A 144,179-nucleotide genomic window follows, 5' to 3' on the forward strand; every position below is an offset into this window, starting at 1 on the left:
TGTTGGGTGTAAAGTGAGTCTCTTGTAGACAGCAGATAGTTGGAGAATGATTTTCTATCCGTTCTGCCAGTCTGTCTTCTGATTGGAGAGTCGAATGCATTTACATTTGAAGTAATTTCTGACAAGGGGGGACTTACTTCTGTCATTTGCTGTTTGTGTTCTATATGCCTTATAGCTTTTTTTGTCATTCCCGCATGACTGTCTTCTCTTAACGTTTAGTTGACTTCGGGTAGTGAAACATTTCAATTACCTTCTCATTTTCTTTTTTGTATATTCTATAGCTTTTTCCTTTGTGGTCATCATGGGATTACACTTAACATCCTGAAGTTACAATACAATTTATACCAGCTTAACTTCAGTAACACACAGAAACCTGGCCCCTATACAGCTCTGACTCCACCCCATTTCGGTTATTAATGTCACAAAATTACATCTTTAGGCATTTTGTGTCCAAAAACATATACTAACAATTGGGCTTTTTGATACTTTAGTCTCTTAACGTAGAAAACAGAAAGGGGAGCTACACACCAAAGTTCCAATAGCCCTAGCTTTTGTAATCATCCACATGCTTGCTTTGACCAGAGATCTTCAGTTCTTCATAAGGCGTTGAGTTACTGTCCCCTGTCCTTTTGTTTCAACCTGAAGGACTCCCGTCATTGGAGGGCAGGTCTAGTGGCAAGAACTCTCTCGGCTTTGGTTTATACGGGAATGTCTTAATTTCTCCCTCAATTTTGAAGGACAGTTTTGCCAGTTACAGGATTCTCGGTTGGATTCTTTTTTCCTTCAGCACTTTGAATACATCAACCTGTGCCATCTGGCCTCCAAGGTTTCTGATGAGAAATCTGCTCATGATCTTCCTGGGGAAGAGACAATGAAAGCTGTTTTCCTCTCAGCTTTATAAATGCTGATGATGTCCCTTCATGAGTCTTAGGTGACAGAATGTTTTCCTATAGTATTATAATATCAGTTAAGTTATAGGAGCATTTTGAGACTAATCAGAGTTTAAGGAAAAGGAATTGAATATTTTAAAGTGTAGACATTATGTGGTCTTTAAAAGCCAAAAATTATTACAGATTTTCAAATTAGAAATGAAAAGGCCACTGAAGCATCCTACAGATTTTAATTTGTAATAAAATAAATATCACTCTCTAATATTCCACATAAATAAAAAGCTCTCTGGGGTCCTTTATTTTAAGAGTAAAGGGGTCTTGAGACCAAATGCTGAAAAAACCACTATGGTTTATCCCCGGCCGTGACTGGCGCATTTCTTGCTCTGACCTCATAAGGAGCCACTGTGATGGAGTTTACAAATACCTATATAAGTCTCTGGCTGGGCCTAGGTTTTTTGTCCTTATAGCCCAGGAAGCTACTTGTGGTGACCTGTCGGACTTGGACTACGGTTAGTTAGCTTGTGTTCCCATTTGTCTTTTTTCCCATTTTGCTTATTTTTTCCCCATTTTGTTTTTTTTCCTTTTTCCCCATTTTGTTTATTTTTCCCCATTTTGTTTTTTCCTTTTTCCCCACTTTATTTTTTCCCCATTTTGTTTTTTCCTTTTTCCCCATTTTGTTTATTTTTCCCCATTTTGTTTTTTTTTCCTTTTCCCCATTTTGTTTATTTTTCCCCATTTTGTTTTTTTTCCTTTTTCCCCCCACTTTATTTTTTCCCCATTTTGTTTTTTTCCCATTTTGTTTTTTTGTTCCCCTTTTGTTGATAAATTTATTTTGTTATTTAGTGTTAGTATTGTTAGTACAGTCAGTATAGTTAGTATTGTTGGTATAGTTAGTATAGTTAGTATTATTTACTAGTGTAGTTAGTAAGTGTAGGTGGCATTGTTCGTATCATTAGTTAGTATTAGTTAGCATACTATAGTTTTGTTTGTTAGCATAGTTAGCATCGTTAGTTAGTATAGTCAGATAGTGTTAGCAGGTCACCATGCTTCCAGGCCATGAGGCCACCTCTTCTGAGAAGAGGACCAGTATTAACCATTACAAGTTCATTAAGACCATAGGCGAGGGCAGCTTTGCCAAGGTAAAGTTAGCCCTCCACATCCCGACCGGGACAGAGGTGGCCGTTAAAGTCCTTGAAAAGAGCCAACAGAGCTCCTCCAACATCAAGATACTTGCCCGTGAAGTCCGCAGCCTGAAGGCGCTGCAGCACCCGAATATCGTCCAATTGTTTGAGGTGATTGACACCAAAGACAGGTTATGCCTTGTGATGGAGCACGTTACGGGAGGAGACATGTATGATTTCTTAAGAATCCACGGCCGCATGACGGAAGAAGAGGCCCGAGGGAAATTTCGACAACTAGTTTCCGCGCTCCACCACTGCCACCAGAGAGGGATTGTCCACCGGGACCTGAAGCCGGAGAACATTCTTCTCGACGACGACCTGAACATAAAGCTGACAAACTTCGGTCTGAGCACTATGTTCCTGGGCCGGAAGCTGACTAGCTTCTGTGGCACCCTCTCTTATGTGGCCCCGGAGATCTTGCGGGGCCTAGAATACGACGGCCCCGCGGTCGATGTCTGGAGCCTGGGTGTCGTCCTGTACGTCATGGTCACTGGGTACCTGCCTTTCCCGGGGGACGACATAGGTACCGTGAAGCGGCGGGTCCTGACGGGGCGAGTCCATCTTCCTTTATTTTTATCAGGTGAATGTAGAAATCTCCTGAGAAAACTGTTGACCATCGAACCCAGCGAGAGAGCAACTCTAAAAGACATCCTGAACGACCCGTGGGTGAATGTGGGCCACGAGAAACTCAGGCCTCACAGGGAGCTGCCCTGTGTCAACATGGACCCCTCGGTGACAGAGGTAATGGTGAGGGACCTGGGCTTTGAGTGGGGCAAGATCCGGCCTTCATTAAGGGCAAGAAAATACGACCACCTGATGGCCACGTACCTCATCTTGAAATCCAAGCAACAGGAGGAGGAGGGCCCCCCGACTGTAATCCCTTCCGTGGGCCCCCAATCTTTCCCAACCGGCGAGGGGCAGCTGCTCTCTGCATCTCCACTGAGACGAAGTCACAGCGAATCTCTTCTTCCGACCTGGTTCCACAAAGAAGATCAGCGGCCCGAGGAGAAGCAGGAGTCAGGGCTGAAGGCCGAAGAGCCCGCCGGTGCCCTCCCCAGCCTGGAGTTGAGGACCGCCAGGCCCAGCTCAACCCCTTTGAGGAGCCCTGGGGCCTGCCCCCGCACCCACAGCACCAGCAACGGGACTGGAGCCCCAGAGGAAACCAGCTGCCCCCAGGGTGTATCCTACCACAGAAACTCCCCCGACGCCGGGCAGCCTGATGGGGAGACCCCAGCCTCTCCCTCGGGCCCCAGCCAGGGCTGGCGGGGCGCCGCTGGGAGATTCATAAACTTTATAAGTCGCTTCTGTTTTTGTCTGCCCAGCAAGAAGAAGCACGTCAAACTCAACCAAGTAAAGCCGCTTTAAGCTCTGGCAGGGACAAATCAACGATTGTGGGGAGGTCAAGCTGCATCGCCCCCATTTTAAATGGAGAGCAAGATGCTGAGCTCCAGGGAGGCTGGCAGCGTGGTGTGGGAGTTTGGCCAGAGGCTGGAGGCCTTCAGCGGGGAGTGGGAGCAGGACAAGCAGTACGGGCTGTACGTGCACGGACGTCCCGGCGAGAGGACTTGGTCAGGTGGACGACGGAGGGGTGCAAACTGCTGAGGGATTCAAGTCAAAATGGTATCCGGCACCTCCGTGGCCTTCAGAAGCATCGTATCCAGAACACTTGGTGAACTTAGAGGACAGCCTGGAGGCGCCTGGGGGGCGCGAGGAGAGGCCTCCCTAGCTACAGCTCTGCCAGAACGGACTGTTTTTCCTGGGGCACTTCTTCCCTCCCCTGTCCTCTCCGTCTCTTCTTGCATGTTTGTGGGGAAGAGGCACGGTTCTTATAAAGTACTTGGTTTTCCAAGTCTTGTAATAAACTTGAAGTTCCAGAAAGATGTGTCACAGAGACGCTGTTTTGCATCCTCCTTGCACAGGATGGGGCTGTGCATGCTGCAGTGTGAGAAGCATGTAGTGATGTAGTGCTTGGAGTTAGTCAGAACAACTAAATGGGAAAGTGACTTAGAATTATGATGGTAACTCACAACAGCAACGAATGTGGTTCTGAAGGGAAAAGGCTGTGAGGCATATTGCAGGGCAGAAAGGCAGAAACTGGGTACTGACATTACCTAATGTTTTCAGAAGGACCAAGGGAAACTTCTGATCCTGTGGCCTTGATTAACTACAACCAAGAGGTCCATAATAGGATAACAAAGTCCCGTGAGCTAGCCTGTGTGGGGCGTCAGACAAGTGACAAGGGTGTGGGCCCCCAGAGCAGTTTAAGGGTCACTTACAAGTGCAGCTGAGTTTTCTGACTATAATGCAGGAGTTAGGCCTTTCCACTGTGAGGATTTCTCCTGTTTATAACAGTGGCACAGAGCAGTCCCTCTAAGAGGCCCGCCTGAGGTGTGGGCTGTTCAGCCAGCTCAAGGTTCCAGGGGAGCTCCACTGGCAGCCAGACATCCTGGGCGGGGGGTGGTTCATCAGAGGGAGGCTTCATCTATCAGGGAACGTCCACATGGGCTCCTAAGAAGCCCAAGGAATGTCCAGAAGGCCGCTGCCTGCTGCTCGTGAGGCTGGGTTGCAGTGTGTGCAGAGTCTGTCAACATGCTCATGAGACTGCCCAGGGGCGGTCCTAGCGTCTGGCCGGTCAGAGAAGATTTTCCTTCTCCCTCTGAGAGCAGGGCCAGGATAGGTAAGAAGAGGGCTGGGGATGGGCTGGGAGTCTTGTCACTCCCCCTTCACGTCCCCTGTTTTGGTTTTCTTTAAACAGCCCGATGTGTGGTCACCCAGTGTTGCTCTCCTTGAAATCTGTGCATGGCTCTCATTCCCTTCAGGGCAAGTCCCAGTTCCTCAGTGGGCTTTGGGGACCCTCTGTGACCTGTCCCCCTGCGGACCTTTTCACTACCACCCCCTCCTTGCACTTGACTCACACTGAATGGTTCCGTTTCCCACAGATGCTCTGCCCATGAGGTTTACTCTCTGGGAAGCCCACACGCCGGGCACTTGGCCAGACTCCATTGGGCATTCAGCCTGTAGGGGGGGAGGGGAATTTGAAGAACTGGAGCGTGCGTGGAGCAAGGGGTGACGTGGTGTTTTAGTTATCGGTCGTTGTGTAACAAACCACCCCTAATCTTAGTGGTTTAAAACGAGAATCATCATTTATTTACTGAAGATTTCACAGTTTGGGCAAGGCCCAGGGGGGACAGCTCCTCTCTGCCCTTTGTGACATCAGCTGAGGCCTTGCTCACAATGGCTGGCAAGGGGGTGCTGGCTGACAGCTGGGCGCTCGGCGGGGCTGATGGCCAGGGGCCTTGGTCCTCCTCCACGTGGCTGCGTGGCCTTCCTCACAGCGTGGTGGCTGGTTTCTAAGAGTGAGAAAGCACAAGTTGCCAGTCCCTTTAAAGGTTGGGCCTGAGCCTGGCAGGAGTGTCATTCCTGCCATCGTAGAAGTCACAGAGTCCAGGTACAGCTACTGGGCGTTCATATCACAGACCTCGTCTTTTTGTGTGTCTGAATAAAGATGGTATATATTTAAGGCATACAACATGTTTTAGTATACAGATACATAGGGAAATGGTTGCTACAATAAAGCTAGTTAACGTGTCCATTTCTTTACATAAATGTCTTTTTTTAATGCAAGCACCTGAAATCTGTTCTTACCAAATTTCCAGTATATGAAATGGCACTGTTAACTCCAGTCATCGTGCTGCACATTAGATCTCTGGACTTATCTATCCTCCCTCATGGCAGCTGTGTGCCCTTTGACCGCCCTCCCCCCATCTCCCCCCCATCTGGCCCCTGCTGACCACACAGACCTCGTCTTCTCTCGGCCACGTGCTGCAGGAAACGCACCCCCTTTTGTGTTGGGCATCACCTCCTAGGCTATATAGCTCCTTGTCCTTGAAGTGCATATTGGCCGGCTCTTGCCCCAAGCCAGCACAACCTCAGATGGTCAGACACGGGGCGGGAGCACACCAAAGCCGAGAAAGTCAGGGCCAGCTGGAAGAAAAGAGAAAAGTGGACAGCTCATCCTGCTCAACGGAGAAACTTCCCGTGTCCCCCCTTCCGCAGCAAACCCTCCTGAAATTGGTGGGCGGAGGGGCTGCATTTGATGACTCAGAAAGGCGATGTGGATTTCATTAGCTTGGCGCACTAAGGTATTGTTGGACGCCAGGAGCTGGTGGTCTTTGCTAAATGTGAAGGAAATGAACCCTGAGAGTCCCTCCTGTGCCCCACCCCTTACCCCAGGGGTCCCTGCTTGCTGAGGTTATTTTTCTTTAGACACAAGTGATCCTAGCCGCCACCTTTCTGGCTGGCTGTTGCAGCCTCCCCGAGCAGCAGGGAACTGTTTTTGCCGGAGAAGCCTGTTTGTGAATCCGTGTGCACTCTTTTCCCCGAGGTGAGCCCTTTGCAAGATCAGATGTATGCGTTTTCCACAAATGAAATTGTTACCGTGTCGGAAGTGGGTTCGCTCACCCGTTGCACAGCAAGCCATCTCTGACACCGCGTGTAGTGGGAGAAAGTAGGAATTGTATTGCAAAACTCTGAGCAAGGAGAACAGGCAGCCAATGCTGTAATCCCGAACTCCCTGAAAAGCTACACGCAAGCTTTTATTTGGGGTTTTAAGTAGGGGAGGGGGAGCATCTATGTGGCCTTGAGGATGAAGTTTTAAGAGTGCCCTGCGCAGGCGTGACTGTCTCGTATTTCTTCATGGGTCGCCTGTGCAAATTCGAGAGGGTTCCATGTGTTGCGTGTGGTGGGTTTTTAGTCTGTACGTCTAAGGTTTACAGTCAATCATCTTAGCTTCTCACTGCACCTGCCCGATGTTTAGTCAGGCATGAGGGAGGCTGTCAGCAAGCTGCTTTCTTATCAGCAGTCCTCCTGCTGTTCTGCAAAACAAGCTCAGAGACTTTGGTTACTTTGTTTCCCATGTCAACCTTACGGATACAGGCAGGTTTCACCCTCATCCAGGGAAATTTTAACTCTTTCATTTTCCGTTTCCAAATGACTCATTTTTGACCATTTTGCAAACCTAGGACTTTGCTCCTTGTTCCCGGGAAGCATGTGCCTGCTTTTCACTCCACTCTGAGGGAGGCTCTGGAGGCCCCCAACTTTCAATCTTCTAAAGATTTATTTGGGGGGGCCTGTGAGAAGAGAAGAGGTTTGCGGAGTTTGGAGTTGGAAAAAAATGAGTAGCTGTGTAGAGGGGCCCACAGAGAGTGCTGATACTGTATTTAAGATGCAGGCACTTTCTGCAGGAGAAAAGCATTATCTTTTTTTCGTTTTCCTCCTAGCTCTCATCAGCCTTTTGAAATGAACTCAGCCATATTCGCTAATATAAATAACGTTGATGCAAATAATCCATAATCAATCTATGAATCAAAATTGGGATGAGTTTGTTATGAGCCAGGTCTGAGGACTATAGCCCAGAGCCTTCCTTCCTCAAGGAAGTGGGTATACAGAGTGGTTATATACTGTCTTGGGACAAAGAGCTTACGTCACATATGACTGGAATATCTCTTTTACTACTGTCACAGGATGCTTAGCTGGCACAGCAGATTGGTGGTCAGCAGGTCAGTGGTCACAAGGTGAGGACAGCAGGTCAGTAATTAATCCTTAGTTTCCAGGAAGAGATGCTTATCCTTAAAGAAGTGCCGATGTCGGGGGAAGTTACATCCCTCTCTTTAAGGGCATCATTCTTGTCTTTGGGACATAGTAAATGTTTAAAGCAAATGTACAATGCATGCTCAGTAGGCCACGTCAGGCCCTTTTGGAAAAACAGGGTCAGGCCAAATTAGTTTTACACCAAATGGCTTCCTCATATAGTCTGTTGCTTTTCATTTATTTATCAATAAGTACCAGTTAATGAGTGTTCACTATGGTTTGGGGCCTCATCTCATCTGCACAACCAACTCTACCCCTTCAAGAGAGCTGTTATTAGCCCCATTTTGTCAGTTCTGGGAAATCGAGGCTGAGAAATACTCAACAGCTTGCCTAGGATAATGCGGCTTTCAAGGGCAGAGCTGGGACATCCACACTAAAGCCTTTCCAAGTCACAATCGCCTGTGGTGCCTGTTGAAAATACAGATTTCCTGGCCCTGTCCTTATCGTGCCTGACCTGGGTAGGTTCAGAGCGGGCCCTGGGAATCTAAATTTTCAATAACAATTCTAAGAGGCAGCCACTTCTAACATATGGCCTCTCCGTGTCCAGTATCAGGCTATGCCCGCTTTATAAGTGTGAGGTGATCGATCCTCAGAAAATCATTGAATGAAGCGGTTCCTCGTAGGTCGCCTCCCCTGTGCCGGGTTCTGAAATGTTGACTGGCATTTTCCAAAGGCAGCAGCAAGGGGCTCCGGGCCGGGAGCAGCCGATAAAATCAGGACTGCTTGTTTGGGGAGCACGGGAGCTGCTTCTGGAGAAGGTGGGCTCAGTTACAAATGTTGTCTTAATTGGAACCAATCTGTGTGAGTGAAAGCAGTTAGTCAAAATTATTTCGTTTTCCTGTGAATATCTCCCCTCATTCCGCACCAAGGCAAGACAGCCTTCGTAATTAGCCAGGCCTTTTTTCCTCAAACCCAAAATGAGACGGTGCAGTTTATTTTGTGTGTAAAGAAGTGTGAAAATTGCTGAAGGTGGCAGATGAAGCTGGGAATGTTTGCTGTGCCGGGTAAACAGAGCTGAACTCTCAGTCTCCAGGACAGAATGAGAGCTGGCCCCAAATCGGAGATGGCCTCGGGCCCTTCTCCTGCAGCCACGTCTGGAGGTGCCAAACTAAGGGCTGAGTGGATGGCCTCAGGAGGTGAGCAAACATTTCTTAGCACCATGGAGTGGAAGGATTAGAGGCACTGGGGTCTGACAATTCTGAATTCAAATCCTTTCTCCTCGTCTTACCCTCTGTGTCACCACGGACCAGACACTGAACTCTCCAAGCCTCAGATTTCACACTTGATCAACAGTCTTTATTGAGCACCTACCGCGTGCATGTTTTTGAGCTAACCACTAAGGGCGTGAAGACCAATGAGATACGGTGATTATCTGCCCCACAATGAAATGGGAACAACGATCTCAGCCTCACAGCCAATGGACCCATTAAGTGAGGCTGTAGATGAGGCAGTGTGTAACATGTAGTAGCATTCAGTTAACATCCACTTCCTTCTTTCCTTTCTCTTCTCTCCACTATAGTCTCTGGAGACTTGCCTCCTTGGAATCCTGAGGGAGGGTTGGAGGCAAGCCCATGTTTCCTTGAGAAGCGAGTGCTAGCCTCAGCTTGGGTAAAGTTCCATTTTGCTCTCTTCCATCCTCCCTTCTCTCCCCTGGGGTTCTGATTCAGGTTTCATGGGCCTTCTTGTCTTTCAGAGCCTGTCTTTTACATTTCCATCTCCTTGGCTCTCTGTGCTACATGCTGCGCAATTTCCTCAGGATGGTCTTTCAGTTCACTAATACTCTCCTCAGCTGTGGATGTCCACTGTGGGCTGAGGCCCCTGGATGGGGTCCATATGTGTTCAGCCTGATTCTGGAGGCACTGCTGGTCCTCTCTTCACACAGAAAGTAGAAATATCTTATAGGATCCAGATTCAAGTCCCTGGGCAAAGCAACCATCTGGCTGGATATTTTAGAAAAATCCTCTGGTGATTGTCTGAAAGATGGGCCAGAGATATTTGGGGGGTATCAAGGCAATGCCGGCCCCATAGACTGAGTTAAGAAGAAGTGTTCTTTTTCCTGAACTTTTTGGAAGAGTTTGAGAAGGATTGATGTTAGTTCTTCTTTAAATGTTTAGTAGAATTCACCAGTAAAGCCATCAGGTCCAGAGCTCTTTTTGTCAAGAGGTTTTTGATTAATGATTCAATCTCCTTACTAGTTACGAGCCTATTCAAATTTTGTTTCTTCGTGATTCAGTCTTGGTAGGATTTGTACTTTTGGAAATTGGTCCATTTCATCTAGGTCATCCAATTTGTTAGAGTACAATTGTTCGTAGTACCTTATGAAGGTACATAAAATTGCTTCCAGTGGGAATGGATGTTAGTAGCATATTAGGGTTAGGAACAACAGGGTATTGAGGGATAACAATGTTGTTTATTGCTCAAAAGTCCCAGACAAACCTCTACCCTCGGTCCTTGGGTTTTCTCACAGGTAAAAACGGAGTATTACAGGGATTGTTACTGAACCAAAAGTGGGTTTGCCTCCTGGTGAGTTAAAATCAGACTCTTGACCAGAAGTAGTTGTCACAAAGTAGAACTTATTTGTAGCAAATAGGAGGGCACTCAGAGTCACTTCCAAAGTCATGGCTGTCCCTGAACATGGGAAAGCAGAGGTCTTTTATTTCAGATGGGGAATAAATATTCAAAAGGGAGAGGTGGGTATTCGTTTGTGCAGGCTCACTTGGAAAACCTGCTTCCACATACACTGCAGGTTATGGTAATAAGGCCTAAGCTCCTCCCAGAGAGGAGATCTTAGCATTAAAAATGAGGCATTGCTCTTGTGGTGAGGCCTGGTCTGGTTCAGGGTGGTTGGTGATTGCATCCCTTCAACAGTTAAATGCTTTCAAATCCACCCTTGAGTTCCTTGGGACAGTTAGTTGGTGACAGGACTAGTACAAGGGATAATCAGGCCTTGAGCCTTATAATCCTCTATTATGTCCTTTATACCTTGAAGGGTCTCTTTGTTTATAGGATATTGATTAATTCTTGGAAGAGGTTTTGAGGAATCTATTTGAATCTTGATGGGCGGCACAGTGTGAATTTTACCAATATTGGTTGAAGATTTTGCCCATAATTAGGATGGTAGCTGATTCAATAGGGACAAATGATCATTGCTTCCAGAATCAGCTCTAGTACAATAAGAGACAGAGCAAATAAAAGATGTCAAAGGATTTTTTTGTGTGTGTGAGGAAGATTAACCCTGAGCTAACATCCAATGCCAATCCTCCTTTTTTTTTCTGAGAAAGGTTGGCCCTGGGCTAACATCTGTGCCCATCTTCCTCTACTTTATATGGGACGCTGCCACAGCATGGCCTGACAAGCGGTGCGTCGGTGTGCGCCCGGGATCCAAACCTGCAAACCCCGGGCCGCTGAAGCAGGAGCGTGTGCACTTAACTGCTGCACCACCGGGCCGGCCCCTCAAAGGATAATTTAATTCACCTGGTTGGCTGTTTTGATGGGGCTACTGTCAAATTCTAGAATTAGTTTCACCTTTTGGGAGAGATATTCTGGTGTGATCCTTTTCCAAGAGGTCTCGGCCTATTAAATGAATAGGAGTGGAGGAACTAAGGAGACAAGGGTGTGTCTCTCAAAGAGCCTACACAAAAGCGAATAGATTCAGAGACAGAAACATTTTGAGGTTGATTAGAAATCTCCACCATTTGTACTGGTTTTAGTACTCTGAGGCAGGGCCTGCTTCATAGTAGTGGGGTTGAGCACCGAGAGTGTGGCTCCGGTGTCAGTTAGGACAGAAAGAGATTCATCTTCAGTCTGGAGAAATGCTTCTCCAAACTGGTTAAGAGGGAGGATTGGGAAGAGCCCCTGTGGTTCCTCGGAGCCCCGTCATTGAGAATTTGGAGGACGTTGGAGAGGCTGGTGAGAGGGCTGAAGGTGCCTGAAGCACTTAAATTTGTAACAACCACATTTCCAGTGTCCTGGCTTTTTGCAATAATAATGGAAACTTGGAGGGTTTTGGTTTTGTTTAGGGGCCTTCATTTGTTGGAGTTGAAGATTAAGAATTTAAGCGATCTTTCTTTTAGAAAGATTGAGAATGTGAAAGAAGTGGTCTGCCAGATTAACTAAATCTGGAGAGGACATAGTTTCCCATTCCATCCTTGTCCTTTCTATTAGAAGGGAAAGGTCGCAATTCAGCCCATTAATAAACATAGAGTTAAAAGCTACCCGGATGGAACCACCATCTGAAGGAAGACCAGAATTTTCTTTAAAAACAATCTGAAGTCGATTGTAATAATCATGAATAGGTTTATCAGGTTTTTGTGCACAAGCCTGAGTTTTGTTCCAATCAAGTCTTTAAGAAAGCCCTAGGAATTGCCTGATGAAGTCTATGGTGATTGCCTGAGTCTTCTTATACAACTGGTCAGCAGTTTCGACTCTCGGTTATAATTCTAGAGACCTTTTAGGAGTTTCCAAATTAGCAGTTTTCATCCAATGCTGGACCTGGCCTTCACCGACCAGTGTATGAACTAGCTGATAAAAGTCAGAAGAACTAGGTTGATAAATTTGACTGACTGTATTAAATTCCTGAGTAAATCTGTGAGGATCTTCAGTTACATTTGGAAAATCTTTGACTATGTCTTACAGTTCAGCTTTAGTCCAAGGAGTATAAGAAATTTAGGGTTTAGCCTTTGGATCCTCAGAAGGCTTAATTTTAAAGGGACAGGTTCTGATAGGTTCAGAGGAAGAGGGAGTGGGAAGAGGCTCAGGGAAAAGGGGAAGTTCAGCGAGAGAGTTGAACTCTCTACTGAGTATAGAGGAGGTGTAGGTGGTATAGAAGGGAAGGAGGAAGATGGTGCCAGAGGCAGGGCTTGAGCATGAGCAGTCAGGGTGTGGGGGGAGAAATGAACTTGATGGCACCAGAGGCAGAGCTTGAAACAAAGATACCAGAGAAGAGGAACATGAGGCTTTGGAAGTTATCTTTCTTTAATCATTTGTTTGCCTCAGTTAATCTTATAATTTTATTTTGCAAAGAGACAATTTTAGACTCCTGATAAAGCCTCAAAATACCAATCAAAATTGGTGTTCCATTCAGTTTTGGAAATTACAGAGCTGTGGTTGTCCAATTTGGTTTTAAGAAAAGTAAGTTTGGGGAGTTCAAAAGTTCCCCACAATGGCCCTTGGTGCTCTAACTTACTTTTGATTAAATCGGTCCATTTAGTTAGCAACGGGCATGAGGAATGACCTCGGTTTTTAAACATAAAATCACTGGGGGTCTCTGTGGGGGGGGCACACTCAAAATATTTAGATAACTGGAATCCCATTTCATAGAGGTTTTTCTCTAGAACAAAGGAATAATTCTCAAATAGCCTAAACTGCTCAAACAGCATAAACAGCTTGCAACACAAATAGCTTGAACAGCTCAAATGACCTGCAGGCCTAATACCAGCCAGTTGCAGTAGAATAGTCTGATTTCAGTAAGGTGGACTGAAGGTTGAAGCAACACAGTTCCAAAGAACAGTCTGGTTCCAAAGGGAATTGGATCGAAGGTTGATCAACAAGGAACAGTCTGCTCCCAAGGGAGTCAGGCCAAAGGCTGGACTGGCAGACTTCCAATGAAACAGTTTAAAAGGCTAGCACAGTTCCAGTAGAAACAGTCCAGTTCCAAAAGGAATTGGACTGAAGGCTAGCACAATTCCAAGGAACAGCCTGATTCAAAGAGTCAGGTAGAAATGCCCTGTACCCCAACCCCAGTACTCACAGACAAACAAGGCCTTAACCAGAAAAGGACGAAGCCCTAAAGTAGATCTCAAGTAAAGCCTGGAGAGCTTCAAAATGCAAAGAGATGGGTCTATTGTAAATGAAGAGTCGATGTGTAGTGGCTTTTCATTGGCTGAGCTTCTTACCCATCAAGAAGAGGAAGTCTTTCTTCTTCTTGTTGGGCTCTGCTCTCCATGTAGGGCTTGGCCTCCCGATTCCAATCTAAGGAGGTTTCTGCTTATTAATTTTCACAGTTCTGATAGGAAAAGTCTTGTTTCTAGGAAAAAAACATGCAATGTAACTAAAGGCCTGAGATATTGGAAGGCTTTCTACGAAAGTTAAGCTAGGTTGAGACCTGAAAGATAAGGAGTTGTCTAGGCAAAAGGTGATGGAAGTGAAAAGTGCTCCAGATTGAGGGAAAAGCATATGCAAGAGAGAGTGTGGAGTCTTTGGGGAGTTATGAGCAAGAGGGAGAGCAGTGAGAGATGTGTGCAGGATCCAGACCATTCAGAACTTTTGGAACACAGAAAGCCTTTTTGTTTGTGTCCTAAGAGTGAGATGGCCTTGAAGGTTTTCCTTCTTAAAAAATCACTGAGGGCCGGCCCCGTGGCTTAGCGGTTGAGTGCGCGCCCTCCGCTACTGGCGGCCCGGGTTCGGATCCTGGGCGCGCACCGACGCACCGGTTCTCCGGCCGTGCTGAGGCCGCGTCCCACATACAGCAACTAGAAGGATGTGCAGCTATGACGTACAACTATCTACTGGGGCTTCGGGGGAAAAAAAAAAAGGAGGAGGATTGGCGATAGATGTTAGCTCAGAGCCGGTCTTCCTCAGCAAAAAGAGGAGGATTGGCATGCATGTTAGCTCAGGGCTGATCTTCCTCACAAGAAAAAAAAAAAACAACAACAAAAAAACCCCTCACTGACGTAGATCTTCTTCACCCAAATATACAGCCCAGATAGGGAGTGCTGAGGAACCAGAGCAAAACTCAAAGGGATTCCTCATCTCCCTAGAGGGCTTGCATCGGGAATGGGCTGTGCTTCATGAAGCTCCTTCCACAGCTTGTTCTTCACGCACAAATACGCACTGTTGACTTAGTCTGCAGACCACTTTTTAATATCATCTAGTGCTTCTGATGCAGAAGACACATCTCTGGAGAAACTAGATTGTTCTGGCCGTACCAAAAAAAAAAAAAGCAGGAGAATGCAAAAGGACGCTCGTTTTGCTGATTAAGAGAATTCATTGCCAGCCTCTTACTGGCAATTCTAACCCAATAAACAAGCAAAAGTGACTTGTTAGAGCCCTGCAATTGTCTTTTGAGTATGATTATCCTCCATTGAATGGAGGTGATTTTTGGTTGCTCAGAGGAAGGTTCTTCTGCAATGATGTGGCTCTTTGCTGAGACTCAGCATTGTCTAGTTAAAAGTGTAAAGACCAAAATGCAGAATTATAGCTGTGAAAATCACTATTTCTAAAGAGATGCATCATTGCCATATAGTAGTTACCATTATTGGACAATTACTATATGGAAATTATCTCCTTGCCTGGAGCTCTGCTTCCAAAAAGAAGTCACTCTGGGTGACTGGGTGGGAGATTTTCTTTATCAATTACTCTCTAATAAATTGCACTGTAGTTATACCTGATCATGGATACATTTTACTTCCTTTTTGACCGTTAGCTCTGTTTAATTCAGAATTCATGACAAACCACAACATTTATGAAAACAGAATATATCTAGAGCTATCATTTGCTAATGCTATGTTATTAATGGTATGTTAGTTGCAAAGAACGAGTGTTTGAGTTCTGTTATTCAAGGGAAAGATCTTGATAATAAGGAAGAAAGTAACATGGTTAAAAGTCACTTTTAGTTCACATCAAGTTTCATCAAAACGTTTACCTAATACCTTCTTTGTCACTGTTGCTTGCTAGTGACTTAGGATATTTCAATGAATATGGTATTGTCTTTAGAGTGACAAAATATAATGTGAAAGAAAACTCTTCTAGAGTAGAGTGAAGGTTCTTTGTACCTAAAAATATCCAGTGAATGAATTAATGTTAGGAATGTTGACAAATTTAACATTCATAATTCTGGCAGCAACCTCTGTCCTAATAATGATTTTATAGCCAGAGAAGTTTAACATCTTTAACAGTTTTCCTTAAATTATTCTTTTCCTAAACTGAAATTAGAATAACTAATAACTTATGACTTTCCCAGGAAGAGCCCCACGATCCTTACCTGTAGTTCTATAAATATCATTCTATAACTTGCCTTTTTCATTTAACAGAATATCGTAGATATGTGACAGCATTTATGTAACAATAGATAAATTATGTACTGTATTATATATTTCTATAGAAAAATGTCTGGAAGTATTCACACCTTAAGTGTTGCCTGGGGCTGGGAATGGAGAGTGCAGTCTTCAACTTAATTATTAATCTAATTATTATATTTAATAATCTATATCTTAATATCTTTATTTTCTTTTGGAATTTTACAGGGATATGTTTTTATTGTAAAATAAATAAAAACTAATTAAAAGTGGTATGTGATAAAAACTGAGTACAATTAAAAAATATTATTAGTATTGGAGTCAAAGGGCATAAGATCATTTTATATTGTTAACACATGTATTTAAGTAAGCTGTATAACTCTACCCCAGAAAATTGTATCTAACTGGTCATTATACAAATAAAAGAAGATAATAAGTTCAGAATGACTTATGAACTGATGTTGTTTTCTTGCTCTTATTTCTTATTTATGGAAAGTGAGTGTAAGATATGAAGGGTTTAGAGATCTAGTTCATCAGCCCAGGATTCTGCATTAATTTTTCTCATAAAGCTACAAAGGATGATCAGTCAACTTTGTCAGCTCTAATGCCATCATCTGAATGATGATGAGCCAAAGGAAATTATAAGCTATTTATAAATTTCTCCATAGTACCAAGAAATCATACTTTGTATAATATGACTTGAATAGAATAAGATTGCTTTTTAGGATTTGTATAGTGACAAGCTTAAAATTTCTAACATACCTAGGCATTCATACATCTATTAGACTATTTGCAACAAAAATACCTATACCTTTTTTATGAATTCAAATAAAGAAATCCCACTTTTGACAATTTCTACACTGTGATTATGCATAAATATTGTTTCCTTAATATGCCCCAGATCTCATTGATCACTGTTGGTTTGCTTCATTATGTTTCACCTGAAAGTTTTGAATTGACAAGTGGTATATTTTTATGAACTACAAATTTGAAGAGAAAATAAGTCTAAAGTTTTAGCGTTACTATATGGCCATTATCGTTTTTAACTAATAAATGGCCCTGGATGCTTTTGCCTCAAAGAATGGAAAAAGAAATGCAGTGACAAAACAGAAAAGATGGAAAAATAACACATGATTATTACATAGTATAGACAGAAAATCAGAAGTGAGATTCCCCACAACTAGGGACTAGTTACCTACATCATACAGCCTTGTCTTTCCTGCAAGAATCTATTAGTGTCTTCTTCATGTGCTTAATATCCACTAGCAGTTGATTATGATGTTGACCCTCCTAGTCACAATAAAATCATTAAGTGGCTTTTGACGATTAAAGAAAAATACAACCATACTTGAGTGCCATTTGTTGGAATTCATTCCTTAAAGCCTTCGAAATGGCCTTAGGTTAAGGTTAATGGTGTATACCTTCCTCAGATTTATAAAGTATCTTTTTTGAAAATGCCTACATATAGAAAGTTTACAGCATAATAATTTTTTGATGTTTACATCCTGACCTAATTCACAATTTGTTCATTTTTTCATCATTAGGTTCTTTTTGTAGATATTTGTAGTTTCCAAAACTTAGAGCAAGATGAGAGTTTTAGATCTTCTCAGCCTGGCTACCAGGTGCTATGTGACCAGGACAGTCTTAGGCTGAAGTTTCCCAGATGAACAAATATTTATTAACCATCAAATGTATACACGTGGTCATACACATGTGTGCTCTTACTCATGCACACACTACACACAAGGTTAAATCCTCTATTATGTCATCTCAATGGTGTCCCAGCTGTTAAACCTTTGAGGCATTGTGATAGAACTCTGCAAGAAAGCTTCCTAGAGGCAGATGAGATGATGTTTTAGCTGCTGGATTCAGCTACCCTTCCAACTGGAGTCAGGAAAAAACTCTCATTGCAGGAATGAGTGGAATCCTAAGCCTGGAGTGCAATGAAATTGTCTGTAGGCTGTAAGGCTGGCTTGATTTTTATGCTCTGTTCATGAAAGGGTGCTTATGTCTGGACAAACATTTCTAGCAAATCCACCTGTATCTTGAACACTTGTTTTACTATGGAGCATTCTTCTAACATCTATGATGGCGATTGACAAGCCATCTGATATTTTTAAAAATAAAGATAACTGAATTAGAAATTTGGAAGAGTTTTGATTAAAAACTTTCAAATATTACCTAACCACACTACAGGATAAATAAAAATTTAGTCACATCTACATAACTATCACACAGTTTATGCTGAAGTATTCTAAAGTAAATTTTAGAAAATGTAGTACTTTGCTTCTGTTGACATTTGTCAGAACCACTAAAAGCTGTGAATAAAGTTGGCCTCAAGTAGACATTGATAAAATTAATGAGATTCATTGAAAATTCTACTTCTATTAGCCTTTATTATTGCAACAGACATAGCAATGTTTAGATCAATGTTTTACATATTCAAATCCATATTTACTTTAATAAGTAATTCAAAATTTAATTTCTGAGTTATCATTGAATGAATGAGAAAAAAGAATTTAGAGTTTTAAAGACATTCTACATTTATGCAGAGTATATTCTTTTGTGGACATACGTATGAAATTCATTCATTCATTCAGAAAAATTTATTGATTATCACCTACATTTTAGGGAGGCACAATAAGGATGAATAGGATCTGGTGCCTGCCAGGAAGCATACAATCTCTAAGAAATATGTGCATGAGGCAGGTGCAAAAACAACATGTGAGTCTTTGTTTTAGTTTTATAAGTAGAGTGTGCTCATTAAAAACATTGGATTAATATAAAAAAGTAGAAAAACAGATGAAAACCATCCCAAACTTAGCTATATTTAAAAAATCAGTCTTCTGTTTATTCAAAACTATGATCATTATTTATAATAAAGCATTTTATACATAATTTATTACCCTTTTTAAAAAATTCTAAATTTCTTGCTTATGGTTGATGTTTAGCATTGATTTCTATTCTCAAGGAGTGCCTTTTCACATGTTTTTTTATGTCATTGGTCTATCAATGGGAAATAAGGAACAAAGCTTTTAACTTACCTGGAAGTACCCCATTTCCTTTTTGAAAATTTCTTTCTTGATACTGAGCAAAGTTGAAATATATCAGGAAAAAATAAAGAGAAAATAAATAGAGGGGATAGTATTTAATGACAGAGGACAAGTAGAGAAGGAGAAAAGAAATTCTAAAAATTGAGCTTTGATCTAATTGCCAGCTGGATATCCATAGCTTACTGTTAAAAGCTGTTAGCAATCTTTTGTAATTTTAGGTATTGTGAAGTGGGGCTCTGAGATAGAAAAAGGAAAAGGAGTTATGAGGATACTTTCTTTAATTTAAGAACTTATTTCCTGAAGTCAATCTTTGGATATAGTTTGGAACTCTCTTATAATTTCTGTCTTCCATATATTGCAATTCTTAAATTTTAGAAAATTTATTGTTTGATTATTTTACATGAGACTATAATCCACAAATGTTTTGACTCAGATTAGAAGTGATGAAACCTTCTTGGTTGAGCCAATTTTGAATGTTATACTGTGAAGTTCTAGATTATCTAGCTGCAGATAATTTTTTTTCCCTGAAGAAAATGCTCTATTAATGTATTTTTGTTACTGCACAAAATTGAGGTTCTCTTGCCCAATGCACATAAACAAGCCAATTAATGCTGGAATCAGCCTTTGGGGAAAGAGATCAGCTTCATTCTGTAACACTGATCTGCAGGGAGGCAGGGCGTCTGTGCCCTCAGATCTGTCTCTCTGATTCAGGAGTTGGGGCAGAATTTACGAGGTTAGGGAGAACAGGCTGGCATGCAGAAATGCTGGCAGGACAGATTTTGATTGGTGGGCTTCAAGCATTTATGGTAAGGTTCTAAACATTTATGGTAAGGTTCTAAACATTTATGATGAGGTTCTAAACTTTTATGGTATGGTGGGGAAGGAATTTTAACACTGGGTCCTCCTGAATGATGGACCCCTCACTTCTGATAGGAGTCCAACTTTTAAGTTCCAGACATGTCCTTTGGTTCTGTGGGGAGGAGAATCTTTGGTTCTACAGTCACTTCAGGTCAAGATTTCTTCTTCTGTGCATGCTCTGGCTACGTGACTTCACAAATTTTCTGAAAGACAGTTTCTTAATTACTCAGTTGATAAGATGGCATCAGTTGAACTGGTCCTGGAGGTCCTGTGGTTACATTTGGGCCAATTTTTCTAGGAGATGTTAGTCAAGAACTGATGGAATTAATCAGTAGGAAACTTTTCATAATTGCTCCATATATCTCTTAGTTGATTAATTTGATGTGTTTTGTTCTGATAGTAAATAAACATCTTCAAATTTTGAAATGGTTGTAGGTATAGTTAAGAACAAGTTCTAGAAACAGATTCCATTGGTTTTAACTTTGACTCAACGTTTAGTTGTAAGACTTTGGGCATTCTGTATTTCAGTTTTGTTATATATAAAATGGATGTTGTGGGGGAGGAAAAATAATTTTCCCTCTACCCTTCTAGGTTCTTGACTGAGACACCCCTGTAATAAAAAGACAGATTAACAAGAGAAAAACAAACAAGTTTAATAACATGTATACCTTCACTATATGTGGGAGATACTCAGGAAAACTGAGTAATTCTCCAAAATGGCCCAGGCCACCACCTTAAATAACGTTTCCAGCTAAAGACAAAAGATGTTGGGGAAGGGGTGACAATTATTGGAGGTGACAAGAAAAGCACAGTAAACAAGAGTCAGGTTGTTATGCAGATTTAAGTCATTGTCTTCTCCATTTATAAGAGTTTCTAGCAATTGAGTCATCCTCTTCCTGGTACAGAGAGCTAGACATCCTTAGAAATGGAGATTTCCCTTAGCAAATGTAAATGTCTTTTTACAAAGGGTAACTTCTACTCAGTTTTCAGAGCTTTTCCTATGCCTGCTGTTTCTTAAAAATAATCAGTTCAAAATAATCCTTATGCCAAAGAGGAATATTTTGGGGTGGCATATTCTGCTCCCCTTCAGCCCTGCTTTTGAAACTTCTAACAAGCTTTACAATCCAGAAGCTAAGTTGATAGATTGCTCCATATCTCATTGAACCTAGTCTCTTAGTCTTAAGAATACGTCAGTTCAGTTAAACAGTTGCATCTCATTTCAGGAGGCTGTGATGCAAGTAGGCTCCCAAAGTTAGGCCTATATTGTGCAAGCAGTCAGGTTATTTAATAAGAGGCATTTCTATGGAAACAAAAGAAAAGCAATGGTTAAAGATTTGGAGCAAATTATAAACCAGTTGAGTCCTGAGGGCATCCAGTCTAGATGTCAGGGTTGAAGTATCTTTTGAAGTTTCAGTGTCTCTGATGGTGTCATCGATGTTCGGGTAAACTTTCTGAGTGGCCCATACAGCAACAGACATGGAAGATTGTCCAAACATGAGCTGTTGTGGTGATTCTTCTGAAGTTTATATCGAGTCTTTCACACTCAGTTTGCAGGGCTTTGGGGGAAAAGGGCAGTTTTAGTTTTCAATGATTCCAAGTCAAAAAGATGGGAGAAAATTAGAAACATTATTTTGGAGATTTGTAGCCAGATCTGAGGAAACCAGAAAAATTCAGGATCCAGTCCAGGTTACAGGTAGAAAACAAAACCTCAAAGACAATTAACAGTACTAGAATCTAATATCCACAAGCTGTATTATAGTTTCTACTGAAACATAATTTTTCTCTCTACAGTCACCCATTTCTATCAAAGATAATCATAGTAAGACTAATTTGTTTGCAAAAATTCTAGTCTTATTAAACTTGGCCGGATTATTTACATAAGTGCAGCAAGAATAGTGATTGGCCATATAGGCTCTTTTGAATCTGCTTTACTGGAACTTTTCATAGGGAATTTCAGATTGAACCTTTAAAAGCCTCTCAAGACTAGGAAGACAAGCCAAGGACTTGCTATCAGATATCACCTGCAATACCTATAGATTGGGTGCATTCCTCTCTTCTCAGGGTCCCCAAGGACCCCAAGGCCCTTCTGAGGTTCCTGTAGCTGCCAGGAAGTGACCTTCCTTACTCACCTGGTAAGGCTGCCAGGAACCCTATAAGCAAGTTACCAGGCTGATTATTCCAAGAGGCTTTATTGGCTCCATAAAGTCAACTTTAGTTTCTTTAAACTGTTTGGTCATATCTAATTTTATGCACATCATTCTCAAATATGACATTCCAGTCAAAGCCTTGGTAATATAACCAGTGTTTCCAATTGTGTCATGTTAGAAGGAGAATAGATTCCCCCCCTTTTTTTTTTTTGGTGGTGAGGGAAGAGGTAGTTATTTTATTTTATTTTATTGTGGTAACATTGGTTTATAACATTGTATAAATTTCAGGTGTACATCATTATACTTCTATTTCTGCATAGATTACATCATGTTCACCACCCAAATACTAATTACAATGCATCACCACACATATGTGCCTAATCATCCCTTTTGCCCTCCTCCCTCCCCCTTCCCCTCTGGTAACCACCAATCCAATCTCTGTCTCTATGTGTTTGTTTTTTGTAGTTTTTAGCTTCTACTTGTGAGTGAGATCATATGGTATTTGACCTTCTCCCTCTGACTTATTTTGCTTAGCATAATACCCTCAGTGTCCATCCATGTTGTCACAAATGGCTGGATTTCATCATTTCTTATGGCTGAGTAGTATTCCATTGTGTATATATACCACTTCTTCTTTATCCAGTCATCCCTTGATGCACACTTAGGTTGCTTCCAAGTCTTGGCTATTGTGAATAATGCTGCAATGAACACGGGGTGCATGTATGTTTATGTATTTGTGTTTTCATAGGAGAACATATTCTTATTGAACTTAAGTAAATAACTATATTGCCATAAAGAATACTCACTAAGTGACAAAAGATTTTAAAGGCAAATACAGAAGTTGCATAGTTGTGAGCAAAACTTAGCTCTTTTAACATTGAGAAAATTAATTTTCTTTAAATAATCAAAGACTTGATAAAGACAATATGAATCACAAGAAATTATTTTGATAAAACACACAATCTTTGCTTACTAGGCAGATTACTTAAAAGGTAAACAAAAACCTTTTACAATCTGTTATCACTAGCAGACCAATAGTCCAAGAAAGAAAGAAAGAAAATTGTTTCAGTTTTATGTACATACACTATTGATATTAAAGCTTATTTTTTAAATCCTTATAATAACAATTCAATCTTAGCCAGCTTAACCACACAGGTAAGATTCTCTCTCTCTCTTTTTATCTCTCTCTTCCAGACTTTCTATACCATTTATCCTTTATTTTCTTCTTTCCAATTCTGCAATAACCAGTTTTACATAGGTAAAATTTACTTCATTTTCCCATAACAAAAGCATTTCCATACCTCACACCATTTCTTATCCAAAAACACATCCTACTTTCCTTGCCTAATGAGTTGTTTCCCTTGTTATTTCTAATAGTTTTAATTACATATATCCCTTAGAACCCTTAACTTCTAGTGAAAACTAAGAAGTAAGCAATTGTGAGCTGTATGTTACACCAACATTCTTTAGACTGGCAAATTTATGGACACATAATTTCTAGAAACATATGCTTCTTCATAGTAGAATCTTTAAAGATGGCACAGGACATGTTTACTAACAGATCCAAATATCTTTAGTTTTTCTGTACTAAGAAGCCAAAAGTAGATGAACTTGTGGTCAGCAATTAATGCTTAAGTATTTTATCTTGTTTGGAAATGATCTAGATAACCAAAAAATTTCCATCATTTACCTTAACTTAGCAAAATTCTAAGGGTGTAAGTTACCAAAGGTTTTGAAAGCTATTTTTAAGTACACACAACATAAAACATTATTATTGCTGAAAAGTTCATGTAAAAACTCTTATCTCACATCTTTCTAAATCACTTGTTCCCAACAATTATGTTTAGACTACCCACAAAAAGTTCATGAAACATTAGACAAGTCAGCCATCATCCCAAACTGTTGTTCTTCCTGATAAATTTTGTAACAGAGATAACAGAACTTACTTGACTAATAAACCTAGGTAGAATAAAAGTTGTATGCCTGCATTATGTTTAATGCTGATGACTCTGAAAATGTGTCCGTTTTAATTAAACCAACAAATATAATCTAGCTATTATTTACCAAAGATTATCTCAGATCATGTTAACTTGAAAACCATTTGGGTTAGTTTCTATATTTCTGAGAGTTCAGAAATATTTAATTCACATAAGTGCTTATTTTAGATCAATTAAATAAAGATCTTTTACAAATTAATTTTGGCAATACCATCCAGAGGTTGAAAAATATCACACATCTACAATGAACACATATAGACACACATGAACAAACAGACAGATGCAAACAGAAACCTTTTGGCCATCGTTCTAAAATTTTAGCCATGAGTCAGCTCCAGTAATATAAAACTCACTAGTTTATGAAAGAACAGTTGAATCCAAATTCTGTGTCCAGCAGTTGGTAAAAGTTAAGTTTACCTGCTCAGATAGCTATTTTTTTTTTAATAATAATAATTGTGGAGGCAACACTTAAGATTTTTCATTTATCCAATTTCCAAATAGCTTTTTTTTTCCTCCCAATGAGAATCATTTTCCTAAAGTTTGCATTTCAAAGAATGGCTCTTAGGTCCTAGAGAAGATGACTTAGAAATTCTGTATCACACAAGCAGAGAAAGTATCCAAGTTTTTTTCAAGGAGTTTTGGGATATATTTGCCTATTATCAGAGGTCAAGGGTAATTACTACTTAAATTTTTCTTTCTTTTCCTTAAGTACAGGACAGTTTGTTTTCAAATGTCCCAGTCTTTTACAATATCTACAAGCATTTTGAGATGACTAGGGGAGGTTTGGGGATTGGTAAAATGGAGAGGTGGTGGACTTTAAATTGCTTCTGGAGCTGCAATTCTGGTTTTTCCAAGATTTGCAAGATAAAGACAGTTGTTTCCAATTCCCCAGAGAACTGGATTGCAGCCTGAGTATCAAGGGGCTGACCTGCCCATCCAACTAAATTTGCTTCTTTATATCAGGGAGAAGTTTCCATTCTAACCAATATGAAAATCAAAAGATTCCTATGTTCTAGAGCTTTAGGTTTTAATGCAGCATGCCTTTAAAAAAGCCTGTATAAAGCATTCAACAAAGGCCTTTGAATGCCCTTCTTTGAGTGCACAATTCAACCTTAGACCAATTCACCTTAGGAGGAAAGCCTCTACTATTGCTTCCGTCAACCCCTGAACATCAGCCTCCAGCTGATCCATTTCCTGATCATTTTTTGGAGGTCCTAGGAGAAATTCTGGTCCTTTGTTTCTTCTGTGAAGGGGAGGTTTTCCACAGGTGGTCATCTGGATTGTCTGTTAACTACACTACAATTATGTGTGGGAAGAGCATCCCTCAGCAGCCAATCAAGGTTGTTGTGAGTGGGGTTGTGAATGTCCACTGATCTAACTCTTCTCTAAATTTGGTAGTATTTTCTGAAAGTGGAGGTAAAAAGGGATTTCTGATTTCATTTTGCTGAGGGAGTCCTGAAGGTTAGCCATCATACTCCTTTCTGTCCTCTTTTCAATTTAATCTTTCCATAGGTACCAATAAGACAATAGTTTAGGATAAGAGCTCTATAAAAAAGTTTTTTCTTCAAATATGGAAGTTTTTCCAATTCAAAGGATCTGTTGTGTGGCTATTGACAAGTAGGATCTTATATTAATCTCAACAGTGACTCAAACCAATAAGCCTTTTTATGGCTTAATCATGGATACAAGGGGCCTCCCCAAAGAGGGTGCAAAAGATGTAGCCCTCGCAAGATCCAGAAAGATCACTCTCCAAGTTAGCCTAAGAAAGCAAAGACCTTTGTTGTCACAGGTGGTGAGAATGATGTAGTGAAAATAGTGTCTCTGGTTTCCCATGAAAACCTGAGATACCTCCAGTTACAGACCCACTCATCTGTGACACTGGGCGGGTCCTACTGTAATGGGACTTTTACAGCAAGAATGACACGATGAAAGTTGAGATGACAAAAGCTTCTTATGGACTGGGAGCACTTATGACAAACTCCCCTGAGAACTGGCATGGTTGGACAAAGAGAAAGCTGCTTCTTGGATCCACAGCCTATTTGGCTGTCTGTCAGATGCATGCCGGTACATTCATCCTTTGGCTGGCAGAGACCAGAGAGAACATTCTCACTGGTCACAAAGTCAAGCCACCAAGACACAGCACAAAATGAAAAGAAAACCTCATCAGACCTGTGGTTTTCCTTCTTATGACAAACGATACAAAAGACAGAGACAAAAGAAAACAGGGACCATGTCTAGGAGGAGGAGCGTCAATAGAATGCAAGAGTACACGTACCAAAAATCTTTACCGGAGTGGCTATACCTAAGCAACCAATCTTCACACAAATATTTTCTCCTGCTAATCTCAATTTGGAAAGGAAGGGACAAGGTGAAATTTATCTTTCTCTCTTGGCTGGGCATTACAGAGGGAGATCTGGGAGAGCTGACTGGTAAGAATTCTTACCCTTCACTGCTTCTGCCAGTTTTCCAAGATCCCATCTGCAGGCTCCGGAGTGAGTATGGTGTCTCAGCAGGTCCCATTGTAGGTCGCCAAACTGTGGAGGAGGAAAAATAATTTTCCCTCTACCCTTCTAGGTTCTTGGCTGAGACTCTCCTGTAATAAAGAAAGATTAACAAGGGAAAAACAAACAGAAGTTTAATAACATGTATACCTCCTGTGTACATGGGTGATACCCAGGAAAACTGAGGAACTCCCGGACATTGTCCAAGTCACCACCTTAAATAACATCTCCAGCTACAGACAAAAGATGTTAGGGGAGGGGTGGCATTTATGGGAGGTGACCAGGAAAAGCGCAGTAAGCAAGGGTAAGGTTGTTATGCAGATTTAAGTCATTGCCTTTTCCATGGATAAGAGTTTTTGGCAATTGAGTCATTCCTCTCTTCCTGGTACAGAGAGGGAGACACCCTTACAAATGGAAATTTTCTTTAGCAAATGTAAATGTCTCTTACAAAGGATAACTTCTACCAATTTTGCAAAGCTTTTCCTATGTCTGCTGTTTGTTAAATATAATCAGCTCAAAATAATCCTTATGCCAAAGAGGCATATTTTGGGGTGGCATATTGTCCTCCCCTTCAACATCATTATTATGATATTATTATATCTACATCATGAAGATGATGTGAGATTTATGTATTAAATGAGTTGTTTATATGTAAAAGCAATTATGACACATAAAAATTATTCAATAGGTTAAAGGCTGATAGCTATTATTAATGATATCTTATAGTATATCTGATATCTGATATCTTTTTATCAATCATTATTTGCTGGTGGTGGTTCATAAAGCAGTTTCTTCCGTGTGTGGATTTTGATAAAAATTATACAAACATACACACACACAGATTTTCATAGTCAAGTAAGTTGTGAAACCCTGAATTAAGCAAAATAAGGTTCTTAGCCTTTATATGCTAATGTGCATTGAAAATTTTCAGAGGTGCAGATAGCATGTCCCTACTGCATTGACCACAAAACCTTCTTTTCACCAAGCACACTAAACACTAGTGTAGCTCACGGTAGGGGTGGGGACACCTTTCAGGTAGGGCAATTTTTCATTGGCTAGGACTGTGTTCAGCACTATAGGTCGTTTAGGATCCATGGTTCCTGCACACTAAATGCCAATAGCGCTCCCCAGTGATTGGGTCAACCAAAACTGACCCTCACATAATCCAAACATCACCCAGGGGAGAGATACCACCCTGGCTGGGATCCAAGAGGCTACAAGAATACAAACAGGTTTTGCTCTCTTTTGAATGGCCATCTGAAATCCTCTAAGAATGAAGCTAGTGGAATGCTTTTGGTGACTAAAACTCCTTAAAAGGTTTGAGAATTGGTTATATGGATTTATACTTACGTAAAAATTCACTGAGTTGTACACCTAAGTTTTGTGTGTTTTGGTACATCTATGTTATTCCTCAATTGTTAGAAAGTTCCCTAGATCATCATCACTGGTATGTAAGGTGTTTTGTGAGAAATGAGTCAGAACATGACTTACATGTCGGGATGTAAGGTCATTTTCTCCATCCCTGCAGTCAAGTGATCTTGATTTTTGGGGACTTTTCTTTCTTTTTTTCTATTATGAAAGAATTTGAATTAGATGTTATAGCATACTGCTTGGTATGAATTTTGGATACACGGGTAAATAAGGAAAAAACAAAAAAAAAATATTGATTCAGTTATATTCCTGTCAGAGCTCAACCACAGTATTTTGCAATTTAATTAAATAAATGATATTATTAATGATATTAGTTTATCCAACATAAGTATTAATTAAAGCTGACATTTTTCCAATAAAATCAATTTGCTTATAATAAAATTTACATTTCTTTGATCTTCTGCAGGGAGGATGAATTAACACTCTAAGCAATTCTTTTGTCTTGTCACTTCAGTGACATGAAAGAGTTTGAATGGATATGGCCATTATGTGCAATATTTCCTTTGTTTTCAGAGCGAAAAGCCATTAACAGTCATTTCAGGATTACTGTGTTTATGACACTTGTAAATTGATTTATGGCATTAGCTAAGCAGGCGATTGAACAAAAGCCTTTTAATTTTCTTTGTGTTTATCCTTTCCCAGTTTCAAGGTGTTGAGAGAGTCAGATCACACTCCATTCAGGCTTATGGAAATATGCTGGACTTTCTGCCCCTAAAACCTAATTCCTGAGTCAGGGGAATAACCTGACAATCGCATAAAAAGGCGTTTCATAAAGGGAGACTTGAGGTCAGAGGGAAGTGAAGGTGACATCCAAGCCATCATGAAAATGTCAAATGGCCTTATGAAGACGCTTGCTTGTTGCAGCTCGGTGATCCTTAAGCCCTTATTGTGTGGAAAGAAAATAAAATTTCAACAATTCCAAGTTATAGCACTGTCCCAGACTGTTATACAAATCCATTGAGTTATTTTTAAAACTACAATTTGGACACCAGTGTCATAATATATCCCTTCCTGCTGGTAACAGTAAAAGTTGCTGATCTATTTCAAGCTTCCGGAGTAGAAAAAGGTTTAATGATTTAGCCTGCACGATGTTAATTCCAATCTGTAGAATTCATGGTGGCTGAGACAACTTAATGCTGTTCCTTAGTGAAGAGGAATGTCAACACAGCACTTTTTTTGGCTGTTTACATTCCATGCCTTCTTTAGAAATGGCAGATGGACTCTCACTGACATGGCTGCTTTGTGTAGCTGCTGCTGTAGAAATGAGAGTTGTAAAAATAGTGATCATCAGAGGTGCTTTTTTCTTTGGACTTGCCTTATTAGATTCTCTCTTTAGAAATTTGACCAGAACACATTTGTGAATAATTATTGACAGAAAATGCCAAGGATGTGAAAAATATCACTAAGGTAAAATTTACTGTCCGAAACTAGCTTTCTAAGCTGCTTTTGATCCATGCACCACACTGGTCAGAATCTGTTCCTTTTAGAATAAAGTCGCAATCTCTTTATTTTGAAATTCAGACATATAAATTTGTGCTATGTTACTTCCTTAAAAGAAAAATGAAGTGTTTACAGTACAATAGGACCGTTAGAGAACCTTAGTGTCAAAGGTTTTGAGTAAACATGACACCATTACTGTTAAGTGTAAAAAACAAGTGGTTATTAGGGAATGGTTATTATTAGGAATGTATTAACAGTAACCAGGGACCTTTAAACTAATTTTAAAATACTTTGTGTTTCTGTTCAGATTAGAAGGGTGGGATATATATACATAATTGTCCAAAGTGACAATATAATCTGAACCTATTTTATTCCTTTTTGCCTTTCTATGTTTTGTTATTGGAATTTAAAGCAGACGCCAATGGAAACATAAGGCAAAATCAGTGAATTAAGAATCAGTGCATGAAAAGACATCCAGAGGATACACTAACAGCTACCCAGATTTGAATAATTACTATAAATTGGGCTTATGTTTTACTTAGTTGGACCATGACATTCTAAACCCATAGCAAATACTGAGTACATAAAACACATACACTTATGTTCAAAGGGACCCCAAGTTTTCTGAATCTGGTTCAAACAGAAGAGGTTTGGGTAACATGGTAGTCTTAAGGAAGTCTTTTTGTCTATTTTTTGTTTTTGTTTTAAAAGTATGCCAGTAGGTCTTCTCATGACTTTGTCCACCTTTTGCTTGAAGGAATCTCCTTACTGCTGTTGGAATATTTTAGGCTTATTTTTGATTTCCACACATTGAATAGACATTAAAAATGTCTTTATTATGGAAATGTTAAATAAGACCCCAAAATAGATTAGTGTAAAGAACCTCCATATATATTAATTGCACAGCTTCAACAATTATCAATATTGTATCAATTATTTTCCTTTATAGTCTCTCTATCAATTAGCTATTTCCGCATTGCAAACCACACTAAAACGGATTGATTTAATACAGGAAACATTTGTTATTATTCCTAACTCTACTATTTCTTCAGATGTGCAGAGGAGGAAAAAGTATCTTTTTTCCTTCTACCCTTCTAGGCTGGATCTCTGTAACAAAAGGCAGATAAGCAGAAGAAAAGCATGCAAATTTATTTAACATAAGTTTTATGTGATACAAGAGCCTTCGTAAGGAAATGAAGATCTGAAGAAGCATTTAAACCTGAGCATTTTTATGCTAGGTTTGGTGAAGAGTGGAAAGTCGTAAAATGAAATAGAACAAAAGGAGTCTGAGCTAAGTATAATAACCTGTGAGAAACTTGGCAAGGTCTATTTGTTTAGATTCTTTAAAGCATCCCTCCATCTTGAGAGGTAAGGTGGCTCCTTTTCCTCCATGGATAGGAGGAAAACCTCTTGCATGAGGGTTTTATGACCTGCTTCAGGGGGAGATCAAAGAGTTTTCCCCATACCTGCCATTTCTAAAAATTCCTTCAGCTTCAAATATTCAATATGCCAAGTTGCTATATTTTGGAGTAATGTGTCCTGTGAACCCTGTCAGGTGGTTCTGCTGATCTTAGCCAGTCTGGACTGATACTGACCAGGCTGGCTCTTGCATGTGTGTTCAACTGGCAGGTCATCTGGGGCTGGCTCGTCTACAATGGCCGCCCTTTCACATTTGGTGGCTGGCTGGCTGTTGGCCAAGATTACAGAGGGTGATGGGACAATGTCTCTCATCTTCTAGCAGGCTAGTGCAGTCTAGACTTGAGCAGGGTTCCAATAGAGAGAATAAAAACGTGCAAGTCTTCTTGAGGCCTAAGCTCAGAGCTCATTCTATTGGTCAAAGACTGGCCAGATTCAAGAAGTGAGGAAATAGCTTCTTGATGGGGGGGACCTGTCAAGTCACACTGCAAAGCATGTGGATACAAGGAGGGAAGAAGAATTGAACACTTTTTGTGAACCATCTACCACACTCCCCCCTCCCCACTTTCTTTTTCTTTTTTAGAATATTTTAATCAATTAATATAATTTCACTACTAAATACTTTAGTGAATAGTCTTTTATTTATTAAGTTGTTACAGTTTAGTAACTCTAATAGAAGCCATACAAGTTAACCATACTCTTTTGATCAGAATATTATTACTAGAGGCTGTATCCTAATTACCACTAACAACAAAATTACCATCACTGTCACTACTAGTAGTAAATTTCATTTGTTATTCTGTGCTAAACTTTCATTACCTCACTTCAACCTCCTAAGTATGCTATAGGGCAGCAACTCTTACATTCATCTCTAGAGGTGAGCAAAAGAGGTTGGGTAAACTGCCCAAGGCCACATAGTTAATAAGTGATGGCTTTGAACCCATTATATACTGCCTCCATTTTCTGTAATCTTATGCACTACACATCACTCTCTTCTGTTAACTGGTCACCAGCAGGCCACAATAGCTTTGCATTTACTTGGGGGTTCAAGTAGAATGGACAAAGGCTAAGCCAACTCTTTTTTCCATTCCTTAAAGCAGAAGATGAATTTAAGTTAAGAGAGTAAATTGTTTCTAGATTTACCACAGTAGAGCTACTTTAAGAACATCAGAGGGATCTATGAGGTCACTTTGTAATATTGATGGTGTATATATGTTAGAGGCTATTGTTTTGGAGAAACAAAGAACGTTATTTCCTTTTTGTTGTATTAGGAGTAGTCCCATGCAGTATGCACACCTATCCATGTTTCTGTTTCTGTCTGAAAACCAGTGTGTTGTTAATCCATATCACACTAGTCATACTAGAGAAGCTGAGGAAGTCAGGAAGGCTCAATTGTTAATGACACTAAGACATCTATTTCCTTTTGAGTTAGATGTCAAGGATGCTTTTCTTCTTTCTAAGGGTGAGCTAGGATAGTAGGAAGATTTAACCCAATTTGTCCAGATCATGAAAATTCATTGATTCTCTTTTGGATTTGAGTTATGTCATTAGCATTAAGCACTCAGACATCAGCATCATGTGACTGGGCCTCAAAAACATTTTAGTATATTTTGCTCTTTTCTTAATGTCAGATGCATCCAGAGTTTCAATAAATGCTTATATCTTTGAGGTCTGGTGTGAGGCATTAAATTCGTATTCTTTGAAGAAAGGTAAATGGGAATATAATTTTATTGCTGTCTTTCTGTCGCAAAACATAATTACTAAACAGTATGCCCTTTATGCATTCTGACAATGAAATTATGACTGACTTACCCTTTTCAATCTGAAAGCTATTTTCAGTCTGTTGTCATCACCTAATGGAGTCTTGCTTGCAGGGGGGTCACATTTTAACTTCCAAAGACTTTTATGTAACAGCCTCTTAATGTATAAGTCTCAGCTAAATTGAAGCTAATTTCTGCAGAAGAAAAGGTCAGATGTAGAATTAACTATTATCTATATTCTGGAAACTTATGGTGTCATCAATGTTTGTTATATCTCTTAATTTATAGTCTTATTTTAAGCCAAGGTTCGATGTGGCATCCTTTTATGGGAGAGAATTTCTTGGATCAAGACCTTGTAGTTAAAACCATTAAAATTCCAAAAGTCAGATCATCACTATTGAACAATTAGTATCTACGATCTATTTTACTACGGCAATTAGGGACCATCGAGCTCACTAGCCTAAATCAGGTGATTAGTTGAAATTGAGCCTATTCTCATTTATTTGGCTGTCTAGTATTTTTATTTTCTATTTCAAGGTAGGATGATATATTAATCTGGAAATATGGTCTCCTAATTATGGTTTTGAAAGCTTTTCTCCTTACAAATAGAGGACAGCTCATTAAACAAATACATGAGATGCCCTTAAAGAAATCGGGCATTGAATATTAATGGAACAGAGTATTAAATAATAGATTTCAGGTAAAGAGTGATATATAGCTAAAGACAATGAATTTAGATTACTATTATCAAAGTGTTTTGGAAGAGAGAAGGAAAAGGAAAATTCAAAGGACAAGGCATTAATATTTTCTTCTAACTTTTCACCTTAGAAACAGCTAAATGGTTTAGTGTCCCCCAACTTTGTACAGATATGGAGAACTCAATTTTTGTAGTTAGGCAATGCTCTGCTTTTTATAATGAAAGCAATTTTTTCCACATTTTATTTTGTTGATTGGAATAATCCTTTACATCAGGATATTGGGTGTTAACTAACATAATGACACATTGGAAAATATTTTTAATTACCAATGAAAGTTATTTGTCATTTTAGGAAACATTGTGAACCACACAAGGATAATTTTTTTCCAATTCCCATTTTACAAATGGATCAATTGAGATCAGACAGAGTAGAGTACTGTCATTACTCAAACTCAAGCACAAAAATTCACAACTTTTTTTGGGGGGCATGGGAGTATTTTTCTTTGTGATCAATATAACTTCTCAAATTAAAATATAAATAGGATTGTTGTCTCTTCCGACTTTCAGAATTATAAAGTCAAACAGCAAAATAGCAGCATTAGTTACTACTTTAAAATTGACCTACTTGTATACATATATGAAAGATGCCAATCCATAATCTCTTCAGATGCAACTTGAGGTGAAATTTTTAAAAAAGCCCAAATACTTGGAATTAAATATAAATTTAATGGCTTGTCTGACTCTATATTAGTTTTTTTCACTAGTTCTAAGTGAATAAATAGAGTAACTGATTTTTATGGAAATAGAAAATTATATACCTGAAAAACTAATTATCACATTTTGGAGCAAATTCATTTTTAAGAATACATTATAAACAATGTTTCTATCTACTATCACAGTGTTTCAGAAAAAAATTGAAATTGTAAGAGAAAGTAAAGGAAAATTGACATTTTAATCTTTATTCTATTTCTGTAAACTTTGGAGTGAATAAACTTTCTGTTTAAGTGGAAAGCAACCGATGCCGTTATCTTCTGCTTAAAGTGGCTGGTCTTTATCCATTTGTCTTTCGTTTTTCCGTTCCCTATATCTCACTATTCACCTTCATTACTGTGATAACTTTGAACATGAAAATTTATTTTGCCAGAAAAATTAAAGATTAAATTTGCAATGCTCAATAAATGACTCAAATGGGGTTAGGTAACCTGATATAAAGAATTGATTGAAAAAGAGCCACTTTTTGAATGAAATGGACTAAATGAAGTTATTCTCATGGCCACTGACACTCATTAGACTGTACTAGAGTGCCTTCAAGTAAAAATTCCTCTGACCAAAAATATGATTCATTGGAATGGTTTATGGTTTACAATATAACATATATCAACTGTCCTTTAGAACCAGAGAGGAAAAACTAATTATGTTTATGGGAGTTACTAGAGAACGGTTTCATAAAGAGGAACATTATTGCCAACAGAAAAATGTATTTAATTTTTCTTATGTTGATGTTTTAGAATATATAACTTAGAGTGTATGTTCTGTTTGTTTTTTGAGTTTCCAGGTTAACCACGTTCTCTTCAACTTTAAACCAAAAGTAGGAGGAGACATTAAGATTTTCATTCTTTCTGGGTTGCCTCCTTCCTGAAGAGCCATGGCGTTGCAGTTAAGTGGAAGAGGATTGATCATACCTCTAATGTTCTTCCTGTTAAAATTCTCCACGGCCATTGAAATACCACTTTCAGGTAAAATGACAGCATTCAATACCTACTTTATGGAATTTCATATTTGCATTTTAATTTTTAAGTAGAATAGTTGTAGATTAAGGATGTGATTTTTCTACCATATTTCCATATATTTTCCAGCAATCTGTCATCTCTGCCAGAATTTATCTCTGCCTTTTTCCATTTTTGGATGGCTTATATTTGGTTGTTTGCTATAATTATTTTGCAGCTCAGTCTTTTGGCCTCTTATGCAAACTTGGCGCATAACAAGAAACATAACCTATGGATGAGGTAGTATTTTGCCATATAAGTTAGTCTGTAATATTACCAACAGCTGTTACTTTTATATACTCAGGTTAGTTTATTTTAGGGAGAATTATAATTCAGAAATTACTGATATTTAACCAATTATGACAAAAAGAAATCGAATAAACTTTGTATTCTTTTTCAAAATGATTACATATATAAGAATGAAAACAATGAATTAGGAAAACATTAAGAAAACATTTTTGTAGTATACAACTAAAAGTATAGAAGATATCAGCTGAAAATCTAGAGCATTCTGTGGTGTGAATTCCTGTGATGAGGTTAGTCAGTAATTTTATGGAAATACATATTTTAGCAAATGTCGGTAAAAATGGATGCAGATTTTCAACCATAGTAAGTGTGAATAAGTTATAGTAATTAAAATTCAAAAAATAATACATCTGCAAACATAATTTATGTAATAGTGTATCAACTATGTAATGTAGAGATTTGAGGAATTTCTCTTGTGTTATAAGCACATGACATATAAAAGACCCTTGAGAGGTTATTTAGATTTTTTTATCCATATAGTTCAAGTATTATCCCTACTGTCTTTTCCATGTATAATTTGGAAAGTTATAATACAAGAGGCACTGGTTGTTTATTAGAATCTTAGCATTGGGAATAATCTTTGCAGATCATCTAAGTTCTGAAAAATTAGTCTTGACTTCAGAAAGTCGAATAAATGTTCAAGAGGTACTCATACTGAACTGAAACTTTTCTTCTGAAGTACTCAGACAGTCTGAATGTGAATAGAAAAGGAAGTAACTCTTACTGTATAATATGATGTGTTTTAAAACCTTCAGTTACTTGATGTAGCAGTTTCACATCACACACACGGGGCAGCCCTGCACTGGTAGTTCCACCCCAAGGTGAGAATCCCTTCCCTTGACAGAAGGTCAAGTCTCTGTTTCAATATTCCCACTTCTTAAGGAATTCCATACCTATTCTACAGATGTACAGATTTAAAGTTCTCTGTTAATCAAGCTGAAATGTATTAGCCTACACACAATGTAAACGAGCCCAGTTGTAGAAATTCTGGTCAAGAGCCTGAAATAATTCATCTGTAGTAGATTCTTTTGGTTTGAGTATGCAGTGCCAAATTAAGAGCAAGTTTCTTGGTGATCCTTGTGGAAAAGGGGTTAATAATTTTACATTTTTTTCCCCAGTAGCAACAAAGATACACTGGGATTCCTGACCACATTCTCTTAGAATATACATTTTCTCTCCATCTTTTCTTATTTAGTTCATCAGTGGTAAAGTATGTGAAATTTTGTATTAATCCGCAGCACACATTTTTATTCTGGTTGTCTCAGTTACTTATGCATTTTCATGCTGTAGTGTCCTTAGACAACAATTGTTATAAAATATTAATGACGTGTTTTCAGAGTAACTGAATATTATCCATTTATTTCAGTACTTTAGAGCACTCACTAGCAAACACAACTAAGGCAGGTGTTCAAACAGAATGAGTCTGGTGTCTCTATAATTGGCCTAATTATGGAAGAAGGGATTTATAATGTAGAATATATATTCTTATGAACACCCAAAGGTTATTAGCTCCATTCCATGAATAATTAGTTATCGCTGAGGCTTTACAACCTTAGCAAATTTAAGAAAGAATAATGTTCTAATAAACAATTGTTCACAAGTTATTAGCTGATATCTTAGGGACTGTTGCTATTTTGTATCATCCCTCACCATTTACAACTGTAATAAAATTTAAATAATATGAATTTGCAACAAGCTCAAGACCTGCTCTACTTAGAAATAGTAGTAATGAGAAACAAGGTAAATGTCAATTAAGATATGAATGTTTTTGCATGTTATTAAAATGTTTATGAATATCCAGTGGATAAAGACTGAACTTAGGCTAATATCCCTAAGCTAGTAAAATTCAATTATCAGCTTCATTAGGCAAAGGTAAAGAAAATTGAATTTTAAAATTGGCAATGGCATTGAGTTATTATTCTAGGCTGGCCATCCATGCTCAAAATATGATGTGTGGCTCTCTCAGGGTCCCAGATACACATTCAGGCAGTCCATGAGATCAAACATTTCGTAATACTAAGATGTCATTTTTGCTTTTACACTGTGTTGACATTTGCACGGATGTTACAAAAGCAGTGGTCATAAATCTGTTGTTGCCCTAGCACAGATCAAGACACTGGTACCAAACTGTACCAGTAGTCAAAGTATTTTTCACAACCATATACTCACAGTAAAACAAAAGCAAAAACAAAACAGTTTTGCCTAAGATTGTCCTTGTTGAAGCAGTTAAACATTATTGATTTTATTAAATATCTATCCTTGAGTATATTTTTCTTAATACGTATTCTGTGGGGTGAACTGGCAAGTATACATAAAGTAATTCTGCTGTGTAACCAAGTGCTGTGATAGTCTCTGTTCCTTGATTGTGTCATTCTTTGAGCACCAAGCTGAACGCCATTTTTAATTAAAAGTACAACTGACAAATTGTTATTGCTCCAACGCATTTATGGCAGATATTTTCTCCAAAATGAACCAAGTGAGCCTGTCACTTCAAGGAAAACAACTGACAATCTATGTTGTCAATGATAAAATTTGAGTGTTTAAGCAAAAATTAGAATTGTGTAAAACTTGTATTCTTCACTCTGAGCTTAAAGCTTCCCAACAATTAAGAATTTTCTGGTTAGATGAATAATGATATTAACAAATGTGAATTTTTGATATTGTATAATGAAATGTGTCAATATTTGGAAGATCTGCATAATTCAGTGAACTAATATTTAATGATTATTGTATGATATTACAAAATCGTGCATGGGTTAAAAAGAACGCATGGATAAAACATTTTACTGTAACAGAATATGAAAGGTTTATTGATATGGTTTCAGATTCCACATTGAAATAAATGTTTAAGAAACTACCACTTGTTGAGTTTTGTTGTACTATCCAAGAACAATATCCACAGTCATCAGAAAGGACTATAAAATATCTCAGCCCTTTTCAAGTACTTATCTGTGTAAGGCTGGATTTTCTCCATATATTTAAACAAAGCAACTTTTGCAACAGATTGAGTGCAGAAGTAGATATGAGAATCCGGCTGCCTTCTATTAAGATATTAAAGAGATTTACAATAATGTGAAACAATGCCACTGTTCTCATTATATTTAGTGTTTTTGATAAATATTTATTTTAACATATGATAGGATTACTTTAAATGGATTAATATTTTAAAGATTTCTCAGTTTTAATTTCTAATGAGGTAAATATTGTTGGATATAACCCACATAAACAAAAGCACTTTGCAATCTCCTATAATTTTTAACCACGTAAAGGGATCTTGAGGCCAGAAAGTCTAAGAACAGTGTATATAGCCTGAATCCCTAATTTTACAAATGAGAAAACAGAGTGGTTCAGGGCCTGGCTCAATGTCACAGGGTTTAGGGTCCTGTTCGTAACTCCACTGTGGAATATTACTCATGTAAAGTAGGCTCAGTGCCTTTCTGCAAATTGCTTTTCTCAAAGCATATTTGCCAAGGTCAGGTTTCTGCTGCTGAACCATTTGTACTTCCCTGTGAATTCAATTCTGTCCCCTTCTCAGGTGTAAGAACTGTACAAAAATGGTAATGTATCAATTTGAAAACTATTGAGTGCTCATTGACATGAGATCTTTACATATATCATCATCTGTGCCCTCTTTGAAACTTCATCCAAGTTTGTATCTTCAGCATTAGTAGACTTATTTAATAGTCACAATTCTCAGAAATGCCATTGAGCTGCTTGATTTGGTGAGAGACAAAGTCACCACCCCCCTTTGTAAATTTGTCTTGAAGGTTACTTAACTTGTCAAACACTAGCAAATTTTATCACAATATAGGGATATATTTGAATATGTAGAATCCATTTAAAAATATTATTTATTAGCTATTATTTTTATATTAATGATTATTAGTGTTAAATTCTATAAGGAGGGAAGAAACTTAACCTCAAGCCCCTAATAGTTAAGTGGGAAAAAGATATGAAAGGGAAATTTATAAATGAGAAATGACAAATAATAAACAAGCTCAGGGAAAAATATTTGTTAACAAAAGCAATAAATGGAAATAAAAATAAAGAGAATGAAGAGGTTATATTTTCCTTTGTAATAATTGGTAACATTTTATCGTTTTTAAATGCTGGTGTTCATTGGTGACAAGAATGTGGGAGACCACTGTACTGTACTTATGTTGTTTGTGGTGAATATCCCTTGTGAAATGATATTAGCATTTATCTAGACTCATTACCATTTGTGTCCATGGCTGCGTATTTATCGTAAGTCACTAACTCAATAAAATAAAAACATATATGCTTGAGGATATTTAGCGAAGTACGTGTTACCTGGAAAGAGAAAAATGTAAGACAAAATCCAATAATAAGAAAATTAATAAATAAGTTATCACATATCAATGGGAGGAAATCATCTCAAAGTAGTAAATTAATTATAATGTCTTAGAAAACTATAGCGAAAAAAAGAACTGTCAAAATAACTGAACTAAGTAAAAATGCATATACACATTAACGTAGACTAAATGCCAATAATTTAAAAACAGGTATTTTAAAGTTGTAATGATACAGTAATTTTTATTCTGCTTTAAAAATTGTTACATTTTTCTAGGTTCAAATAAAATGAACGTATATGGCAACATGAAATGAAGGCAGTGAAATGTATTCCTTAGAATTAAATACATTTTGCAAAGAGAAAGTCAAATTTGTTCTATAAATTTCACTTTTATAGTTCTTTTACTTATCAATATAGAAAGTATGTTTAAAATGTTTCTGTTATAGCTAAATTAGCATATTCTTTAAATACATATTTTAATATGTAGTTCAACAGGTTCCAACCATCATAAAACAGTCAAAAGTGCAAGTTGCCTTCCCCTTTGATGAATATTTTCAAATTGAATGTGAAGCTAAAGGAAATCCAGAACCTACGTGAGTATTCTGTCAAACTAAATAATTGTTTAAATGTATACAGTCTTTTTTACTTCTTTTTACTCTGTTATAAGCTGGTGGGACTATAAATCTACATATGCTTAAAGGTAGAGATTACCAAATGCATGATAACTATGTTTATAAAAATAAAGTTTGGTTGTTTTTCATATGTTCTTCTTCCAGTCAAAATTATTCTTACCATAAAATAAATTGTCTTATGTTAAATGCTTAACATAGGTTTTGGCACTGTGGATATATTCAACAATTCCTTACCTTGCAAGTGAACAAGGTGGCTAAAAACCAGAAGATCCTTTATTCTACTTAGTGAAAAGTAGCATTTATTAAGCCAAAAGTTACTACATTTATAAATGATGTTCTGTACATATTGCATGTCTTTAAATGTGACACATATCTTATTCAGTGAATAGGTTGTTACTTGCTATTGTTTAAGTTGTCATAGGAATATTTGGTCATCCCGGGTGGCAGAATACTGTCTGCATGGTATATTACTACCTAGTATTTTTTATTAATTCAGTGATTGTTACTGTAGGTGATCATAATCAGTGATGAAGTTTTTTCAAAGTACCTCCTATGTTTTGGAAGGGAGAAAGAAATGTGTGTGTATTGGGAGTGAGGAGTGAGAAGCTGTGGGGAAAGTTCCAGATTTTAAAGTTCTAGGTGATTCTAAAATGGGTGGCAAACTACATAATTTTATTGATTTTCTTGATTATTTTATATCATTAAGAAGATACATATTTAATGAAAATTCATTATTTGAAATTGTATTGTGACTAACATTATTATTGCCTAAATCTTTGATATTTAAAAAATCATTCTTATCATATCATTAACATGTTAAATTATCATTATCTCTATATTTTATGAAATAGAATATATTCAGTTGGTGTACATAAAGACTAATAGAATTATATGGAATGAAGAAGACTTTAGTCAATGTGAATATGGATCAATCAATATTATATATATTAATATTAATTAACTGAATTATTATATCAAAAGATAATACTATACAATCATCAGAGATGATTAATGATCAAATGTGTTTATCCTGTCAATATCCAGTATTGAGTTTAATTATGAAATACTACTAGCGTGTCCATTAAATTCAGAAATAAGAATAGAATATCTGTGATTAACACTATTACTTGTTTTTCTAGAGTCTTGCCCAGTACAATTATGTAAGAAAATAAAATAAAGACTATAAATATTGAGAAAATATGATTAATAATACTATATTATTATGATATTAGATAATTTGATATTCTATATGAAAACAAGAAAATTCACTGGACAAAAATAAGCTTTTATAAATACGAAGGGTTGCATTAAGGGGTCAATTATAAATAAGTCTTTTTTTAAAAAAGCTTAATTAGATGCCTATACAAAGCAGTTAAAAAATAATTAGAAAACAGGAAGGAAAAAATATCCCATGACAACAGCAAAAGGAACAAATTCAGCAGTCTCAGCAGTTATGGCAGCAATATCAACAAAAACAACATCAAAAACTATGTAACAAGAGCTATGTGGGATCTAAATTGTAGGGAAAGGTCTATAAAATTCTACCTAGGATCATAATAGAAGAGTTGAATGAATGAAAAAATATAACATATTGCCAAATGGAGATGTTTAATTCACTATACGTGAAGTGATCCCAGTCAACACATTGGAATTTGGAAGAATAGATTCTGTGTCCTTTTGGAAGCAAAACCAGTAAAATATAAAACACACAGAGAGAGAGGAAGTAAAAGAAGTTGTGGGGGCAGAAGGCAGGCATGCCCCTAACAAAAATATACGTCCCATGAAGGTTGTTATACCTGTTGAAGGAATAATCAGATTAGTGTAAGAATATGGTTTCCTGAAACACACCCAAATTTACATGGGTAATTTGTATATAAAATGCTGAATAAAATCAAATTGGGAAGCATTATTTTCCTGTTAGATTGATAAAGATTAAAAAAAAGGCTTTTTATAGCCTTGTCCATAGAACTGACGCTGTCACATACTGGGTGGGAATTAAACTGTGTATATTTTTTCTGAAATACAATTCTGCAATATTTATCAAAAGCTATAAAAATTTTCTTATGTTATTGGTCTGTTGATCTCACTTCTAAGGAGTTAGGTTAAAGAACTATTTGGACTCAAAAACCTATTTGGACAAGTACCAAAAAATAAATATGTAGGATTGTTTATCTTAGTGTTGCTCATAACAGGGAAAAAATGGAAATAGTTAAGTAACTTAAATAGTAACCATATGACAGAAGATAATATAGTAGTAAAAACTGTCTTTAATAGCTTTGTAATAACTGGAAAAAACTCAACTGGCAAAAATATATACTCATGAGGTCTCAAATATGTGGCAAATATGTCTAAAAATATTGGTAGGCAGTATGACCAAACTTAATAGTGCTTGTTTGTGTGTTTTTGAATTTTGAGTGTGATCTTTACACACACATACACACACAAAGACATATTATATATTTATATTTATTGTAGTCTTCAAAATATTAGTAAAAATCCTGCATTACCTTTCTAATTAGAAAAACTAAAAAATAACTTTAATTTAAAAGGAACAGAACAAAGCCTGCCTTCAACTTTTATTCTCTCAGTTTGTAACAGCTTTCTTATGGCTTGTGTTTTAGTCAGCTCAGGCTGCTATAAGAAAAATACCACAGACTAGGTGGCTTTAACAACAAGTGTTCATTTCTCACTGTTCTGGAGGGTGAGAAGTCCAAGATCAAGGCGCCAGCGGAGTTGGCATCTGGTGAAGGCCACTTCCTCATTCATAGATTGCTGTCTTCTCGCTGTAAGCTCACGTGGAGGAAGACAGCAAGAATGCTCTCTTTTATGAGGACGCTAATCTCCTTCATGAGGACTCCACTTCATGACCTAACCACATTCCAAAGGCCCCACCTCCAAACACTATTACACTGGGGATTAGGCTTCAACATAACGAATTTGGGGGGGACATAAACATTCAGTCTATACCAGCTTGTAAGATTTCTTAGATTCTTCTGAGGCCCTTATTTGTATTTTATTATGTTCCATTAAATATATGGTTTTTTACCATAAAATGTCTTGGTTGTATCATTTCTGTACATTTGTTTATCAATACTTTAAAATTAAGAAATATGATTTTTCAGGATGATTGTTTGTTTTATCTTATAGGTTTACGTAGACTAAGGACGACAAGCCTTTTGACCTCTCTGATCCTCGAATAATTGTATCTAACAACTCAGGAACATTCAAGATCCCAAATGAGGGGCACATATCTCACTTTCAAGGGAAATACCACTGCTTTGCCTCTAATAAACTAGGAGTTGCTATGTCAGAAGAAATAGAATTTATAGTTCCAAGTAAGTATTACCATGGAGATTTCATTTTACAAATGTTTTTGTGAAGTGTTAGTAGGAGTTATACTGGACCCTAATGAAATAACACATTATTAATTTAATCAGCTTATATTTGCCTTAAATTTTATTTATATTGGAAATTCTTTTCCAGGTCTTGATACTTAGAGGTAGATGAACTTGAGAGCACAGTAATTTTGCTGTGTTTCAGTAACCTTATATGTAACTTGGGAGAAAATAATACCCACTTTGCCTCATGGGATAAGAATTAAGTTAAATACATCATCAGTTAGCTTCAGCTAAGTTATCCTGTAGTAACAAGTAATCCCCAAGCCTGTGTGTTAACACAAGATTATTCCCTGCTTATGCGATTTGCTGTGGGTCTGGCACCTCTTCAGGGCCACTATTCTCCAGGCAGTCTCCTTGGTGATCCAAGCTGATGGAGATACCATTATCCTGTGGCTGGCTGTCCCATGTGAAACTTGTGCCACCTTGGCCAAAGAGTCTTAGGCAGAGAGCATGAAAAATTGCTTTCCAATGCAACTTGTACTCATGGTTTTGTTAGGTAGGGCAAGGCAAGTCACATAGCCCCACCTAACTTCAATAATATGAGCCGATTAGGAGAGGAAAACCGGTAATTGATATATATATTCATAATGTCTTCCATAGAGAATAATCTTAGAAAACTGTAAACTACTTTGCTATTGAGGTTTTTATTTATCAATAATTATCACCAAGAGTAAGTGACTTCATCATTACCGTATTTGACCTATGTGTATGAGATCCTGATGACCAACTTCCATATTTGGTCATTTATTTTCTCTGGTCTTAAGGTATCCAGTATTATATGATTCCAACCAAAGTCTTTACAAAATAAATTCTTATGTATAAAACTGTCATTAGCTTCTATGTGGAAATTTCTTCTTGCAGAATTCTAGACACTGAAGGAACTCAAAGTCGCAGACTTTGCAGGATGTGGATACTTTATGCTGGGGGGCAGAATGTACACAAACTCCAGGAAAACAAATAATGAAAAGGACATGTGTCTTATCCTAAAAGTTGGGACAGGGGACTGGATTTAAATTGTTCTGAAAGTCCTTATTCTATAGGAGAGAACACAGATCAAGTCTAGACTCTTCCAAGTAAAGTATATGTCTGAAAATATATAGAGTTATTATACTAAAGATATAGAAAAAACTGTGAATGATTATCAAACTATGTGGTATGAGGAAAAGGAAGAAAAAATAAGAAAGGAGAGAAAAAGAAAGAAAGGTGAGATAAGTAGAAAGAAAAAAAATGTAGAAATAAATCCAAATATATATCACTAATTCAAGATGAATGTGAATAGACTAAATGCTCCAAATTAAAAAAAAAGCTATAAACTATTTGCAACATAAATCATAAGGATGTAGAGTTGTTAAAACTGAAAAGATGGAAAAGATAATCCAGATAAATGCTATTTAAAAGAAAGTAGGTATGGCTATATTAATATCAGTCACAATAGACTTTATTTTAAAAAGGCTTCCTGGAGATTAATTCACAAGGCATATATAATATTAAAATATATGAAGCAAAAATAGAACTGTAAGGAGAAACAGACAAATCTATCAGAATAATGAGAGATAGTAACATATCTCTTTCATTATTTGGCAGCTCAAGCAGAGAAAAACATCAGCAAGCACATAGAAGATTTGAAGAACTCAATTACAAGCTCCAGCTAATGAACATGTATAGAATACTGTACCTAAAACTGCAGAATACATTTTTTTCAATATTTGATGACATATTAGCTAGGAAGAAAATATGACCAAAATACAATGAAGTTAAAATTAATACTAAAAAGAAAACTAGAAAAGTCTTATATCTTTGAAAATTAATAAACATTTTTCTAAATAACTCATAGGTCAAACAAGAAATGGTAAAGGAAAATAGAATATATTTTGAAGTGATAATAGTAGAAATTTTACATAGCAAGATGTGCTTGAGGTACCTAAAGCATTATAGTGATACTTTTCATCTTAAAAACTTATATTAGAAAAGAAGAATGGATGAAAATTAATGATCTAAGCTTATTAGGTAATATGATTTTAGATGAAAATGAATGGGCTAACTTAAGATAATAGAATATAACTCAAAGGAAGTACAGTGAAGGGAGAAAAAAATAATATGGGAGCAGAAAATATATCCAACAAAGAGGTGTGAATACTTTATAGTTGAAAAATATACATATTTATGGAAAAACATTAAAAATTTATCTAAAGTGGGGCTGGTCCCATGGCCTAGTGATTAAGTTTGGCATGCTTGGCTTCAGCAGCCCGGGTTCGGTTCCCAGGCACAGACCTACACCACTCATTGGCAGCTGTGCTGTGGCGGCGACCCACATATAAAATAGAGGAAGATTGGCACAGATGTTAGCTCAGGGCAAATCGTCTTGAGCAAAAAAAACATATATCTGTATATAAATATATATATACATGGGAAAAATATCATTTACATGGATTGGAAGACTCAGGAAAGCTAAAATATCAATTCATGAGTTGATATATAGAATAATTGAAATCAAAATCTCTATAGTTAATTTTTTGTTTGTGTATCTGTTTGTGGTGTGTGACTAGCTGATTCACAAGTATATCTGAGGAACAAATGGCAAAATCTGGTAGAAATTCTTGAAGAATAAAAACAATTCAGGGGGATTTGGCCTATCAGATAACAAAACTCAATGTAAATCTCCAGTAGTTAAGCCAGTCTGGCTGTGTGCAGGGTTAGACACAGGGGCCAGGGGAAAAGCACAGAGAAGCCAGAAACAAACCCTCATATATCTGAAAATGTATGAAAGAGCGAGTGTGGATTTTTTTCTTTTTTTTTTAAAACTAAATGGTGTGGAACAACTGATTATCGATGTAGAGAAACATTTGTTTGGAGTCCCACCTCACCTCATAAAAGATTCATTCCAGGGGGATTAAAGACTTAACTGTGAGAGGGAAAACTATTTTTAAAAATTAGGAAATGATTTGGACAATGTATTTATGACCTCAGGGTAGGGAAGATTTTTTAAACAAGACATATTAAAGTTCCATTAAGGAAATTATTAAGGATACATTTGACTACATTTGATTTTTAGATCCTCTTTTCATTGAAAGACCCCAGGAAGAAAGTGAAAAGATAAGCCACAGCCCAGAAAAAATCATTACCAATGAATATAACTAAAAATTTTAATGTGTATTTATGAGTAATTTTACAACCCTCTAAGAAGAAAACGGAAAATGACGTGGCAAAAGACATAAACTTGCCCCTCAGATTAGAATGGCCAATAAAAATATAAAAATATCCTCAACATCATTCGTAATCAGAAATAGATCAGTTGTAACCCAAATAATAAAAGCATTGCATCCCACAAAATTGGGAAATATTGCAAAGTCTGAGGGTCACCATTTAGGTGGGAATTTGCAGCCATCATAACGCGTATCCACCACTGATGAGAGTGTAGTTTACTGCTTGGTCCGTGGGACACATTTTGTTGTTGCCTCCTTAGTTGAAGATGCTCACACCTGGGACTCAGCAAGTCCATTTTCTTGCCTGTGTGCGTGTGCCCCTTGTCCATGTGCACCAGAAATATTTGTGGTAGCATTGTTTATATTAAAAAATATACTGGAAGAAACATGAGTCCACCCATAGTAGAAAGAATAAATAAATTGTGGTATATTCATACAAAATTACTACTCAGCAGTGAAAATTGAGGAACCTTAGGAATACATTGAACAATAAAAGAAAATACACTGTGATTTTATTTGTATAAGTTCAAAATATGTAAAAAAATAAAATATTGTTTAGGGGTATAATTTTATGTGGTAAAATTATAATGAAAAACAAGAGAATGATAAAAACAGAATTCAAGATACTAGTTACCTCTAATGGAATCAGGAGAGGATAGAATCTACACCAGACAGAAAGGTAACAGTGATGTTAGGTTTTTTGTATAATGGTTGGTGGGTAAAGGTCTTAGTTGTATTTCTTTTTTTTATTCTTTACATTTATTTTATAAATAATATTTTTATATACACAAAATTAGTAAGTATATATTTTATTATACTGATTTGTTTGAATTAGATGTACCAGGTTATTAGATGAGATATGATAGTATAGTAGTGGCCAGAGCAGTGACATGTAAACTTGGAAATTGGTCTCAGGAGTTTGGATTTGAAATGACATTTAATAGGAAATGTTCATGAATTCTGGGTCAAAAAGTATTACTGTGAAAATAGTGGTTGGGAATCATAAAACTATATTATCTTCTTTCTTTCTTTCTTTCTATCTATCTATCTATCTATCTATCTATCTATCTATCTATCTATCTATCTGTCTATCTGTCTATCTATCTGTCTGTCTATCTATCTATCTATCTATCTGTCTGTCTATCTGTCTATCTATCTGTCTATCTATCTATCTATCTATCTATCTATCTATCTATCTATCTGTCTATCTATCTGAAATAAGTTAACTGGAATAAGATATGAGAGAGAGAGAGATATTAAAAACTGTTGTGGAAGACAAGACGTTAGAGTGATCCCCAGCCTGCATTCTAGTGGTTGCTATGGAGACACAAAGGCAAAAGCAGTAGCTAGACCTATTGCACAGAAGGAAATGGCACAATGAAGTACGAGATTCTGCAATTAAAGGATTAAAAAAAAAATTTTCTCTCGATATCTAAGCAGACCACATGAAGACATGAGCAACATAAGGATAATTCTGGCCGGAATCTGCTAGTATTGTAGCTAAGAAACGAGCGTTGGATCTGAGCTATGTGGTGGGTAATTGTTCCATTTTTCTGCTGCTGCAGAAAAGAGCAAAACAAATTATGTTTCTTATGCATCATTTCCAGTCTCTCCTGAAATTACTTCGTCATCTAACAGCTTTCTGTAATCATTTGTGTGTTGAATAGGACCACCACCCCAGTTCTTAGGAGTTTATAAATCAGAGACCATTTAAAGCTTTCTACAACCTTTACCAATTGATTCTTCTCTTAAGCTGTAGAGAATTGATTTTTCTTTTATATTGATAGAAACTTTGTGATTCAAGCTTTGGAGTTTATATCTCTCATTTCTTTTTTTTTTTTCCTTTTGTGAGGAAGATCAGCCCTGAGCTAACATCCATGCCAATCCTCCTCTTTTTACTGAGGAGGACAGGCCCTGAGCTGACATCTATTGCCAGTCCTCCTCCGTTTTTTCTCTTTTTCTCCCCAAAGCCCTAGTAGATAGTTGTAAGTTGTAGCTGCACATCCTGCTAGTTGCTGTATGTGGGATGCCCGCCTCAGCATGGCCGGACAAGTGGTGCGTCGGTGCGCGCCCGGGATCCGAACCTGCGTCGCCAGTAGCAGAGCGCGTGCGCTTAACCGCTAAGCCTCGGGGCCAACCCCCTATATCTCTCATTTCTTAAAGTTTTCATTAGACTAACCTTAAAGGCTTTAGCTACTTAAGTTTCTACACGAGTACAGTAGTTGAAAATCCATTGTGATTACTCCCAAAAACAGAAACCTTTATACACAATGTTCAGTTCTCTGCTTTCACCAACATTGCAGTTGAGTTTTCTAGGGAAAGAAAGAGTCAAAGAAAAAACCAAACAAACAATCAAACACAATGTACTGTTTTCACACACAGGAAAAATCATTTAATGAAATGGATTTTCCAAGATATGGCATGGAGAGTTAATGAATTATTCAACAAATCTTTATTAAGCTCCCCTCACGTGCCAGCTACTTTCTGATATAGCACTATCAGTAATTTGAGATATAGCAGTGGACAAAATAAAGACTGTCCTCAAGAAACTTACATCAGGGCCGGCCCTGTGGCTTGGTGGTTAAGTGCGCGCGCTGCAATGCTGGCGGCCCGGGTTCGGATCCCGGGTGTGCATTGAGGCACCACTTCTCCGTCCATCCTGAGGCCGAGTCCCACATACAGCAACTAGAAGGATGTGCAGCTATGACATGCAACTATCTGCTGGGGCTTTGGGGGGAAAAAATAAAATAAATAAAATCTTTAAAAAAAAAAAAAAAAAAAAAGAAACTTACATCCTGTGGAGGTGGTGAGTGGGTCTGGGAGATGGTAAGCTGCTTTTGTGCCTTCATCATGACAACCAGCAGTAGAGTTGACACGATGATATAAATAATTCTATTTTGGCTATTCAATACTACCCATCCTTCAGGGCAGAGATTATCCTTCTCTACTTAGCATTCCTAGTCTATCTCAGCCTATGCTGGTTTTTCTTTTCTCTGATTTTTTAGACAATTTTTGAGGTATTATTTATATATCATAAATTTTACCTGTATTAAGTGCACAGTCAGTGATTTTTTTTCATAAAATTTTTTAGTACAACCATCATCATAATCCAGTATAACATTTCCATCATCCCCAAAGATTGCTTATACCCATTTGTAGATACTTGCTCTTCCCACCCCCAGCTCCAGGCAATTACTAATCTACTTTCTGCCTCTGTAAATTTCTTTCCTGAACATTTCATATAAATGGAATCATACAATATATGATCTTTTCCATCTAGCTTCTTCCACTTAGCATGTTTTTCTGGTTTATTCATGTTGTAGCATATATCAGTAGTTTGTTCCTTTTTGTTGTTGAATAATATTCTATTATATGGATATACCACATTTTTTTTTATCCATTGACCAGTTGATGGCCATTTGGATTATTTCCAATTTTTGGCTGTTACAAATAGTGCTGTTAGGAATATCCATCTGTAAATTCTCTGGAGTTTTTAAAGGATTTAGTTATATTACTTTTAGGAGAGTCTTTTGATTGTCATCTGTATTAATTAGCATCCTTAAAAATGAGAAAGACATCATGTTATCCTATTCTTCCTCTTCTGCATTGCCTTGTAGATGCCGCATAAATGCATATTATCAGTGATTGATTTATTGGGTCGTAGGCTGAGGAATAAAAGAATGAATAAAAATAAAAATTAAGTTTCTACCCACTGTTAAAGAAATGGCAGCCTTAGGGATAAAATCCTCTATATACTCTTTTAATGGAAACCAATTAGAATTACTAGTTTACTGGGTTTGTACATTTGTGTAGCTTCCTCAGATTCCTCAAGACAATTTCCTTGAGACATACACCAACTATTTGCTGCTCTGATTTGGGAGGGGTAGGGTAGGAAAAGCAGAGTCGAGTAGTATATGCTAATTTCTTCCGCTACTATATGCAAACCGACCAAAGAAGATCAATTTGTTCAGTTGAGAGTATAACTTTGAGTTTTAAAGGTTTAATTAAGGGCAAGGATTTTGCTCTCATCCGTCAGAGTATGTGAATGACTAGATTGAAATGGCCTGAATTGGGCATCCTTCCTTAGCGTGAATTCATTATGAGTTCATGGACTGAAAGGCAATGTTATTTCTCTGTTGTCCTAAGTGGATTAAGGGAGTACTCGACAGGAAATGGGAATCAATTAAATCTCTTTACAGACGGAAATGAGTTAGAGGTGATACAGCATGTGAGCTCACTAGCATGCATTCATGATAATGATGCCAGACTGTAAGCAATTTGCCAACTACATTTAAGGGAAATGTAAGGCACTTAAGAGCTCACCAGGCCAGTCCTGTAAACAGAGCGAGAAGTCAAAACAGATAAAGCTCTTTGAGGTAGGAAGGTTAACCCAATGATGAGGGGAGGGGGAAATAATTCGTTAAACAAATGATAGGTTCTACATGAAAAAAATAGTATTTCTTTCTCTCTGGTGCCCTCCCTACCTCCTCTTGAAAAAGTTAATTCCAAATATTTGCATAAAATTACACTTGTTTCGATGTAGTTGTGACAATAGACGCTACAGGGAAAATCAGAAGCAGCAGTAGAAGAAAACGCTCTGTCCCTTTGCCCCTCTCATCTCTATACAATGTGGCTGGCTTTACCAGACAAACTGGAAATATTTGAATAATAGCCAACATATAGTGAGTGATGCTTAAGTGCCTGGCACTATTTTAATTGATTTTTATGAAATGGTTTATTTAAACTTTGACATAAATCAATGAGTGAGGTGTCATTACAGTTTCCATTTTATGAAAGGGGAAACTGAAGCACGTTAAGTAACAGGTTCATAGTAAGTGAAGAAGCCAGGATTCAGCCCCAAGGAGCTGGCTCCAGAGTTAATGCCTATAACCCGATACTATACAGTGTTGCATATGCTTTGATCATTCAGGTAACGCATCCTCTAGATGAGCTGAAAAGCGTTGTACTTTTTTGTTGAAAACACCTTGGCAGTAGAATATCCGACTCATAGATAGGTAGGAGAACATAAGGAGACTTGATTTTATTCATTGAGTGCCAGAGAAAGATAATCCGTAGAGTTACACAACTTGGTAGTGGTTATGTTGTCAGTACTTTTTTTATCCAAGGGGTTAGTTAGCATGACTTATGTTTATTTAAATTACCCTGATGCCATTTCATTATTACTCTTCACTATTAAGCATGTTGGTGTGGTGGGATTATACAGCCTATGTTTTACAAAATACCTTCTCTTAAGAAGCTCCTAACCTAGTGAGACTTTTGAGGAGCCCAGAGAGATGAATTCAAAGGATTCTAGGATGCCAGAGAAAAGTAAAAGGGGGCACAGAAAGATCAAGATATTAGTCTGAAGCTACATAGCCAGTTAGTTAGTTTTAGGTTCTGGGCTAGAACCCAGTTTATCCTATAGGATATCCTATAGATATAAATCTTTTTTCAGACATCTTCTATATTTCAAGTATGAAGACACTATTTTTTCAGTATCTTAGGTTGAAAGAATTGAGATGATGAGTTTCACAACTCATTGTCAGCAGCTCAAGTTGTAGAGCTCCTGGAGATTTTGGATTTGCAGGTTTGCTGGGTGTTGATAGCTCCAGTAAGGACACGGGTGTGCAGCCAGCTTGTGTCTAGGGAAGTTTTTCCCTCTAGATTCTAACTGGGGAAGTCTTCAGGAACCTACACCCTTGGAGTTGTACTGGCAATTTGTCTGCTATACTGAAAAATAATTGTGGAAGCCTATTGGAGTAAGTAAAGAGATGGCTGCTGTGATGTGCTTTATCTCCTGAGGCAGATGGACTGGTAATAACATTATATAGAAAGGAAATTGACTTCATCCAGACTTGGTTTTTGTGGGATTTCAAAACATTCTTAAAGTCCTGCTTAAGTAGATGCTGATGTGCAGGTAAGATTCTGATCCCTTTGCGGAGAAGCCATTCCATGGTCAAGTCCAGTCGTACTGAAACACAATTAAGTTGTTTTGTTTTTGGTGGTGTTGGAGTGCTCATTTGAAATAAGTTGGCAAACTAAAGCAGTGTAGTTGCCTCACACAAAAGAAAAATGATTGTTTACAATTCACTTTTAAAAGTATCGCACCTGTCCAAACCCAACAATGCTAATGTTTATCACCAGAGAAACACAATTAGCAAAATCATTGGTTGGAGTTATTGTTAAGTGGAGTCATTTCTTTATCTGAATTAAAGAAGACTGCGTGCCTGCTGTTGAGTTACAGTAATTAAATTTCACATTTATCTGTGGATGTTATAATGTTCATTTTCTAGCATGGCATCAGATTCACTAAATAGTTTCAAAGTCAAAGAATAAGACCTAAAAAAATCTGACAAATTAAGTGTCCTTTACAATATCTATTCTCAGACATTAAATTATTAAATATATAAATATTCTTCCCTATATCCAAATATTAATTTCATCTTTGGTTAAAAGCTGTTCCAAAGATTTATGGCATGTGATAAAGGGTTTGGTAGACTTATAAATTTTATTTTTTATTATTGATGGCTTAGAAGCCAGTTGAATTACATATTTACATTTTCAGAATTAGAATTTTATAGTCTAGATTTAATTAATGCAGGGATGATACTGCTTCACTGGCAGTGCTATCTGTTTGAATCATTAGATTTTTCTGAATGCTCTGAGGGGGCAGCTCTCCAATGAGGACTTTATGCATCTTATTAATTAGCTGCTTTACAATAGATATCACCCAGGGAACTGTGTATTCATATTGGGCACTGTAAAGTTTGCTTGTTATAAAACAAGATTACATGCTCTTTCTATTTTCTAATCTATGTTTCCCTTCTTCTGTTGCCCGTTGTATCTGAGTATACACAGATTTATTAACTACCCAACAACACTGCTAACTTTAATACCAGTGAACACTGGACTTCAGTTATAACAAGTTACACTAAACAAGTGATTTGAATTTGGAGCTTTGGGTACATAATAGTTTTGTAAGTTACTACACTTTACTTGCCTAAGGTATACTTTCTGCAAAATGACTCACAAAACAATTTGTTCTCAGTCAAAGCTAAGGCTTTCACAAATAGGTGACAAAGATATTTTGTCTGCAAGATCTTAACGTAGTAAATGTACTAAGAGTGCTTTCCTGCCTTTTGATGGAAATTTCATGCTGCCTAGAGCAAAAGCGTGATGCCGAGATAGTTGCCATCTCAAATGTGTTTCCAGACTTGCAAGGAAAAATATACTAGAATGAGATGACCGAGGGGGGATCCACTGAGGACTGCCACATGACTGAATGTATACAGAGCACTGAAGCCTGCCTCCTGAAACTTGCAAAGGCACTGTAATAACCACACTGCCCCCTGCAATGTTAAGCCTTCAAAGGTCCTTGAATTCAGACAAAAAGCAATTCGTTGTAACCAGCTGGTACATTGATCAGAGAAATGTCAGCAAATTCCCTCAACCACTGAGGAGTTGGGGGTGGGGGTTGAGGGGTAAGGAAACAAATATATAGGAAATGCACAGAGCTGCTCAGGAAGAAATTTTACAATAAATGAGTATATCTTTAGACTTCCAAGAATAATGATAATCTGTTGAAATACAGAGGTGGAACACCCCCTGATAAATTCCATCAAGTCAGAAATACTGTAAATACCTGCTCTTCCGTAAGAGCCTGTGGAGTTCTATAATGCAAATTCCCCTAACACACTTGAAAGGTACCAATATAATGCTCAGGCAGAATACATTTTGAATATTCTTAAAACTATTTTGTAAGTAATTTCACAAAAATATCAAACATCAGTGCTGCATTTCAAATTCTGCACCATTCCGACTTATATCACCATTGTAACTGCATTGCTATTTTAGGAAATTGAGTCCAGCTTGGGAAAGAAACAGTATATTGAAATATTGCAAAGTCTCCTTTCCTACATCAGTTCCATTTCATTTACAATTTCATTTACTGGAGTGATTTCAATGTGAATGGCTTTCTTTGCAACTTAAAGTGGTCATGTTTGGCTTTTCATTGTATTCATACCATTTTCCCCACGTGGGCTTTGAATTTTTTATTTAGTTGGGTTAATGCTCTGAATGGAATATTTGCCAATCACATTCAAGGGCTTCACAATAAAGCAAGAGACGGAGAATATGTATCTGCCTACAAAGAAATCACTGTGTTTGGAGAACAAAGATTTCATATGTATCAAGACTTAAAATGAGCAAATCCTGTGACTCAGGGCTTACATCTCTGCACAGAGAAATATGCACAAGCATATTATTCCCTTACTGATGTTACCTAGCAAAAATATTTGTTGTCTACTTTATAAAATGCAGAAGCATTTTTAAAGTTGTGTAAGGATGCACTCCAGATTGTTAACAGTATTTACCTCTGTAGGGGAGATATAAGAAGCAAGATTTGGGGTGTTAAGTTTATTAAAATGCTCTAATTTTTAAAAAGAAGAATGCATTAAGATATTACTTGTGACGTTAAAAGTTAATTTTAAAATAATGTCTTAAAATGGCTTTTTATACCAGATGTTCCAAAATTCCCAAAAGAAAAAATTGACCCTCTTGAAGTGGAGGAGGGAGATCCAATTGTCCTCCCATGCAACCCTCCCAAAGGCCTCCCGCCGTTACACATTTATTGGATGAATATTGGTAAGTAACATTCTGTCCATCAATAGGGGGACATTTTAATTTCCTGCATCATATCAGATAACATACTGAAACCAAAGATTAAAAATTAATACAAAGTTATCAATGTGGAATCAAATAGATTTTAAAAATTAGATCCATCTATAGTCTGCTCCAAGTCCTAAATATACACTTAAGTGTGTATATGAAAACCCCAGAGAACCGCTAAATATATCTCTTGATTTTATCATATCTGAAAAGAGTAGAGGCTATTGATAGGATCAAGTATGTCTATGAAGAAAATACTTTCTATATTCCAAACAACTTACTTACCTTTGGGATTTTATGCATGTTAAAGTAGAGGATGGCTTGTGTCTGTGTTGCTAGCTTTATATTTCTATTTTGATAATGTTCCACCCACTACACACAGTGACCTACAGAGAAATTAGTATTAAGATTTGTGTTTAATTTACCAAAAATTTTTACTAACTTTTGGGTTGAAATTCCAGCTTCTTATAAAGCCCACTTCTGGCATGTGCCTTAGTAGTGCTCCCCAAATGTTTTCTCATTGTGGGCCATGGAGAGAAATGATAGTGTTTGTACAGTGCTCAGAAGAAAGCGAAAGAAGCTACTCTTGGCTGCAGCCAAATGTTCCAGACTCCATTCACCCTAGAACTTACCAGATTGCATCCAGGAAAGAGAGATTAATATCTCATATACAACTTTTGGGGAGATCTGTTTTAAAGAAATATGATCCTAGGAAAATAAAAGTAATAATTAGACCATTATCTGAATTGGGCCAGTTTTCAGATAAGCTAATGCAGACCCACTGAGCAGAAGTAGAGGCCTAGATAGGAAGGAGAGGTAGAATGCACAGACTGTTTGTCCACCAGTAGACTTATTTGCTTAATGGTGAAAAGCATGCTCCCAGGGGTTTTGTTGTTTTTTGTTTTTTATTTCTTGCACGCTCATTGCTCCTATAGTAAGACCAGACTTGAGAGGAATAGGAAGAACAGACATGAAAAATAACATAAAATGAAGTAATATAAAAGAAAGGAAAATTAAAAAGGGAGATGAGGCACAATAAAGGACAATTGCCCCTTTTAATGACAAGATATTTCTTTCCAGAATTAGAACACATCGAACAAGATGAAAGAGTGTACATGAGTAAAAAGGGAGATCTGTATTTCGCAAATGTGGAAGAAAAAGACAGTCGGAATGATTACTGTTGCTTTGCTGCATTCCCCAGATTAAGGACGATTGTGCAGAAAATGCCAATGAAACTAACAGTTAACAGTTGTAAGTCCAAATAATTTATTGTTCCATCATGAATGCTGAATACAAATGTGTCTGTAATTTCATTCTGGCCAAAGCCGGTTAGAGCTGGGTTGATATTTTCAACCATTGTTTAGTTCAACTCTAGAGACTTCATCCAGATGAAAGAGACATCTGCAGCTGCAGATCTACAGTAGCTCTGTCTCTCGCAGCCAGAAAATCAAATCTCAATTCACAGTACAAATGTATTTCATTTGACGTCTGCAGGATCTAGTCATTTTTAGTGTGCGAAATACACAGCGAAATTTCAGAGTTTTCTAAGCAAGTCTCAGGCTTTGATTCACCGTGATCTTGGATAAACCAGCAGGCTGAAAATGTGGGATAAAATAACACAGTCAAAAATAAAAAGACGCAATAGTACAATTTTTATCACATCAAGCGTTTTTGTCCTTCTCAAATTGGCAGAGTTATTTGAATTGCTTCTCTTTCCTATTTGATTCTGCAGATGCCAGTCTGGGTTCCCAAATGGGAAAAAGTCATTAGTGGGAGAAAGAGCCATAAGGTTCAAAGGGCAGAGATAATCCCCAACAGTTCACTGACTGAATAATTGGCTCTTGTAGAGTCAGAAGTTGGCATTACCATTCCGTTGTCTAATTTGGTTTGTGATATTTTTTCGTTGTTATGTGTAGCTACACTATGCCAGGGCTTCACTATAGCATCCATTAGCCAGCCTCAATTCTCTTTAATGGAGCTATAATTTGTATCTTCTCCACCTGGAATCATCTGTGGTAGTTTAAGATTAAGCTCATTATAATGATTTTTTCAACTATATCCCCAGAGATGATGTTCTAGTGAAGCATGGTTATACCTCATTTGTAATTTTCCTGAGAAAAATATGACTCTCATTCTTTATTGGTATTAGCATCTACCATTATGTTTGTGAGTTTTTTTCTTCCATTTTTTTTATTTCAGTAAAGCATGCTAATGACTCCAGTTCATCCACAGAAATTGGTTCCAAGGGTAAGTTGATCATGTATAGAGTGTTGACGTTTATTTTCACCTTTAGTAGCTCATTGTCATCTCAGAATTTGAATTTTTTCTTTAATATCATCATGAGTTTATTAAAATACTAATATTTTGGTTAGGGAAAACCCCTTAGCATAGAGGGTTCTGTTGCCTCCCTGCCCCTTAAATATATGCAAAAGGAGTGATATTTATAGATGCATAACTATATATTTATATATGATATAATTAACATATAAAATAGACACACATATATGTAATATATAACTATATATATATTTGTGTGTGTGTGTGTGTGTGTGTGTGTGTGAGGAAGATTGGCCTGGAGCTAACATCTGTTGCCAGCCTTCCTCTTTTTACCTGAGGAAGATTGTCCTTGAGCTAACGTCGGTGCCAGTCTTCCTCTATTTTGTATGTGGGATGCTGCACAGCATGGCTTGATGAGTGGTGTGTATGTCCGTGCCCGCGATCCAAACCCGCGAACTCTAGGCCGCCGAAGTGGAGTGCGCAAACCCAACCACTACGCTACCGGGCCTGCCCCTATAACTATATATTTTTAATGAAATAATTATTTTGTGTCTGCCAAAATCTCTTTCATGGTTGATAAACATTTTGGATGATAGTTGTTACACAAAAAAAGGAAAAAGAAATGGTCGCGTCTCAACAGAAGTTGAGAAAGCGCTGGGTTTAAGAAAGTTAAATTTTTTTCTTGCAAGACTTCTCAGAATATTTAATATGCAGTTGTCCATTGTGACTCTGAGAAACAATATAGGTTGCAGCATTTTCCAAACTCATTTGTTATGAAATCTTTTTTATTTTTTTCCATAGAGCATCTACCAGAGCTAGTGTTTTATGGAAGATGCCTGAGTAAACCTGAATTATATAATAGGCTATTTTTCCATAGTGAGAAGAATCATTTACATGAATGCAACAAATATTCCTTCTATCATTGGGACCAGTGGCTTGACTTAGATATCTAATACACTGGCAACATCACAGGGCCAGATGGTAGCTCCTCTTGGTGCACCCTCAGTTTGAAGGTAGACTGATTAAGCATACATCCTCTACAGCATTTTGAGGTCAATAACTCAACCATATATATTGTGTCTTCACAGCACTCAATAAAAATCATTGCACATGGTACATGTTCAAAAATTACCTTTCAATAAATGAACACTTGTAAGGAATTTATAGCAAGGGGTACACTGCTACTAGTGCCCTTCATTCCTCTACTCTGATAACAGAATGTCAGCCGTTTACTCTTTCCGTCTTACGTCCAATCACATTGACATTGGATGCAGAAAACAATTTTGTGAATATTTAGAAATGAAATCAAAATGAGCATTGAAAATGGAAGTCTCCTAATTTGCCGTTGTATTTGAAAAGTGTTCTTAAAAAAATAAGAAATGGAACATTTCCATATAATAGTTATTGGCAATGCTTGCTAATCATTCTTTACAACAGTGCTTATCTTTGAGGGCCTGAGACTTGAAGTAGAGTCACCTGAAGAGCTTGATAAATTCACAGATGGCTGGTGTCTACCGCAGGCTTCCTGAATCAGAATTTCTGGGTTCAGGGACCAGGAAGCTGTATTATAACAGGAATATTATCAAATATTTAGGCACATTAAATTAAAGAAAAATACACAGCCATCAAACATGACCAGGTATGATTAAAGGGTAGAATATAAAATCATAGACTATCAATGAACTTAAGGGCTTTCATGAAGAAATTATCTTGAACCATGTTTGAACTTCTGAATTTGAAGATGTGGTTTGAATCATAACCTTCATAAAACTTGGTGCTACCCTTAGTTAATGTATCTGAGGGACAACCCATGCTTCATGGCAAGAGTGGAGTCTATTTAAATGGAAATGTATTAAAATGAGTACTGTGTGTGTGTGTGTGTGTATAAATATATACATATACATACATATATATATAAATATACACGTACACATAGGTACATATGTTTAAGTATGTTTTAAGAAAGATTTAATGCCAAAGAATTTTAACTCTTTTAGTTTGGAAAAAATATGATCATTTTCTGTTCTGTTTTATAGCAAATTCAATCAAGCAAAGAAAGCCCAGACTGCTGTTGCCTCCTCCTGAGAGTGGCAGTAAATCTTCACTTACCATCCTCAAAGGAGAAACCCTACTGCTTGAGTGTTTTGCTGAAGGCCTGTGAGTATCTTGACCTCTGTTTATGACTTTGTCCATCCAGTTCTGTAAAGAATAAGCTCTCACATAAGAGTGTGCTTGCAGACACATTTTAAAATGATTTCTGTAAAAAAAAATCCTGTTACTACATTTCTGGAGGAAGTAATTTGCACTTCACTCTACAGATTTCAGGCTGTGACTGAGACTGATGTATAATTAGATCACTCTGTCAATTTGTGATCGTGTGAATGGAGGTGACAATGACAACATTCTCCTTAGCTAAGTCAATAGGGGGATGCCATCCTTAGAGCATGAGGTTGTTAGTAGTCAGCCCATTACTATTGGTGCCAGGTTTTTGTCTCTCTGCTGCTTGTCCCACTCCTGCTTGTTATTCTGTGATGTCTGCTCCCTTTTCAGGTTCCAAGGAGCCCTATTTATCTATTATTTCACCCTGCTGCCCTTTACATACAAAAAGGTCCAGACCATGTAATTTAAGAGTTTTCCATCAAAATATAATTAACTGAACTTTTTCACATCTGAAGAAGCAATGCACATTTGCAAATCCTCCAAGAAAAGCCCAAGGAAACTTCACTTGGTCACCTCTTGAAATTGCTACATTTATTGAGTAACTCTCATATGTTTATGTACACAAAGACCATTTTACTCAAGACCTGGTTATACAAGTTCACCTGTTTCCTACCACCATCCCTCTGTGCTTGCCATCACATGCTGATCCCTACCACTGAGAATACCATGGGAAAATACATTTCACCTTCCCAGTACCTGAGTTTATGTAATCAGTTTGTAAGCTAAGGGCTTCTTATAGCTGAGAGTCTGGTTAGTGGACTAGAATTTGAAATTTGAAAAATTGTATTCATTTGCAGTTCAGTATATATTCCTAATGAGTAGTTTTAAATTGGATTATGAAGAAAAGGAGCAGATTTTAATGGTTTTATAACCCCTAAGCTTTGTAAATTTCTCTTTCCATCCAGCAAAAATATCCAGAATGCTTATCTGCCAAAGTGTATTGACATAAATTAGTTAGATGTGCCGTGACATGGCCTCTGTTTGGGAAGTTTGGTCTCTGAATTTTGTGGAAGATGAAAAAGCTTCAGGTTCAGTTTGAATCATCATGGTAACCACCTGCTCTATTGTTCTTATTCATATGTGTTTACAGTGGTAGAAATTAAATTCTTTCAGGGTTCATTCCTATTCTTGGTTGACTCTGGGCAGGGTGAACATTTCAGTAATTCTTTTTTCTTATTTCCCACACATGCCATAATTTCTCTCTTGAGTTGGCTGGCAACTACACGGCTTGTCTTCAAAATAATAGAAATGCTCTCATGTGTTTTTTAGAAAATGCAATGTCATGAAGCAATATATAAAAAGAAAGTGGACATAAAATATTTGTTTTCCTTGGGACATGAAGATTCTTGATGCATTGTCAGAAGAATTTTCACCTGAAGTGGTTTCTTCTTACTCCCACTGGGTTTGTGTTAGGTCCTATCCGATCTGGTCCTCTTTCAGGTGAAGGTGATACATTGCAAAATTTTTAGAATACTTAAAAAATTTTTTCTAAGAAATTCTTAAACCATAAACCTTCTACAGTAACAAAAATAATTATAATTATGACATTGTACTCTTTATTATGTGTCAGGCAGTATGTTTTCCATTTTACGTATATTAGCTCATTTTGTCCTCACCACATTTCGTGGCTATGATTATTCTCATTTTGCAGGTTAGGTAAATGAAGCCCAGAGAGTTGAATTCACTTCTCCAAGCTTAGTGTAAAGTGGAGCTGAGATTCCATCCTGTCTGTCTGCAGAACCCTGAGCTATCTCGAATTTAACTTACTTCGCATATTTCAACCAAATGAACTGTTGTGTTCAGTTAAGGGAGGGGACCAAGTATGGCAATTTCTCTGAATCTGAAGAACTGGCATATAGTAGATATGTCAGTAAATGGTTAGTAATAATGAAAACGTTGATACTGTTAATAAAAAGAGGAAAACATTCACAGGGGAACTACTTTCAGGAAGTTTAGATTCTATAGGATCTATAAGTAAGGCAGAAATTGTGAATGGTTGAAATGACGTTGTGAATCTCTTTCAGAAGAGAAGGGTGTTCACTCCCCAGAAGAAGTGCAGACAGTGAGTTCCTCAGTGGAAAGAGCACGTTTGTGTATCAATTCACACTCATTCACACTCTGTGAAAGCTTCATTAAGATTAAAGGGGATATTGTGGCTTCCCTCTGCTGACTGCTTTCTCTGTTTTGTAAATTCGTGAGTTTAAGCTTGGTATGATTCTATTGCAAGATACTGCGTTGTAAACAAAGGAAGTATAGGAATAAAGTTGGCTGGATAGGACCTGAACAAAAATTTGAGACTATGGCATAGTGTGTATTTGTGTATAAAAATGGATTAAACCATATATTTTCCCTCAAAGTTTCATTGCTCAAATGCTGTTAGTAGGTGTTCCTTGAATTAAAAAAAAAGAGAAAAAAATTTGGCAAGAATATAGCTAGACATTGTTGCAATGGTATAGCTATGTCCTTAGATAAATTATGTCTCATGTTCACCTGATACTTACAGATAATCATTTTATTCTGTTCTTTTAAGGGATAGGTATTAGATGATTAGACTGGTTTTCAAGGACTGACAAAAGAGAAATCTTGCAAAAGTGAGATGCTTGCACTATTAAAGTATAGACTCATGAAAAACTCCTGATTTGGGGGAACTAAGGTCCACAGCAGCCTGTAATTTGGCAAATTGCCATTTTGACAGATGGAGTGAAAATCAAGCAGTTAGGAGACTTGGGTTATGCATCCTGTTGGGTGGTGTGCCCAGGAAGCCAACAGCTAATATACTCTCACAGCTGCCTGTCTGAGCATCATTACTGTTTCCTACAGAAGTGTGCTGTGTGCTCTAAGCCTGGTAAAATATAAGGCAGTGGTTCTGGATTGTAAGGCAGGTAAGTGCTTGAGCCTGGAGAGGAGGAGAAGAGAGTAGATGTGTGTAAATTAATGGACCTTCATCTTTACTTCCAACATTTTTTTGCATAATAACTGAATTATTTTAACCACTACCTCTCAATACAAACAATTTGAGATAATTGACTCAAACAATGTGAGGTAATTTTTCAATTATTACCTCGTAACTAATTAATTTGGCTACAAGTATATATTCCAAAAATATACAGTTAGGAAGGAAAAAAGGGATGGCAAAAAGCACAAATATAATAGAACACACTGATAAAAAGAACAAGTTTGGGGTCAGACAAATTTAAGTGCTAGTATATCATTTATTACCCCTTGGTAATAAATGCACCCCAGTGACCTTAAACAAATTAATTAACTTCTTGGAGCTTCAGAATCCTCACTGGTAAAATGATGATAATAATGCCCACCTTCAGAACATACTCAATAACTTACAACTATTAATAATAAAAAGAAATATGGTGAGGAAGAAAAAGTGGCATCAATAAAAATAGCAAAATTAAGTTTCTTCCATTCAGTCTTCTGGCCCAATTGGAGAGGAGAAAAAAAATCAGCCATCAGTTAAAATCAGCCATCAGTGCTTTCCACATAATCTTTAAATCACAAGAATTAAATCATAGGGGGCACTACTTCTCCGCTTGTCTGGTTTTCGTGAGATGGGATTTTTCTTAAACCCAGCTGGTTTGATTCCTCACTCTTGTTTTTGTCCCTACTAAGGTGGAGAAAGTTATCCTCTTGGCATGTGACAAGTACTCAATTTGGCTTTTGTTTTTGCTTTTTTTGTTTGTTTTGATTGGGTGATCTCATCCTTCTAAGCAAGGGAGATATGGTTCATTCCTTCTGCCTCTGCTCCTCAATAGAGAGAGGCCGCCTGGGTAGCAATGTCTGTGCTGCAGAGCCCTCCTTGCCCTAAAATGGTCTGTTTCTAGGTCCAGCCAACACATTTGGCTCTCACATCTGAGCCCCATTCTCCAATATCAGCTTCATTAGGATTAAAGGGGGATATCATGGCTTCATTAGGATTAAAGGGGGGAATATCACAGCTTCCCTCTGCTGACTGTTGGGTCTGACTTTGTCATATTTTTCAAACTCATACGGGGAAGAGCACTGTTATTTCTGGTCACTTCAAACCACCCACAGGGAGATTTCACACTTGAAAAATATCTTGTAGTATTTCTATGGGTCCAATTATCCATCCTTCATCTAGCCACATCTATTCAGCACTTACTTGTACTGAGCCCTCTGAATAGAGGAAATAGATTTCCAACGAAGCAGATTATTAAAGGAGCTTGCAGTGAAAGAAATTTGATCCACCGTGATGCTCACCCCCGATGGTGGTGTGCAGGTCGGTGCACTGGGAAGGCTGATGCTATTCAGTGGGAGTTCGAGTGCACATGTAAAAGCAACATGATAAGGGATATGTCGTGTGGGTTTCTTTACATTTTATTTTGTAATTTAAAAAATGTTTATCATTGATTTATTGTGTTGTAGACCAACTCCACAGGTTGATTGGAACAAAATGGGTGGTGATTTACCAAAAGGAAGAGAAACAAAAGAAAATTATGGCAAGACTTTGAAGATAGAGAATGTCTCCTACCAGGACAAAGGAACTTATCGCTGCACAGCCAACAATTTCTTGGGATCAGCCACTCATGATTTTCATATTACAGTAGAAGGTACATTCCCCATATTGATTTATTTTTCTTCTATTTAAAAAAAAAAATTCATACATGTAGTGAATCTTCAGCTCTAAAGCATATATATTAAAACAGGTAAGCTGTTTCAACTTTTAATTGTAGAGTGGGTGCTGGATTATATTACACTTCAACTAATCAGGTTTGTCATTTGCCCCACAAAACCACATAGAAGAGACAAATGACAAGAAAAGATCATGTTAGGGATGAGTTCCCCGACTTGTTTAGTCATTAAACCTAGTCTCCTATATCATCATATTGTGAGATAATTTGTGTTGTAACATACATATGACACTGCATAATATTAAATCATAAAAGAAGTGTAAGCATTATGATGGAAGAAAGTATTACAATGGACCTGGAAGGAAGCGTGGACTTTGTTTCCCAGTCCTGTCGTTAACTTGCTGTGTCCTTGATCAATTTTCTTCACTTTTCTGTACCTCAATTTCTTCACCAGTGAAATGAGGGAGTCAGATAGATTGTTGTCTTAATGCTTTCCTAGATACATTTTTTTGGTCCATATCTTAGGTTCAGATGACATTCAATGTGTTACTTATGAGGAAAGAAGAATAGACTGTAGGGTATAAATATTAATTCTCTATCAAAAGATGCAAAAAACATATTATATTCAAGTCATCTCTCTGAAACCCAAGCCTTTTGATCAATAGAGGTTTGGCTATTGTTTGTTGTATTTATAGAAATAAGTAGGCAATGATGTCATCATTTAAAAAAGTGGGAGCCACAAAGTATAGATATTGGGGCTGGGCCTGCTCAGCAGAAGTAAAGGTTACCTAGTCATCCTGTGAATTTGATTGATGCAGACTGACTATTTTCTGTGGGTCTGATCACATTGAGGTCTCCTATATGGTTTGGTTGACTGTATTGATCAAATTAATGGAATGATTACTGCATTTGTGCTTATTTAGTGCTGTTATAGGCTTAACTATTGAAAGGAATTGTCTCTTTCAGGGTTCCATTTAGTGAGCTGGTGCTCTAGGGCTCCCATTTATATTCCAATAGAGTTCACCTCTTAAAGCTTCACTTTGCACAAGGAACTCCTAAGTAATGGCCCACTGTTTTAATTAAAGGGAAAAAAAATGAGGACTCAGACACAAATTCAGCTCACAAGTAAATGTTGAGATAATTGTTTTAGTCATGCTGTTGTTTGGAATAACACTGTGTTTCCAAGACCTCTCGCACAATGTGTGTGATTAGTTAAGTTAGGAAGAATGGAAAACCAAAGATGAGAATATCATTTTCCTTGGTTCAACAAAGGCAAAACCTATATAGAAGCAAGCCCAATATTATGCATAAATATCAACATCTGCCAACAGTGATATATTCCTCTGACATTAAATTATTCACAAAGAAATTCAGAGAGGAAGAATTTGAGAGATTTATTTTATCTTTATTTTTAGTCATCATTCTATGCTTGTATGTAATTTGGCTACACCATGCAACAGGGATGTTTTTCTGTAACCTCCTGCCCCCGCCCCAGCACAGACACGTACCCATGAACCAGACATGTCTAATTGTTAGCTGCTTCTACTCCAAGTTGCTGACTATTAGAAATCCTTCCAGATGGCTGGAGCATTGCTACGGTAGCTGAATATTTTAACAATCTGGCCACGGTTTTCCTGACTGTAAGACTGAAGTTTTCCAAAGAATTGCAAGGGTTGCGGGGGGAAAAAAAAAAAATCAAGGATGTAAAATTAATTATGCAATTTAAAATGTTGACTGTAGGACTCCAAAGGAATATAGATTTCCTGAACAAATTGTCCTCACTATTCATAAAACAGCTATTAGCACTATTGAGATGTAAATAATGTTTTTATGAGGAACATTTAATCCTTTCCCCTTAATGAGAAACTACTAAATATGCCCTCCATTGTATATTTTAGGAGTTTCTCTTCACACAGACAAGTGAAAGGCAAACTGAACTGAAGAAGTCTTTTTTTTTTTTAAATGTGAAAGCAGTAAATATAACCTTCATTAATCATGTGGACGGATGAGTTCACTTTTATTCGATTTTCTTCTGCCTTCCTGCACCTTCTTCTTTCCCTTTTTTTTTTTTGTCTCTTGCTTAGAAACTCAAATTAAATAACAAGGATTAGTCATATGGGAAAAGAGCAATGCTACTGTGAACTTTGAAAGTCTAGTCCATTCTGAAAACACCCATTGTGCTTAAGTAAAAGCATGTATTGTATTGTATTCTCTCTGTATGTGATATTTCTCTTTATTACTAAACACAATCAAATTCTGTAATTTAAGCAAACAACATTCTACATATGAAAACAAACTACATTTTCAAATCCTATAATATGTATAAGAAAAAATAGCCAGGATATCTTGACTAAGCACAAGTGTCCTTTCTAGGTATCCGTGATATAAATATTACATATTAAGTAAAAAGAGATTTATAAAATGGCATCTAAAACATTCTAAATCTGGAAATCAAAATATGACCACAGTCACATTTCAACTGATTGTTTAAAAATAAACTCCCACCAACAATGTTCGTGTTGTAAATTTTTGAATCATTTAAGGCTTTTGAATTTTAGTAAGTGTAGTGGGAAAGTGTTTATACATAATTATATACCCATAATCGTTTTGCATTTTAAAGGGATGTCATGAACTTAAATGCAATTCAGTCATTGATATACTTAAGAAAGCCTCATTTTCAAGTAACAAATCTATTTCTAAAAAGTTGCAATTAAATCTGTTTGATGAACCTAACAATTTTTGATTTATTAAAATATAAATATTTAATAGGAATCTGTTATAAGAAAATAACCTCTGTGTTGTATGTTTTATAGGTACCAAATTTCCTGTTTTATTTTGTTTTCCTTCTAGTGATAAACATCTCTAATTAGCTTGTTTATTATATTCTCAATGTTCAAATATTTGCATCTCAGTTTTCAGCAGCATAAGAGAAATTTATCTTATCTTTTAATTTACACTTGTGACAAAATGGTAAAGTTTCAACATAAGTAGTTTTCCGCAGTTCCTATATATCTTAGGATAATAGATAAAAGAATAGGATTCAATGATGGTGTTTTCTCTCAGAATTTTTCATTTGAACCATTCAGTCCTCTCTTTTGAGCTTTCTTTTATCCTTTCAACTAGATCTTAACCTTCAGGAATAGAGTTGCATGTTCTAAGCTTTGGAAAACATCTGTTTGTTCTCTGTCCCTGCAATGCCTCTAGTCTAACTTCAACCACCAAAAATTTCCTGTTCCATAGCCGATGTCCTCAGGCTCGCTATGCATTCTTTTGTGAACAAAGTAGCAACTAGCCAAATGTGTTCAATCAAGACATGAAATTATGAGATCGTGAATGACTAGAAGTCAGTGATTCCCTCCCATCCAAGGTCCCTTCTTTCCTCCCTATGCATTTTTCACTGGAGTCTTTGGGGATTAATCATTTCAATTCAACTCAAAATTACTCCACATGTGTCTTTTCTCATCATGCCAAGCAGAGGATGAGTAAGATTCTGCCCTGGCTCTTTAGATATCACTAATCTAGGGGCTTTCACTATAGACCCCATAGTGGGCTGGAAGTGAGGGCAGTGTCATGGTAGGCCCAAGAAGATGTTTCTGTGTAAGACAGGCTTGAAGTCTCTCTCAAATTGCATGGCAAAGTCTGCCTTTGCTCGGGACCAGCTTACTTCTCTAGAACAGAGATGAGAAGCATAAAAACAAATGTCCAAGCTTTTATAAAGAAAGCTTATGAAAAAGGGTTAAGGTAAGTTTAGTGATGATTCCTAGTGAATACACAAAACCTCTTGAGTCAGTTAATAAATGTTGGGGGAGGTTAGATTTGGAAGCACAAAGTGGAAGTTGGTAAAGCGATTTGTTCTTAGATCCTGTCTGTGGTCCAAATTAACAAAATAGTAATGAATTAGAAATAACACCACATTTACATTGAAGTCGCAATGCTGCTCACCCTGTAGGTTCACAAATCCATTGAGTGGCAGGAACAGGAAATGAGGCTTCTTTTCCTGGTGACCCTGGGCAAGTTCAGTCCTCCATTTGCAAGGTGAAAAGGTTGCATAAAATGATAACTTAACAGTAATAGATCTTAGTGCAGACACCAAGGGACTAATGGAATTTGTAGGATGAGAATAGAAATAGAAAACTTGATTTTATCATGCATGAAGATTTAGAGAAATGTCATCATTACATGATCTCCTTTATTTTGTTATTTTTTAATTGAGATATAATTGACATTTAACATATTAATTTCAGATGTACTGCATAATGATCTGATATTTGTATATATTGTGAAATGATCATCACAATCAGTCTAGTTAACATCCATCATCATACATAATTACAAATTTTTTCCTTGTGATGAAAACTTTTAAGATCTACTCTCTCAGCAGCTTTCAAGTATACAATACAGTGTTATTGTATAGTCACCATGCTGTACATTACATCTCCATGGTCTCCCTTAGTTTTATGTACTCTGAAAGCAGTAGTCTTTGTTTCCTACTATAAATATGATAATTTTCATGTTCATGGAAATTTTTCTCTAACTCAAATGTTTAATTTTAGTGTGGTTGTATGAAAAGCCAAAAAAAAGTAACAATAACATCAAAATGCGCACACACACACACACACACACACAAAACAAAACCCTTCACCTCAGAGAATGATATGCAGTTTATAATTTGAACTATTGCATTTAAACTAAATACTTACAGATTGTAGATTATGAATACAGATATTTAATGGGGGATTTAACAATTAAGTCCACACCCTATGAAATAATTACAAAGGTACTTCTCTTGCTAGGACTTGAACTTGCCAGGGTTATGTGTATATTTTCATTTTTTTTTTGGTGAATTTATAGGCATTTTCTTTTCACAGAATCCCGTTTTTCTTCCTTTAAGAAAATGGTTTCAATGACCTTTTTTACTTTACACATACATGTGTCTTTAAAGACTTTCCTTTTTGACTAAAAATGGAAATCCAAAAATGTCTTCGGGGAAATAACCAAGCCGCATTTGATGGGAATTACTACCTCCAGGTATTGTGCAATTTTCTCTGAAATCAAATTATCCAAACCATCCACACTTTAATCTAAATCTTTTATTTGCTCCTGACATAGTAATATACTTAAGGTGACAAAACATGACAGTAATGTTTGCGGTAAAGAAAAATGTCTCATTCTGTACTGAAACACCACTTAGAATTATAATATTGGAGCATTAGGTCATAGAAAGATGCAAGTAATTTAAATATATCTTTTCCTCCGTTGTTTTGAGGGCAAAAAGCTAATGTTGCTTTTAGGATTCCCTCCCTCCCTCCTTACAAAAAAAAATTTCTAGGAACATTAGTCTCCCAAATTCATTAAATAGATAAAAAGATAGATATAGATATGGGTATATAAATGATATAAAGTCATTAATTAAGAAATATTTAAAATAAGTGCCGAATATTTTAATTTTATTTAAGAATTCTCAAAATATATGTTTAAGTATCAGCATTTTTAGATGCCTTGCTGCTGCTTGAAAATAAGCTGTAGCCAGCACTAAATAAACTTAGCATCTGCATATTCCTCCTTCATTTTCTGCTAATGAGATAGATACTTGTATAGCTAACTTGTAGATAACTATTTTTAGTGCTGTGATTTTATTATACAGGCTAAGAGTCAAAATTAGAACATATATGCACACACACACACCTGTACCACACAAAACCACACCCACCTTGCCTTACAGAACATTTACCAAAAAAAGAGCTTCTGTGAAACACTTTGTTGTGTCCGCCATCTGCTGGTGAGTAGTAGAAATACAAGCCTTAACATTTTTGGACATTCTGACGTGGATAAAATTGCTGATGAGCTCTTCACTTTATTTCCAGAGCCTCCTCGCTGGACGAAGAAACCTCAGAGTGCCGTGTATAGCACAGGAAGCAGTGGTATCTTGTTATGTGAGGCTGAAGGCGAACCTGAACCCACAATCAAGTGGAGAGTCAATGGCTCCCCAATTGAAAGTGAGTGAAACACTAATTGTGAGGCAATGCTAAAGGTAGTGGTCTGCTGGGATGCTTAATGGTCAGACACTGTGGATATGTGTAAAACAGAGTTGGGAAGTGGCTGGACTAGCAAGACAGATCTAACCACGAAATCTGAAATTACATCTTTCTAAGCAATTTAATTTAGGCTTAGATTTATGGAAAAGCCATAAATAATATTTGTACTCGTTGGGCCATTGCATTAATTATATATAAAAAGAAGTTTAAAAAAATAAGGCAACTCATGGAGAAAGAGGATGCATCTAAGGAGGAAAGCCAGTTGCTGTCCCTCACCCTGAGAAGAAATAGGTACAGTGCCCTAGTGGTTGAGAGCACCGGTCAGAAGTCAGGACTTCCCTTAGACTCAGGCGACAGAGACCCCTGCCCTGGGCCCTGCTCTCTACAGGGACCTGCTCTGGCCATCCTCCCATCTTGCCTGTCTCCATGATTTGAGAAATCCACAGGGCCAAAGAGACATGCAAAGCCTGAACCTGTGCCCCTTACCTCTGGCTCCCTGTGTGCTCTTGACCAAGCTCCAGTACACAAGACCAGAAAATTCCCTTGTCCAGTCGGCTCTGAGCCCTCCCCAGATAGGCTGGGCATGCAAAGGTGGGTATGAACCAGGGTTGAGGGCCTATGCTCCCCACTACACCATGTTCTAGCATAGAACTCCAAGACGTTAAAAAATCCTCAATTTGAACATAGAGCTCTGGTCATTTTGAATGTCTTTGTTAAAGTAGGAGGATAGAACAAATTTTATTTGTCAATTGATTGGCTTGATTTAGAGCATTTACAATGTTCAGACATACGTATTTGCTTCCATTAGTTCCTTGTGCCCTGGACCCACATGTGTAGGTATCCTGGTGGTTCACAGACCTGGGATCCCATGGAGGCTATGCACTTTCCTAGCTGTAGGGTCTTGAGCTGTTTGTTGAATCTCCACAAGCTTTAGTTTTTTTAACTACAAAATGGAGCTAATGGTAGTTGGTTGTGATTGAATGAGATAAATATAATTAACCACCTAGGATAGCGGCTTATCAATAGAACATTGTGGTAGTTTATAAACTCTGGGGCCAGACTGGCAATGTTCGCATCCAGGCTCTGCCATTTACTAGCTGTATGATTGGGCGTATTACTGACTCTCTTATAACCCATTTCTTTTCTGTAAAATGAGGATGAAAGTAGTATGGACTCATGGGTTGTTTCATGGATAAAAGAAACACCACGCAGAGAATGCTCAGCAGAGGGACACTCCTAAAGTATTGTTTACTATTATTGTTTTCACTTAGCAAGCACTCAGGAAACCTTAGCCCTCGTTATTAGTATCCTCAAATTTGAGACTTTTTCCTCATGTCTTTAGAGAACAGAATAAGAAATGAAAAATGAGGCTTCAGGTAGATCAGCAGGAAATGAAAACAATTTTTGTTTAAAGAATGTTAAGGATGTTAAAATAAGGAATGTAGATTCTCTGGAAAATAAAATCATAAAATTGCATATTTGAATGGCACTTAACTATTTCTGAAGGACATTCACATATTGCTTTGAATCCCCAAATGAACCTTTTTAAACGAGATACGATTATTCATATTTAACAGATTGATTCTTTCATTCAATAATATTTATGGAATGCCTTCTTTGAGCCAGGCATTGGCCTTATTGCTTGGGAGATACCAGCAAATAAAATAGACAGTCTTGCTCTCATAAATCTGACGTTCTAGTGGAGAGAGACAGTCAATAGACAAATAAGCACATAAATGTGTGCTGTAGTGTGGTAGAGTAAAAAATAGCTGGGTAAGGGGTGAGTGTAACAGAAGTTCAGAACCTAGAGTTGCTATTTTGTTTTAAGGTAATACTAGTAAGACCCCTGTGGTAATTGACCTTGAGTAGAGACCTGAAAGAGGTGAGGGAGGCAGCCATGCAAATATCTTTGAAAGAGCTTTCATGGCGGAGAGGTCAGTGGGTGCAAAGACCCTGAGATTTGTTTGGAGTGTTGAGAGAAAGCAAGGAGTCCAGAGTGGCTGAAGCCAAGTGAGTGAGGAAGGGGCAGTGCATAGGCCTTGCAGGACATTTGGTCCACACCGAAAGGTCCTTGAATTTGGTCCTGTCCAAAACCATTGGGCATGGACCAAATGTGCTCATGGACATTTTGGACAGGACCAAATGTCCACTAATTGTGCTAGAAGATGGGATCAGTCAGGAGATGCAGGGGCCACGTCGTATGTAAACGTGAAAGCTTGAATAGGGACTTCAGATTTCATTGTGAAATAAGATGGGCGGCTCTTGGAGGATTTTGAGCAGAAGAGTGACATGACCAATTTATTAACAAAAGATTTTTCTGGGCTCTGAATGGAGAATCAACTGTATGACTACTGCAGTTAGGAGCTGCCTGAAAGACACTGGGGTCTAGGGCTAGGTTGGTGGTAGTAACGGTTAGCTTCTGGCTTTCTTCCCAAAGTAGAGCCAACGGGTTTGCCGATGGATGAGGAGGTAAAGGCTGAAACTAAACTCATGCAAGAGAGCACAGTTGAATAACGGCAGACCTACAACCAAGGCCACGTCTTTGGAATGCAAGCTCAGTGTTGTTCTCACAGCTCTCCATCATAGCGCTCCTTGCTTCTCTGCAAACAGTTCTGGGGATGTTCGATGACAGTGAGCTGACTAAAGGATGTGAAATCTCTTTGAGCTTGTAGTTCTAGCAATTACATATCTATTATATGGAATATTTCTAAATCAAAATGATTACTATTATTGATTACAGGCCTAACCTTTTTCAAAAGCTTTGCATCCAATATTTCTGACCTGCCTAACAAGCCCTGCATAAGAGATTTTTTATTCTCTGGTTTGCAGATGTGGCAACTGCAAGGTTACATTCCTTACTTTTGAGGACACAACCCAAGTAAATTTAAAGCTAGAAATGGGACCCAGAAATGATCAAGTCCAGAGCTGAAGTTTCTCCCACTATATTGCATTATCATCCACTGAACTGACTGAAGACAACTTATGTTAGGACTAATGTGTTTTGTTTGATATTGGTAAAGAACTTGGCTTTCTGGAATCCTGGGAGCGCCTGTTAGCGCCTGTTAGCCTTTGCCTGCATGCAGCAATACTTTGCAATTTCCATACCTACCCCAGAAGGCAGCTTTGAGCAATGTTTACTTGTTTTTCATCTCAAACTTGAGGCCATAATTTCATTTCTTCCTTTTGTAATGCTATGTTGATTTAGAGTTTACCATGGGACAGGTGGCATAAGAAGAACTAAAGGGGATGAGGAGGTTCACTCTGAAATTTGTAGAACTTGATATAGGGTACAGGAATACAGAATCAGATCAGAGACTCAGTCCTTTGCAGCATTCTTTAAGAGTTCAGTCTTAAAGAACTCGGAAGAGCTATTCGTCTTGCTAATTCTCAAGAGATAAGTGATAAATTGTCCTACAGGATTGTACAGTCAAGCACCGCATAATCACGTTTCAGTCAATGATGGACCGCATATATGATGGTGGTCCCACAAGATTAGTACCATATAGCCTAGTGTGTAGTAAGCTATACCATCTAGGTTTGTGTGGGTACACTCGATGATGTTCACACAATGATGAAATTGCCTAACCACACATTTCTTAGAATGCATCCACATCATTAAGTGACCCATGACTGTGTTAGTTTTCTGTTGTTGCTATAACAAATTTACTGGCTTAAACAGTACACATTTATTATTTTACAATTGTGTAAGTTAGAAGTCTAACACTAAAAGAGTAACTGGGCTAAAATCACAGTGTGCACAGTGCTGTGTTCCTTTCTGGAGGCACTAGGAAAGAATCCCTTTCCTTGTCTTTTACAGCTCCTGGAGAGTACCTACATTCTTTGGCTCATGGCTCCCTTCTTCCATCTTCAAAGCCAGCAACATTGCATCTCTCTTCTTTCTGACCACTCTTCCATAGTCACATCTCCCTTTGGCTGGCCACAGCCAGGAAAGGTTCTATGACTTTAAGGAGCCTTGTAATTACATTGGACCCACTTGGGTAATCCAGGGTAATCTCCCGATCTCAAGATCCTTAACCTTAATCACATCTGTACAGTCTGTTTTGCCACGTAAGGTAAAATATTCACAAATTGCAGAGATTAGAACGTGGACATCTTTCAAGGACTATTACTCTGCCTACTACAGGGACCTTCCGGGAATAAAATGCCTTCCAACATAAATGTTTTTCAGTCATTCTAGGCAACATTTACTGACTGCCTCCTCTGTGATGACAGCTCCTCAGGCACAACATACAGACGAGGTCCTGCTCTCCTGGAGCTCAGAGTCAAGTGTAAAAACATATTCATTTCTGACTCCCAGAGGGTAAAAGACATATAAGAAAAATCTTTTATTTTAATATGTAGCAGTCAACCTTTTCTATAACCCAAAATTTAGTATAGTCACTATTTTGTATAATAGAGACACAATAAGGGAAAAGAAATTAGGTTTATTGGTAATCTTGTAATGTCTTTTAAACTAAAAATGCTAACATCTTTGCCCCTCACTCAACAGTCCTAGCTAATATGCTTGCCTGTCTGCTGCTTGTTTGGGGTGTCATAGCAAGGGCTTGGGATTTGGGGTCAGAAATGTGGCCAATGCTGTGGGCTGTGTCATTCACCTTCTGTGAAATCCAGTCCCCTCACCTCCACAATGGCCATATTAGTGCTGATCTAGCAGGTTCTGAGCAGAACTAATGAGATAATATGTACCACATTCAACAGACTTCTTTGGCCCTTAATAAATGCACCAGAAGTGTTAGGTCTTCTCATTTCCAAAAGGTATTTCCAGAATTATACCTGAATCAGGAGTGGAGTAGGATTTATTGCCAAAAAGTAGAAAACCTGGCCCCTGCTCTCAAGAAGGGTTTAGTCTTACTTGGAAAATGAAATATATGAGTTATGTACCTGAAATGGTTAAATAGCAAAGCAAGACAATTGAAATGAATGGTATATGTCTGAAAATTGCGGAAGGGCAGAGAAGTGAAAGAGAGGAACAAAAGTGCCAAGGAGAACAGCAGCCAATATTGGTGGATTAAGGGGCTCAGGCTGTGTTGATATTGTGTTTATGCTGGGCAGTACCAGGACCTAAATTTACAAGAGTAAGTGAGGTTCAGTTCATAGTGGAGCTGGAATGCTAAACAGAGAATCTGAATCTTACTTATGGGTATGGGCATGGAGAGGCAGTGGGCTGGAGATCAACAGATCTTTTGACAATAAATATTAATTTGCAGAAAAATTGAAACTGTAGAACGGTCTGGAAAGAAAACTCCATGGTTGTTGTTAAGAAATTCTAAAGAATTGGCTTCAATGAACTATTATTCACCCTAAACTGGTCTTAAAATATAAATACTGTATGACATGTTTAATAAATGGTATATAAATATTTTATGTCCTATTTTTTATCAAACTGACATTCTTTAATCTCTTGCAGAAAATCCATTTGCTGGTGATGTCGTCTCCCCCAGGGAAATCAGTTTTACCAACCTACAACCGAATCATACTGCTGTATACCAGTGTGAAGCCGCGAATGCCCATGGAACTATACTTGCCAATGCCAATATCGATGTTGTAGGTAAGCATACCTGGGACCAGACTGTAACCTGCTGTTTTCCAAAGGAAAATATTCAAGGTCATACTCACAAGTAGATTGAATTCTCCACACATAAAACATGGGGAAAAATAAAAGTACCTTTCACCTTACATTTGGGCATTAGACTTCATACTAAAATTGTACTTCAAAAATGTATTGAATTCAAATACTTTTCTAATTCAAGTATATGTACTGTGATATTCAGCTGTTTTTGATTCTTACAACATTAACATGGTAGCATAGAGAAAAATTTAATTTTCACATATTATTTCTTACATGAAAGTTTAAAACTCTGTTTATGTTATTTTCAAATAGATGTTCGTCCATTGATACAAACTGAAGATGAAGAAAATTATGCTACAGTGGTTGGGTACAGTGCTTTCTTATACTGCGAGTTCTTTGCTTCACCGGAGGCAATAGTGTCCTGGTAAGCTGGTACACGGTTTTCTTAAGAGAATATCAGTTGTAAATTTCGCCTGTTTCTTCATCCATCATTTGACAAGCTGCATTGTGTCCATGTTGCTACATGTACCCAGTGCCTCTGAGAAATAAGGTAGCAAACTTCATTACCTACCCTCTCCTGGAACCATTGACTAGATTTGTAGGATTCTCTCACATGGGGAAATATGGAGAGCCATTTCTGCTCACAAAGGAAAGCAAAGGATTGAAGTGATGACAGAGACAATTTTACAGATCGATTTAGTTTTTCATCATGGTCATATATTACTTTAAGATCATATATTACTTTCTTGTTGTTGTTTTGGATATTATCTAAATAATTATCTAAGCCTACATTTCATTTCAAACACATATGCTTAAAACATGTACTTTGAATTTAACTTCAATATATTGATTGATGTAATCAGTCCAAACACATTATCATATGGATCTACCATATTTGTTACTTCACTGGAAAAGCTTGGTTAAACTCTTCTTAAATAATTTTGCCATTGCTCACAGGGCCAAGATTAGAGTGACGTGAGTGAGGAAGGGTCGTGCAAGTGCAGGGTCAGATTCTGTCTTTATTTAAAATTTGGATATATTGTTCATTGTGGATTTTTTTGCATGATTTTTGATTTTTTAAAAATACTCCATTAAAATATTATTTATCTTGATTACTGGGAATTTTTTTGACATGCCCTTAAATTTTGCCTCTGAGGCAAATACTTCACTTGCCTTACCCTAGATGTGACCATGAGAAGTCCCGAGTGAACAGCAGCCAGAATGGGTCCTTTGGGTTTTTTAGCTCGAGCAGTCCCTTGTTGTGCAATGTACAGAGTAAATCAAGCTGTGGCAGCAAATGCTTGGAAAATGGATGAACGTACGAGAAAATAACTCTGGGTTGATAGGGGTAAGTGTAATCTGTGTCTACAGGCCAGGGAAGACTTTCTGGCCTATATTTCTGAATGACCAATGTTCTCCCAGGGCAGCAGGAGGTTCAGAAGGTTCATTATCTCTTTCAATTACTAGCTTTCCCATTTAGTACCCTGAAGCAATCGTTAACTAAAGAGTTCACCATCAATAAGCCAGAAAATATTTATTAAGCTCTGAGGACAGATGCAAAACAGTACTGATAGCTATGAGAAATACAGCAGAAGCGTAGAGCCTGGACCTGGATTTCCTCTAGACACAGCCTACTTGGGCAGGTAAGTTATACGCCTATCACTCATTTTGGGAAAAATGTCGACCCCAGTGGAACGTTTCATAAGTTCTGCTGAGTTCCTGAAGAAGGGATAAGCTTGAATGACCTCAGCGACCAGCTTCAAAAAGAATGTACAATTCTGTCACATCTCAAATTGACTTATGCTTTCCATGTCCATAGGCAGAAGGTAGAACAAGCAAAACCCCTTGAAGGCACACGGTACCATATCTATGAGAATGGCACATTACAGATCAACAAAACCACAGAAGAAGATGCTGGCTCATACTCTTGTTGGGTAGAAAATGCTCAAGGAAAAACTGCAGTCACAGCCAATTTGGATATTAGAAGTAATTTTATTTTGTTTTTACTTTGCATGAATTCTTACATGGGTTGAGTTTGTCTTCGTTTTCCCAAATGAAACAATATAATTTAAGTTCAAGCACCAGTTAAATTTCTTTAGACAATTTCAAAACTCCTAGATTGTGTTTCATCTAGAAGACCATCACAAGAATTATAGGATATGCTGATGATATGTACATGGCTTTATACCATTTTAAGAGGGAGCTAGGTGTTCTTGGTGATGAATGACCAGAAATATTTAAAATTTAAAAAATCCCCCATTTTGGTATATTTCTGTAACTATATTTTATCTCAATAACCAACTCAATGTAATGTTACCAGTAATCAACTCTTCGAGCTAAAAATTTCATGAATAAACTCATAAAAGCTCAGTTTCATAAAGACTGGGGCATGGCAGGATGGGGAGGGTTTTTGTCCTCTTTTTGAATCAAAAACACCTTTGTATTTTTTCTTTCTTCAGAACAAAGTCCTGAGAAGCCAGTGATAGTCTATTGGGTTTCGCTAATATTTTGATTTTAAAGTTGCTCAGAGAATTCTTTTCAGGAAAACACAAAGAATAGAAAGGTCCAGTGGTAATTGTAGGGAGCATTTGTGTTTCTTGTGGCATGTCAATATCATGGCCTGCTACTTAGATGACAGAGCATATATTTGTTTAATCATAAATTTTCACCAATATCTTAACTTTTTCTCTCTCCACACATACACACCCTTCCTTCTTTCTCTACTGTCTTACATTCTTTTATTCTTCATAGTAGTTGTTTCTTTCTGTATTGTAAGTTATCCAACATGCCATCCCCGTAGACTATATTTTTTAAGCACATAAATATTCTGCTATGCTGTCTGCTTATCTCTGATGTCTCCCTGCATTTTCAAATGTCATGTACAATTTTCAGAATACCCTTATGAAGTCAATGAGAGTGATTCTTTGTATACTTTATGAAACCAACCTATATCAAAGTTAAGCAACTCAGCCAGGTTAAAGGCAATGAGAGTGAAGCCTGGAATCCAAATGCACCTTCACATTACTATTGCCCAACACAGTGCTTGGCCCAAAGTGGACCTCAAAACTACTAGTGGCCAGAGAGATGGACAAGTTCATAAACTTTAGTTCTATTCTAATGTCCATTTTATATGTAAGGGATATATAGGAATCACATAAATGAAGGATTAAGGACATAATTTTTGCATATAAGAAAGGAATGTCAAGAATGGAGTTGAATAAGAGGCAATATAGTATAGTGATTGAAAGCATGAGCTTTGATCTCTGCCATACTTGGGTTCAAATTCCAGCTCAGCCCCTTACCAGTTAGGAAGCTTTACTGCCAGTATTTAATTTCATTTTAGCCTTAATCTTCTCTAGAAAGTGGAGATATTAATATTCATAGAATTGTTATGTCACAATGAATGTGAACTTCTTAGCAGAGTCTTGGTAAATAAATAGAATAAGTGCTTATTAAATGGTATCTATTCTTATTAAATGGCTTTCTGGCTTTAAATTTAGAATCAGGAGTATGATGTTTAGTAATTCACTTAAAATTAGTTCAATTTAATAATATCTTCAGGTTTCATGCCTGGAATACCAAATAATCAATTTTACTAACACTTTAAGTTTTTAATCAGTTTTTTGAGTAATGTCGATAGCAAATATTAGAACATGCTTGTGAACTGGAGGTCAGTTCATGAGATTTGGCCTCTGAGAGGGTTACCAAGTGCCACATTGGGGTAAAGTATACTACCTTTAATATGGCCTTCAAGAGTAAGGATTATGTTTTGAAACAATCGTAATGAAATGAACATTTTTCAAGATAGCCATAGTACCAATGTTTGAGCTTCATATTACTAATTTATTTTAAAAATATCACTCACTATAACTCATTCAACAAATATGTGTTGAGTGCCTACTATGTACAGGCTCCCTTCTGCGCTCTGAGGGTACTTGAATGTAACACAAGAGGCACAGCCTCTACCTTCATGGCCCTTAAGTTCAAATTCCCCACCTTCGTGTTGTTAGTTTATCTACACATGGGCTTCACCATTTAACCTGAGGTTTGAATTAATAATAAACATGTTAACAGAAAATTAATTGATTTTCTTTTTGGTGCTTTGATCACATGTCCAGAAGCACTAAAAGGAGAATTTATATTATTTTCAACATTTAGAGGCATTTGCTTGCTCACATTCTCCTTACTCCCTTTGCCCAGGAAATAGTAAGAGAAATTGCTATTAATTAATATTTCCACCCAAATTTCATCAGATACCCAGGCCTGGATGGAAAGAAAATAGTAATGATATATGATGTTAAGAAATTACAGTGTGACAGACATTGCATGAGGATTTGACTATTATGTTGACCATTTTGGTTGATTAAATTCCAGGCACTTGATCACAAAGTAAGCTGTGCCTGTAGCTCTAACTAGTATCTTTGTTTGGTAAACACAGATGCTACAAAACTTAGAATTTCTCCGAAGAATCCTCGTGTCCCCAGATCACATACGCTTGAATTACACTGTGAAAGCAAATGTGACTCATATTTGAAACACACTTTGAAGTTGTCCTGGAGTAAAGATGGAGAAGCCTTTGAAAGTAACGGCACAGAGGATGGCAGGTAGGTAAACTATTATAGTATGTATAGTATTTGCTTGGTATTAAACTTTGCATTTGAAAAAAATAGTTGCAAATGTATTCATGCTGAATTACAATACAATAACTGATTAATACATTTAAGTCTTTAAGGCAGTATTTAAAAGGTCATACTTATACTTGTTTCACTTTTCTCTCATGTTTGTCTTCTTGCTTTTGCTACTGACTTTTCATATAATGTGTTCCATCCCGAGAGTGCATGAAACAGAAGCCACTCCAAATAATTGAGGCATATTTATTGCATGGGCTTCACTGCTCACAAATTCCCCACCTTTGTTGGAAAGACTGGAGGAGATAGGCCTAAAGGGAGCTGCTTACTAAACTTTTGAATTCTTCGTCACATGGCGCTGCAGCTGTAATCCATATGTCTGGAAATTGCTGCTGTCTTCACTGCCCTCTCACCCCATTGGTGCTACTAGTGAGTCCAGCCACCCAGAGCTCTCATGTCTGCCAGAGTCACTGTCTGCTCACACAGCCCCAGAGGAGACGGTGCCCATTTCCCTTCTACCTCCCAGTTTCACGTGAATCTCTCTCATTGGCAGAAGCTAAATCTTATCTGGAATCCTTCCTGTTAGAAAGTATAGGCAAGTGTGGTTTTGAGCCTTCCAGCCTCTGTATAGAGAATATAGAAAAAATATAAAAGAGAATGTAGAAGAAAGTGTGCATAGATGTTAAATAGCACTAGATATTATTAAGTACATCAAAGAAAGAGAAAAGAATCTATATGTACCGAATGCCTACCCTGTCTTTTGAAAGCATGCAGAGGTCAGCTCTCCTTCCTTTTGCATTTTTACTAGGTAGGATTAAAAATTGACCTTCCTGAAGGAGGCAAATCTCACCTATAGTTATGTTTTGCTGTTTTTCACTCTGAAAAAAGTACATCTGAAGGTCAGTAGATAGGACATGCATTCCTTGGTGAGACAGCAGCAGTGTCGTAATTAGGAGCATGGGCTCTGGAGGCCAGTGGCCTGGATTTGAATCCCAGCTCTGTCATTTTTTGAGTCTATGACCTTAGATAAGCTGCTTAAGTTCTCAGTGCCTTAGTTTTACATTTTGTAACATAGTTTGGTTTAAAAAAATTTTTTGAAAGATGTCTTCATCATAGGGCTATTATGAGTTAACATACAAAGCACATAGAAAATACTAAGTACTCAGTCTAATTTAGCTATTATGATTCATACTGCTTATTTCTCTGGTTGGCTTCTCTCATTTCTGTTACCTGCTTGGCTTCTATTGGTATTTGTGTGTGTGTGTTCAACCTCTATGCAAAGACATTGGTCTTAGCCTTGGTACTTAATTTGTTTCCCTTTTATATATATGTAAAGGTTTATGGAAAGTATATGTATTGCAACCAGTTGTCACGGAAACAAGAGATTAATTATTGATACCTAAAAGGCTACATATTGCCACAGAGATCTTAAGCCCTATGTTAGTTGATTTGTTAACTGCTCAGATCTACCCAAATTCTCCCTCTTTTGTCACTACTGTCTGGTTATCTGGGATCTTCCACCTGACCTCTGGGCTACAGTCCAGAGGGGAATCAGAGACTCATACCTTGTTGGTAATGTGACCTGCGTATTTAGGCTCTGACCCCAGAACCTCCAACCAGATTCTTTGTGGAGCCCTATTTCTGCAGTATGCTGTGGCTGACACTCAAATAAGCCTCTGGCTATCTGAGAGAACTAAGCAAGTGACACAGATGTTGTTCCTAAACAAGGGGTGGGGTGAGGAACAGTAACCTTAGCTCAGAGGAAATCTCCGGAGTGAGGAAGGCTGGGAGTGATTGTTGCTGGCCTGTCTTGACTGGAGCCAGGAGCAGGCATGGAAATATAGCAGGGAGGTGAAATCACAGGTATCTGCTAAATTTGACAGAACCATTATTAAGTTCTCATTTCTCACCTTCTGCTGACACCTTCTCCTTATTACTAGGCTGGAGACCAGAAACATTTACCTAGAAAGAGGTTAAATTTCTGATCAAAAGGCACTAGAGAAATAATGAGAAGTGAAATTCCTTCTTCTCTCCCCTCCTGTCCCCTGTCACGTGTAGGGGTATGATAAGTGTTAGAAACTTCCTCTCTGGACCATTATACCCACTGACACACTTTCGCTCATTAATTCTCACAGCAAGCCTATTAGGAAGGCTGGAATAACCTCAGGGAATTTTCTGTAGCTTTCTAACCTGCAGGTGGCTCTAGACCCCACACGGTTGTTTTGAAAAATGAAATGGAGGCTGGATATGATATCAAACCATTTTTAAAATTTGGACTGTACTTAACAAACGTAATGGGGACAGTTCCTGACCGTAGGCAGAGCCAAGGACCCAGTGCTGCAGGAGAGACTGCAGTGGCAAGTGAGAGAGGGATATTCGATATATCCATGTGTCCGTGAATGGGAGGATGTGAGAGAAAAGGGTGTCGAGAGTACAAGAGGGAGGGCTCTATCCTTGGCATCAAGGAAGGGCTGCTATTTATCCTCAGAAATGGCAGCAAAGGAAGGTGGCAGCGCACAGGGGGTGGTGGGAGGAATAAGGATGCAGAGATTGTAAAGCATTAGGTTAGGCAGAGATTATAAGGATGGACAGATCCCTTCCTGACAAATCAGGAACTAAGATAATTGGTTCAAACAGAGAGGAAAGAGGGGCAGGAATTGGGGGCATTAAGAAATGTGATTAGTTATAAGCCAGTAATGAATAAAATCAATTTAATTAATATTAGTAACACCCTTCGAGCACATGCTACGCAAGGCTCTATACACTAATCACTTTATGTGTTTTACCTCATTTACTTCTGAAGAGAGAGAAAATACTCTGATCCTCACTTGTTAGATAAGGCAAATTAGGCTCAAAGTTTTGTTTATGGTCATAGAAGTCATAATTGGTGGAACTGAGCTGTAAACACAGGTGTCCAAAGAGAGAATCGTTTTGTCATACTGCCTTCAGCAGTACATGGTTAGTACCCAGAGGGAATGGAGCAAGACGGCAATGGAGGTTGACATGGATTGGGGCCCAGCAAGCTGGCTGCTGCAGATGAAGGAGGTGAGAGGTTGTAGAGTGATGGCAGGTTTCTCAGGTGAGGTAAAAACAGAGGAAAAGATTGGGAGGAATGGAGATCAAGATGAAGCTGGAGAGCAGGTTTATGAGAGTAGAAACCATTTTTAAAATTTATACTGTGCTTAACAATGTAACCAAAGGGCTTCTTCAAGATTCTGTTCTTCTTCACAATCCAGTTGACCTATGATGGAAGCATAATGTAAGAGAGAAATAGATGATTGTTGTCTTAGGCACTGAGAATTTGGAGCTGTTTATTACTGCAGCGTAACATAGTATGTTCTTGCTAATACAAATAGTTGTCAGATATTGACGTGAGCCAGAATTACCTAGGGATCATGTTCAAATGCAGTGGCCCTTGCTCCACCTCTAAAATTTCTGATTTGGAAACTGGACTGAGGCCAAGACATGAAATTTTTTAATAAGCTCCCTGGGTACGTCATACCTACCAAATTTTAAGGATTAGTGCGTCATTCTACCATGATTAATTTGAGGGCACCTAAGGTACATTTGTAAGATTATAAAAGGTACCTCCTCTGGGACGATGAGTTACTAAAAAGTTGCCCTTTCTTTCTGGCCTGAAGCAGCCCCATTCCAGAGTACAAATCATGGCGAGAAGACTGTAGGCTAGATTTCAGCTCTCCTGAACTCTTGTGGGTGAGCAGCTTTGTGCAGGGCACAAACAGCCCTGTTGAAGTGGTTATTAAATTGTATTTCTTCATCTAAGAAGGTATACTTTTCAAAAATTGTCAGTGTATGCAATATTCTGATACTGTACCAAATGGACACATCAACATGAACTGAAAAACTAATTTATGTCAAAGCTTTATCGAATTTAGAATTACGAGATTTTTTTTTACTCTTACTTTATTCTTATTTTTTTAATTGAAGTGTAGTTGACATACTATACTAGTTTTAGGTATACACTATAGTGATTTGACATATATTATGAAATGATAACCAAGACAAGTCTGTAACCTTCAGTCACCATACAAAGCTATTATAATAGTATAGACTATATTCCCTATGCTTTACATTACATCCTCGTGACTTAATTTATTTCATAACTGGAAGTTTGTACCTCTTAATCCTTTTCACCTATTTTGCCCATCCCCCTACCTCACTACCCTCTGGTGACCACCAGTTTGTTCTTTGTATCTATGTTTGTTTCTATTTTGTTTTGTTCGTTCATTTGTTTTGCTTTTTAGATTCCACATATAAGTGAAATCATATAGTATTTGTCTGTCTGACTTATTTCACTTAGCATAATGCCCTCCAGCTCTGTTGCAAATGGCAATATTTCATTCTTTTTGTGGCTGAGTAATATTCCATTGTATACACCACATCTTCTATATCCATTCATCTATCAGTGAACACGTAGGTTGTTTTCAAGTCTTGGCTCTTGTAAATAATGCTGCAGTGAACATAGGGATACATATATCTTTTTGAATTAGTGTTTTTGTTTTCTTTAGATAAATACCAAGAAGTGGAATTGCTGGATGGTATGGTAGTTCTATTTTTAATTTTTTGAGGAAGCTCCTTACTGTTTTCCATAGTGGCTACACCAGTTTACATTCCCACCACCAGTGTACGAGGGTTCCCTTTTCTCCACATCCTTGCCAACACTTGTTATTTGTTGTCCTTTTGATAATAGCCATTATGACATGTGTGAGGTGATATCTCATTGTGGTTTTGATTTGCGTTTCCGTGATGATTAGTGATCTTGAGCATGTTTCGTGTGTCTGTTGGCCACCTGTATGTCTTCTTTGGAAAAATGTCTATTCAGGTCCTCCGCCCATTTTTAAATCAAATTGTTTCTTTTTTTGATGTTGAGTTATATGGGTTCTTTTTATATTTTGGATATTAACTCCTTGTTGGATATATCATTTGCAAACATCGTCTCCTATTCAGTAGGTTGCCTTTTCGTTTTGTTTATGGTTTCCTTTGCTGTGATAAAGCTTTTTAGTTTGATGTAGTCCCATTTGTTTATTTTTGCTTTTGTTGCCTTTGCCTGAGGAGACAGATCCAAGAAAATATTGGTAAGACCGATGTCAAAGAGCTTACTGACTGTATTTTCTTCTAGAAGTTTTATGGTTTCAGGTCTTACATTCAAGCCTTTAATCCATTTTGAGTTTATTTTTGTATATGGTGTAAGAAAGCAGTCCAGTTTCATTCTTTTGCATGTAGCTGTCCAGTTTTCCCAGCACCATTTGTTGAAGAGACTGTCTTTTCCCCGTTGTATATTCTTGCCTCCTTTGTTGTTAATTAATTGACCATATAAGCATGGGTTTATTTCTGGGCTCTCTATTCTGTTCTGTTGATCTATGTGTCTGTTTTTGTGCCATTCCCATATAGTTTTGATCACTATAGCTTTGTAGTATAGTTTGAAATCACAGAGTGTGATACCTGCAGCTTTGTTCTTCTTTCTCAAGACTGCTTTGGCTATTTGGGATCTTTTGTGGTTCCATACAAATTTTAGGATTATTTGTTCTAGTTCCATGAAAAATGCCATTGGTAGTTTGATAGGGATTGCCTTGAATCTGTAGATTGCTTTGGGTAGTATGGACATTTTAACAATATTAATTCTTCCAATCCATGAGCATGATATACCTTTCCACTTATTTGTGTCTTCTTCAATTTCTCTCATCACTGTCTTATAGTTTTCAGTGTACAGGTCTTTTACTTCCTCGGTTAAATTTATTCCTAAGTTTTTTCTTATTTTTGATGCAATTACAAATGAAATTGTTTTCTTAATTTCTCTTTCTGATTGTTTGTTATTAGCATATAAAAGCACAACAGATTTCTGTATATTGATTTTATATCCTGCAACTTTACTGAATTCATTTATTAGTTCTAATATATTTTTGCTGGAGTCTTTAGAGTTTTCTATACATAGTATCATGTCATCTGCAAATAGTGACAGTTTTACTTCTTCCTTTCTACTTTGGATGTCTTTTATTTCTTTTTCTTGTCTGATTGCTGTGGTTGGGACTTCCAATACCATGTTGAATAAAAGTGGCAAGAGTGGGCATACTTGTTTTGTTCCTGATCTTAGAGGAAATGCTTTAAACTTTTCACCACTGAGTATGTTAGCTGTGGGTTTGTCATATATGGCTTTTATTATGTTGAGGTATGTTCCCTCTATACTCACTTTGTTGAGAGTTTTTATTGTAAGTGGATGTGGAATTTTGTCGAGTGCTTTTTCTTCATCTATTGAAATGATCATATGATTTTTATCCTTTATTTTGTTAATATGGTATAACACGTTGATTGATTTGCAGATATTAAAACATCCTTGCATCCCTTGGATAAATCCCACTTGATTATGGTGTATGATTCTTTTAATGTATTGTTGAATTTGGTTTGCTAATATTTTGTTGAGGATTTTTGCATTTATGTTCATCAATGATATTGGCCTGCAATTTTATTTTTTTGTGGTATCCCTGTCTGGTTTTGATAATGATAATGCTGGCCTCATAAGATGAGTTTGGAAGCCTTCACTCCTCTTCAGACTTTTGGAAGAGTTTGAGAAGAATAAGTATTAAATATTCTTTAAATGTATGGTAGAATTCACTAGTGAAGCTGTCTCGTCCTGGACTTTTGTTTGTTGGGAGTTTTTTGATTACTGATTCAATTTCGTTACTAGTAATCAGTCTTTAGATTTTCTGTTTCTTCCTGATTCAGCCTTGGAAGAGTGTGTGTTTCTAGGAACTTATCCATTTCTTCTAGGGTGTCCAATTTGTTGGTGTTTAATTGTTTGTAGTAATCTCTTATGATCCTTTGTGTTTCTGTGGTGTTGGTTGTAACATCTCTTTTTTCATTTCTGATTTTATTTATTTGAGCCCTCTTTCTTTTTTCTTGATGAGTCTGGCTAAAGGTTTATCAATTTTGTTTATCGTTTCAAAGAACCAGCTCTTAGTTTCATTGATCTTTTCTATTGTTTTTTAAGTCTCTATTTTACTTATCTTCACTCTGATCTTTATGTTTTCTTGCCTTCTACTAACTTTGGTCTTTGTTTGTTCTTCTTTCTCTAGTTCCTGTAGGTGTAAGGTTACATTATTTACTTGAGATTTTTCTTATTTCCTGAGGTAGGCCTGCATTGCTATGAACTTCCCTCTTAGAACTTCTTTTACTGCATCCCATACGTTTTGGAACATTGTGTTCCCATTTTCATTTGTCTCAAGGTATTTTTTGATTTCCTCTTTGATTTCTTCTTTGACTCATTAGTTGTTTAGTAGCATGTTATTTAGCCTTCACATGTTTGTGTTTTTTCCAGTTTTCTTCTTGTAATTGATGTCTAGTTTCGTAATGTTGTGGTTGGAAAAGATGCTTGATATGATTTCAATCTTCTTAAATTTATTGAGAATTGTTTTGTGGCCTAACGTGATCTATCCTGAAGAATGTTCCATGTGCACTTGAAAATAATGTGTATTCTGCTGTTTTTGGATGGAATGTTCTATACATGTTTTTAAAGTTCGTCTGGTCAACTATGTCATTTAAGGCCAATGTTTCTTTGTTGATTTTCTGTCTGGATAATTGATCCATTGATGTAAGGGGGGTGTGAAAGTCCCCTACTATTATTGTATTATTGTCAATTTCTTCCTTTATATCTGTTAATATTTGCTTTATGTATTTAGGTGCTCCTATGTTGGGTGCATAGATATTCGCAAGTGTTATATCCTCTTGTTGTATTGATCTCTCTATTGTTATGTAATGCCCTTCTTTGTCTCTTGTTACAGTCTTTGTTTTAAAGTCTAATTTGTCTGATATAAGTATTCCTACCCTGGCTTTTTTTTCATTTCTATTTGCATAGAATATCTTTTTCCATGCCTTCACTTTCAGTCTGTGTGTGTCTTTAGATCTGAAGTGAGTCTCTTGTAGGCAGCATATACATGGGTCTTTTTTTTTTTTAACCATTCAGCCACCCTATTGATTGGAGCATTTAGTCCATTTACATTTAAAGTAATTATTGTTAGGTGTGTTCTTATTGCCATTTTGTTAATTGTTTTCTGGCTGTTTTTGTAGATCGTCTCTATTTTTTTCTTCTTCTCTTGCTGTCTTCCTTTCTGATTTGATGACTTTCTTAGTGTTATGTTTGTATTCCTTTGTCTTTATTTTTGGTGTATCTATGTAAGTTTTTGGTTTGTGATTACTATGAGGTTCATATATAATGACCTATGTATATAGCAGTCTATTTTAAGTTGATAGTTGCTTAAGTTCGAGTGCGTTCTAAAAGCACTATATTTTTATTTCCCCTGTGTTTTATGTTTTTGACATCATATTTTACATCTTTTATGAAATTCTTGACTTGCGATACTAAGTAGTATCAATTAGCAAATCATTCAGTTATTGGCGTAGGAAGAAGAGGCTGACTTTGTCTATAATCTAAGGGTAGAACCATGTTTGATTTTACTACAATTTGAAGTAGTTATTTATAATTCAAACTTTTAAGCAGTTTATATGAGTTTTACATTAAAAATTTCAATTATGTAAAATTTTCTCTCCCTCCCCACAAGAATGACGTTATTTCGACTAAATAGCAAACTGCTGTGACTATATCTCAGATTTAGTGGAACTTTATTTTTTAAAAAATACTTGAATAGTTGTGTTAACAATACATAGGAATAGGGTAAAAGGTATAATTTATTTTAAAAAAGCCAATTTTCGTGTAGTACACTCAATTACTCATTGGGAAAAATAGAACAAATGATTAAAAGCTAGTTGCAAATGATTTGCAAAAAAGGTACTAGTCTGCCATCTACTGTTCAAATAAGTCACAAAGTGTAATTGTTATGAGATCTTAATGTGCATTCTGCTTGGGAGGCAGAATTGTGGAAAAAAGGGGAACTTGTCAAACTAGAGATTATTGGACTCCATCTCAGATATTCTGGCTCTGTAGAACTGGGGTATGAGTCAGAAATCTCTTTTGTAAGAAGGACCCCAATTGGTCCTATCTAGGTGGTTCCCTTCCATACCTTAAGAATTATTCAAATATATCTTAGCTATTGTAAAGTATGGGACACTCTTCAGACACACCAGGCAACACAGTTCTGTCACTGACCCATGCATCACGGATGATTGGATATGGTAATTTAAAACAAAATGAAACAAAACTGATCCCTTTCATGGCTCTGTAGACATTTGTGTATGCTTGAGTAATGCTTTGTCTCCAGTTTTCAACTGTGGCATTCTCTAATGAAATTTGCATTATGTGAAGTGTTTTTTTTTTTTTTTTTACTCTTCCTTGAATTATTTTCTATAGGGAATATATATTTTTGAAAGGATTGTGTTACCATTGTTTTCATCCTCATCATATATTCACTTTTTTCCTGGTAGGATAATTATTGATGGAGCTAATCTGACTATATCTAATGTCACCTTAGAGGACAAAGGTATTTACTCCTGTTCAGCTCAAACTGCTCTAGATAGCGTTGCTGATATAACTCAAGTAACCATCCTTGGTAAGTGCACTAACTAATGAGAAATCTCTATTCATTTCTTCTCCATTACTGATTAAATTTCATTGTTCTTAGGCAATTAAACTGATTATTTGAGCCCCTGCACATATATTATTAGTTTGAATTTTTCACTTAAATAGTAACCCCACTTTCAAATGCTTTCTCCTCTTTAATGGCTTTAAAGAAATTAATTAATGCTTAATTTCTTTTCCAAACATGGGTAACGTTTTCAAAAGCAGTGGGAGGTAGGTGATGCTATCAGCAGAAAGAAAGCTGAAGCATGCTTGAGTTCCCAAAGCTCTTGAGCTACCCTTTCCTCCTGTGCAGAGAAATGGGTTGAGGAATGGACATGGGCTGGCATGGAGGGATCAGAATGGGGGTCCAGTGGTGGTTGCTCAGTGGTCACGCTCTAAATCAGAGGCTTAGACTGAGCTCCCAGGGCTCTAGGAAGGGTGGGGAGGGACTTCAAGGGTTCTGCAAAGGAATGCCTTTGATTTTTTTTTAATGGTAATGCTAATTAGAAAACAATGTGCACACTTCACTAACGTAATCAATGTAATTACCCCTGCAATCACCCACGTTTAAAGCTCTTAGATCATCTGCTGGATATCTCTTCCAGTTGTCCTTCCAGATTTACTCTTCACCAGCTCTCTGATCTGCAAACCTGACCTGTATGGACAACATCAACAAACCACTTATCCTCAAGCTTTCATTTGGTTCAGCTAATGGGGACCTCTGGCAGTAGAGGCGGGTGGGTGGGTGTGTTTATTTTCCATACTCCCTCCCTGCACGCTGGCTGTGTCCCACTGCCAAAGTCATTGATTCTCCCAGGGAGGCTCTCTCTACCCAGTTCTCTCTGATGGGATTCTAGTAACTGCTCCCCCCTACCCCCACTCTGGATATCCTGTCCATATCTTTTGAAAGAGTCCTTATTAAAAGCTCTTTGAGGAGCTGGCCTGGTGGCATAGTGGTTAAGTTCACACGCTCTGCTTTGGGAGCCCGGGGTTCGTGGATTCAGATTCCAGGCATAGACCTACACGGCACTCATCAAGCCATGCTATGGCAGCATCCCACATACAAAATAGAGGAAGATTGGCCTTGAGCTAACATCTGTTGCCAGTCTTCTTCTTTTTGATTGAGGAAGATTGTCCCTGAGCTAGTGCCAATCTTCCTCACCAAAAAAAACCAAAATGCTTTTTGAACTATCCTAAACTGTGTGAACTATTTGTCTTCTGCCCGAACGCTGACTGATATAGACATTTTTACAGTTTTCTCTTATAATTCTGTTTCAGTGGGCATCATTTAGTTTTTCCTTTAGTTTGCTGATATTCCTTAAAAGTGTTTGGTTTGGCCTAAACTCCGTTATCATATGTCTAGATCAATCATTATTATTAACAGGCATTTGTATCTTTAGCACTCTGGTTGCTGGGATCCGCAGGTAGGGTGCTAATGAGAGGGACCAGTACAGACTGAGAGGAAATAATTCAGTCTCTTTTGAGGTAGGCTGGTGAAAAATGAGTTAACAGGCTGAATCTCTTCAAGTGAAGCAAATGGCCAGTATATTTCAAGTGAAATAATGGCCACCGTGTTTCAAGTAAAGCAAATGGCCATTATGTATCTCAGGTAAAGGAAATGGCCACCAGGTTGGCTTCTACCAAAGAAATAAAAGTAAGATGAAGAAGAAAAAAGTGCAGATCCCAGGTGATAGAATATATGGTCTTGGTTGAATAGAATTGTACCTTTAGGAGAGATGTTTGGCCATAGGAGTTTCAGCTGCTTCAGGGGACTACAAGCAGAAAGGTTCAATACTCTAGTAATTGTTCCAATAGTAATTCACCAGATATAATAGTTGACCTTCAAGTAAACTGGAATTTATCCCAGGCACCACAAGTGTAGGGGGGATATGTGTCAGGATTCATGGGCTTTCCCCCTACTTGGTGCACACTGTCTAAATTTCCTTGTGAAATTTAATATTTCAGTCATTTGATTAGGCTGCCATCTTCTAGAACCATTACATTTTGATAATTTTAAATAATTAGTGGCTATGATTATATGTATTATTTATATATGAAGTAATTACCAATTATTTTTAGAATAAAAATAAAATAATTTAAAAAAATATTCCACAAGATAGTCTGCATTTTCTTAACCACTTCTTGGAGTTTACATTCTAATTTTTTAGGCCCATCTCTGATTTTAAGAGGCATATATCAGTAACTGACAGTAACAAGTGACAGATCCATGTATAGTTTCTAAAAGACTCTTTTTCGTGGAAAACAATCTTTAAAAGCATATGATTGACCCATTCCAGTCAGAAGTTACTTTCAAAAATCTTGACATAAACATCCTTAAAGAGTATCATTCTTTTAAGTCTCAACAGTAATCCATCAGTTCTCGCCCCATATGATTCTCAGAAAGAGCAGATTTTGATGTCAAATGCAACATGCTGTATTGGTTGCTACAGGAAAAGTTCAGAAATGAGTGGGCTCTTAGTAAGTGCTGAAGAGAAATATCAGTTCTCTGAGCTCAGATTCTGAAACCTGTTGATGAAATAATTTCTTGTTTAAGGCCCTAAAGTTTGGACAGTCACTGACCACATTTGAAAAGTAAACATGTTGTCTTCTGAATTGAGAACAATGTTTTTTTGTCAGTGTAAAATTTCCAGCAATTGGCAAATACTCAGCAGGGGCAATAGGTGTTACTTTCTTTTAGATGTTACTTTCATTGTCTCCTCTGAGAAAAAGTAAATATCCTTGAATACATGTGAGAATTGAGACCCAATTTTGGAAATAAGGATCATGAGGGATAAGATTTGTTTTTACTGATGCTTTTACTTTAAAAGTACCAGAAATTTCCTTGCACTTAGCACTCTTAAAATTTGTCGTCACCTACTCAATTTTCTAGTTTCCCTCACAATATTTATCACTGCCAAATTTTCCTCTTCCAGTATAAACTGCCTTCTTACTCTTTTTCAGAAGAGGCCAAGAGAGTATAAAAGTTGCTAAAATACACTGAGAATTCATTGTTATAAGTTACAATAAAAATCCAAAGCAGTTGTGGAAAAGAAAGTCTGAGCTCATGTTTATCTATCTTTTTTTCCTTTAGTCATAGGACCTAATTTTACTGCTCTAGTGTAATAATTATATGCATGATTGAAGTGATAATATATTTCTCACTCATTTAGCCATAAAACATTTATGTGCAAGGTACTGTGGGTAATGCAAAGATTAGTAAAATATGGTACCTAGCCTTGAAAATCTGTTTAGTCCCATACAGGAGAGGACTCAGGCATGTAAATACGTATATAAGCTGGAGGATAATGATTCACTTGAGATCGATCATGTTTCTCAAACCTGAGTGTGCAGAATCATCACCCAAGGAACTTGTTTAGAAATACAGATTCCTGGGCCAAGCTCCTTCAATAAGCCAGAGGGATGGGGCCCAGAAACCTTCACTTTTAATAACTACTCCTAAAGAAATTCTGATGCCTGTGGTGAAGGATGGCCCTCTGAGAACTGCAATCAGAAATACTTCCAGTAGGGAATAGACATGACAGAAGCTGCATTTGAAATGGAGCTGGAAGGGCTGGTGAGGTGTGGACAATTGTGAGTGTAGACATGGGCCCAGAAAGGAAGGGGGCTGGCACTGTGCCTGAGCGAGGAAATTGGGTAGACAAAGGCAGCGATCTGCATTCTCCTCACCTTCATTTTTCATTATTAATTAGATGTTCCGGATCCACCAGAAAATCTTCACTTGTCTGAAAGACAGAACAGGAGTGTTCGGCTGACGTGGGAAGCTGGAGATGACCACAATAGCAATATTAGCGGTAGGGAAGACTTGGGATGACCATGTTACTTACACTCCAGAGTCAAAATTAATATTAAAGCCGTTTTTTACCACAGTTGGTGGATTATCCTTCTTAAAACATCCTTTAAAACTTTTAATGTTGTATATGAATCTTAGCATAACTTAACTCAAATTCAATTTGTTCTGATGTTTTTTTCCTATGTTTCTCCTGCCAGAGTATATTGTAGAATTTGAAGGAAACAAAGAGGAACCTGGAAGATGGGAGGAATTGACTAGAGTCCAAGGCAAGGAAGCAACAGTCATGTTATCTTTGGCTCCATATGTGAGGTACCAGTTCAGGGTCATAGCCGTGAATGAGGTAGGGAGAAGCCGACCCAGCCAGCCATCAGACCATCATGAAACACCTCCGGCAGGTATGTAGGTTCCCACGTCAGGTTTCTAACAAATTAGTTTCGATTTACCCCATCTTTGAACAACAACAACAACAAAAGGGATTCATAGCATGGTATAAGATTTTAGATTTCTTCCAATAGAGAGCTTGAAAAGTTCTATAAACTAACCACACACAAAATATTCAAAGTATATCAGTGTTGTAAGTAGCATATAAATGTTTGATAGGGGACAGGAAATTACGGGGAGATATATGAGCAAACATTACTATGGGTAATTTCTGATAGCTAAATATCATGTTAAAATCAGATATCATAAAGTAAGTTCTAAACTGATGTTCAATATATAGAGAGAAAGTCAACTTTTTCCCTTTTCTCTTTATTTCAACTTTCAGAAATAAAACTTTTGACTCATTATAGGCACCTTATTTAACTTTCGGTTTATCTAATGTCATTAATTTTATGCATTTAGTGTATTTATTGTATCTTGGTATCTAGATAGATATTTAATATCTATCTGAATTCCCAAGATGCTTTTTTTTAAATTTCAAGAATGATAGTACAAACATTTGTGTTACTGAATTGACATAAGTCATCAATGTGGTCATAGCATGATATTATTATTTTTTTTCTCCTGGGTGAAATAAATAAGCATACAAGGGTATAAATCCTTTTTGGATTGAGAAAAAAGCAAGCAGAGGAATAAGTGAATCAGATGCTAGATGCTCGTGTGATTTTAGTGTAAGTTGAACTTGGCACTAAGCTCTCTACTTAGCCCTTCCTTATCAACTGGATCCATCTGAATATGTTTCATGGGCACATTACCTGCTGTTTCCTATTTATTGTCCCTGAAACTTGGCTGTTGATATTAATACATTATGTTTAGTTTTATACGCTTATAAGCAAATATGCATAACATACATTTCTAACAATAATTTTAATAGAAAAAGTAAAGCAGGTTTAAAATGAAAATGTGTATTTAGAAAGTGAATTTAGGATTTTAAAAAGCAGGTCTAAAAATGTAAGGAGCAAGTTTAAAATGAAGATATGTAAAGTAAACCATCTACTCTCATTGGATAAGAATCATAACACTCCAAGAACACAATTTTACTCCTTTAAATAAAATATATATTTAAAAGCTGCCTTATGTGAGATGATGGATGTGTTAACTAACCTTACTGTGGTAGTCATTTAACAACATATACGTATAAATGTAAAATGTGTATATATGTATATTTGATATATATATACATATATAAAATAATTACATTGTACACCTTAAACTTATACAACGTTATATGTCAATTATATCTCAATAAAGCTGGAAAAACAACGGCCTTAAATCTTTTTACGAACTGGGTCAGATAGAAACAAACAAATATAATCAAAATTATTAAAAAATCTGGTTTTTGAGGGAGGAGGGACTATATGATAATTTACCTATTGGCCATACAATAGAAAAAAATAATTTTAATGCTTGTAATTTTTCAGCTCCAGACAAGAATCCACAAAATATAAGAGTTCAAGCCTCTCAACCCAAGGAAATGATTATAAAATGGGAGGTGTGTATTCTTTAATATGTTGTGTATTACTTTGTGTTCTTTTTTGCTTTCTGTTAGGTCTGCATGCTAAGTGTAATGATAGAACAGTATTTTTAAGAACAAAGAGATAAAATTTGTATATTATAGTATATTTTATAAATATATTTTATTTGTATATTTTAAAGATCAATGTGATTAGAATGTTGTGAAATAGAGTTTAATAATAGTAAATAATTTAAGGAAGATTATACAGGTTGATTTTTTTTTTTTTTTTTTTTTTTAAGATGTTATTTATTTTATTTTTTCCCCCCAAAGCCCCAGTAGATAGTTGTATGTCATAGCTGCACATCCTTCTAGTTGCTATACAGGTTGATTTAATTGAAATCTATTACCAAAAGTTTCAGATTTCTAATATTTTTATTACCAATATCCTAAATCCTCTCCCATTCAAAAAATACTGAAAATCTTTTACTAAATTTTAATATACATTCTAATAATTATTATGCATATCAAAAAATGACTTGCAGATAATAGTCACCACTTATTAGGCACTATGAGGTATTTTATATACTCATTTCTATTCTGAGAACAACTTTGTCAAGAGAACATCATTAACACCTTGATCTGGATGTGGAAACTGAAGTCCAGGGTGATTGGCAGTCTTCCCCATCACCACACAACTAGAAATCAACAAAACTAGGATTTAATCATGGATATCTTTGGACTTTAAACTCCGCTATTTCCTACTTTGTATATCTGTTAAGAGTTATTAAATAGACTTTCCACTTTGAATTTGCCATAAAATTTTATATCTGCTCAGATGGTTTTAGTTTTTTTGAGTGTCATTTCTAAATTTCTTTTGTAACAGTGGAGACCTTTTTTTTTTCCCCTTTATTATTTGGACATATTTCATGAACAAGTACATTAACTCACTTGAAAGTAGATTACCGTTTAACCATTCTGATTAATAATAGGCTTCCAACATTGAATTAATTGAATTTTACATAAATGTAGAAAATTTTTGAATGTATGCTGGGATATACTAATTTATTTCCAGATCTAATTCCAGGTATAATTTTTGGAATAATTTTAGAGTATATGAATTTTGGTTTGACTTTATTTTCTTCATATATTGGTTTCAGTACTCATTATATAATTACATGGCTCATACCTGCAAAATATTTAGTCAATACTTTTATCTCAACACTAACCCTTTATTCCCATTTCAGTGAAATTGTTTTGCAAATTTAAAATTTTTAAAAAATTGGTAATACACAGAAACTAAATATATTCAAGAATATTATTCTTTCCTTGAATTGTCACCGTAAATAGTTGCTACCACATTGTCTTAATAATTACTTAATTTATAATCTGAAATTATGTTAGTATCTTATTCTTTTAGAGTATCTGTCTTATCCTCTTTTAAGTTCCATAGAAGTTTTCATAAGATAGATGATTTAACTGGTTGGATGAAAATAACAGTATGTAATTATCAGGTCAGTTCCTCTGAGAAGTACACCATGTTCCACTCACGTTAGCTCATTAATCCTCACCACTCTTCTGGGAGGGCTATGGTAGCTCAGTGCTATCAGCCTTACATTTCATAGAGAGAAGCTGGGACTCAGTTTAATGACCTTATCCAGATGCCATGCACTGAGTCAATAATGAAAAGAGGGCAGAAATCTTCAGTTCTTCTTACTGTTTGTCTTACTTATAAGTCACTCTTCTCTCCCCCAGAGATACATACACACTGATTACTAATGCTCTCATCTTGTACGAATGGGATTATACCAAGAAAGTGTTTATAATTTGTCTTTGAAGAGTAAATGATGGGTAATTTAGTAATTAATTGACTAGAGGAAGGAAGTAGTCAGAGAAATTTGGAACTACATTGACATTTGCATTCATAATATGTTCCATTGTGTTTGATATAATTTTGAAATGTCAGAGATCTAATGACTATAGGCACAAACAGTGAAGTTTAAGAACATTTATTCATTGGTTATTATTTTGCATGGATTATCCCGTGAAAAGGAGTTAGATGTCAGATATTTCCCAAGTTGACAAACAGACGCTGTGAATGAATTACCAACCCCCTCCGCAGAGACTGACTTACAAAATAATTTCTGTCTATAAGATAATGATCAGAGAGAAACAATTTGTTTAAAAAAAAACGTTCAGAGGCTGGCCCTGTGTCTGAGTATTTAAAGTTCCACGAGCTCTGCTTCAGCGGCCTGGGTTCACGGGTTCAGATCCCGGGTGCAGACCTATACTGCTTGTCAAGCCATGGTCTTACAGCAACCCATATACAAAAGAGGAAGATTGGCAACAGGATATTAGCTTAGGGCAAGTCTTCCTCAGCAAAAAAAAAAAAAAAAAAGGTTATCTTTCACAAAAGTATTAACAACACAAATGAGCACTAAGAACAGATTAGATGTCCCTAATTTTTATTTGTTTTATGTTTTTTATTTTAGTATGAAACATGATTCAATTAAAAGTAATGAATTATGAAGTACTTGGTTTATATATGGCAGTTAAAAAAAAAAGTCTTTGCTCTCCTGGAATGTATATTCTAGTTGGAGGGATAGGAAATAAGCAAATCCATTAGAAGTAAAATAATATGTCATTTAACGAAAAATCCTGCGGAGGAAAATAAGATGCAGAACCTTATATGCAGATTATTAATAAATGTGCATTTACTAACGGAATGGATGAACCTTATATTACAGTCAAAAATGAATTTTAGTTTATCTTATTCAGCTCATGGTCTATTGTATATGAATTCTCTTTATAAATTTGTCACATTAAATATTGACACAAATTTTTGTTTTAAAGTAATGTATTATGTTAAATTGTAACTGAATGATAGAAGTAGTCTTTTTAGTTAGCGTTATCTTCTAAAATTCACTTTTCATATATTAGGGTGGTCATGACCCACCCATATGTTTTTTTTTTTATTTTTTATAATTTTATTTATTTATTTATTTCCCCAAAGCCCCAGTAGATAGTTGTATGTCATAGTTGCACATCCTTCTAGTCACTGTATGTGGGACACGGCCTCAGCATGGCCGGAGGAGCGGTGCGTGGGTGCGCGCCCAGGATCCGAACCTGGGCCGCCAGTAGCGGAGCGCGAGCACTTAACTGCTAAGCCACGGGGCCGGCCCCACCCATATGTTTTAAGTGTTAAAAAATGATAATGTCCTATCCCTCAAAACAGAAAAAAAGAGCCCACGGCAACCTGGTCAGTTAAATAATTATATCAGAATGATTTTTCCTTAACATTTCCATTTGTTCTTAAGTGTAAGTATATTTATATTAAATTTGAACTTCAATAAAATAGTGAATTTCTAATCGCAAAGACACCAAAAAAAAAAACAAAAAGACCCCAAATCCATTAATGTTTGGGACATAGGAAGTTCTTCAATTACCTGGTTATATGATCACAGCTCAGTTGTTTCACTTTTAAAGGACCTAAGTTTTATTATTTCTACTATGAGTATAATAAAATCCACCAGCTTTAAAATGGAATGAAGGCAGTACAACAATCTGTCCAGTTTCTAGATCAGTCATTATAACCTTGCTTTGTTTGTAGATCTCTTTGAAAATATGATAGAAATATAGGTTTTTTTCTAGAAAAGTCTACAAAAAGTTTTCCTAACTATTTCACGGCTTTTCAGATCCTCTGAAGGTATCCATAGACCCCATCTAGATCCCTAGACCCTAAGTTAAGAACCTCTTTTCTAGAGATTCCTTCTGCGAGGTGCTTTATGAGAGGAAGGCTTGTGGTCTTCTCCACCCCTACCCTCACGCCCACCTCCCCACCCCACGCCCACCCGAGCTCTGCTCTTGCTCCTCTGGTCGCCGTCTGTGTTGGGGGTCTATTTGAGAATTTGCTGAGATTTTGTTGTCCATTGTCTGAGAGCCAAATATTACAAAGAAATACAAATAGTATTATTCAATTTACACATGTTTTGCTCCAAAGAAATTGTAATTCCAGATCACAATGTGGGACTAAAAGCTTGTGGCCTGATTCATCTGGGCAATGATAAAACCTCGGGTGAATTTATATCCATATGATAGTAAAAAATATCTTGGGGCAAAACTTGGAATGCAAAGTATAAACAATGACTGGAAAATCTTGTTTTGCTTTGGTTTTTTTCCTCCTAGCTAATTTAAGTATTTACCTTGGAATAAGCATAGACTTGACATTATTTTGCTGATGTAACACTGTGCTTTCAACTTAATTCTAGTCAATCCCTTTAACAAGTATTTTAATAAATTAGACTGAGTCAAGAAGCATTGCAAATTCTGTAAGAACACTACATATGACATTATTGAATCACTCGCATATACAAACAAAATTACTGTTTATATAAATGAACCATATAATCTAGGACTAAAATCTCATTTTTTAAATCTATTTTATAGAACTGATTCATTTAAATGCACATTCCCATGTCTGTGAAATGAAACAGGTGGTTTAAATCACATTAATGTTTTTTTGAAATAAAGTATTGCTCGATTAAAAACCAGAATGGAAATAACTAATTTCCTGTACTAGAAATTCCTCCACTAAATATTCCTATATGGCAAAATAGAGATGGGGGCACTTTCTCTTTTAAAGAAATAGAAAAAGATTGGCCAAGGAGCTGGGGAATTATTTTATTATAGAAAGGAGTACTAATGTATAAACATGCATATTCTTCAAGAGTAAAATTTTGCTCAATCTCTCTCCTCTTTTGGAAGGAAGATAGAGAAGGATAGATGGAGTCAGGTGGAAGAAAGAATTCTGTCTGAAAAGCCACAGTGTGGGATTCATGGCCGTGTCCTTTTTATTTATGCCAGTTCTTTGGGACTGAAAAGGTAGAATATAGAGGAAGGCGTAAACAACAGCTGAAACCCTGTGTGAAATTTCTTAGTAAATTCTTTCATATATGAAAAGTTAGACTTCACCATAAGGGCATATGCCAGACATCTAAATTGTGGGTTTCTTACTGTGTGGGGAGCTGAGGGACTAACTTTCAAAATAAACTTACAGAATGACAAAAATTTCCACAACTGCTTCCAAACCAGAGAGGGAGATTTAAGATCTCCCAAGAAAGGAGCCCTCTGTTGCAAGACTTCTTGTGCCACTTAGGGTGGCTTGCCACCGTCTCTGACTCAACATATTTGTGATCACACGGATGAGTGCTGCCTTGTGTTTTAGCCTTTGAAATCCATGGAGCGGAACGGACCGGGACTGGAGTACAGAGTGACCTGGAAGCCACAGGGGGCCCCCGGGGAGTGGGAAGAAGAAACAGTCACAAACCACACCTTGCGGGTGATGACGCCTACAGTCTATGCTCCTTATGACGTCCAAGTCCAAGCCATCAATCACCTCGGCTCTGGCCCTGAGCCTCAGTCAGTGATCCTCTATTCTGGAGAAGACTGTAAGTGATGCACCTGAAACCCCCAAGCACTCAGTAGCAGTTTCTCTCAAGTATATTGCATTTCTGTCAGTGAACATTTTTGCAGCAACTACTGCATGCAAAGAGGATGTACTAGCTGTGGGAGATAAGAAGAAATATAACACGTGCTTCCCGCTTTAGGGCTGACTACAGGGCAGTTGATCAGTATAGAGTGGTTAGGAAGTACGCTGAAAGTTTTAATTTCATTCAGTTTCCCAATAAAGCTATTTCTGTATTGAAAATCAAAGACCTGGAATCATCACTGCAATCAGGTAGGCAGCATAAGTGTCATAAGGTTTTTCGATTACATTTACTCTTACTTGTTGAGGACCTCCTGACAGCCGCCTGCTGCTGTGCCACGGCCTCAGTTGCATGTCTGGAACCTTCCTCACACAGATGGGATACAGACCCAGACTGTATAGAGAATTAAACACACACACACAGAGTTTTGAGGTACTGGTGATATATGATTTTACTGTTAAATACTTATACCATAACTATTGCAAATAGATTGTTAGAAAAAAGAAAGACGCAACATTCCATATCACTACACATTAGGAGTTATTCTCATTGTTCTTCTGGTATCCAAAGTAATATTTTGATCCAAGAATAGAAGAAGGTCGGGCATGTGAAATGACCAACTCCTTGTTCACCTGCTGTCTAAATTCTTCTCCCCAAATAAAACTACACAGGACACATAACTGTGTACTAAGATATTAGTCTTGGCTGCTCTGCATTTGGTTAGCTCCCTTGTAGGATGGGGATGATATTACCCACTTCATAGGGTTGTTGTATAAGGATTATGTGAGCCAGTCCAGGTAAGGCCCTTAGAACAGTGCCTGACGCATATCATATGCTCAATTAATGTTAGCTGTTGTTATTAATACTAATTAAGCTCCCAAGTAATTTAAGTTATATTATTAGTCTAGTTCACCGTCTTCCAAAGGCAAGATGCCCACAGAATAGTTCCCTGACCACTGTTTCGTGTTCCCAGTTACATTGCCCACATTGTATCGCTCTGGAGAGCAGCCTTTCTCAGTGTGCTACGGCCTATGCTCTTCTCCTAGAAACCTGTTTGGGCTGAGAAACTCCTCTGTAATGAGACACTCTCTTGGTTCCATTTGGAACTGATTTCATGAAAGTGCTTTCCTTAGAATAAACAATATGAAAATTCACCTTTTGAAAAGGCTGCTAATAATCACGTTTGGAGATTATTGAAAGCTAATCATTCTTATGTGCTTAACAGATCCTGATACAGCTCCAGTGATCCATGGGGTGGACGTTATAAACAGCACATTAGTTAAAGTTACCTGGTCATCAATTCCAAAGGAGAGAGTACATGGACATCTGAAAGGATATCAGGTTTTTATCATAGATTTTCTTCTCGTTGTTGAATTAATATCTTTCTTGCAAATAAGAACTGATTTCAGAAGACGCCAAAAGAGAATATGCCACCATGGGCAATAAGTTAAAGTTATTTTCATTGCAGATAAATTGGTGGAAAACAAAAAGTCTGTTGGATGGAAGAACACATCCCAAAGAAGTAAACATTCTGAGATTTTCAGGACAAAGAAGCTCTGGAATGGTTCCTTCCTTAGATGCCTTTAGTGAATTTCACTTAACAGTCTTAGCCTATAATTCCAAAGGAGCTGGCCCAGAAAGTGAGCCTTATATATTTCAAACACCAGAAGGAGGTGAGAGAATAAAAATGTAGAATAATGCCAACATAGGAATTATGCAATGACTAAATTAATTTCCTCTCTTAGTAGTGATTAGTTAATATGTACTTTATATATGAGCTAGCTTCTCAATTTCTGTGAAAAATTATAATCTATTTTTTTTTTTTTTTTTACAAATTTACCAATTTATGAGTGTCTATTCTTGGTCTTGTGTTTTCTAGTACCTGAACAGCCAGCTTTTCTCAAGGTCGTCAAAGTTGATAAAGACACTGCCACTTTATCCTGGGGACTACCTAAGAAATTGAATGGAAACTTAACTGGCTATCTGTTACAGTACCAGATAAGTAAGTAAAAATTTGAATTGGATTAACCTATTATTATTTCATTTTTTGATTGAGTATTTGGTTTGTTATCCTGAGTGTCTAATGAACATGGTTTGTAGGCTGGCATACCTCCTTATAGCACAGGGGTCTGTAAGGCGGCTTGCAGCCAAATCCAGCCCACTACCTGTTTTTATAAAGAAAATTTTATTGGAACACAGCCATGTGCACCCATTTACATTTGTCTATTAGCTGCTTTATCACTACAATGGCAAAGTTGAGTAGCAGTGATAGAGATTGAATGGCCACAAAAACTAAAATATTTACAATCTAGTCCTTTTTGGAAAGATTTGCCAACCCCTGTTTTAGAAGAAAACCAACACACCAATGAGTACCAGAAAACATGGGTTTAATATTTGTATATAAGAGACCTTGAGAATTAAGAAACATGCCAAAGAAAAGAGTTAGTAAATGATGTAATGCAGATTCAAAGCACACGTAAATTCCACATTACACTATCTCTTCTGTCTCTGATCTATATTTCCAGTCTCAATCCTAGATATACTTGTGTTTGTGGAATCCTTTATTGGTAGCCTATTGGTACAGGCAGGTAATACTGAGAGAATAAAAGAGTTGGTTTTCAACCATTACTCAAAATAGGCTCTACCCCCATGCTGCTCTGCCCTTGGGTCGAAAACAACATGTTTAGATGAAATCATATCATTTTTAATCATAGCGCCTCCCACTCTAACAGTCTTCAAAGCTAAGTATCGTCTCAAAATGGAAGTTAGGGGACTGAGATCATAGAAAATTTTAGACTTTGAGGACATGCTTTCCTAAAAAACCAAAACACTAGGACTACAGAAACCCAGTCTACACTGCTTGCAAAAGCCAACTTGATCATAGCCCTGATGTGCTACTCTTCTTTCAGTTCAAGGCTTGCAGAAATCCAGGCCAGGTGCTAGCTTTAGCTTCTGATGGCCTGTTCTGAGTTGGGCTCATGTGATTAAGTAGATATAGCCATAGTCCCAACAGATCAAGGACATTGATCTAACTTTAGCATTTTTGAGTGTTATGTAGCAGGATCAGTACTAAGTACTCTCCCTGGGTTTCTTCATTAAAATAGGAAATCTGTGAGGTCTGTACTGTCACTATTTTATGGATAAGAGAATTGAGGCATATAGAATGCACTTACCTAGAGTCATGCAGTAAAATAAGTGTTAAGCAAAGATTCAAACCCAGATCAGTCTTATTCTAGATCCTGAGCTCTTAAGCCTATTCTATAAACTGGTTTTCAAAAATGTAGAAATCACTAAAGAACTGTTTGAAGACTTTTTAAATGTCAATTTGTTTGGTAAAGATATGCCTTATCTTTATCCTAACAATAAATAAATTTAACATTAATCAAATTCCAAACTTCGTGTTGATCTGTATATAAGATTTCAATGTATTTTAAAAACAAGTTCTTAGAATATAAAGAGAAAAAGCTGAAATATTAACAATTGCAGTGATTATTGTACTGCTTGATATGTGGATTTTTAAGTTAAATGATATAATTGTATACTTATTTTGTTTTCAGTTAATATTAAGTGATGGAAATATTTTAAATAATTTATCTTTTTTATTGCTATTATATGTTCTAAATAGTTGCTGATTGTGTATATGAGATCTCTATATATACTTTCCTTAATTCTTACATTGATTGTAGTAGTTTTTAAATTGACTTTGTGGTATTTCACAGGAATGTTCTCAAATAATCTGTAAACTGTGATAATTTTACTTTCTTCTTTCCAATGTTTAGATCTTTAGTTTGTTTTTCATTTTCATTGATCTTATTGCATTATGTGGAACAAAGAAGGCATCTGTATGTTAGGAGAAAATACTTTTTTTTTTTACCTATGTGGTGTCTTGGACTGAGTGTCAGGAGGACTTATTCTAGTCCTTTTCATGCCACTAATGGCTGCACAGTCTTGGACATATCATTTCATCTCTTTGACTATTCTTATGGTAATCCTACAGTACTTTGTGCTCTTGCACAAATCTCATGTCCTTGCTGGGATATAAATTCTTTGAAAGAAGCTATTTAATTCATCTTTTTTCCTTTAGCACTTTACATAGTGCTTAGTACACAATAGATATTTAAAAATATTTAATTTATTAATTAGTTTATAGATTCTACATATTGTGAGTACTTATTTGGTGCTGCATATTAAACCAGAAACCATAGAAGACACAAATCAATCATTGTCCAAATTATTCCCTGAAAGGAAATTAAAAGTATTCAAGTCAAGGATAAAGTGAAATTCAATAATAGGGACCAGTCCATCATTTTTGATAGGTGTGATGAAGGTGGGATGCTGGACTCTAGTATGGCATGGTGATTGAGAACCTGCACTCTGGAGTCAGAAGGCTACCGTTTGGATTCACATCCCAGTTTGCCAATTACTGGCCTAGATCTAGGCAAGGTGTTTATTCTTGCCAAACCTCAGTTTATCTGTGTATGATATAGTCATAATAATTGTTTCTACCTCACGGGATTAAATGAGTCGATGGCTATGAATAATTAAAATAGTGCCTTGCATATCACAAGCATACATAGAAGCAAAAACAAGGGACAACATAACTTGAATTATTAAGACTATGAAATTTGAAGTGTTGTTGTTCATGTTTATTTCTTTAGTAAATGACACCTACGAGATTGGAGAACTAAATGATATCAACATTACAACTCCATCAAAGGCCAGCTGGCATCTCTCAAACCTCAATGCAACTACCAAGTACAAATTCTACTTGAGGGCTTGCACTTCAAAGGGCTGTGGAAAACCAGTCACCGAGGAGAGTGCTACATTAGGAGAAGGGAGTAAGTACAGGAAGCTTCTGTGTGCTTTTTAAACAACTGCACTGAAAAGAATGTACCATGCTTGTCATTGTAAATTAGAAGTGATTGTGATCTCAATCTGTCTGACCTTTTGTTTTTCACTAACATTAATACAGAATTTATTTATCTTGTTTGTAAAGTTCACATTGACTCAATTTATGGATTTCTACACAACAGCAATCAAACTATAGCCTTAGTGTATATAAGGTCAGGAACTATAATTTTACTTAATTAAAATAGGGGAACATAAGGTCATAAAGTTATTCATAAGGTTAGTAGAGGGATATTTTTCTTTTGGAAATGTTTCTAAACAGAAAAATATATGTCTCTTGCCCCGGTAGACATTTTGTAGCACTGATCTAATATATTTCACTTCTGTGTCTTGACTCATATATATATTGATTCATATATCAATTTCATTTTACTGTCTACTGGTCGATGCCAAGTAACTGCCTTGAAAACAGCCCGTAAATCTATGGTATCATTTGTACAATTCTCCTAATTCAATTGCACTTTTCTATTTTTTTCCAACTCACAACCATTTCCCTTCCCAAATTATTTCTACAGTTATGATTTTAGTATTGTTTTTGCTAAGCTTTCTATGATATCAACAGGGCACCAGGAAAGAAATAAGAAGGTGGAGTAAAAGGGAAATGAATCACAGGAAATCCAAATTTTAGATTAGAAAAAAGGTAGAATCAATAGAAAAAGAGAAAATCGTAATGAGGAAAATTAAATTGTCTGCCATTTATAAAAGAACTATATTAAAATATGTTCAAGTTTGTGAATAGCTATAAAGTCAATGTGTTTGTGTGTGAATGGTTATGCTCTGACCTTTATTGTCAGTTTAATTGTTTCTCCCTCTTATTGTTCTTGCTGTATCTAAATAAAGAAGGGCTTATGTTTTCCTCAGATTCCCTAAATATTGAAAACTCCATTGTATGGGAAAAGTATATATATATATAGTTACATAATTTCTCCCAAGAAACCCACAGATTACTCCCAAGGATGAATTAGACACCAAGTGAAATGAAGAACTCATTTACCTCCATATAAAAGTTAGATTTAAATATGATGATTGAAACTTTTCTAGTAACTAAAAGGATCTTATTTCTCAAGAGTTCAAACAGGCATCAAGTGTTCAATGCAAAGAAAAGAAGTCGGAATAGTAGTAATCTAAATATGCAACTTCTGTATTTTTAAAAACAGAGTTTAAGGCATGGAGAAGGCTGCTGTTTGGTTAGAACTAAGACTATAATATGCATGAGAAATGCAAATCCCATTCTTGCCAATTTGCAGCATGTAAGAAAAAAATATTCTCAAAATTGCCTATGCAATTTTGTAGTAGTTACACATTCTAACATATATGGAAATATTTGGAAAATTTGGGCTTGGTTGTATGTGTGTTTGACAAATTGTTTTTAGAGGATGGAAAATGCTTTTGATATGATTTTATAAATTATGCAGCATCTCTTCTGCGATTAAAGATTTAACTAATGTGCTTGAGTGTCTTACAGCAAATTTATTCACTGTCTTATGTGTCAGTAATTTGAAATGTTCCTTACTACTATGTTTGTGCTCTTTTTCAGGAATCTGCATTTTCAGCATTCCAGCTACTGCCCCCTTCCCTAGTTGACACTGATTTCTCCTCTATAGGCATATCTTGCCATATTTACAAGAAAGAAACTGTAATCTCTTTTCCCACTGGATTTCAGCATAATCTTTGAAAAAAAGAAAAAAAATATATATTTCCACTGGGGAGATACATCTTGATATCACTAAACACTCTAAAAATGATAACTTTTGGCCAAATTGGAATCTATTTCCGTGTATCTTTCTTCTCCTAGCTCTGCCTACATAGCACATTTTAAGGTCATCTGACATTTATTCAGAGAATGGGATTTGCTACACAAGCATTTTTTTTTTTTTTTCTGATTGTCACTCCAATTTTCAGGTGGCTCACATTCTGTTATCTAACATGGGGAAAAAGATGGAGTTAATCAGAAATATTCTTTTTTGTGTCGTTACTGGTTTGAATAAAACACTTGCTTTGCTCTGTTTTTCAAAAGCTTGTGCTGCTTAATGTTATACTAATACTTTTGTTTTTCAAAGTCAAAATTAATTGCATTCTGTTTCAGTGGTGCTCAGTCTTAAAGGCTTTGCTCAACTAATATAACTGGCCTGATTTCTCCCATTGTGCCATTTTTTTAATGAAGCCTTTTTGTTATCAGTAACTGTATAATCAATGGCTATTCTAAGGTGAAAAGTTATAACTAAATTTTAACATATAACATATACCCATTTAAAACAGAGTTTCATAACTACCAATGTTCTCAGCATGAAATATATTTTATTTTCAGTATAAATTGTTAATATTTTCTGGTTTACATTTACTATATTGAGTTGATTCTTGCAATCTATCAAATGCAAAAATATTTTAGATATTTTGTTGTAAGGTCAGAAATAAATGTATATTTAATTGACTTTTTATCTGCTACTATGAGATTCTACAATTAATATATTGACATATTCATGTTTATTTTTTGAAAAGTGTTAATTTCTCACACCATTTTCAAAATCTCATTGCATTTCATTTAAATGTACCTATAAACCTGCACTTTATGTAGCCTAAGTTTCTACAAATTTTAAATGTTTAATATATGACCATATTATGATCCTATTCCATCAATATTTATGGAGAAGATCAAGGCAAAAGAAGTAATATATAGTAAAAATTATAATGCCATATGCTTTCAATTATAAGCCAAAATGGCCATATTCAGTTTTCTGCTAGGTTTGTGCAAGTTTTTGAAGTCTGTGTTTGGTTTTGAACCATTAACATGACCGGGCAGATTTATAGTACCATTTCATCAACAAGTACATCATCTCAGAAGGACATGAATTAAGTTCATTTCATTTGCTCAATTTCAATATATTCAAAAAGAAAATCTTGAAATGTTGATTTTCTTGATTTCCTGATAATTCAAAATGTATCTGAGAAAAAAATGTTACAAATGGCTCTCTTATTCATCTCAAATAACAATATTTTTTCACCTTTCATGTCCTGCTTTTCAATGATGGCAATTCATTTGATTTACCTGTGTACATTTCTTAGGTAAAAGTATTGGGAAGATATCAGAAGGAGTAAATGTTACTCAAAAGATTCACCCTGTAGAGGTATTTGAGCCGGGAGCTGAACATATAGTTCGTCTATTGACTAAGAATTGGGTTGATAACAATAGCATTTTTGAAGATGTAATTGAGACAAGAGGGAGAGGTGAGAAATGAAATTATATTTGGGGCAGTCTTAGACAATAAATCTGTGTTCTGTAGATTATTTCATTCTACGTACTTCCTATATTAAAAATAAAAATATGGAGTACATTGGCTATAAAAATAGTAGTTTCAATTCGTGTTGGTATAGCATTTTAAAATTATCAAAATGAAAAATGTTCTACAAAGGTACAACTTATCCTTTATTGTTTTTACTAGAGTAGTTGCCTAAAAATATCTCCTCCTAGTTAACACATGTTAATAACAAAACTAAAAAGACAACCAAAACTCAATAAAAACCGCAGAAACTCCATGACAATCTGCTTGTAACCAAGGCGGCTTGTGCTTTTGCTTGCTTGCTGCTGCTGCTGTGTTTAACTTGATCTGCCTCCTCTGTCCTCTTTGGTTTTCATCCTCAGAATCAAATGCAACTTGAAGGAGCCATTTCTAAATAAAGACTGAACGATTTATCAGTATTCTCCCAATGAAATGGCCTTCAAATCACATTCCCTCTAGGGTCCCTCAAAGGAAAGATAAAATTGATGCTATTTTGTATGTTTAAAAATGATGTTAATTTTCCCCAAAGGGGCATAATCTCAAAGACTGTTTCTAGCATTCAGTGTGTGACTTCTCTTTGTACAACAGAATATGCTGGTTTATATGATGACATCTCCACTCAAGGCTGGTTTATTGGATTGATGTGTGCGATTGCTCTTCTCACACTAGTATTGTTAACTGTTTGCTTTGTGAAGAGAAACAAAGGTGGAAAGTACTCAGGTAAAGGTGTTTCTTAATGCGACTCTCAATTTATTAAATAGTATTTTCTAGGAGATGTTCTTCAGAGACATCTTTTTTAAAAACTTTTTAAGTCAAGTTATATTAGCACATTAGACATACGGTGTACTGAAAAGAAACAAACGTATTTCTATATTAACTGACCAAAGGGGATATGTATAGTTTAGAATATTATCTCCTGGTGGTAACTTGTTTTCTAGTTTCTAGTACTTAAAATATGCTCTAATGAGGCTTATGATACTTCCAAGCTTCTATTTTCTGTCTGTAAAATATCAGAGATGTTGAGAAGACTTATTACTAAGTCACACTCATATATTTTAATGTCTTAAGAAGAAAGAACCTATTTATAGCATGCCTCTCTACACAGTCATGACCCAGAGATTTTTTGCACTAGTACATTCTAATAGTATTGGCTCCACTAGTCAGCTTTGTTAGAGTTAACCATTGCTGGGAATGCATTTTTTATTACCATGGCATATGTTGGATACACTGCCTCCTGGATTAATGGCACACAAAATATAAATAAAAACCATCTTAGCTAGTATAATGGTTGGCTTTAATTTCATTCAACTTCCAAATTTATTTTGTCTTTTTTATCTATATATAGTTGTTGCTATTATTATCATTATTTTTGCTTAGTATTCTTTTATATAGGGTGAATGATTTAGATCCCATTGCTATTAGTTTGATGATGTTCAGATTAGTCAGAAGTTCTTTATTGGCTTATGATTCATCCAGCAAATATTTATTGGGAACCCATGATGTACTGAACAATCAAACAAGTAAGAGCATAATTTCTAAATTTTTGTAAAATGACACGGAAAATTTATGCAATTATACATATCATTTTTTTCCTGTGAAGATTGAATTATTATGAGTTAGATTTTCAATGACTAATGAATGTTCTAGGTCATTAATTGGAAACTTTAAAAATATATAGCATTCCCTTTTGAGTATCCCCAGCAAATAGTCATTTGTGAAGTGTGGCCCTATCCAAATTCTAAAGAAGCTACCTCAAATGATGCCTGTAAAAGAAAAATAAGTCAACATTTCACACTGAAGGACATCTAAGAGAATCTCCTAGATCACTGCAAGTAGTAGTAAAAGGTGCCACGAAGGATTTTTGTTTGAGTTTTCCTAGTAAAGTGAAGCAAGAACTTCCTTGTTCTATATCCCATAATTTAGAGTAAATATAATTTCAAATGTCACTGTAGACCTGAATATTCTGATTATCGAGACAGTTTTGAGTAAGAGAGAGAGCAGAACGACGATGATTGACTCTTTTATTGACTTTAATGACAGAGATCTGATATTGAGCCTATGACATCTTCAAAAAGTTTAGGATAGTAAAATGAATATTTAGTAATTTGGTTTTCAGTGAGAGACCATAACTAAGTTTGTCTCTTCCAGCAAGATTTGTTGCCCACATAATATTGGATAGTCACATGAAGATCTGCAACATGCTATAATTCTGATGACAAATAAGAACCCAGAAAATCCTTTTTTTGTTTACATCAAAAGTTATCGGTGGGTTGTAGATACAATTGCAAAAAAAATTGACATATTAATCAAAAAATTTGAGCAATGCTGTTCTTATTGATTATCCATCTTTCAACAGCACTGCTAATATGTCTTTAAAAATTATTTGCATTACTTTCCCCTCTATTTTTTTTAGTGAAAGAAAAGGAAGATTTGCATCCAGATCCAGAAGTTCAGTCAGTAAAAGATGAAACGTTTGGTGAATACAGGTAAACAAAATGTTTCATTTTAAAGTGTATCAGAACACGTGTTTATCAGGTTATAAGCTTAACAATACACAAAAAAGTGTTTATTCTTAAAATAAAACTTACAGGACTATATTGTAATGCCCCTATAAAGAATAGTTTGTAAAAAGAGGGTCTACTTAAGGGATAGCAGCCGAATTTCTGTGTGCAGGGGTGGGGTTGTAGCTGCAAACTAGGTAGAAGTGGTGGCAAAAACCTTTCCTTAAGCTCTGTGTGCTCTGCAAAGGACGCTTTTTATTTAGATTGAATATTATTTGGGATAGCTAAAACATCTGAAGTCACTTGTCAGCATGGCCATTATGAGCCCAGGCTGTATTCAGTTTACATCCATAAATACGTATTCTGTGCACCTACTGGATGTACCTGCAAAGGTGAATAAGTTACAAACCTTGTCCTCAAGATGAACCAAGTCTGCAGAGGAAAAAACTTATCTAGGCAAATAACTGTAATTAATTAAATAGAATAAGAGAGCCAAACAGGGAGCAACTATTTCTGCCTAGGAGGGATTCTGGAAAAGGATCATCCAAAAGAAATAAGCCAGGCTTTAAAAGATGGAAAAGATTGTGTTACTGTTTACTACTGAGCAGAACAAATGTGTGAGGATATAAAAGTGTGTCGCCATACATGGGAGAAATCGCAAGAAATCTGGTATGAGGTGGGTAGCTCTTGAGGATGCGTTATCCTTTTCACTCGCCTGTGGTCCCTCTCCATCTTCCCCTTTCCACCACCCTCTCCGTTCCTTAGGTCTTCTTGTTTGGGATGCCTCGTTTTCAGTCAGGTCCTCTGTATATTGCAGCCAAGAGAGCTATTGCAATTTTCAAGCTTATGTGGACTTGAGCACACATGAGACCAGGATCCATATCAAATAAGAGACCTGATTGGCCCAGACTGGCCTATCCCTGGATCCATTATTCTAATCAGGGATATAGAGTATTCTGATTAGCTATCCTGGGTTAGCTGATATACATCTGAGCCTCATTATAGGCTCTACTTTGTGCTATACTTATCTTTCTTTCTTCTGCTTAGTAAATGTTCTCTTTGTGTTTTTATGTTTCTTGATAAATCACTTTAAGTTCTTTCCAGAATGAGGAGCATTGAAGGGGGAAGAAGGAAGGAAGAAAGGAAGGGAGGGAGGGAGAAAAGGAGAGAGAGAGAGAAAGAAAAACTTGGAACTTGACAAATTGACAAATTTACAAATTGTGGCTCAAATTCCACAAGGCAGGGATCATTGGGGACCAACAACAACTGTTTAAAGACAGTTGGAAACAGTTTAAAGACTGAAAGGCAAGTATTACTAGTTCAACTTTATAGGCAAGAAAACTAGGACAGTCCCTTGTCCAAAAGCTGATTTCTCCATGCTCTGCTGCCTCTTTAAAAAGATAGATAAAATCATCCCCTGAGCTATGTCACCTGGCATCCCTTTAGAGTAGTTAATGTTTTCCATCCTCTTTCCCTAAAACTACATGTCCATCGGGAAAATTATCTAGTCTCCAGGTTATCCCAGGAGACAGTTTACTGGATGCTGTGCCCTTGCGTAACATGAATTCTCATCCTTCCAGCTTTTGGAAATAGTTTCTTAACTACTGGTTGCCTGGTCCCTAAGCCAATGCTATATGTTGTCTTTTTTCTTTTTTTCTTTGTATTTGTTTTTGTAACTTAGAATCCCAATTCTGGAGTCAATTACTGTATGATAGGATAGCCTGAATTATGCTGCTGTCAAAAACAACTGCAAAATCTTTTTTTCTCAAGTTATGTGTCCAACACAGATGGCTCTGGTCATCTTGGTCACTTAGGAGCACTGGCTGTTGATGGGCATCCAGGATCACCACAGCAGGGGGATAGAACACGGCAATAGAGCGCCGGCTCTAAAGTGACGCATGTCACCTTTGCTCACTTTTCTTTGGCAAAAGCAAGTCACATGGCAATGTGAGGGCAGGGAAGTACCATCCTGCTGTGCTTCCAGAAAGCTGAGAGTTGGACTTATTTGATGAGCAGCACTAATGGCTACCACAAATTATGAAGTTCTAATCACATTCTAATTATATTTTTTCCAAAATCTTCTTTTTCGAATTTTATGAAATCATTTAATTTGGTATATAACTTTAAAGTGTGATAGTAGTTGGTACTAAAAAAAATCTCAGGGCCGGCCCGGTGGCATAGCGGTTAAGTTCGTGCGCTCTGCTTCAGCAGCCCGGGGCTCGCAGGTTCGGATCCCGGGCGTGTGCCGACACAGTGCTTGTCAAGCCATGCTGTGGCGGCGTCCCATATAGTAGAGGAAGATGGGCATGGATGTTAGCCCAGGGCCAATCTTCCTCAGCAAAAAGAGGAGAATTGGCAACGGATGTTAGCTCAGGGCTGGTCTTCCTCACAAAAAAAAAAAAATTTTGATCAGAAATTTAAAAGACTGTATCATTTTATAGACATTTTACTAACTGAGGGTTGCTTTTGTTGAAGAATAAAACCCAAACCATAAATATAGGATCCTTGTAGTTTTTATGTTTTAAAAATGCCAGCTATTATTTTTAATTTAACAAACCTGCGTTTGTAAACTATATTAAAGAAAGTTCTTTGGTTATAAGAAGCAAAATTTGATTGATTAACCTAAACAAAAGAGAAATTTTGGGAAGGATTTGGGGGAATGTACAGGATCAAAGGTAAAGACAGAAGATCAAGACTTGATGACCAGGAGTTCCAAAAGTTCATGAAAGCAAAGGAAATAACATCTGTCCTCTATGTATGTCAACAGATTGAATCTGTGTGTCCCACAAAAGCTCCCAATTTTAAAGGGAAGCAGAAGTGTTGTGAATAATCTAAAATAGTTTCTCAGTTACTCAGAATGACACAAATTGGTTATGGCTTTTTAGACATTTATTTGTGACAGTGTCATTTAGGGGTTTATTTATCCATCTTCAATGCTAATGTGAATAACCTGAAAATTTTAGCACCTATTAGCACTGCTGCATGAGTCTTGCTTTATGTGAATCTCTTATCTTAGATTTTGTCAAACTATTCTTTTTTGTTTTCTAGTGACAGTGATGAAAAACCTCTCAAAGGAAGCCTTCGGTCCCTTAACAGGGATATGCAGGCCACAGAAAGTGCTGACAGCTTAGTTGAGTATGGAGAAGGCGACCACGGTCTATTCAATGAAGATGGATCATTTATTGGCGCTTATACTGGATCTAAGGAGAAAGGATCTGTTGAAAGCAATGGAAGTTCTACAGCAACATTTCCACTCCGAGCATAAACACAGCACATGTAAACAACATCAGTTGCTCACACCAACCTTCCATATTTATCTGTTCAAGGGAGCAAGAACTTTCACATAGGAATAGAAACATATTGGCAGAAGATTTCATCTAGAATTCGAACATCCTGCTATCATGTTGAGAAAAATAGCACTGCCTTGAAAAAATAAAATACCTACACTACAGGCCTATGTTGTTGTTGTTTTTTGTTAAATTTTTCAGGTGCTCAAAATGCAGAACACAAAACAAATCTTGTATTTAGATTCACCTCAACTGAATCCAAAGTATCCATTCCCTGTCCTCCATATTTGCCTGGTTTTACTATTCACTGTGTTTGCATAGATGTTGCTACCTTGTGGGTTTTTCTCTGTATGCACATGTGTGTTCAGTCTCTGAGAACTGTCTTACAAAATGGTAAGCAAACTGGTTATTTAAAATGTAAAGAGGAATATGAATGTCTTATTGAAACAGTTCATTGAATATATACAGTCTAAAGTTATTATTTAAATTTTTAGTAGCAGAAGTCTTTAGTGAACAATCGACTAGTATTTATTGTGCTCCTAACTATTTGCCCAGAGATGGTCATGGTTAAAGAGAATTCTGACTTTGTCAGTTTCAACATGAATTTGTTATTTCTATCAGTTATGACATCTACAAACACCTTTGTGTTTGTTTTTTTCTTGGACTAAATTCAGCTGCAAAGGAAGCGGTGGTCAGAGGGGTATCTTATGAAAGAACGGGCACAAGGTGTCCTAATGCTGGAGTCTAATGGCTGTGTCTATTTAATATCTCCATTTCTAAATTGACTGCGTTTACCTGTTTTCTATGTTTATATAATGGTATGCTTGCTTATATTTCATGAATGCATTGTACATATTGTGTTAATATTTACACAATTTAAAATATAGATGTGTTTTATTTTGAAGTGAGAAAAAGAGCATTAACAGGCATGTCTGTACAGCTAGAGTATATAGTAAGATACCATTTTTCATCATTTCAGAGCTACGACCAATAATAACATGAGGTTCCCAAACTGAAGATTTTGTGTAAAGCATTTGGATTTTGTTCTTATATTGCTTTTTCCAACAGTCTCAAAATAAAATATCATATAAATATTGAGGGAGATGTTTTCATATTTTTCAAAATAAATTTTTGTTGTCAAGTGTACTCCTACCCCAGACCCAAAAAAGAAAAACTGTTTACAGTAGAAATTCCTATACATATGTTTGCCTATATCACATTTTAAACATCTTCAGGGTGGGATCTTTTTCTATGTTCTCCTTCTGTCAAAGTCAGTACAAATTCAGGGAATTTATTTCCTGGCATGTGGGATACTAGTCCTTCTAAAATTGTACATGAAAATGGTTTAGAAATAAACCATTATTTCTAAACTGTGCATGCATGTCAGTAAAATTCAATGTTCAACTTCTCATTTTCTGGAAACATTTTTTAACTTTACCATGAAATTCTTAGTTTTAAGTGAAATTGACTCACAGATTTTACTTTATTTTTTGAATTGTAGCTATGGGCATATATTGTTAATTCTTTAATTTGATTTATGTAGCCCACTATATTTCTTGTGGACCAAAATTAGAGATGTTTATAACGGTCCAGGCAATAATCCACATGGGATGTCTAATTGTCATTTTAAACCTGTGTGTCCTCCAAAATGCAGAGACAGCAAAAGAATGTCTTATTTAAAACGATACTTCACGGGCTCAGGATTTGACCACATTCCCCAAGTGAGAATTTCTGAAAGGGGAAAGCGTCTTGGTCCTCACCCTGTGTGAGTACCAGGAACCACACATCTGTTAGTGCACCTTGAGCTTCATCCCCATCTGATTTCTAAGGCACAACTTTTCTGGAGGAGGAATCATCAGGTTTTGACTTATCTGGGAGGAGTTTCTGGCACTCGGCTACTGATGAGGCCAAGGTTGGGACTTTTGAGTTTAGTTCTGCTATTATTCTAGTTCCTTTTCTTTGCCATCAGCTAAAAAGCTTTTAAGAGAAGCATGCAGGTTGGAAGTAATCTCAAAAAAGCATTAGGAGTAGATTTATTTTGAACTTAATAATCTTCAAGTTAGAAGTTAAAATAAATAATGAAATGTTTGCTTTTCCTGGATCTTAAAGTTCTCGTTTAGCTGAGTAATAAGAATGTTCCTGCTTATCTTTTCTGAATGGCCAAAACTTATGGATATGAAAAACGAGACTGCATTATGACTGCCTTTTGCTATCCCTCTCTATTACCTTTTCTCAAGACCGTTTGGCTTCTACTGGGAATCTTCAGCACAGAAGGAATAGGTCCATGACTGACTTTCTCTAGTCTACTGTCAATATAATTTTAATGTAATAGACTGTATATAATCTCAAAGATTGTTGATGGGGATGAGTCCCTAGGGAGCTGTCCAAGGGTTGGGAAAACCCAAATTCTCTTCCTGGTTCCAGCACTGATTTTGTACATAAATAGGCAAGTTGCTTGACCCCTTTGCTTCAAACTGTCTCAGCTATAAAGTGCTAATGATTATCTCAGTTACCTTATCTTTGTCACAGGGTGTTTTTTTAATGAAAAGAAATTGAAAATGATAAAAGTTAAGATGACTTTTAACTTCATAAACAAACCTTTAATCTTAAAGATGTATCAAAAAGTCACCCCATGCGTACCAAGTCAACTTTTTTCCTGTGAACACATAAATATATTTTTATAGAAAAAAAAATCTACAGGAAATAAAATTAATCTACTGTTCAATGAGCAGTATGATTTGCACATGCCATCAAAAATGATTAATCAGAGGAAAGTTAAGCAGGGTCTTTGCTATACAAAAGTGTTTTTCACTAATTTTGCGTGTGTATTTATAAGAAATGTGAATTTGGTGGATTTATTCTATTGGTATAAAGGCATCTGATATTTTAGATGTACCCATGTTTATAAAAGTGTAAAGCACAATGAAATTATGCTGGAAGTCTCAAATAATATTTTTTCCTATTTTATATTCATGGAAGAGATGAGCTAAAGAGAGAACAATAATGAGAAATGTTGGTGTGTTTTTCTAAGCATTTAAAACATAATTGCCAGTTGAAACCCTAAAAATGTTTACATGCCATTAAGATATGATTCTTGTAACGATTTTAAATTGATTATAAAGGGATTGGGTTCGTAATCTGTGGTAGTATATATCCTAGCATTCCCATAGTGAAATAAGTAGTGGTGAGCCAAAGCTTACTTTGTTTTGTATCTTAAATTGTTTGATTACACCATCAAAAGAGATAAAAAATATGTAGAACTGGTTTACCTGATGACTTTTTTTTGGCTTAGATTAATATTCATAGTAGAACTTTATTAAAAGGTGTTTGTATTGTAGGTGGTGTTTGTATTATGCTTATGAATATGTATGGTTTAAAAATATTTTCATTATACATGAAATTCGACTTTCCAAATAAAAGTTCGACTTCATGTACTCTAAAAATGTTTGTATCCTTTTCTATCCAGATGAGAGGAATCAGAATTTACATATCAACCTTATCTTCAGTTGCCTCTGATCCTGGAATATCTGTAAATGTAGTACAAATAAATTGTAAATGAGGCATGAACTATTTTGATTTGAATAACTATATTTACAAATAGACCATTGAATATCATCACCATCTACAAAATGTAATATGCCAATAAATTCTACGCTTAAGGTAAATGTAAAATTAAGATGGATACTTATTAATCTGATTATTTTTAGAACAATGTAGAAATGTCGCTGTTCAAGAAAATGTCCAGTATGCTGTACTTTCAAATAAGGCTAGTGAGTAAATGGGACACCCAGTCTGGCTCAGCAGATAGTCTATGGAAAATTTGGTTTTTAAAAAGTGTTTTATGTGTACTAGATACTTTACATATATTATCACACTAAACCTCTAAAACAATCTTCTGTTTGTAGAATTAAGGCACAAGATGGTTAAATAACTTGGTGAGTGTAACCAGCATGGGCTAGAGCTAGAAATTAAACCCAGGGCTGTCTGACTCCAAATCCCAGACTCGTAATCATTATACTAGTATATTTTTTATTCCTGCATTCTTCCACATTCTCTTAGAAATTCTAAAAAAAGGTGAGTTAGAGTTTAAATCTAACATTGATCATATTTAGAAACTTCTTGGTTTTAAGATATGTGGCCAAAACATACAGTAGGGGAAAACAATCAATACTATATGTATAAAACAGTTGGATGCGTGAAACCTAAAAAACAGTAATTGAAATAAATTGATAAATTTACTGCATTGCAATTGTCCAGGAGGAAAACATGGTATCTAAACTTATTGGACCTTGGAGTTCTTGCAGACTCAATCATCTTAGGTCTCTTTCCCACTCTATTGTCTCCCTTACGTGTCTCTTCCATCCAAGGCTTTGATTGTTATGTGCAGACAGATGACGTCAAGGTGTTTTTAGCCCAGAACTCTCCTTACATCTGTAGGTTTTATATATAAATGTCAAGTTTCCTACTTGACATCTTGTCTCTGATGTCTGCAGGATATTTCAAACTCAATGTTTCAAAACTGAATGCATCATTGTCCCCTTCCAAACCTGTTCAACACCCCCCAACTGTACAGTTCAGTGATTGTCAGCAACAGTATCCATCCAAGTACTCAAGCCATAAATCTAGGCACCATCCTCCATATCAAGCTTTCTCCCTTCACCCATGCTCAGTCCTTCACTAAATTCTGTTGATATCATTGCCTATGTGTCTCCTGGATCCACCCACTACTCTGCACGGTGACCACTTTGACTGGACCACTTTCATGCCAACTGGTCTTTCTGTGTCCATTGGCTCCCCCTCTAATCTGTTCTCTACTATACACTCAGGGTGACATTTGAAGTACAGATCTGTTCATGCTGTTTCCCTACTTTAACTCCCTCAAATGGCTTTCCATTGCTCTGAAGACAATATCAAAAATCTTCAATTGGTCTTCAATATCGTGCATGCTCAGACCCCTACTAAGCTCCCAAGTCCCATCATTTACCATCCTTCCTTTCCTTTCTCCCTTCCTGTCATAGTGATTGCATCAAATACATCTTATGCCCTGCTTCAAATTCTCTAGGCCTTGTCTGTCTTGTACCAGACACTGCTGGAGTGAGCAGCTCTGCATGGACTATGACTGACTTAATGCAGGTGGAAAGAACAGTAGTGCTCATGATGCACCTCTTGCCAGAGGCTTTTCCCTTGCCGCTATGGAATGAGATGCTATGAGACCCTGCCTGGTGCCTAGTCGTGCTTAAGTTGGAAGCGTGGAGAAATTAACACCCTCTGAGGCAAAGGTTTATCCAATGAGAGAAGGGAGCTGGTGAATAAATTTCAACCTTCTCTCTTCTCCCACGTCCCCTCTCGTCTCCGTTATACAGGATGGTCCCATAGATGAGAGCAATCATTTGCATTTAACAGTGGCCAATTCACTAATGCACCTTCCCTTGGTTCTCCATGTTTCCCTGCCTCAGTCTCCCTTTCCCCCATTGCACTCCCTAGTAAATTAGTAGCCCATATACTGATTGCTGCAGGCTCTGCTGTTAAGGAATAGCAGGCTAAGGCTCTTGTCTTTCATCAGCTCCAAGTATTTGGAAATTCCTTCCTGTCATGAGGCCCTTAAATTTCTTATTTCTCCTTCACAGAAACACTGACCTGCTTTCAAGTTTAATGTCATTTCTTTAGGAAAACTTCCCAGGACTTCCATAAGTAGGTCAAATCACTCTATTTTGGTGTATCATAATATTATGTACCTCTCATTTTTTGCACTAATCACTGTTGCAGTTTTACTTTTATGGTATGGCTATTTGATTACCATCTTTATTTCTCTGATTAGTCTAGAAGTTCTATAAGGGCAGGCAATGCATCTTCATTTTTACTGGAAATACCAACCATCTAGCATAGCACCTGGCATGAATTTATTAAATATTTGTTAAATAAGTGAACGAGAATCACAAGGAGGAGATATTCCAAATAATGAAAGCATTTGAGAAAATGCTACCCAAATGCATCAAAGAAGTCTCCATTTGCACCCCTAAACTGCTCTTACCCTATGTTCTCCATCTTAATAAATGACCCCACCATCCATCCAATTACTCAAGCCAAAAGCCTTAGAATCATTCTTGGATCACTCTCTTCTTCATTGTTCTACATCACCTCCCAACAGTTATAACTCCAAAATATATTTCAAATCCATGCATGTTCCTCTACCACTGTTACTACCGCCCTAAACCAAACCAAAGACATCTCTTTCCTATGACTGGTCTTCTTGCTTAATTTTTACCATGCTCTCCAATCTATAAAACAATCCCAGTGAACTTTCTAAAGTATAAATCTGATTATATTAATGGTTTCTCAATAAAACTAGCCAATATCCCAAATTCCTCACCACAGAACCAGAGATGAGCTAGCCCCTGCCTACCTCACTGACCCTATCTCATATACTCTTCCCCCAAAGCTATGCTTTGGCCACTCTGACCTTCTCTGTGTCTCTAGAGTCCACTAAAACTCATTCCCGCCTAATGACATTTGCAATTGCTATTTTTTCTGTCTGGAATATTCTTCTCCCAAATCTTGTATAAACTGGCTGATGGTCTGTTTAAAGGTCACTTCTTCAGAGAAGATTTTTCTGATTATGAACTCTGAAGTGGTCAGGCCCTGTTACATTCTTCTTTTTATTTCTTCATAGCAATCATTACTTTATTAATCTATATTCTTATGTGATTTTTTTCCTTCTCTGCTCCCCCTGCTATGTAAGCTCCATGAGAACAGCAACTTCATCTGTCTTGTTCATTGCTCTACAACCAAAATCAGACCCAGCACAAGAGATCCCAAATAAATATTTGCAGGCTAAATGAATGAGCTAAAGCACCAAATGGGAAACAATGATATAAATTACAGCAAGAAAAAAAACTAATTAATCTGCTTATCAAAAATCTATTGAACTGAGTTTTACATTTTAAAAATATTAATATGATTGGAATATACTAGACTTATTGTGATCATTTACAATATATACAAATATAGAATCATTATGTTGTACAGCTGAAACTAATATAGTGTTATTTGAAAATTATACCTCAATTTAAAAAAAGAGAATATACAATCACCTCAATAAAAACACAAAACTGCACAGCAGGCCTGATCACAGAAGAAAAAATTTTTTTCAGAGCTGATGCTAAGCCTTCTCTTCTGCTTATCGGAAAAGAAATCGTTTTTAATGTTTTGTAAAACGACTATGTAACTCAGTAATTAACTCAATAATTCTATTTATAAGAATCAATACACATTTTGGGGGGGTAAACTTCAGTAAGTTGCATACAAAGAAGTTAACTGCAATACAATATATATTAGAATATTGATGATTACAATGTTTATAATGTATGTTTTAATTCCACAGGGAAAATGTTTATATTATAAAACAATAAATTCCTACATGGAGTATGAGAATCAACTATGTTTTAAAATTAATTTTTAAAAATACAACACGACTCTTTGATGAATTTAAGCAGTAAACACGTCTTATGGTAATTGTAGTTTTAATAAAAGATGTAATTGAAAGACTCAACCACTAGATGGAAGCATTTCAAAGTAATGTAAACCCCATATAGAAAGCATCCTGTAGTCAAGGTATTTTTTTCCTTGAAGGCAGTTTTCAAGATATAAGCTTGTATTACTCAGGGATTTATTTACACTTCTTTTTTCATTTCTAAATTGTGGTCTCAGTATAATCGTTATTAACTTTCATTAATTCAAATTTTGTGAATTACATAAATCTTTTCTAATTTTGAGGTGATCAGTATTTTTCAAATCCTGACAAAATATGATAAAAATATCTTGCTATAATACCTAGGACATGAAAAATTAGTTTTTTAGTTTAACCTTTTTCTGTCTTGTAGAAACACATGGAAGTGATCTCTGATTATTTATATTATTATCTATTTGTAAGCAAATTGATATTTTAGTTTTTTCCTTAGTATATGAATAACCCAGGTACAATGATAAAATTTTTCCTGATGAATATATGCCTATCTAAATATAAGAGTAGTGCTCATATCATAGGACTGTTGTAAAGACAAAAATGAGTTCAAATATGTAAATATGTCAGCCATATGCAACATGCTAATTACACATTATGACATAATAATTAAACATTTTTATAAAACTATCTGTTAACTTAGAAGATGTGGTTATGGTCATGTTGATAATTCCACAGTAAAAGATAAGGTATCATTTGAAATAAACTCTATTTTGTCAATAAAGGTCACTAGGTGAAATCTGAGTTGACATATATTGCAAATAAAGCATTAATTTCCAAATCAAATTGAACTTTAACTTCAGTACATAAAAGTTAAATACCTTACATGATTGGACATCTCTCATATTAATAGTCTCAGACTTCAGCATCTTCTGCAGGGCTTGGTAAAACATGAGTGCTGGATTCCATCCCCAGAGTTTTGGGTCTGTAGATCTGGGGTGGGGCCCAAGAATCTGCATTTTAAAAAAGTTCCCAGAGCCAGCCCTGATGGCCTAAAGTTTGGCGCTCACTGGTTTGGTGGCCCGGGTTCACAGAACCACACCACCGGTCTGTCAGTTGCCATGGTGTGGCGGTGGCTCACATAGAAGAACTAGAACGGCTTACAACTAGAATATACAACTATGTACGGGGGCTCTGGGGAAGTAAATTAAAAAAAAAAGGAGGAAGATTGGCAACAGATGTTAGTTCAGGGCGAATCTTTCCAAAAAACAAAAAGTTCCCAGGTGCTGATGCTTCCACTGCTGGTCTGGGGATCGCACTTTGAGAACCACCGACATACAACAATACACATGAATTTGAAAATAATCAGTTAAACTAGATGAAAATTCAGCAAGAATGAAATTATGTTCCATCAGTTCTCTGAATATTCTTTTCATAGAAGAAGCAAATTGACTTTCAGAATGAAAGGTAATGGCACACTCCCTTCATGATTTACAGATTAAGATCCACGACACACTAATATAAATTTTCAATGTTTTGTAATATCTGACAGATAAGTTTTATGTTTTACCCCAAGAAATGCTGGTATAGGAAAAATTGCAAACTTCCTATTGCATTAGGTTTTTCTCTTTAATTAAGCAAATCAAACAACTAAGCTCGAGGGACTCTGAGAAGTTATGAAATGGTTCGAAAATTGCTTCTGCATCCATTTTGGTTCTGTGGCAGAGCAATCTCACATTTGCTCATGGTTCTCTCCAAGTCTGGGCAGAAAGTCCCTTTTGCGCTGGGATAAACAACACAGGACTTTTGTAAATCCTTCAATCTTTAATCAGTTTCCACCCTACTCTATCTGCTATTTCTTTATCTCCCCAGCAGCTGTTGAAGTACACGCTCACAGCAGATTACTGTAAACTCTCTCTAAATTATCCTACTGCCCAATATCCTCCATGCCTCTCTATTTCACAAATCTTCAGGAAGTTTTTGAGTTAACGGGGACACCTAGTGTACATGGTAAGATAAACACACAAATTACCACGCTGAATGTACCAATTGTTGGAGTTACATGAGAACCCGGTTTTCCAGAGAGAAAGCATCTATATTAGTACTTTTTCCTGAAACTATAACTTATTGGAAGTGGTAATACTCTTTATTCTGAGGTTTTGCCATGATGTTAGAAAAATTTACAACCTAGGTTGTAGCTATGGCAAGTTCAAATCTGAGACATGTAAACCCAGTGCAATAATATAACAGTAAAATTAAAATTTAAAGGAACAGAACATTATTAGTCCCCATAAAATTGGCAAAGATGAAAAATGATCATAATGTTTAGGGTTGGCAAGGGAGATAATAAATTGTTTATAACTCCTGCTTGTTACACAAACTGGTAAAAAATTTAAAAAGAGTAATTTGGCAGTATGTATTAAAAATGTAGAAGAAACCCCAAAATATACTCTCAGAATAAAATTAAGAATACTGTATTTGCAAACCATACTTCTGATAAGGGCTTAATCTCCAAAATATATAAAGAACTCATGCATCTCAACAGCAAAAAAACTACCAACCCAATTAAAAAATGGGCAAAAGACCTGAACAGACATTTCTCCAAAGAAGATATACAGATGGCCAACAGACACATGAAAAGATGTTCAAAATCACTAAGTATCAGGGAAATGCAAATCAAAACCACAATGAGATATCACCTCACGCCCGTCAGAATGGCTATAATTAACAAGACAGGAAACAACATGTGTTGGAGAGGATGTGGAGAGAAGGGAACTCTCATACGCTGCTGGTGGGAGTGCAAACTGGTGCAGGCACTATGGAAAACAGTACGGAGATTCCTCAAAAAATCAAGGATAGAACTACCATATGATCCAGCTATTCCACTGCTGGGTATTTATCCAAAGAACTTGAAAACACCAATTTGCAAAGGTACATGCACCCCTGTGTTCATTGCAGCGTTATTCACAATAGCCAAGACTTGGAAGCAACATAAGTGCCCATCAAGGGACGAATGGATAAAGAAGATGTGGTATATATACACAATGGAATACTACTCAGCCATAAGAAACGACGAAATCCAGCCATTTGTGACAACATGGATGGACATTGAGGGTATAATGCAAAGTGAAATAAGTCAGAGGGAGAAGGTCAAATACCGTATGATTTCCTTCATTAAGTAGTAGATAATAACAACAATAAACAAACACATAGAGACAGAGATTGGATTGGTGGTTACCAGAGGGGAAGGGGGGAGGGAGGAGGGTGAAAGGGATAATTCGGTACATGTGTGTGGTGATGGGTTGTAATTAGTATTTTGGTGGTGAACATGATGTAATCTACGCAGAAATAGAAGTACAATGATGTACACCTGAAATTTTTACAATGTTATAAACCAATAAAAAAAAAAGAAAGTTAAAAAAAAAAAAGAATACTGTATTTCCTACAATATATATTGAACTTTAAGAGAAAAAAATCAAAATAATGCAAAAATTTTTAATTGTCATTTTCAAATAAGCCTGTTGTGAAGATAGCATTTTATAGGGACAGAATGTCAGAACAGAAGCTCCTGGAGTTCATATTCGTACTCCAGGAGTCAATACTCTGTCATTATATATACACTTTGCATCTATTTGCATATGTATGTTTTCTGGGAAAAATCCCTAATAGCTTGCATCAGATTCTCATAGGTGCCCCTATGCACAATTTTGCATTTAAACAGGGATTTGGGGGATTCTCTGAAGCCCAGTTTATTCACCATCCTTAGAACTCCTGATCTAGTCAACCCTACATTTAACGCAGGAGGAAATGGAAGTCTAAAGAAAATAAGTTTCACAAAGCACTGTACTAACTATAACATACGATTAAAACATATATAGATATAGCATAGTTCCCTAACTGTGTGTATCTTTATATCCATGTATCTATATGTCTCTCTGGGTTTAAAAAAAATACGTATAAACCCCTATAATGTGTTTTGATGTTTGTGCTCTTACATTTGTCATTGTTCAGGATTAGAATCCCTTGGGTAGAAAAAATAGAATATCTAGTTTAATCTCATTATTTTGTAGAATGAACCCAGAGGAAAGGACTTGAGCAAGGTCACATTGCTTATCTATAGTGATGAAAGCCGAAAGGTAGCCACCGATTTTTTAGGTAGATGCGTTTTGTGTCCAGTGTTTCAGATTTCAAAGGCTGGCTCCTCCACATTCTAGTTGTCTGACCCAGCAATCCCCTCGAAATTCAGTTTTCTCATCTGTAATAATATCTAACTTTCAGGTTTGTGGGAAGGAACGAATGAGAAAATTATAACTAAATTAACAAGGAACAAAATAGGTTCTCACCAAATGGTTGCTGGGCACTGTAAAACAAATATAAATACTTCTAAGATATAATTATTTATCTTGGGTGAAAGCAAATAAGGTGATGACTATGACTGTCAAAATGGAAGCATCCATGACTGTTTATAAAAAATATAAATCCCTTATAATTTACACCATGGAGTTTTTATGAAACATCTTAACTATTATCTGTACCACATGTTATAGGAAAACAGTTTTTGAATAGGAACTATCAAGCTTTTAATCCCACCAGAAATCTCACATCTTTCTACTCCACTGCTAGAAGTAAAGCTTCTTTATTAGCCACTGCCACCTCCTAACTACCCTCGTTGAATTCATCATGTCAAAAGTGATCGTCATCTGCAGCCTTTCTCAGAAAAATGTCTGAGAGTCATTATGATTGAAACAGGTAGTGAATTTTGTGGGCTGGCTTCTAATTGTAGTCCACCGCTGGGCTTCTCTTGAATGGGTAGTTCACCATCTTTATAGTTCAAGTGAGGATTTTCGAAAAATTAATGCAACACAGGAGATCTTAGCCTCATTCAAGGATTTCAGGGCATTTATACTTTCCTCAGTACCGTGGGCAGGTGGCCATAGCATTCATCATCCTACCCATTAAAAGTATGTGTTTGTCTTTTTATTTTCCTTACAAAATTCGTCCTTTCTCTGCCAGCCTTGGTGAAATCAGAGGACATATAGAAAGCAGCTAAATGCTTGCATAACTCCCTATGGCATAGTTAAGTTCATTGGAACACACGTTATACTGGAATCCTGCAGATGGTTGGACACATGGTATCTAAAATGTTATTTATACTTTGGAAGTAGTTACAATGACTACACTTGCCTAAGTAATTAAAAATGCCTATTCCGTATCAAAGTCCATGATCATCACTCTCACGCTACATGCATTGCAGTAGCAAATTAACAATCATTCCCTTATTTCCTACTTGTCAAGAGCTAAAATATGTATAGAAACATCACTATGTGATATTAATAGTGACAGGGTGATAATAATCGATAATAAAATGTTAGCTATTTTTTTCCTCAAAGTATATCATAATGGTTTAGAGTATGAATTTTGAAGTCTGTATAGTTGATGAAAGAATGGCAACTCATTTTACATGCCAACCCCAATCACATGGTAGTGGCTGTTGGGAGAACTGTCTGGAGAAGGAAGTCACATTGAGGTAGGCCAAAAGAGTGCTGAAATTGATTAGCAATGTCTGCCACGGACATAGGAATTGGGAGTGGCAGCACGAAAATACTGTATTTGCTTTTCCTGGGTTTGCGGTTACCAACCCTAGGTTTTAAGAGTCAGAGTTTCCTGGATTTAGTTCCTGGTGTTACCGCTTACTATCTAAGCAACTAAATGAACTTGAGGAAGTTATTTAATCCCACAGAGCCTGTATCACTCAGTTTCATTAACTATAATTGAGGACACTAACAATCTCTCTTTCTCTCTCTCTGTCAGTCTCTGTCTTGGTGGTTGTGATTATCAAATGCATGTAAAGTGGTACCTTGTATATAGCTGAGTATTCAGTAAAGTTAGGTAGTACTATTACTACTGCTACTAATGATATTACAAAGAAAGGATATTTCTTCAGGTTCATCACACATTGAAGAAGTAACCAGTCAGCAGAGCCATTAAGAACTCATAGCAGTCCCTTATCCATCCTTGTAACCCCCAGAAGTCATCCTTTTCAAGCAGATCCAAAACTAAATGCCCGAAAGCATAACCTTCGCAGGAGATGCTGTGGCATAGTGGATGCTGTGGCATAGTGGAAGCTGTGCTGACTTTTGAAACATCATGGCCTCAAGGAGAACCTAGGCTCTGCCCTTTTAGCCAGAACTCTTGGGCCAATTACATGGCTGGGCTTCAGATACTCACGCTACCTTCCTCACTAGCTTGTCATAAGGTTTAATTGTGATACTGCAAGCAAAGGTAATTTCTAAATTAAGAAGTACTATACATGTGCAAAAATATAGACTTTTAATGTCATTTAAAAATTTAGAAAGCTCAAAGAACACCACAATAGCTGAGATTACCAATGTTACTATCTTGTCCCACTTGTTTAAGATTATACTATTACTTATTTAAACAAAACTTCTTAAAGAAGTAACTCTTTTGGTGGGAATCCCTTAGATTTGGAGGTGAAGAATTCATGCTCTCAAGAAATCCCAGTAATTAATTATTTTCCTATAGAATTAAGAACAGATATAAAAGCTGACGATTGCAGTGTTTGCTGAAATTGTGGGGTCATCCAAGAAGATCGAGAATGGCCAAGTGACTTCAGAACTAGCTTAGAAGGGTCACGGCATAAGGTTGTTCAGTCTCTGAGCTGTCAATGTGAGTCTTAGATGGGGGACAATTTTGTTGGGCTCAGCCATGTGGAAGGAGAGTCTAAGAGCAAAGCCAGTCTTGGAATCCAGGAAAGTCAGCTTCATGAAAGGGATCTTAATTGCACCATTTTCCAAAGTAGCACGGATAGCTTCTTTCTACCAGAAGAGCTTATCTTCTACTCCTCTAAAGCAAAATGAAATTAATATCACTCCTTTAGCAATTTGGAATGCACAATAATAAATAAATTGGAAAGCACTGTAACATTCTCCTTGCTAACATCTGCTCTTCTCTGGTTTTTACTAAAAGAAGCTTCATATTATAGCTCCGTGCCCTCCTACTGTTTATGCTCCATTTGCAGATGGCAGAAGGAAGTTTATCCGTAGTGTACAGTCTGTGCATATCATTATGATGAGTTATTTCAGCTGGGAAATCAGTATCTAAAAAAGACCGTGACTTCTGTTGCCAAAAATGAGCATTTTTCACTTAAATTTTTCAAAGAGAAGCCACAGTCTTGCCATCCGTCTCAGGGTACACACGTCAGATGGTTGGGTTGAAAGCGCCCGCTCATTATGCAGTGTTCCTACTGGTGAAACATCTGACTTGGACACTTTCCTTCTCACCAAAAAACAGTTTTGACTTTTCTTCTTTAGATGAAAAGTCTCCTGCATTCTGACTCTATTTCTCTCCCAATAATCACACTTAACATAGATTATTAGAGCAGTGGCTTCCTTCCTGTGACCACCTGGGTTACCATTTCTCAAAGAAGCTTCCCTGGAGCACTGGCACCACTTCATAATATTCGTACCTTCCAAGGGGTGAGTGGGTGGAGGGAACAAAAGGCTTCTATGATCAAAGGAATGTGGAACTAAGTGAACTATGTCCCTTCTTAGAGTCGAAATGCATGTTAAAGCCTGAGAAAATATAGGATGGAAGCCCGTTTAATCCAGTGTTTCACAAACATGTTTGTTCTTAGATCTCTTTCACAGAATCCCTCTTAATGTCATGTGGGACAGTGTGAAAAACATCGTTTGGGAAATGTTGATCTCAATCATTTCCTCTCCAACTCTTAAATGTGTTGGTTTGTTATTTATTTATATAAATTTAGACTTATTTCATTTGGTTGTTTAATAACCACCCATTGCATAATCTCTAACCCTCTGGTTATTGGTAGGCAGTCTGGTTCTCCCCAAAGAAGTAGGAAATTATTTTCTACGGTTTGTGTTCACAAAATGCACTTTTTGAATCCATTACCAATTATTCATTTTAATTTTAATTGTGTCCCTGGTGGACCAGGTGGAAAACTTAAAAGAGAAATTTCATTCTCTAAGCTGATAAAGAGCATGTTACATCTCCAGCCAAACTAAAGAAAAAATATTGAATAAACTCTCACACATGATTGCCTCCTCACAAACTGAGCACGCCCATGACATAATTGAGACACAAGACCTTGGACAAGTTTTCTGCAAAACCCAGGAAAGGGTGTGGAATAACATCAACCAGCACAGCATTAAAGAGCTCAGGTTATGGATCCAGATAGACCTAGTATCAACATCATACCTCTACGTTTGTTAATCATGGGATCTTGGACAAATTATTAAATTCTTCTGACATTCTGAACAATGTGAAAATTAAATGAGATAATGAATATAAAAGTGTTTAGCACAAGGCCTGCTAATAAAGCACACTCAAATACAGTCATGCAGTGCTTAACGACGCGGATATGTTCTGAGATGTGTCATTAGGCGATTTCGTGGTTGTGCGAACATCATAGAGTGTACTTACACAAACCTAGATGGTATAGCCTACTACACACCTGGGCTATTTGTTACTAATCTTATGGGACCACCATAGATATGTGGTCTGTCATTGACAGAAGGGTCTTTATGTTTCTACATGACTGTAGTAGCTACTAATTTTATTCTATCAGTGAGGATATGAATTGAGAAGGAAGCTAAAATGTACACTAAAGCTGGTACCACCCACTTTACTAATGCCCATGCTGATAACATTGGTCAGAAATTTGTGTTGAGTATTAAAACTCGTCCTTTTGTTTTGTTTTTACTTATTTACTTTATCTTCTGAGCCTTTTGGGAGTTTCTTAGATCACCTGACAGAATTCTTCCTGATGTTGAGCTAATGTTAATTGTGCAAATAACCTATGTATTACTATAAAGCAGGCTTTATTTTTACTGAGCTGAATAGCTTTGATAAACCAATAATAATGGGAAAAGCTGTTAAAATAGACTCAAATCTACTAGTTATCAGATGCCAGACATCGAAGAGTGTTGTAAAGGAGCTTACCAGATAGAACTTGCAAACTCTAGGTGGTTGAGAACCAGTTACATGTCTCTGAAACTGCCCACCAACAACAAGGGGAAGAATTTGGGAAAGGATTGTGGAGCATCTTGTATCCTGTGAATCTTACCTTACCTACTCCTCCCCAAGGTGAAGGGCTGAAGGTGCTTCCCCCTTTACTTCTGGAGAAAATAACTTCAGAATCATAAAGTGACCTTGAAGTGGGTCACCTGAGGTTGAAAGAACACAGTAGACTAGTGTCTGTCTCCTCTCTGAAAAATCTAAAGAGCAAGAGATGGGTAATTTAGGGTAGACAGGCTGAAAGAGAGAAACCTGCTTTGGAATCACCCAGCACTCCAAGCATATGTTGGAGCAAAGGATAGGCAAGTGTTTTCTGTGGTCCTCATGGACCTCACATGGACCTCATGGTCTCACTGCCTCAGGACCATGAGGGAGTGAGAGCCAGTGTGGGCTGGAGGGTCAGGGGTTAGTGGTCAAATCTTGTCCAAGAAGACTCTCTTAGGTGAGAAATAACATCAGCAGATAAATTCAGGATTCTAAATTCTGGATTCTAAAGGAACTGCTACAGAAGTAAGTGACGAGCAGAAAGGGAAATCTATTTGCCACAGTCAGTGGAGCTGGAGGAGAGAGTTCCCCAACAATAGGAAGGGGTTGGTCTCCAAAGAACCAACAAAACCCTCTAACAAAGGAAGAATCAGCAGCAAGCACCTGCCAGGCTTAGAGACGGAGAAAAAGCAAGGCAAATCAGATATTCCACACACACCCCACCCTCCATCCAGATCCCATATGCTGGCTTACTTTGAATCAATATTATCTGGATCTAGACATTCTAGTTTCCAAACTGAAGATGTGTTTTGTAACTTAAACCAACAAAGGACTTTGAAATTCTTCAAATTGACTGGAAAAGTACTAGAATGGCCTGACTTTTCATCCAGAGACAGGGAGAGACCTTGCATTGAGCAAAGGGACAGAGGAAGACTGAATAAAGTTACTTTATTAATAATACTATTTCTTTATTTAACCTACCCCAGGCATTGCACTAAGCACATTGCCCATATTCAATGCTCCCCAAAACAACGTGAGATAGTGTTTTAATTTCAATTTCAGGTAAGACAATTGAGGCCCTAAGTCATTCAGCTGCTACAAAATAGCACACTGAAACGGGGGTCCAAACCTACGAGACTCTAAACTACAGTTCCTTCCGGAACATCACAAACCCAAGCCCAACCTACTTCTAAGTAGAACACATAGCTCTGGAGAGAATCCCAATAATTTTAATATGCAAACATTTTGGTCAGAATATTATGGGACTATTTAATCACATCCATTGCTCTTGAGAGTAAAGGTGACAAATTTTCCAGTGTATCTTATAAAATTGCCCTGAAACTAATTTGGTAAAATAGCTCAGTTTTCAGCTTTACAATATGCTAAATAACAAAAAAACTTTATTAAAATACTTATAAGTGGATTAGATAGTAAATACTCTTGAGGAGATCTTCCTAAAACAAAGGCAAAACTTCCCAGTTTGATCTTGGCTTACTTTATTTTACCCGTCGGTTTTCAATTATAGTGGCAGAAATGGAAACAGCGGCGGGCACTGGGAAAGAAGAAAGAACAGTCTGAGGAGACAATTAGTTCAAGACTCCCAGAGGCTTTTGACAAATGTTTATTTCATTCAGGTTTCTTTAATGAAATAAAAAATAAATCTGGACTTAGGTAAGGAGAGACTATTCTAAAGGATTATTATAAGAGTGGTGAAGGGGAATATTGCGATAGGGGGTGATGCTCTGACCGGAAGACCAGCAAGTGTCTCAGATGTTGGGTAAAAATGGCTTTTCTTTTATAAGGATGAAATCAATGAGGCTGGGAATTTCCCAGTGAGGGGAAGTGGGATGAGCAAGGAGGATGTTTTGCTCTAATGTCAGCCTATTTCCTATTCCCTGGAAGGGCCATTAAGGAGAAACTGTGTGCTGGCTCAGGCTGAGGGTGGGTCAAAATTTAGAGGCCTGGGGGAAGGAGAGAAGATTAAACAAAGTTTGGTCAACAAGTATTTTGTTACACTGATCAGTGGGGACAAAATGGTTCAGCTAATCATTTATGAGAAAAAGAATGAAATTTGGAGAGTCTGTGTCTAGCCTTTTCATAGGTAAACCAGAGGGTGCCATAAGTCATATGGGGAAAGGTGTTTCATACGGCTCAGGTAAAATTCAACATTGTCACTTTAAATGTCTTATGTAGGTAAGCACCAGTCTATATTACAGTCAAAAGGGAATTTATTGGGGGCCGGCCTGGTGGTGTAGCGGTTAAGTTCGTGTGCTCTGCTTCGGCCCTGGGTTCGCGGGTTTGGACCCCAGGCGGGGACAGATGCACTGCTTGTCAAGCCATGCTGTGGTGGCGTCCCGTATAAAGTAGGGGAATACGGACACGGATGTTAGCCCAGGGCCACTCTTCCTCAGCCAAAAGAGGAGAATTGGCATCGGATGTTAACTCAGGGCCAATCTTCCTCACGCACACAAAAAAGAGTGAATTTATTTTAGAAAAGACCTACAGCTAATTTTCAAAAATTATCAAGCTATTAGTTTTATTTAATGCTACAATTCAACAATATTAATGTGAGGCGTCACCTACATTAATTGATTTACTCATCTCTTCTGAACACAATACTGTACAGTTTCTGTTTGTTGATTTCTTCATGCCAAGCATCGTTTAGAGCTTCCCATCTTTTATCTTCTTTAATCTTCACAGCTTCACTAGGTTTAAGTTACTACTATCAGAGCTATAGCAAATATGGAGAATTAAACTTAGAGAGACCCGAGGTCTCACAACCAGTTTTGTAACTCAGGGACATTTGAGTCCAAAATCCTGCCCTTAACTGCTGCACCTTACTATTGTCCATAATCCACAGGGACAGCGGGAGGCCTTCATCTCTTGGGTTCTCTACATATAAAATAGCACTTATTTAAGCCTCGTGCCAATGGGTGTGTCTTAGTTGGCTCGGGTTGCTATAACAAAATACAGCAGACTGGGTGGCTTAAACAATGGAAATTTATTTCTCACCGTTCTGGAGGCTGGGTAGTCCAAGATGAAGGTGCTGGCCAATTCAGTTCCTGGTGAGAACTCTCTTCCTGGCTTGTAGACGGCTGCCTTCTTGCTGTATCTACACGTGGAGGGGAACGAGAGAGAGCAAGTTCTCTGATGTCTCTTCTTATAAGGACACGAATCCTATTAGATCAGGGCCCTACTTAACTTTTATTACCTCCTTATAGGCCCTATCTCCAAATACAGTCACATTGGGGGTTAGGGTTTCAATACATGAACTTTCAGGGGACATACCTATTCAGGCCATAACAGGATGTAAATCATAGAGACTAAAGGACCAATAACTATTGATTTAATTTTTCTTAGAAAAATTGAAAAGACTAAATGACACAAATTGTGGCACATAAAATTTTAATTATCACATTCACAGAATTTCTTTGAATAAAATTACCAGCTATTACACCAAGAAACCATCTTACATTTCATATCCTAGCACCCACCCAATTAGCCCACCCAATAGTCCCATACATAGTCTCAACATCATGGATCTGTGAATTTTACCAATAATTCCTCTTTATATACTTTCCTAGAAAAAAAAGTTTTATTAATATTGGATGAAAATTTGTGGGGGAGGATTAATATTGAGCGCCCTCTGTAATAACCATTTTGGCTTTCTCATTTAAAACTTTCTATTTTTCCATATGATTTGAAAGACACTGTTTAGACATGGGTCTCCATGCCAAAGCTAAATAGTAGGATTCCAAATGCAAAGACAACTCATTAAAAAAAAAGTACTTACACAACCATTTGTTGTGCATTATTTGGCTAAGGGGAAATATCTGCCTCAAGAAAGAAATGGAGAAAGAATCCCAAATTATAAAGGCAGAGAAGGGAACTTGTATGCAAAACAATTTCCAAACACTGTGAAATAAACAGATAGGTAAATGTGAGGGAGAGACAAAATTTAGTTTTATTGTGAATAAAATAAACATGAAATATAAATCTTTAAATACTCTCTCAGAGGAAGGATCAGCTGATGTTCATCATATCTCTCTTTTCTCCATCCACAATCTCTATTTTCACGTTCTGGACAGTTTGACACGACTACAGTGATTTCTTTTGTTCTCACAATCAAGATAATAACCAGTAAAAATATTTGATAGATTTTCCTGCGATGGAAAATGCAGATTAATTTTTGCCTTAATTATTGAGTCTTCATCATCAGTAATTTCCCACAATTATCCTCTATCAGCTGTCAAATGTATTTTAGTAAGTAGGTGTTCAGTCCTCGAACTACAGACCCAAACTTTGGTTATTGGTTCAATTAGCGATAAAGCATAGTTTCTTTCCTTCCGTGATATTTTAGTTTTTCCAGGTAGTTAGGGAAGATACTATAAGATTGCTCATTGCTATAGAGCCCGTGTTCATCATTATCCAAGTCCCTTTGGTCTCAGAAGTTTTTATATAGTTAATAGTTTCTCAGACCCCTTCAGAGATTTCACCTATCTTGAGTTACTCGCATTCTGAAACCCCACTCTTTGATATTTAGGGTACTCCAATTTATGCCATAGTGTGTTCCTAAGGCCTAATATGATTTAAAATTCATAATTCAAGACGCATCCTGATAAACTGAGTTTTATATTTATCAGCTAAAGAGAGTAATGGCACTTGACAAAAGCATAAGCAAGTTGTCAATTTACACAGCTAGCTATGAAATTAAGTTAATTTTTGAACTTAATTTTTGGGGAAAGAAGGGTAAGAAAGAAGGATATTGCACAAATTAAGAATTTTTTTATGGTTTACATCACACTACTTCAAATGTAGAGAAATCACATTTGTATAAAATATAAACAGGTAATTGTATAATTGTGTTATATGAAAGGTTTGTAATAAGCCACAAAAGTCATAGATACATGAACAAGCTTAAGAGAAAGATATAGAATAAATTATGCAACACTTATTGAACACTAGTGATTATTCAAAGAATAAAAGACAACTGACTTACCAATGCAACACTGAAAAATGTTCTTTATTCAAAAAAGGAGTCCAATAAGCTTCAGTAGGAACAGCAGAACATCTCCTTTCTTTTTTTTTTTTTTTTAAGATTTTTATTTTTATTTATTTTTTTCCCCCCAAAGCCCCAGTAGATAGTTGTATGTCATAGCTACACATCTTCTAGTTGCTGTATGTGGGACTCGGCCTCAGCATGGCCGGAGAAGCGGTGCCTCGGTGCACGCCCGGGATCTGAACCCGGGCCCCCAGCAGCGGAGCGCACGCACTTAACCGCTAAGCCACGGGGCCGGCCCAGAACATCTCCTTTCTGAATGTCATTCTTCAGAAGCTTCTATTTGCAACAATGAATGATGGTTGCATCTACTTTTCTCCTTCTCTTTTCTTCATTTCACTTTGCTTACTTTTCTCTTCCTCTTCCTCTTCCACAATCGGATGCTCAAGACATAATTACCTTTCTAAACTGCTGCCATTTACCGAGACCCAGAGAGCTACTGCTACATGCAGTTACATTCCTGCATGCACTGATGATCTAGCTCCCAACCTGAAACACTACTAGTCAGCTAAGTCTTGTTCCAAAGTAGGTGCTTATCAAAAAACGCATGTACCACCGTGGAAGACTGGAACCAATGCCTGAATCAATCTGAATCACAGAGCTGAATTACAGCTAATAATATGGTCCTATGAGTCTATGATGACAAATAGATTTTAATTGTTGTGAAAATTCAGATTAACAAATGGAGTCTATGTGAAACGTTTCCTTCAAGATTTGGAGGTAGCGTTGATGTTAAGGGTGCCATGATTGGTAAGTGGTATTGGCCATGATGTGGATGGGGGATTTGAGGTACATATATCATGGAGTCAACATTTTAATTATTGACTCATGCCACATAGTGAGCATCCCTGACTTGGGTGTTAAGTAGGCAGATGACATCGTAAAGACTGAGATATTTGCTGAAGTCCTGGGCAACTGCCTCACAAATATGTGAAGGTCAACCTATAGCTGTTAACCACCAAACACATGGAGTGCTGCTGCTAAAGATTCAGGCCATCAACTCAAAGCTCTGCACCACTCAGCATCATCCAAACGTCTGGTCACCATTGGCTCACAGTCTGGAGCCTCTCCTCTCTCATTTCCCCAAATCTGGGTACTTTTCCTGGAACTTCTGCTGAAAAGCTAAAAGGTCACTCACTGTGTAGGACCTATGGGGATTTCTTTCCACTGAGAGAGCAGAGGATGTGGCACAAACAGCACCAGACAGAGTCAGGATGTTTGTGTTCTAGTCCAGCTTCGCTACTACACATGTCTGTGAATCTTGCGCAAGTCACCCAATCTTTATGGGCATTGTATTTTCACATATAAAATGGTGATGATAATGGCAGTCTAATCTATTCTATTGTACTGCAAGAGCAATTCCAGTCAGGTGAGGAAGCTGGTTACAGTGAGGAGGAGTGATTAAGAAGGCAAGACGGTACTAAAATAGATGATTTTTACTGCACTGCTGTCAGGTTTTGGAATTCCACTGTTATTTCAATGTGTATCATAGCATAATTTTCTAGTTAAAACATGCAATTATAAATTTCTCCATATTTCCTGTTACTCATCAACAATTTGCTAAAAATAAGGCAAATTAATAATTTAAAATTACAAAAAGATATGCATACATGACATCAATTGACACTGCCATCACACATATTACTGTAAGTTCATTATTCTATTTAAACTGCTTTGAAATAGCATAGACATAGATGCATATTAAATCTTTCAGTCATTTGAGAGCTAGAGTTCCCTATCAGAGGTCAGCAGACTACTGCTCCTGGGCTGAGTCAGGCCCCTCCTGTTTCTGCAAAGTTTTATTGGAACACAGTTACACCTGTTTGCATAGTGTCTTGGACTGTTTTCTTGTTAGAACTGCAGAGTTGAGTTGTTATGACGAAGGACACGGCCCACAAAGCCTAAAATATTTACTATCTGGCCCTTTACAGAAAAAGTGTGCTGACTCCATTTCTGTATTACCAGCCTCAATAAAACAGCACCACCGTTTTGTTATTCTGAAATGCCAGAATGACCCCCAAGAGGAAATAAAAATTAGTCTACAGTGAAAGAAAAATGGTCATAATGTTAAACGATGATTAATGCACTGATGGAAATTAAAGGCAATGATTGGAGGGTAAATTGTAAATAAGCAAGAAGTTTATTTATTTATTTATTTTTTTGAGTTTGTTTTTTTTGCTGAGGAAGAATCGCCCTGAGCTAACATCCATTGCCAATCTCTCTCTTTTTTTTCGCTTGAGAAAGATTAGCCCTGAACTAACATCTGCGCCAGTCTTCCTCTATTTTGTATATGGGATGCCACCACAGCATGGCTGGTGAGTGCTGTAGATCCATGCCCGAGATCTGAATCCGTGAACCTGGGCTGCTTAAGTGGAGCACATGGAAGGAAGTTTGTTTATTTGTTTATTTTTTGTGAGGAAGATCAGCCCTAAACTAACATCCAATGCCAATCGTCCTCTTTTTTTTTTTTCTTCCTCCACTTTATACGGGACACCGCCACAGCATGGCTTGACAAGCGGTGCGTAGGTGCATGCCCAGGATCCGAACCTGCGGACCCTGGGCCGCAGAAGGAGAGCACACACACTCAACTGCTACGCCACCAGGCCCGCCCCAGGAAGTTTATTTTTTAAAGAAACCAAAACAACTCTTTTTGCCTATGAATATTGGAGGTTAGTATTTAATGTATATGAAGAGTTTGCTGCTTTCAAGCACTCAAATATTTGGCAGTGAGCTGATGAGAAAGGAATACATTTTTTTTTATTTCCATAAATGAAAGGAATAAAAATTAGCCAATAACCTAAAAAAATTACCTAAATGAAAATCATTATTTTAAAGTGATTCTCAAAAGTGCAAAAATATTTAGTAGTAAAACAAAATTTTAAAAACTAGTTTCCAGTCTATATTATCCAGTGAATGTGTTAAATTTTCTTTGCTTCACTGGGGAGGGCAGGTCTGGCTTAATGCTGCTTTTTTTAAACTCAGCTTTTCTTATTTGTGACATGGGCTGGAAGGTTAGAGGTGGTCTTTAAAATGATGAGATGTCTGCTAAGACATCATTTATAGTCTAACAGCCCTGCGTGTTAGTTATGTTTGATTTCTCGTTGTAGCTCACGTGAGGACAGAATCACAATGCCTTCCTTGTCAGGTACTAAAGGAGAAGGAATGTGAGTCATTTCCTCCTGGCTCCCTGATCCTTCACTCTGATGAGTCTCTATCTCAAGTTTGCCTTTGGTTCAATGTGAAGGAAAATAAAATTACTCCAACCAAAGTCACTGAGTCCCCAAATTATACTGTCTCTTCTTTACCTGTAGGTTTCTTGATTTTCTTTTAAGTTTGTTTCTTCTCCTTTCTTGCCTCTTTTGTCATTTTGAGTTTCATTTTTATTAATTTTTATGACAAAGATATCCTTGCTTAATTTTCCATATTTATATTTTCTTGTATTTTAGTTTTCATTTAAAATTGAGTGATGCCTTTTTTTTTTTGGTGAGGAGGATTAGCCCTGAACTAACATCCTTTGCCAATCTTCCTCTTTTTCCTGAGGAAGATTGGCCCTGAGCTAACATCTGTGCCCATCTCCCTCTATTTTATATGTGGGACGCCTGCCACACCATGGCCTGATAAGTGGTGTGTTGGTGCACACCAGGGATCTGAACCTGTGAACCCTGGGCTGCCGAAGCAGAGTGCGCGAACTTAACCACTACGTCACCGGACCAGCCCCTGAGTGATGCTTTTTTGAGTGGAGTCTGGAAGATCTGTGTCAGATTTGCCTCCCAGTTTTACACAGCAGACTTTTCAATGGTGTAGGAGAACCCTCCACATATATTATTTTTTAGTTATCATTCCACTTATATTCTGAGAGACAGTTTAGCATAAAGGTTAAAAATTCTGACTTTCAACCAGTGTTCAAATCCTGACTCAGAAGACTTACTTGCTGTGCGGTTATGTTCTTTCTCCATTCCTCTATATCTACATCTGTAAAGTGGGAATAATTACAGTTCTTATCTAATATACCTATTTTGAGAAGTAAATTAGCTAATATTTGCAAAAGGCTTAGAACAATGCCTGGCCAAGTATAAGTGGTTGTTACTACTAGGACTTACTCTTAAGTCATTGATGCAGACTCTGGTCATTATTTTCCCTGAAGTCATTGACCTCTTTTCTGTGTTGGGGAGGGGGACACTGATGTTGTGGGGAGAGTGGGTAAGGCAAATCTCTTTTCTAATATTGAAAATGTTACCTAGTTCTGTTCAATGATATGTGAGGGGAAATAAATTGGACAGATTCTGGGAAAAATTCCTTCTCCATTAAACGGGGAGCCTAAGGAGAAATGCTCTGCCCTGTACCATCTCGTACCTCATGACTTTGAATGTGATGGAGACTGTGATGTTTGGAGCTGCTGCAGCCATCTTGTGACCAACAAAGCAAAGTAAAAATAATCATAGACATTCCAGTCTCTGTCACTTTGGAGCTGCTGAACCAACACAGCAAATACTGTCTTGTAGGCCTCTTGTCACATGGGAAAATAGCCTGTATTTGTTTAGCTCAATTTTCATCATAATTTTCTCTTTCAATATTCATTTTGTGCATAATCATCTCTTTTACATAATAATACCTGTTTTGTCAATGCATAGATCTCTCCAGTAATAGATTCAACTACTTGATGATAAAATTTAGATTGGCATTTCTAAAATGTATATTTAATGGTGAAGATACCAGTGGTTTTAAAGTTTCACTTCGAAAATAACGTAACTGTTATTTTTTTTTTTTTTGTGAGGAAGATCAGCCCTGAGCTAACATCTGCCAATCCTCCTCTTTTTGCTGAGGAAGACTGGCCCTGGGCTAACATCCCTGCCCATCTTCCTCCACTTTATATGAGACGCCGCCACAGCATGGCTTAACAAGCGGTGCGTTGGTGTGCGCCCAGGATCTGAACTGGTGAACCCCAGGCCACCGCAGCGGAGCGGTGCACCATCGGGCCGACCCCCATAACTGTTATTTTATTTTTAAAGGAATTCAAATGCTTCAGTAACTGGATAAAAGAGCATTGCAAAGCAAAGTCAGTGGCCCTCTCAAGGGCGAGTCTTGGAACAAATATTTATGTACCTAGAAGCCTGGCTCTGTTGGTCTGGGAATACTCCTTATGCACCATGTTTGTGTGGTTCTACCTAGGTGCCCTTATTTGCACTTTAATAAAATTTAAATGAAATTCTTCAATTGATTTGTATATGTGCTTCTAACATTTTTTAGGAAAAGGTAAGAAAATTAATTTTATTTGACCTGGCAACATTTATGGACTAAATTGAACATCATGGATATATTTTTAAAAAGAAAAAAGATGAGAAGTTTATTTATAAGGATGCAAATAAAGAAAAAAATAGCATTGTCTAGTTTTCCAGCTTTTTGAAGGGCCAGAGACAAGATAAACCTTACAAGGATATGGAAATGGAATATTAAGTTTGTCCTCGTCCCCCCATGGAGCCCCCGATAAGGGCCTGGAGGAAAGTCAGACCTATTTCCCCAGTTTGTTCCTTAGGATTTTAGCAAATGCTATATATATTTTAGGGGGGGGTTTCATTTAGGAAATGCTGGGTTAAACAAAGTTAATTAGTTTTTTATAATTGTACAAATAATACATGAATATTGTATTACAGGAGCTACAAAAAATAACACTTAAGCAACAGTTCTCCTCATCTCTCTCCATACCCAGTTCCACTCTAGTCTCCCAAAGGAACCAGTTTTGTTATCAGTGTAATGTGGAAACATCAGATTTCTTTCTCCTACACCTTCCAGTACCACCTTAGTACCACATAGGAAAAGTATGTGTGCGCACACACATACGTGTGCCAATGGCTGTTTACATAAATCACTTCTATATTCTCTATGCATTTTATTTTAAAAGTGTTTTATACAACTTCTTCTCAAGTAACAGTATCTTTTAGATAACTGTATTCATCAATATATATAAACTTCATTCATTTTAAAGGCCGGCTTAGCAATGTGCTGCTGTTTATTTAAATATTCCTATCAAATATACCAATCTCTTCAAACTTTCTGCATTCCCTCCTGTTGCAATAGTTACAACAGATCAAATCTCTCTGCTCATATTAAATTACAGATACTTTCTCAATTTGAATGTGGAGAATCATCTTCTTTTACATTCACAATTCTCCCTTGTCCTGTATCATCAATTTCTTTCTCACTACTTCTGGTAGTCACCTTGGGGAGTTTCTGAAACATATTTAGTGATAGAAGCTCTTAAAAGTGGTTGTTAAGCCTCCCTTCTATGAGTTTTCAAATGTTTCCTTCTCCTTGCAAATGCATGGTGGGAGTGCATTCTTCAAATTTTGAAATTAGCCGTGAACATGGGACTTGGTCAGTTGCTTCTGATGGAAGCTTTAAAAGGCAGTGCAGAACTTCCCATGTTCTCTGCCTCATGGCAAGGGGTCATGGAAGCAAGTGTTGACAGAGAGCCTTCATCAGCCTGAGTCCTTGAGTGAGAATGATAAGCAAAGTCTCTTACAAACCTTAATTAGATTTGTAGCACGAGAGAATGATAAATGTTTGTTGTGTTGAACTACTGAGCCTCAAGGTTGTTTGTTATCTCAGCATAATCTCGCTAAGCTTGACTAATACCATGCACAAAATCATGTTCCCATGCTTTGGCTTCCAACGTCACTCACCTGCACAGCAATACTTCTTTATACAGCTATCTACATGTACTTTCTCAATTTCTTCATCATCTTCCCACTCCAGTCATCCTTTAATACCCACCACTGCTCAAAATTCCTTCCAATATCACTAATGCCATATGTGTTTCCAAAGCCAATGGTCAATTCTCTGTCCCTTGATTGACCTCTCAGGAGTATTGTAAAATTTATTTTCCTTTCTTGCCTTCCAGGACATCATATTCTCAGGATTTCCCTTTTAACTGCTGGCCACACCATCTCAGTCCCCTCAGCTCATCTTGCACAATGACCCAGAGTGAACTTTAAAAACGTTAGCTACGTCCTATCACTTTCCCACTCAAAATCTTCCACAGGCACTATTAACATCCAGACTCTTTATCTTGGCTTAAAAAATGGCATGATTTGACCTCCACCTGCTATTGTGTCCTCATTTCATGTCACTCCAACGACGTACACCTTCCTTCCTTTGGTGAACGTGCCAATGTTGTAACCAAATAGGGTCTTTGTACTAGTTGGCTGTTCTGCCTGGAATGATTTTAATGCCTGGATTTTCACAGATGGTGTGG

The 144,179-nt window shown here is 36.9% G+C and overlaps 1 protein-coding gene, 1 long non-coding RNA gene and 1 pseudogene across 3 annotated transcripts; 2 read left to right on the plus strand and 1 right to left on the minus strand.

Annotated features, from left to right (window-relative positions):
- Positions 1-2,100: 2,100 nt before the first annotated feature.
- On the plus strand, positions 2,101-3,436 carry LOC101402933 (serine/threonine-protein kinase MARK2 pseudogene; annotated as a pseudogene).
- Positions 3,437-20,283: 16,847 nt separating this feature from the next.
- On the minus strand, positions 20,284-26,552 carry LOC147917081 (uncharacterized). The gene is made up of 2 exons (XR_015552248.1): positions 26,234-26,552; positions 20,284-22,491 (listed from the first exon to the last, which is right to left on the minus strand). It is a non-coding gene; the product is annotated as an uncharacterized LOC147917081 (long non-coding RNA).
- A 236-nt stretch (positions 26,553-26,788) lies between these two features.
- On the plus strand, positions 26,789-118,944 carry CHL1 (cell adhesion molecule L1 like). 2 transcript variants are annotated; one of them, XM_087431357.1, is made up of 26 exons: positions 26,789-34,771; positions 39,907-40,012; positions 43,199-43,386; positions 55,173-55,295; positions 56,400-56,570; positions 57,519-57,566; positions 59,633-59,753; positions 64,215-64,399; positions 70,285-70,416; positions 75,884-76,024; positions 76,358-76,469; positions 77,865-78,031; positions 80,484-80,649; positions 90,067-90,191; positions 93,913-94,014; positions 94,211-94,408; positions 95,876-95,946; positions 101,132-101,354; positions 102,619-102,734; positions 102,862-103,066; positions 103,273-103,395; positions 106,052-106,231; positions 109,365-109,526; positions 110,168-110,299; positions 111,993-112,065; positions 115,129-118,944. In XM_087431357.1, the coding sequence occupies exons 3-26, from the start codon at positions 43,356-43,358 to the stop codon at positions 115,343-115,345; spliced, it is 3,324 nt and encodes a 1,107-aa protein (XP_087287483.1). In that variant the 5' UTR covers positions 26,789-34,771; positions 39,907-40,012; positions 43,199-43,355; the 3' UTR covers positions 115,346-118,944. The 2 variants fall into 2 exon arrangements, with proteins under 2 accessions (XP_087287483.1, XP_087287484.1); XM_087431358.1 differs by lacking the exons at positions 109,365-109,526; positions 110,168-110,299; positions 111,993-112,065; positions 115,129-118,944 and adding an exon at positions 107,839-108,616.
- The last annotated feature ends 25,235 nt before the right edge of the window (positions 118,945-144,179 follow it).

This window comes from Ceratotherium simum, chromosome 5, assembly GCF_057802395.1.
Source record: "Ceratotherium simum simum isolate JZ-2026a chromosome 5, ASM5780239v1, whole genome shotgun sequence".
Taxonomy (NCBI): domain Eukaryota; kingdom Metazoa; phylum Chordata; class Mammalia; order Perissodactyla; family Rhinocerotidae; genus Ceratotherium; species Ceratotherium simum.

Excerpts from the sequence above, each read along its gene's own strand:
- CHL1 (XM_087431357.1), top strand. The coding sequence starts at position 43,356 with ATGTCAGAAGAAATAGAATTTATAGTTCCAA. Across the intron at positions 78,032-80,483 it reads AGCCAATTTGGATATTAGAA|ATGCTACAAAACTTAGAATT; the intron begins GTAATTTTATTT and ends TGGTAAACACAG. Across the intron at positions 103,067-103,272 it reads ATTTCAAACACCAGAAGGAG|TACCTGAACAGCCAGCTTTT; the intron begins GTGAGAGAATAA and ends TGTGTTTTCTAG.